At 38.8% G+C, this 144179-nt stretch overlaps 1 protein-coding gene across 1 annotated transcript; it reads right to left on the bottom strand.

Moving 5' to 3' along the window:
* Positions 1–22568: 22568 nt before the first annotated feature.
* ZNF804B (zinc finger protein 804B) lies at positions 22569–100888 on the bottom strand. The gene is made up of 4 exons (XM_075557355.1): positions 100805–100888; positions 100020–100163; positions 31210–31340; positions 22569–26016 (listed from the first exon to the last, which is right to left on the bottom strand). Exons 1-4 carry the CDS (start codon positions 100886–100888, stop codon positions 22569–22571), a joined length of 3807 nt encoding a protein of 1268 aa, XP_075413470.1.
* Positions 100889–144179: the final 43291 nt, after the last annotated feature.

Below are 144179 nucleotides of genomic sequence, written 5' to 3' on the forward strand. Positions count from 1 at the left end.
TATCTCTGACTGGTGCCTGGCTCGGTGCTATTCCACCTTGACTGCAGACCTCCATTCCTGTGTAATACTTTCTCTATTCAAAGTTCAGGGGTTAGACCTCCATCATATGTGACATCTCTTGCAGTCTCTGTTACCCTGGCATTTTCCCATGCAGACATTTCTTCAATAAATCTGCTACATCTATCTGATCCAAATTGGCTTCTGGTTTCAGAGGTTATTGGAAAAATCAATGAAATATTTTGAATCATAAAATGTTGTGATCCTAGCTGATACCAATAATTTGAACAAGATTCTTCCCAGTTAGTAATTTTCTCTGAGATACTCAAAGCTAAATCTCTAAGATGTGTTCAAGATATTTTATATATTGTCTCCATAGTGACACATGTATGTTAGAACAGGAGTATCCTCTGAAGTTCAAGGAGTCATGCATGCCTGCGTCGATCTATAGATGGTCCTTTTCTGTTATGCTAGGTCTAAACGATGTTGTTTCTCAAATTTTCGCTTCCTCGGTAAAATGTTTTTCTCTTAAATGAAAAAGAAGCAATCATACCAATAGATAGTTTTGTTCTAGATACCCTGAACATGTGCTAGATACTTTTACTAAATTCGTTAAACTGTAACCTTATGAGGTATAAGTCAACATAATTATATCTTGATAGATGAAGAAGCTAAAGAAAAGAGAGGTTGAGTCATTTCCAGAGCTTCCACGTCGTTGTAGATTGCAAATCACGGCCACAGCATGCAGCAGAGTCGAGCTGCCCTCACCGGGTTTATTGGTTGTAAGCTTGATGGGCACAGATCATCAGCTATTTCCGCTCTGGGTTGCACTGTGTGTACAAACCACCAACTTTATGGCAAGCGGCTTAGCATTTCCCCACTGCATTGAACCACCGATGCTCCTTAGGTGGTAATGAATTCAACGGATGTTTCTTGGGTAGTGTTAGTCCAGAGATTCTTGATCTGAGTTGCCTTTAGCACCATCTTTCAGAAGTTGCCCTATTTAAGATACTAAACAAAACAAGTGGTTTTTAAATGAACAATCTCAGTTTTAGTCATATCAGGGACAAACTATTCAACATACCGGTACTTTATTTTCTACACCTTCCTCCATCAACACGTCTCTTTGGTCCCTAGACAAACTGAATAGACCTTTTTTTACCCCCTTTTCTTTTATGGACAAATATACACCTGGAACAGGTAACAAAATAAGCAAGGGAGAGACTGGGTTATTCTGACAGGTAGTCTATTGTTGTTGTTTAATTAACATCAAGTAAACCAGAATGGAGAGGAAGCAAACATGTTTTTCTTTGAAAATTCTAGTTTGATAGGCAACAGGAAACTAGTCTCTCAATGGATTTGAAACTTTTGTAATTTCAAATTCTTGTGAAAGAAAAAACAAAGGCTCAGTCTTTCTCCCACTTGTGTTTAACTTTCCTTCCTTCTTTATTCCTGGCTGAAAACAAGTAGGGTTTTATGAAAGAAAAGAGACTTTATAGTTTGGTGAATTTTAAATGAGAACCAAAATAAATGTCTACACAATGAGAAAACATATGTTAGGGTTCACTGTGATGGGTTAAGACACATGAAATGTTCATTTTCCTTTGAAGAAAAGTATGGATATGAAACTTCATTGTCTTAGATTCCTAAAATATAAATTTTAACTTATCATTTTATTAGCACTTCTCTTTAGGCTGGGTCGACTAAAAAAACAAATTAAAGAATACCATATGTGTAAGAGAGAGCTTTATATCAAGAAGTATTTGTTTGTTGGGAAAACATCTCAGCCGAGTCCAGATCAAGGTCATAAGTTTACTACTAGCCCATAAGTCCAATATTAGTCCATAAATTCCTCCTCTGGCTCATGAAGCCACATGCAATAAGGCAGAATGCAGGAAGATCACAGGCTGGTGGGTGCAAAGTCTTGTGGATCCAGTGGTGGTGGTTACATCACAGGAATCACAGGTCTCAGCTAGGCTCCACAGCTCTCCCAGTGACTCGGCAACAGGGATGTGAAGGCAGAGAGAGTGTGTGCAGCCTGCTTCCAGTGAGAGAGGAAGGGGCCACCTCACAGGGTTGTCTTTCAAATTGCGACCTCATTGACAGGCTAAACTCTGCCCACATGTTCCTATGGGAGCCATGTTGGTGCAAAAAACCTAAATATCACAGCTTCCTGAATACTTAGAAAGTCTAATACACTATTATTGTTGTTAGATGCTATAGAGTTGGCTTTGACTCATAGCAACCCTGTGAAAAACAGAACAAGTCTCTGCCCAGGCCTGGTCATCCTCACAGCTATTGTTATATTTGAACCCATTGTTACAACCACTGTCTCCATGTATCTTGTTGAGGATTTTTATCTTTTTCACTGACTTCTCTGGTTTGGTAGTCATCACGTCCTTTGCCAGCTGCTCATCCTCCTGAGATGTCCAATGTACATGAGATAACGTCTCACCGTCATTGTTAGTAAAGAGGAGGCAGAGCTTCCTCCAAGACAGGTTTGTTTGTTCTTCTGGCAGTGCATGCTACACACTCCCTCCTTCATCAACATCATGATTGAAATGAATCACTTCTTGTTTAATCTTCCTTATTAATTATCCAGCTTCCACGTGCATACAAGGCGATTGGAAATACCAGAGCTTGGGTCAGATGACCCTGAGTCCTCAAAGTGACATCTTTATTCTTTAGCACTTTAAGTATATCTCGTGGAAGAGCTCCACATGATGCAATACTTTGCTCTCTTGACTGCTAACTCCCATGTGTGTTGGTTGTGGATCCAAGTAAAATGATTCATTACAATGTCATCTTTTATCCATTGAACATGATGTTGTCTTTTAGTCCAGTTGTGAATATTTTTCTATCTGTTGTCATTCATTTCGAAGGCTGTAATCTTTTATTTTGATCAGCAAGTTTGTGCCATCTTCATATTATGGCTTGTTAAATCAGTTAAATCTTCCAAATCTGATGCCACATTCTTCTTTATGTAGTCTGGTTTCTCAGGTTATGTGCTTAGCATGAACTGGATTAAATCTGATAAAGGAATACAACTCTAATGCATGCCTTTCTTGTTTGAACAGTTTAGTCTGCCCCTGATCTGTTCCAAAAGTTGGCTTGGTCTGTGTCCAGGTTTGGCATGACTGCATTGGATTATAATCCAGACACTTGTCTCTTAAGTGGATGACCGTTTAGAATGGGAATGATAGTCACAATAAGGACGTTGTTGGTGTCCGGTACCATGGCGTTGGTCTCCCCCAGAGCTGCCCGACGCAGAGCGCAGTGAACCCTGTCCAGTCCATGCTATGCTCACAATTGTTCCTTTGACTGACTTAGTCCATTGTTGGGCCACTGTATCATTATGTCGCATCGAGGGCCTTTCTCTTCTCACTGCAGCCCCACCTTGTCAAACACAATGTCCTTCTCTAGGGAATTGTGTCTTTTGGAAATACAAGTGTGTCCAAAGTATATAATGGAAAGTCAGCCATCCTTGCCTTCCCAGTGCACTCTGACCATGCTTCTTCCAAGACAGATTGGTCTGTCCTTTTAGAACTTCATGGGTTTGGTTTTGTTTTTAATACTCGTGTGCAGCACCACAATTCAAATGGATAACATTGTCAACGTCCGACTCGTACATGTATATGAGACAAACGAAAGTCCATGGCTTGGGTCAGGAACAATTTCGTCTTCAAAGAAGCATCCTTCCTCTTCAGTAATTCTTGGGCAGCACCTTTACCTACTGCAGATCTTTTGATCTCTTGATGGCTGATTCCATGAGTATTAATTATGGATTCAAGTAAGAAAAAATCTTTGACAACATTAAGATTGTCTCTGTTTATCATGATGTTATCTATTTGTCCAGCTGTGGGGATTTTAATCTTCCTTACATTGAATCACAGTTCAGAAGTCTGAGATCCTTTCTATTCATCAGCAAGTGAGTCTTCCTCACTTTCAGCAAGCAAGGCTGTGGCATCAGCATGTCGTTGGTTTAATAAGCCTGCTTTTAATCCTGATGTCACAGTCTTATGCATACAATCCAGCTTTTCTGAATATTTGCTCAGCCTACAGATTAAATAGCTATGATAAGAAAATATAGCCCGGATGCGCATCCTTCCTGGTTCCAACCGTGCAGTATGCCTCTGTGCTGTTCTCACAGCAGCCTCGTGATCTATGTACAGGGACCACCAGAGCACAGTGCTCTGGGATTCCAATTCGTCTTACGGTTATCAATAGTTTTTTATGATCCACCCAGTCAAATGCCTTGGCATAATCAATGAATTAGAAGTGAACATCTTGATGGTATTCTCTTGATGTTTCCTTGATGCTTTGAGCCAAGATCCATCTGACATCAGCAATGATAGCTCTTTTTCCATGTCCTCTTTTGAATCTAGCAACTGCTACCATTATTGAATGATCTTCCGCAAATTTGCATGTGATATAAATGATATGGTTCTGTAATTTGAGCATTCTCTTAGGTCACCTATCTTTGGCATAGGTAAAAATATGATCTTTTCCAGGCAATTAATCAAGTAGCTATTTTCTAGGTAGAATACTTGAATGGATTGTAGCAATTTAGTGGTAGATTTTCAAATGTATGTTCTTGATAATAGTAATTGAAGGTAATTTGAATACTATGAAGAAGCGTAAGATGTTTGTGCTTTGACCAATTGAGCATAAAGCTTAAAGCAATACTTATCAGAAGAAAGCAAATCCATGGAGATGTCTATGCAAGTACCATCTATAATAGTAAAAAATGTAGGGGGAGTTTAATAACAATAAGTATAATATGTACAGATAGTTTGGTGTACTCTATACATTTCTTCATAATATGAAATGCCAATTGATAAATAATACAGTTATATGAAAAGGAAGTATAATACAAGCTAAAATGGTGTGAAAATTATAAAAGAGTAATTATTCTAAAAGATTATAAAGAGAATCACCCAATTTCGACAATTTGAGCATATCTTACTAATGCTTTACTGTTCTATGAGACTGGATGACATAAATGAATTGGGATTGTTGTTCTTTGACCCGCTAATCAACTATGAAGGATAAACTCATTTCTGTACCTCTTGATTAATGAAACATGCAGAATGTAGGCAACTTTTGCATAAGCTGGTTCCTCTATGAAAATATTGTTGATGATTCTTTCTGTGCGGTCTTCATACATAATAGATTCTCAAATTGATATGTTCTCTGATGGTTCTCAATACAAGCTTACTTCTGGTGCAGTGCCAAACTTCAGATAACCAATGTAAATCATGTGAGCCCAAACCCTTTCAGCCTATAAAAATCACTCTCCATTCCATGCTGTGTTATTAACATTTACTTGCGACTACCATTCACAGAATCTTAGCAGGCAGAATAAAATCCCCACTGGTCAGGGTTCGTGATGCATTTGCTTATTTGCATTTGACACAATAATCATGGAGCCTCAACTCTGACAGGTGGGCATGTGAGGGAAATTGAAGAAGGCAGACTCTCTGAGGCACAGGGGGAGGAGAGGCATGCCCAGGCTGGGCAGTGCCATGCTGCAAGGACGTGCCAGAAGTCAATCCTGCAGCATTGAGATATCTTTATTGGTGGTGACAGAGCCTATCCCGCTGGTGCTGTCAAGAAGGGGACAGCTCAATTTGAAACTAAAACCAAGACGGGAGCTACATTGCAGAGTGGTGTCTTTCAAGGAGACAGGCTGGATACTGACCCTAAAGACCTTCCCTGTGAAGAATTGCGAGGGATTCATTTATCACCCAAACTTTTATTGATGGTTAACTTCTTCAGAAAGATTTGCCAAGCAGTTCACAATCAACAAATGACCTTTCTCAGGTATTTAAAGTTTACCTTGGAGCACGTTTATTATTTCCACTTTGATCCTAAGCGTTGGAGGAAAGGGGACCTTGCGATCATTCAAATAAAGAGAATACAATGAATGACAGATAATAAAATGTCAGACTACAGATTATGATTTATTTAAGGAAACAGTTGTGCTTCAAAGGCATATGATATAATTACACATAAATAAATACAGCAAGTAGTTACACTGAGCGACATCAAACCCGTGAAAGCCTATCCTTTTAATGAAATTTCTCTGCTAGGATGAAAACTCATATATAACTGCTTTTCTAAAGCAGATGTCTCCTGAGACAACTTTACCTGTCATTCTCTGAAATCAGTTTTTTCCCTTTCTAGAAATGCAGTAATCGCGAATGACAACAGTGGAAATCTAAGGATAACACGTTTCTATTTTATCTATGTAAATATGTCATCAGCCCCACAACAGAGACTCTGGGTGGGTTTGAATCACCAGCTTTTCAGCTGGCATCGAAGTGTTCAGCCATTGCACCCACAGGACTCCTGCTGGTGTGAGGGGAATCACCCTGGAGGGTGGAGTGCTTTCCAACAGCCGCTCACCTAAATGTCACTGGTGGAAAGCCACCGTCTGTCCACAGAACAAAAGATCTGGAGACCTTCCCTCAGAAACATTACTGCCCTGTGTTGTAGTTCTACTTTGTCATATATGATCACCATAAGTTAGAACTGAATCTGTGGCAGACAACTATATATATATATGTATATATCATATTATAAATCATATTATATAGCTATATAATTAATAAAGCAAAACTAAAATATGCATTAACATATTATGTATACATTTTAATCTTCAAGCAAATACATCATGACAGAGCTATCTGGATATTTATAAAATTAAAACAGCAACTACAATAATGTATCATGTTCACCAATTATTTTACCAATTAGCTAATCAACCATTTTTTCACATCTGCTCTTTGCTGAAGAATGAAGGATTTAAGTTACAATTTATTATATTGTCTCAAACTTTTCTCTCTAGCATTTATTAAAATAAAAATGACAGGATCAACCAATCAACTGAGAATGTTCTTTAATTTATATTCATTTTTCTACTTTACAAATGTTTATAGATCGCTTATTATTTTTGCCCTATGATCCACTCACAGCCATGGAGTCAATTCTGACCCATGGGTGTGGTGGGGGGACCCCTACGGGGGTTCCAAGACTATAACTCTTTACTGGAGTAGTAAGCCTGGAATGAGTCTATCTAGGAAAGTAAAATACAATATTATTGGGAAAAAATCTCAATTCATTTTAAATTGAAACATTACATCTTATAGAAAGGTTTAGTTTTAAAATATATAAAAGTGAGTGTGAACAACAATATCAACAGATAAAAATACTCCCTCCACTCACCAGAAGCTAAAGATTAACCTGGAGAAAAACAGAAGTCTAAAAGTCTGCTAGACTATGGGATTCATGGCCCCATATACCCTAAGACTAGATGATCTCAACTCTCACTCCGGAGTGTTGAGACTGGGGTCACCACTGATGGCCCAGATAGAACGGGAGAAAGGGTGGAATGAAGGTAAACGTCCTGGAAAAAAAGCTTCGAGTTCAGAGGACTCCCTGCCATAATTACCTTCAGATACTCTAAAACTTGAATCTATCCTTTGATTACCTTATTGTCATATAATGGGGTCACACACACTACAGGGGGCAATGCCCATATGATCACTGTTATGCAGATTACCTTTTATTGTATGTGCCACTCTGTGATGTCACTAAGATAATAGACATTTTTTTCTGAAACAAAAATGAACATTTATTGTAGAGCATAGAAAAGTTAAATGAGCAAGGGAAAAACTAGATTTCTGGAAAAGGGACAGCCAGAACATGAGAAAGACTGTTGACATATTATGAAAATTATAATTAATGCTGCTTAAATACTTTGAATGAAACTTTAACATGGGAAGGCATCTTCCACCAACAAAACAGAATTTCATTTGAAAACAAACAACTCTTGGCCATCGAGTGGTTTGTGAGTTACAGAACAGAGTAGCTTGGACCTATAGCATTTCCCGAGCTAATTGTTTCAAAAGTAGACAACATTTTTCTTCTCCAGATCAGTTGGTGGATTTGAACAGAAAACCTTTGGTTTAGCGGCTAATCCAGAGTTTTAACCACTGTGCTATCAATTACCATTGAGTCAGTTCTAACGCATAAGGGCCACAAGGGTCACTATGTAACAGCCCAGGAGATTTTTATATGCTGCAAGGAGAAATCCTCAAGGTTAAAAAGATAAAGAGTACAGAAGATGTTCTGTTATATTTTGTTAGGATTGGAGACTGGATGGTTAAGAAAAACTTCCCATGGAGTACATATGAACAAATACTGGAGGCAAGAGAGGGAAAGAACATGCTGAGTGTGACTGGGGAAACGGACAGTCTAGGCAGAGAAAATAACAGATATGATGACTTTGTACAGGAAACACTGGGTGTGACTGAGGAACGGCATAGACCAGAGTGAATAATAGAGTGGACTGAGAGGAAGTTGCAGAGAGTATCAGAGTCTATGTGGATTTGATTCTTAAAGAGCTATGTAAGGACAGTGGAGTATGTTCTAAAGATAGTGAGAAACTGTTAAACAGGGATCTGTTTCCAGGACAACATTTGGTCTCTTCAGTGGACTCGACTTTGGAACCTGAAACGCAGGCAGCAAATGAGAAGGCTCTGACTGTACCCCAGTGAGCTGGAATGCCCTGCAGTGCTTGTAAGGAAGGTGAGAACAAGAACAGAGTTTGGGGATGGATTTGAATGCAGAATTTGCAGGGTATGTAGATAGATAGATAGATAGATAGATAGATAGATAGATAGATAGATAGATAGATGATAGATAGATGATAGATAGATAGATAGATAGATAGATAGATAGATAGATAGATAGATAGATGATAGATAGATGATAGATAGATAGATAGATAGATAGATAGATAGGGAACAGCATGACTTGTGAGAGTGAAAAGTTATATAAGAAGATGATCAAAATGTGAACTTGAGAACTTGGAAATTCAGTGAAGGTTGTGAATGAGAATTGGATGTGGAACTCTAGAGAAGGAATGAGTTTGTGGGTCAAACTAGTAGCTATGTTTGGGATGTTACATTTTTAGTGACTAATAGTCCATTATACCACTTTCCAATATTACTTCAATGACTGTATTTAGCCTGTTACTGGTTATTGTAGAGCTGACACCTGTTCACTGGGAACCGTGGGAGAAAGTCGAGCTCCCCAGGTGAGTTGTCATCACCATGTCTGTGGCCCTTGGAGCCGCGGGATAGGTTCAAAGCACCAACGTCCTGGTAGCAGCTGAGTATGTAACCATCGCACAACCAGGCCTATTAATATAGTTAGCATATTAATGCTAAAACTCTTGACTTTGGCCTTGAGCAGTAGTTCTTAACCTTCCTAATGCCAGGACCCTTTAATACAGTTCCTCATGCTGTAATGACCCCCAACCATAAAATTGTTTTTGTTGCTCCTTCATAACTGTAATTTTGCTACCGTTATGAACTGGGCAACCCTTGTGAAAGGGTTATTTGACCCCCAGAGGGGTTGTGATCCACAGATTGAGAACTGCTGGGCTGGAGTAATGAATGTTGTGAACTTGATTTGACTAATTCTAAAATGTATTTGTATATTTATATAAAAATTATACAAATATATTTTGTATATGCAATTTTAATATATGTAATTATACAAATGTTACACAAAATTATGGGAAACTTGAGCTTTGTGTGCTTAATACAAGTTCACTGTCCTAAACCGAGGTGCTGGGAGCCAGCATCAGCTCCCAGCTAAGGAATACATGTTCACTAGAACAAAACGTACCCAAAGGGACTAGCTTATCCCTTAGTCTCATGCTTGATCAATTAATTTGCCTTTATTTTCATCAAATCAGAATATTTCTCAAATACAAAAGAAAAGAGAACTGCAGATGTCCCAGTTATTTCCTGGGGAACGGTGTGTACAATAATTATTCTTTCCCCTGTCAAAGTCTCAGAAATGTGGAAGAGTTTGCATTGCCCATGAGCAATGTAACAAGTGGAACACATTGACCTAAGCAACATTAAAAGGGGTAGTTAGTGAACGCAGCGATTTTCTGAAGAGATGCTCAGTTCTGTCCTCTGAAGAAGTCATAGTATAACAACAGTAAAAATGCCCTGTCTTTGAACTTGTCTCTTTTAAAATGTGATATAAGGGAAATGTTTGTTAATTGAACACGGAAATACATTAAGTCATGAGAAATTATCAGGATTGTGTCAGTGCAGTCAGTGGCTTTCCGTTACTTCTTGTTGAAAACCTTCAAAAAGTTCTGGTAGATTTCCTCCCTATGAGTCAAAGCATAAACCAGTGCCATTTGGGAAATGCCTTAATTCTACTGAGTTTAACGACGATCCCACGTGTTAGGAGTAGGTGAAACTCATTTTCTATCAGTGTCACCAATTCCCATCCGGAGCCAAAATGGTGATGAGGATCAATAAAGCTCCTTCTGAGAGAAGGTGCGCGTATCGGGGAGGGGGAAGCTCTGAGGATAAAGACCATACGCGAGTATAAAGACTGTATGCATCACAATTTGATCACTAAAGCTGCAGCTGGGATGTAGCCACTAGGCTGGGTTACATATAACAATTCTGCTTAGTAAGTGTCCAAAGTCTCATCTACATGTCAAAGCTGGATAATTAATAGGGACAATCAAAGAAAAATGGATGCCTTTGAATTATGATTCAGTGAATATATCATGGACTTTGAGAAGAATAATCAAACCTGTCTGGGAAACAGGATAGCCAAACTGTTCCTCAGAAATGATGGGAGGGTTTGTCAAACGTACTTAGGATATGTTTTCTGGAAAGATCCGGCAATAGAGAAAAACACCATGATTTGTAAGCAGTGGTAAGAAAAAGAGGACTAGTCTCAATGCAATGGATTAACACAGCGACCAACACCTCACAACAGTTGTGACGGTGACCTAGACAGGGCAGGCAGTATTTTCTGTTGAACACAGGGTCATTCTGAATTGGAACTTACCTGATGGCACCTAACAAGACAACCCTAGCCTTCTCGGGACCTTGTGATCTGGATAAGGTTTGCCGAAGGTGAACGGGAAGGTGCAAGATGGAGGTGATTCTGGAACAAAGAGAACATCTGGTGTCATGCCCAGAATGCAGGCCCTGCAATTTTCCGTGAATAATTTCTCACTAAGATCCATATGTAAAGGCTCTTTTAGCTGTTTTTGGAGGGTAATGAGAAAGAAATGAAGTAAGAAGTGACCTTTAAGTGGAATGTCAAGTCATTTTCTCACTCTATTTGGTCATGCTTGATTAAAGAGATTTCCCAGTGAGCTAAATCCTTCTGAGAATAACAGATTATAGGGATTATTGATTCAAGTAATTTTTTTCAAGTATTAACCACAACAGCAAAAAAATAATGTGTAGAGTGCCATCATGTCCACGTGATAAAATCTGTCAGAGAAGACATTTCAGAAACTGTTTCTATAGCTTTGTGAGAGAACTGCACCTCCTTGGATCACGTATATTTCAAATAAAAATAAATACCCACATCACTCAAGTGTAATAGATTTCAACAACAATGACAAAAATCCACAGAATGTTTAAAGTCGAATTTATTTTCAATTTGATGAAACAGCTTGATTGTATAACACTAAATTTTAAGAAATTGTCTAAGAAACCCCAATCTTTAAATATATAATATAAATATATACAGGTATAAATAAAATGTTTGATGCATTTTCAATGCAGCAGTGTAAAATACAGAACATTTCCACAACTTTTTGCATTTTATTTTGTTCTATTTTGGTATCTCTGTTAGAAATACATAACTAACACTTATACCACTACACCTTTCTTTGAAAAAAATATTATTGCATTGAACAATAGTCCAAGTAATTTATTGAATAACCTACAAACAGCTGCTTTGTATATCCAGTAGTGCAATTTTACTTAGCCACCGCATAATATAAAACACTGTGCAGAGCAGATAAAATGACACGATTGGTTTATGTACCATATTGCCAGACTATTATCCAGTATGCTAGACACATATAACTGAGCAAGGTGAAGATTTGCCTTAGTTACATAACTAATTTACATGATTATTTTATTATCTCTTCTCTCACCTATTGAAGGAACTGACACTTTAGCAGTGTGTGTAGGAAATATGGTCTTGATTTTGACTGTCTCAGTACATGAGTATGTGTTTGGAAAAATGATCTTGATCAGTAACTGCAACTGAAGTCGAACACACATGTTTATTAGGAACACACCCATGTCCATACACACGTGTACAGTCACATTTTTTATCTTTCCAATTTGTCTGTTTTCTTTTCAGTTTTTGTCGAGATTCTCTCACATTTACTGCTTAAGAAAGGTAGCAGTGTGGAAAGGGAGGATGAGACTTTGGGGAAAGAATTAAGAAGATGGATTGTGAGCTCTCTCTTCTACACAAAACTGCATAATGCGAAAAAGACCCTTTGGGTTATTTCTCTAATACTGGTTTATTCTAAACCTAACTGATTCAGCCACGACTTCCATTTTAATATAGTTTAATCCAAAGCAATGCGACAATCACCTTCAAACCTCTGCCTAATAGAAGAAGTGGATAATACTTTTTCCCCTGAATGAAATGACAGCCTTTGAAAATCCTCTAGACTCAGGTTTATTGCCCAGAAACTCATATTTTGGTAGAAAGCTTCCATCTTATTGAAGCCATTTCCCTCTGAGACACAACAGGCCAGAATCTGTTTTCCTGACTACCACGTGCCTGTGGTCACCCACTTGCTAATAATATTTCTGTTTTACAACGAGGACATATTTCTTGAGGGGAATTCATCTAATTTGAAAACAAAATTAAACATGTTTATCAGCCCTGCTGGGCCAGAGATAAACTCTCGCTGGGGTTTTCCCCTCGGTATTTTAGCTATATACATTGGTGGGCAAGATTTAAATTCTTGAAATTGTGCTTTTAGAAAAATGGACCCGATCTGTTCCTCTCTTTCTTTAGCATGTTTGTCTTTCTGACACCTTGGGGAGTGGGGGATTTGGAAGCATGTGCCGGGTTTGGGGCGACTGGCAATGTTATCTCATCAGTAAGGAGGCAGTCAACCATCGTGGTGGCATCTCGGCGTTCATACGCATCCAGAACACCGAGACTCCAAGTGGTGTGCCCCCAAAGGAGAGCATTCCCCCTGGATCTTTCCTCATCGTTTCAATGCATGAAATGCATACTGTCTGCAACCATCTGGAAAGCACCACGGTGAAGCCCAGAAAGCTGTGCTGCTGCCTTTATTTGGAACTAAGCAAGAGCTTTGGGCACCAAGGAGACAGCCTGATTAGAGTTTATGATCATGAATCATTTTCATGATTAAATATTTAATTCCCGATTTTTATAGGATTAACTTATTTGAATGTATTTCTATTCAGAGCTAAGAGGAATCGCCCAGTAAGCACTGGCAAAATTGGAGGGGAAAAGTGGACTTTCTGTAAGGGAACTAAGCCTGCTCTGTCAAGCGAAGGAAAACAGCAAAAGTGGGCATTAGGAACTTTACAAACTCCTGCAGTGTGATCATTTGCTGCCTTGTGTACAATTGTTAATATTTATAAAAGGATACTGTGCACTCAGAATACCGCAATATGGTTTTTCTAGTCCCTTTGCATTTTATCTTGCTGAATTTGGCAGGGAATGATAAAGGAGATGACATTTACCAAATTTCCAGGTTCTATGTACAAAACATTGATTGTGTCTAACTGTACCCTGATACGCTGCCTCTAAGTAAGAAATTGCAGTGGCTCAATTATTGAAAGCTTGTTGGAAACTGGAAGGTTGGCAGTGCGAACCCATCAGCCGTCCCCCGATTGCAGTAGTTTGCTTCAGGTTAGCTTCTTGGCAGTTCTACCTGTCCTAAGGGATGTAGGGGCAGAGATTTTCCAGTTTTTAATCTGTGAACCATCTGAATTATTTTCAGTTTTTACATTAACATTCAGAGCTTGAGAGCGATTCATAACTTTCCTCCATCAGCAAAGTGTGAAAGAGTAATTAGAATTACTTGGTGCATATCGGGTAATAGGTATCAAAGAAATAAAATGCTAAAACATCAACTACTGCATAATTATGGAAATGAAAAGGAACAGTGCTGAAAACATGTGTCCATGTGGCAAATGTTTGTGTTTTAGAATTTGATTGCAAATCTTTGCATTGCAAATGGTTGCATTTTAGAATCTGATATATAAGATTGCTTGTGTGTCATTTACTTAGAGTGCATTTGTCTCACTTACACAGTCAAGAACATTCCGACACTGTCTCCACAGTCAGAAATGGGTTTTTTAGTATTATCAGAAGAAAAATGCTAGCCTCATTTAAAACTGAGAATTTTAAATTTGGAAATAATTCAAGAGAATATTTGTCACTGATCACAAGTACAATTCTAAGAACACTTCTGAAATCTATAAGAATTTTGCTCAAATAGGCAAAATAAAAAAGTAAAATAGTCAAACTGTTTTCATCTTGAATGAAAACATTCACCAAGCCTACTTTTTTGAAATATTTATTTCCCCTAAAGAATCAAATAAACAAGCACGGATATATGTCAGTTAGAAAGTCGTCCCATGTATGAAATTCCTCCCCAGCAGTGTTTACTTTACAATCCACATATGGTTTTCCTTACTCTTCCCATGGCGTTTCCCAGAGTCTGTTCCACAGCCCATTCGTTCTGGAAGATAGTCCAGAGACCAAAAAATCAATTGGTTAACATTCATTTTAGGAATGACTGTTTCCCCTTTTGGAAATAGCTGATAGATGCTACAAGGTCAGTGTTCTCAAAGGTGCTGTAGTAAGGAAACAAACCTACTTTCCCCAACACTCTCAGAAGTATTGACTTTGAAAATGGAACCTTTTTCCAGTTGATAAGTTGCATGACATAGAACTCATGTTCTTCAAAATTATTAGAGATAAACTGATTTGGCCTCTTAGGTCTGCCTTCCAGGGTTCCACTTTAGTTTGTTGGTAACCTTTTAAACGATATTCTAGAATGACACATACTTTTCACAAGTGGCCTCATTTGCTCCAAGTTCAAAAGGAAAAGATTTTCTCAATACTGCAGCATTTCTTTGGTATCACGTAACACTTCCCCACACGTTCTCTTCATATCGCTGGCTCATTAGGAGTTGGACTATACCGGACCCTACATGTGGACGCACTGAAATCTTGCTCTGTTAAATCCATGTGTGCAAGATTTTAAAAAAACTAAAAATAATAGAATTTTGACATCGACTCATATATTTCATTTCCTATTTTTATTGTTTTGAATTTTTTGCATTGTTTTCTCCATTAAGCACACTTGTTACTCATCCTGGGTTTGTTGGTATGTTTTCTATTTGATAGATACATGTATGTCTTGTGTGATTTATCCATGGTTTATGAAATGTCCCTTATAACACAGAACAATACCAAGCCTTCTGACTGGTTGGTCTCTGAAACTTTCCACCCAATTTTAAATTAGTCTTTCTCTCAGTATTCTTCGGGTATAGTTGCTCAACTAGCTATGAAAATACAGTGCTCATGATTGTTCACAGGATATTGAGAAGAAGCATTTCTCTCTGTAACATTCTCAGGCCTTTTACTCTTCCAGTCCAACCAATCCATCACAGTTACCAGTTAAAATAACTAGTATGGAAATGAAACCCACTGTCATCAAGTTGAGTGGATTCCAAGCAATATTAATGCTATAGGACAGGATCAAACTGTTCCATAGGATTTTTGAGACTATAACAATTCATAGGAGCAAGCAGCCTCGTCTTATTCCTGGGCAGCAGCTGGTGGGTTTGAGCAACCCAAGCTTATCCACTTGACCACCAGAAGTAATTCTCAATTAACTCAACAACATTTGCCAAGGTTGATCACCCTCATTTCGTGGATACCTTTCCTCAATTAGCTTCTAGAGCATACATCTCTTGGGCCTATTCTTGTGTAATGTGACAAAAAGAAGTAGTTAAGGTGTTCATGCATTAACCCAAGCATGAGCAGTTCAAACCCACCAGCAGATCCATAGGAGAAAGATGTGCAAGTGTTCTCCTGTCGAGATTTGCAGACTCTGGGAACACCTGTTGCTGTGTTTGCCCTGATCTACAGAGTCACTAGGATTTATGTTTTAATGTCACAAAACAGGCTCATTTGTTGACTCCTTCTTTAACTCCCACTCTTTAAAGTTGGCGAGGTCATGGACGCCATCTCTGAACTTCCCATCTATCTCCTTCCACAGAGTTTTCTCTTTTAATTTACAGCAAGTCTATGGTTTCAGATGTTTGATTTAAAATGACTGTGCCACTTTGAAATCCTTTCTTCTAAAACTCACACATAATATGAAGAAAATTCACCACTGATTTGAAATATTTTCAGGGTGTCATCATGTTTAATATTTTCACTAGACACTCCCTGCAAAATTCAGTGTATTTTGTTAGCTGAACTAGTTGAATTCATTAATTGACCTTCCTAGTCTTGCCCTCACTGTATTAGTGAATAGTCACAGTACAATAGCTGAGTGACACTGATAAAATTGTAAGACAATTCATGTCTTTAATGTCCAGTTTATCTTGTCATCATACAATAAAGGCTGCCATTACGATGGTCGACAAGCTCCTCCACGCGTTCATTCAAAGTGACTACTATGATTTCATCTCCCTGATGCCATCCCCTTTCACTCGCTTTCCCAGCCATATGATCCTTGCTGCACAGCAAGTGCACTCGGTTGGTTGCTAACTGATCTTCATTTAGGCCAGTATAAGCCACGGTGGCGGAGCAGGTCCACGTCGGGCTGCCATCCACAAGGTCTGCAGTTTGAAACCACCAGTCACCTGGTGAGAGGAAGAAGGGCCTTTCTATTCCCTTACAGAGTCTTGGAATCCCCCAGGGGCAGTTGCACCCTGTCCTGTAGGGTTGCTATGAGTCAGTATTGACTCGCTGGCAGTGAGCTTTGACTTTATTTTACCTTGCAAATCTTTCAGCTCTTCACTGAAATGGCAGTTTAACAGAGGCTTCTCTTGACGACTCTACTCGAAGTTGTACTTCATCCCCGCTCCGCTACCCCAGCACTGAGCCCCTTTCTCTCTTTTTGCTCTTTATCATTCATTTGCATAGTCTGTTTTTGTTTGCATGACCCAACTTTAATGACGCTACACAACAGCGTACATTTGGTTCCCAACTATTATTGGTTGAATAAAGAAACAATTATAGATAAATGAGAAAATGCCGTTACTCTTTATCAATCGGTTTCTGTGTGCCAGCGACAGTTGCCAGTGACTGTCTTATCCTTTTCACTAACGAGTCTGCTTAAATTCTGATCTAATAATGCTAGCTTTGAAGTCAGTGCCATCTGACTATCTCTGCTAGACATTATTTTTCTAACACTTCTCCCTTTCTACATGGTTTTCAAGAAGAGTTGATAACATGAGACCATTCAAAGGTGACTTTACACTCTGGTAAGATTCTTAACAGTGTGCACATTTAAATTCATTTGAAGTGGCATGTGTGTGTTAAACAGGTTTTTATCCATGTTTTCACTCTAATTTCCACTTCAACATTCTCTTCCATAGTGTGAGCAAAATGAAGTCATTAAATTTAGTTACCATCACTATTTTTGTTTGTTTGTTGCACATTCAGTCATCTGTTGCTAATAAAACAATGTTAATTTTGTCTCAAAACTATTGTGCTATTGTTTTATGTATGGATGGCACTGAACAGTTTCTGTAGGTGTTTGCCCCTATTTCTGTCCCTACAGGAGTATTTAAAGAACTCTTTCCCTCTCCATTGGAATCCTTTATTCCAGTTTAATCTTAATTGCATTTATAAGCCTTCTCTTTCTTCGTGATATATTTTGACTTTTATAATTTCTCACTCTGCATTACAAGTGGTACTTTATTTTAATGGTGAAGTCGACTTCCTAAGAATCAAGGGTAGTGCCTTTAGTGACTGCATTCATCCCTGATAACTACTCCAAGAAGGTCACTCATCAAGTCATATTAATTGGTTCCTTAAAATTAAGTGTCCAGTCAAAGCCCTGTCGTCGTAACCTTTGAAGAAATGAACTTGTCTCCAAGGCAATTACAAAATGCAATTTCTTGCTCTGCCCCATTCGTAGCAAGACAGTGAGTTCCCACAATTTTAAAAATCTTGATTCTGTGCCAGCTTTGAGAAGCATTTTAGGAAATAAAAATCATCCATATTATTTTTATTTGAAATCTGCTCAGTACTTGTCACCAATTAAAAATAAGAAACATCCATTATCTTGCCTCCTTTTAGGTACTTTCTTATACCTATGGTCTTTTATGAACATTTTTATGGAGTGCCATACCTGTACAGAGATTCTAATATTTGATTGTGCTTTTCTTGTATTTTTATATCATTTGAAAATAAGCTAAACTTTTCTTTGCCATATTCCACTCAAAATTTCCATCCCACAATTTTTGGACGATACCACATGTATCACCATCCATCCACTGTTACCTGTCAGTCTGTCAGACTGCAGTGGTTTGTGTGTTGTTGTGCTGATAGAAGCTATGTTACTGGGATTGCAAATACGAGCAGGGTGACCTAAAGTGAACAGGTTTCCACAGAGCTTACAGACTAAGAACAGACTATGAAGCATGAATATGCTATCCAGTTCAGAGGCATTAGTCTGAAAGCCTGATGAACGGAAGCAGAACATTGTCAGAGATTGTGCCAGAAGATGAGCCCTCTCAGACCTCAGACTATGACTAAGGAAAGGATCCCTTTTCAAAGTACAGCAGGTCATAATCACATGGCTGGAGCATGCCTTGAGACATAAAGCTTCAGGGACCTTCATTTGCTAATGGTCACGACACCAACAGAATAGCTGAAACATCAACTAATAATTAGAATTTAGAGTGCATCACATGTGAATCTAGGAAAATAAGAAGTCATTAAAATGAAACAGAATGCATCAAGTTTTATATTCTATGTGTTAGCCGAAATGGACTGCTTTGATCATTTAGAATAAAATTGTATATGATTTACTATGCCAGGATTGACACAATCAGGAGGAGCACACTGTACTTATCGTCAAAAGGGACACGTCAGGATCCATCTTGAAGTACAATACTGTCTGGGATAGAATAATGTCTATTCACACACAAGGAAATCCAATCAAAGCAACAGTTCAGATTTATGCACCACCAACAAAAAGCTAGTGGTGAAGAAATTGAAGAATTTTACCAAATTTTTCAGTCTGAAATTGGTCAAACATGGAATCAAGATGAATTGATCATATTGGTACTAAAATGAAACAGGAAGGAATAGAAGTTGCAATATGTCATCTTGATGCTGGAAATGAAGCTGGAAAGTACATGATAGAATTTTTCAAGATCAATGCTTTATTCATCACAAATATGTATTTTCAGCAACACACATGGAGCTACACACATAGACTTCTCCAGATAGAATTCACAAAAATCAAACTGCCTCTATCTGTGAGAAGATAGGAAGCATCGAGAAGATAGGACTACAGAGTCACTGGACCGAAAAGAACTCCTGTTAACTCAACCATTCCATGACGTAGCAGATAAGCAAGACTCAATGATACCGAGGCTGAAGTCCAAGCTGCACTGAAAACATTAGCCGAAAGCAAGGTTCAAGGTATTGATGGGATACCAACGGAAAAGTTCCAGTAAGCTGAAGAGACGCTGGAAGCTCTCGCTGGTTGATGCCAGGACATCTGGAAGCTAGCTACATAGCCAACTGACTGGAAGAGATACCATTTTGTACCCATTCCAAAGAAGGGTGACCCAAAAGAATGCTCAAATTATAGAGCAATATCATTGATATCATATGCAATTAAAATTTTGCTGAAGATCATCTAACAATGGTTTCATTGATTGGGAGCTTCCAGAGGTTCCGGCTGGAGTCAGAAGAGGACATGGAATCGGGTACCATTGTTGAAGAAAGAAAACACTAGAAAGATACTCACTTGTTTCACTGACTGTGGAAAGGATCCCACTGTGTGGATGACTATGGATAGGCTTGAGAAGAATGGAAATCCCAGAACACTCTACTGTGCTCATTTGGGATCAGTTCATGCATCAAGAGGCATTTGTGAGAAAAGAACAAGGGAATATTGCAACGTTAAAAATTAGGAAAAATGTGAGCCAGGGTTGTCTCCTCTTACCAAATCTGTAAGCTGAACAAACAATCCAAGAAGTGGGACCATATGCAAAAGAATGTGGCATCAGGATAGGAGGAAGGCTTATTAGCAATCTGAAATATGCAGTTGACACAACCTTGATTGCTGAAAGAGAGGGTGACTTGAAGCACTTGTTGCTGAACATGAAGGATTGCAGTGTTCGTTATGGCTCTCAACTCAATACAAAGAAAACCAGAATCCTCACAAATGGACCATAGACAACATCACCATCAATGTCGCTGACAATGAAGTCATTAAGGATTGCATCTTGGTAGGATCCACAATGAGTGTCCATGGTAATGGAAGTCCGGAGATTAAAGGATACATTGCATTGGGTACATCTGCTGCCCCAGACCTCTTTCAATTGTTGAAAAGCCAGGTGGATAGTTTGAGGATTAAAGTACGTCTGACTCAAGCCATGGTATTTTCAATTGCCTCATATACATGTGAAATTTAAACACTGCATAACTAAGACCAAAGAAAGAGAGGTGCGTTTGAACTATGGGGTTGGTAAAGAACACTGAAGGTACCATGGACTGCCAAAAGAATAAACAAATAAATATGTCTTGGAACAAGTACAAGTAGAATTCTCCTTAAAATCAAGGGTGACGAGATGTCTTGTGTACTTTGGATATGTTATGACGAGCAACTAGTCCATGAACAAAGGCCGTGAACAAGATAGATTGACACAATGGCTGAAACAATGGTCTCAAACATAAGAACAACATTGAGGAGGGCACAGGACTGGGCTGGGCTTCTTTCTTTGCACATAGGATCACTTGGAACCAGAACTGATCAGTAATTTAGGTAGTTATTCACTTACCACTGTATGGGCACCCATTCATTCTCTCTATTTGATGATATACCTTCTCTTTATCAACTATTAAATATTGTATCTCTCAACTTTATCTCTTCTGTGAGGAGGAGTGATAATATTGATCTCACATGACTGTTGCAAGTAGTAAATGAGATGCAATTGGCAGAGTTCTTTATCTGACTCCCTGCAACTCAATGGCCTTCATGAATCATGGCTCCATTCCTGGTGAAGCTAAAGGGAAGGAGACATCCCCCAGTAAGAGAGTGTGCGGCACTGTGCATACGGTGGGAAGTGGGTAACCACCTCAATTCCTGATCAATTCATTTTTCTCTGAAACACGTGTGTATGGAAACATGCTGTTAACATATGTTTTCCTTTGAGGACCTGATGCAAAGGGCTTAATTGGAGAGCAAATGCTTTGAAAATGATTAGGGCAGAGAATGTACGGATGTGCTTTATACAATTGATGTATGTATATGTATGGATTGTGATGAGTTGTATGAGTCCCTAATAAAATGTTTATAAAAGGAAAAAAAAGAATACAAAATAACAATCTTTACTGGAGGGTTATTCACAAATATAAGGGAAAATACTGTGGGTTATAAGGCATTTTAATATGTTTAAAACTAATTTGTAAAATTAACGATGTTATTCATCATTTTTCTCAATATTTGACACAATTGAGTACAACACCCCAACTACCTGGAGATATTTCAAAAATAAACTTCACATAAAATACTTCTATTTCAAACCTTTTGCTTCTATAATTTAAACCCACTGCCATCGAGTCAATCCTGACTCCTTCCCCTGTGTAGCTTTTCTGAGACGCTAAGTCTTAGCAGCAGAGGACATCTCTCTCCTTCAGAGCAATGGGCAGGCTTGAATAGCTGACGGTGATGTTGACACTCTAAAGCTTCCCCGCAGAGCTACCAGGACTCCTGGAGTGAACGTGCAGAGATATTTGAAGAGGAAATAAGAGATTCAAAATGTTACTCTGAGCATAGTTTATTTTTCATTATTAAATACCATTTGATATGTTTTCTTATACAAAAAATAAAACTCTTCATTTTAGGTGGTGGATATTCTTACAATTATAAAATTATCTTGAGATAGATGAATATATATATGAAATTAAGGTAACTATTTCACAGAAACTTAATATAATTTGGGTAAAGAATCTTCTAAGTGTGGTTTTTAATCTGAACTGATCAGATAATATATCACTTTCTTCCCATGAAAATATAACAATCGCTACGTTAATTGAAGGCTGTCAATAATTGATATTTTCAGAGATCTTGTATTATCTGATGAGTAAAACCAAATGTGCATTCATTCATCCATTCACTCAATCAAGCGCCTGGTACAAAGGGTTATATATCCCATTTGACGTTCTTTCCTTTGTAATATTAATGCTCTGCCCAAATTTTTCTGCTATCATCTTCAAACATGTGAGAAATTACCCAAAAAAGTTCTTTAATCCCTTTCCCCAAACCCATCCAAGACATACATTTCATTTGCTCTATTACTTTTTGCAAATGCATAAAATGCATTCTTCCAATACTTTTGTTTCAATATTGGTCATTCAGTTCATATTATATTGGTCAATATGAAACGGACACCAGTATGATTGTGTAGGTAGTGACAATCTTTGATTTATCCACAAAAGAGCTTTAACACCTACTAGTTCAAGTGGGCTGACACATTTAAGGCCTCTTTCACTCCATTTAACTGTTGCATCTGGCTGGAGCAAGAATGATGGCAGAGATCTTGACCTTGGAACACTGGCTGGATTAAAGGATTCAAGTGGATGATGGACGCTGTGGCTGGGTTCAAGCGAGGGCTGAACAGTGCTGGGAGAAATGCAGCAGGGGGCAGGGGCTGAAGTGTTATGTGGGAAGGATGGAAGTGGGAGGCAGTGACTAAATGCAAAGGGTGCCCCGCTAAGAAGGTGGGGTGCGCCGGGATGACGGCAGACGTCAAAGGTGCAAAGGTGATGGGAGTAAAATGTGGCGGTGAGAGGGCATGCAGATGAGCAATTGGCAGGTGGCCGGTGTGGGAGTTTAGGGAAGTGGACACAGCCAAGTGCTGGAGGAACGTGTGGTGGATGGTGGTGATGGAAGCGTGCTGATGCACGGGCACCGGCTGGACGGCGGGCGCCGGAGAGAAGGCAGCCGGCCCTGTAGCAGGCACAACTCGAAGATGCTTTGAGACGAGCTGCTTCTGCATGTGCTGTTGGGCTTGTAGCTGAAGGAGTTGATATTTATCTATTTCATCAGGAGAAAATGTTAGGGGCTGTTGAATTAAAGGGGGAGAGATGGATTTGTGACACACTTCTGATCCATCTTCTACACAGTCATGCCTCTGCATAGTTCTGTCATAGTAAGAGTTTGTATGCTCCGCTATACGGTTCATGTGCATGCTTCCGTCCTGCAGTTCTGGATCTAGTTGGTCGTCTTTGGTCTCTGTGAAATTCATCACAGCAGTATATGGATTCGACAGAAAAGCACCAGAGAAATCATTTGGTACTGGGTCCCAGCTTGGAATGAAAGGTTGGACTTCCCCCATGATTGGTCGCGAGTCTCCTTTTGCCGTGGGACCCATCCTGTTTGATGTCGGAGCTTCTGCTGGGACCTGCTCTCCCCCGAGTGGCAGGTGCTGCACACCCCCTGCTTCTATGACTGCAGGAGAGTGACTCCCCTGCGGGGCTTTCACGTTCACTTCCTCCGGCGTCCTCAGAACTGCACCGCCCTTCCTAGTTGTCCTTTGACTTCCATTCTGTAATTTCTCGGACAGGGGCAATGCTGAGCGGCCGCAGCTTGGTGGCTCCCACTGGACCACGCACTGGATTTGTGAACGAGCTTCTGGTTTGTTTTTGCAGTTGCTTGAGGAGGCGTCAACATTAGTTCCTTGCTCCTGGCCCTTTTTGGCCTGCACTCTTTCTAAGAGGCTTTTGGCCGTTAGGGGGATTCTCTCTCTTTCTGTCTTGCTGGACTCGGGCCCACTGGGACAGTTTCTTAAGAGACAGTTGACAGTCCCGGACTTGCATTGAATGGGTTTTGCCTTCGCCACACCACAAATGGGAGAGCTGCCCAAAGATGCAGGCCTTCTGTCCTGTTGGCTTAGCTGATGGGTTGGCTCTCTGGAGCAGGAGCCCGATTTGCTGTGCTGAAGTCCCTGGCCATTCGGCACCGATTCTCTGCGCCCAGCACAAGAAATGTGTGTGCTAGAATCAGAAGGGATGGCTCTCGGGCACGGTCGCCCTGGAAATGGATTTTTGTTCAGTTTGTGTCTCGGAGCGTATCTGTGATTTTTGTACGTTTCCTTTTTAAACGACTCCCACAGTTGGCTGCTTCCTTCTGCGTGCGTTTCCGCCTGCAGGTGGTCACTCCGAGCTACCTGGTCCGGCACCGACAGGCCGTTGTGCTTTCGGCGTTTCCGCTTGTGTCTGTCAGCTGGCATAAGTTCTTTCTTACAAAAGCAGAGCAAGTTGCCCCTCTTGAAAAGCCGACTGAACTCCTCCCCGTGCTCCCTGCCGCGTGGTGCTGCACAAGGCGGAGCGTCCCAGGGGAAGTGCTTGCCATCTTCCAGTTCTGACTGAGCATCACAGGGAATCAGTTTATGCTTTTTTTTAGTCCTGGGTAAGCAGGGAGTCAAAGAGAGGCCCTCGTTGGCATTCTTTAGAACTACCCTTGGGCAACTTTGCCAATGGACCCTGGAAGATTCCTGCGATTCGTTATCACTAGTCTTATGCCCTGTACGAGAGATCTCATGATAAGCAGGCACTTTCGGGTTGTTCATAGCCAAATCTCTTGTACTAAAATTATGCATATCCACATTTGGCTCCGCATCACTGTCGTCCAAATTGTAATTTCTCTGGAAATTTTCCCAATCTGGATTCATTGTAGTCATCTTTGGTTTTAGAGACAGATTATCTTCTTGGATCACTTTTTGTTGGTCTTCGATTAAACCTGAGGATTGGCTCTCCACGTTAGGGGATTTCATACCCAGTTTTCTCTTTAGGTCTTCTGGATCGCGGCCATCCTTTGTGTTCCGAGAAAGCTTAAAATCAAAATACAACGGGTTGCAGCCATAAGAGATACAGGGCTGTGTCTTTGTGAACAGCAAGAGCTCGGTTGGCCACTGGAGCGTGGTGTGGCCATCCTTGCTTCGCACGTGAAGAAAGGGCAGCGCGCTAGACTGCGCATCGTGGAGACAGGCTTCTCGTAGCAGCCGCGGCGCGTCGTGGCTGTCCCGTCCTGTGTCACGTGACGATTTATCTCCGCTCTCAGTTCGGGGGTGGGGATTCACATGCACTGGCTTGCTGTGTTCACTTGGCCCTGGTGAAGGAAACCCCTCCAGACAGTCAAAGCCCTTGGCATCACTGGGCTTGTAAGTGTTTGGTGCGCAGGAGGAAGCATTTGCTTGGCACGGGTAATGAATGCGGTTTCGTAAAGCATTCTGCAATGTATTTTGAGCTGCTTTTTCCCGGCTGGGAGGTGAAAAGCCCACATCTGAAAGACGAATGTTCGCTCTCGAGAATGAAGCACGGATGCTAGTGGGGTCTTTTAGCGGCTCGTCAATAGAGTCATGTTTGCCTTGCAATATCTTAGAGTTTGCAGGGAAGCTGTTATGTGAAACACTTTCCAGATGGCTTGGCGACATGTTTATATCTTTTTCCTCAGAGAGGTGTGCTGCCTCATTGGTGTGGGGGCAGCACTTGCATTTCTCTTCAGCTTGGTTTGTTTTGTAAGTGGAGGACTTGTTACAATCATGTGTTTCTTCCGTGTTCTCACTGAAAACTGATGCCGAGGATTCTAATTTTAGATGGACCTTTCTGGAAAAAGAAAACGATACACCGGTCCTGTGACTGACATTGCCAGGACCGGGGGACGTATGTGGAGTCCGACTTCCAAACAAGTAGCGCCTGTCTGTTGGTAACTGGTGTCTGTTTGGCACGGTGGACCGCTGTCTATCAGAAATACTTCTCGGGACACTTTTTCCTTTAAGGAGAAGAGCACTCTTTGTGAATGATGCCTTTCTGCCGTTCTTAACGGGGAAAACTCCTTGCAGGAGTTGCTTTTCTATCATTACCCGGGAAGTCTTGTATGCTGGTCCGTTTCCCGAAACACTGTAAATACAATGAGTGAAAAGATGAAGAACTTAGGTTTGAAATATAAACGTGTGAACATTTCCTAGTGTTTCCATGATGGCTTATGCCACGATTCATAAATTACACGACTGCAATCTAAACATTCAATTGAACTTGCACAATTCACTCTACCTTCTGTTGCATAGTAGCTATTTCTAACATGAATCACTTAAGAACATCTTTTCACATTATCAAAAGATAATAGGCGAATTCCTTATGCTAGGGCAAACAAGAAAGTATAGTTCTGCAGACCTATCACCATATATGTCATCTAGTCTCTGCAGTAAATATTTCACAAAGAGTTTTACATGAGTGCCTCGCATCAAATAAGAAATTAATAGAATGAATACTTCTTTAACTTGGGGGGGGGCGGTGTGGATAATGGGTAAGAATCCTAGCACTTTAGAACTGCTGGTTCTTTATGTTTGTTTCTTTTTTTGGTGGCTTGTTATTTACCTACTTTTAACAAGAATGTGAAAGCGCTTCCAAAATCTGAAAAAAAAAAACAAAAAACGGAATGTCTGTGATAGATGTTTTTCATAAGCTCTTAAAGCTTCCTCATAAATGACAAAGAAGTAACAAACATTTAGAGGCCTTTTAAATAATTTCAATGTTTTTAAAAATCTTTCCTTCTTACACACTGAATATTTTCTTTCTATATTTTATTCAAGTAAGTTTTAACTATTTAGCAGCCTTTAAATACTACTCTGCCGACCTTTATTAATAACTCAAGAAAACTAGAAATGGCAATAGATAAGAGAAAATAATCTTTAAATTAAATGTATAAGGCCCTTTACTGCTTTACCTATAACACCTGTACAACAGACAATTTATTAGAGAAAATTAAATCCATATTACATCCTTTATCCAATTGTTTGGCTGGCTTTCCCTGCATGCTTGGATTTTGGGTTGTATTTTCTATTTCTGATCGTGGTCTGTCCAAATATATCATCAGTACAAAATACTCTGACCCACGTAAAGTCACCATTAGTCAGAACTGACTCCACGACACCTGTCTGTGATGTATTTTCCACACAGTCTGAGAAATTCTTTGGTGCCTTCAATTAGGACAATGTGGTTCACTGGCATAGAGCTTTCGAGTCACGTTTCTGTCCACCATATTGAATGTACTTTTCAATTGTCTTCCTAGTTTAATATAGTAGAGGTGCATTTCATTCAAAAAACTAAAACTCACTGCCACTGAATCAAAACACCCCTGCTGTAGGGCAGGGTAGAACTTCCCCTGTTGTCAGAGACTGTAACTCTTTAAGGGAGTAGAAAGCCTCATTCTCTCCCATTGAGCCGCTGGTGGTTCAAAACTGGCTAGTAGGCCAGCGCACCACCCACCCCACCTTCTATGCATTTGATTAGCTGCATTTTACAGACTGGGAGGTCTTCTGGTGTATCGCTGTACTCCAGTGTTTTCAGTCTTCTCTCTAGATCAGAGTAGCTCATTTATTTAAATTTCTATTTTACTTACTTCAAATAGACCCACTCTGTTTACTCTGCCCTTATAAACTTTAATTTATGTCTCAGCGCCATTTAGTCTTAAAGATTAGCTCCTCTTCAGGAACTAAATGCGATCGCCTTTGGGATCTCTGGAATGGTAAATTTATAAATTTTCTAAAGTTGCATTCTCTTCTCAAAGTTAATTCTGATTCTTGGCAGTAATCTCTCTCTTTTTAAACCGTCCTTCGATGATCTTTAGAGATGGCTTTTTAGGTATATTCAATATAAGGCATATATTAGGCAGAACACTCTAAGCATAAAAGAAGTAGGAAGTGTAATAGTTTATTATAATACCACTGGCCATTCAGAACTTCTATAAATCTAAAACTGAGGTCCCTAGGAGCTGCAGCATTGAATTTGCCTCAATTTTGAACCTTCCCTTTGCATAGTTGTAGCCATTCCTGGGTCTAAGCAGAAGGCATACCTCTGTAATGGGTTATATTTTTCAGGAATTTAGTCATTCGAGTTTAACCTGTATTAAACTCAGTTGAAATTGTCCGGAACGTCTAGTACATGATTATTGTTATTTTCCCTCCCTGACTCCACTGAGTTAAACAGTTTACTATATGTGTCGTCAATTGGCCGTTCATTGGAAATACAGGGATACATGCACGTGAGGCCATGATGCTCTCACATTTCTGGGAATATAAGAGGGTGTTCCTTAACGTTCCTGTCAGTGTTCTTTTCTGTATTGCGGTGTTATTTTACCCTTTTTCTCTCTACTGTGTGAGCGTCTTACTTTTTACATTCTTTTACATTTTTGTAAACTTGTTTTTACTGCTTTTGTGCTATATTTGGCTTATTGCTTCTTTTCTCCCTTTATAAATCAATCTACATTTATTATAGTGTTTTCTCACATTTGATATTTTTAATTAAATTATAATTTTTATGTTTATACCTTATATCAGTATTAAGGCTTTAATAATGTATTGTCCATTCTAATCATCCTTCAAATAATTTATCTGGGAAAATCAACAATTCCACAATTTTGTTATTTCCTAAAGAAAATTTTTTTCCAAGCAGAAAATAAAGAAATGTCTTTGAAAAGAAACTAAATATTCTCATTATCAATGGTCCTAAAATAATTCAACTTAGATGAATAGCCTTATAACATTTACTACACAGCTCTGCTGATAGATAGTAATTAAATATCTCCCACACAATAACTGGTCTTTATGAGGACACAGTTTAGTTTATACTATCTATTAGTACTTCTTAGTCAAAGTTGACTATTATAAAATCCATTACTAGTTGTCTGCCCTCATAATTTTTATCGGGTTAATTCATATATTCTTACTACCAGTAAATTCACCTCTTTCCCCCCACCCCCTAGGATCACAGGGAAAGTAGGCCCACTCTTGTTACGTGGGTGAACCTACTCCAAACCTTTTCAAAGATTATGGACAGAGAGAAATTGAGGATGGGTGAAATGTCACCCACTAATTCATGTGAACAGGATTGGGCAGAGAACAGGCAGAGAGCAGGTAGTTCTGTGAAAATCGGAACTATGCAAAATTGGATGATGCCCGCATCAGTTGGCCAGACTGAGTTCACCTGCCACCTCCCCCACCTTCCCTCAGGAGAGTTCTTCCAGAGGTTCCAGTCCATTTGATCCCTTCAGTCGCCTCCTTCTTCTGCCCTAATTGCTGGTTTGGGTTGAGCAGTCTTAATTCATTCCCCAAGTCACCCTCAAATGCTCATAGTAGCTTTGTCAGGAGCAAGGGGTCTCTTTCTCTATAGAGAGAGGAGGGCCGAGGCACCAGGAGGTGAATGTATGCTGCCCACTGAGTCAGTCTGCAGGCCCTGGCCTGAACATCTGTAGGCTCTTTGGATCGCCCTGCCCCCTCCATGTCCATGTGAGCAAGAAAGTTGACAAACCAGAGCTAACTCCAAGGTCAGGACAACCAAATCAAGTCTCCACCCTTATGTCCTATCAGCTTATAGTCCATCAGCTGCTGCTGGTCACTCATCACCGACCTCATTACTGCACAGGTAGCCTGTTCTATGTGTGCTCAGGACAGGGCATTGGGGGTGCTTTAAGGGCTGGATAGGTGGGATCCCTTGTACATCTGAGTGCCCCATCTCAGGGGTCCATCTAGCCCTGCTCAGGGCTGGGAACTTGGGCTAGATCTCATGTGCAGCTTTTCCCCCAGCCCCGAGGGTGGCCTAGTCTCAGGCCCCTATAGCTCCCCGGAACCTGCTGGCCACACTCTAGCCTCTCTTCACTCTGCCTGGAGCTCTCGTGACTCAGTGAGACTGTGCTCCCTCTCCATTCCTCAGCAACATCGGCGTCTGTACTAAGTGCACACAGGGCCCCTGCGGTCAGGGACCTTGTTAAGGTACAGAATCATCAGATAGATCTTTTTACACCTTGAAAATGTTGGATAATGAAATAGTCAACAGGTGAGGAGTAGGTGCCCAAGTGATTGATAAATTGTCACTTGTAAATGACTGTAAAAATAAAATTATTTAATGATTCAATGATTGCCTGCTAGGTAGTAGAGGAGAATAAGATAACCTTTCTTTTACCAAATTCAGTATCTGAAAATCTGGGCAACTGTCTTTTTCCATCAAGGGTAGCTTGGAAAGGAGAGAATCTGTCTATTTTATAAGCGACACTGACTCAAATGTTTGGTTGCCATCATTCTTTTCTAGACATTTCCTTTCTATTGAGCACTTTAAAAAAAATCTTTAAGCTAGAGGTAAAATGCATGAACATATGCAAGTTGACCATCAACTATATTTTTTCTTCCAATTGATTCTTTTTTAAATTTTATTTTATTTTATTTACTTATTTATTTATTATTATTATTTTTATCCAATTGATTCTTGAAAACTTATTTCTCGGAATCAACTTTGAGGACTAATATTTTGTATTAATATAATTGAGCCATTCAGTCCTAATTTATTGTATACTGTTTTTCATTTAAATAACAAGGTTTTAAATCCTGGCACAGAGCTATAAATTTCACAATTCACCATGTTGCTGTCAACTCCATTAATTAGCTATATTAGTGTTCCACAGGATAATTTGTATGAACATAATTTACAATCTGCAAACTTAATTGAGTTCCAGGTAACAATTGCCTCCCCTTGAAAAGCTGAGGAGCTTCAACCTTATGGGAAACTGTTATTTTTCAGCTGCAAGAATGTATTAGTGTAATGCTCGTTATAATTATCAATTTAAATAGTGCTGTGTGGTAAATGTAACTGCCTTAATTACATCTTGTTTGTCATCCAGGCAACACTAATGTCATTTACTCAAGATTCATGTATGCACAAGGGAATGCACAAAATATTTGTTTTACCCCCAAAAGAGACATTGTTACTATGGCTTGTAAAAGTATTATTATAAAACTTGAAAATACTAAGGAACATCATGTGTCCACTTAAACCAGCTAAATAGGGGATAAGTGTTACTATTTTAGATAAAATCTTAGACGATTTCATTAACGAAAACATTAAATTAACATTGGGAAGAAAAATAATCAGATACAAAAAGTAATTAATTTGTAAACCTTTACCTATTAAGAACATTCGCCCTCAGATATATTTGTTGACTAATTATAATTCGTTACAGTAAGTGGAGTCAATTTATCATTGAAATTTCCCCAGAGGCTGAGGAGAATTCTGAACCACACAGCCTACACCTCAAATTCTTACCATTCTGATTGCTGCCTTAATTCAGCCAGTTGATGGAGACGCTTAAGTGCTTTTTCTTGTTTTTTCTCATCTTTCCATGACTTAGAGGCTACATTTCGAGCAAATTCCCGTTGCTTTAATTCTTTTAGTCTCTGTAGGAAAGAAGAAAAACACAAAAGATACTATAAATAACAAACACATTATTTACATCTGTAAGAACCCTAGTAAAACTGTGACCTGAGTGTAGAGGCAGCATCCCGCACCAGTGGAGTAAAAGCCTCGTCTCCATCACAAATTTAGGGGATGACTGTTAACTAGTTAGCTGGGTTATTTAAAAGCTTCTACAGCCACTGTACAAGTATGGCATGATGCTGGGACAATACTAACTGCACAGTCACCGGGGTGCCTGTAGAAACCCCATGTGGAGAAGGGACAGTGCATAAATGGGCATGATGGGGCAGGAGACTGAAGGGTCCACTTTTCTGAACCCCTAATTCCAGCCTTCTCATTTGTAAAATATGCTCACCGCCTGAAATATGCTGGTTTACATGAGCTTGTTTTAATAAAGAGCATACACAATTGTGATGGATTTGGTTCAAAACTCTACATATGATTCTTAAATCATTCTGACAAAGATTTTTAAAATAATTTTATTGGGGCCTCGTACAACTCTCATCACAATCATACATACATCCATTTGTATATTTGTTACCATCATCATTCTCAAAACATTTGCTTTTTACTGGAGCCCTTGGTATCAGCTCCTCATTCTTTCTCCTCCATCCCCACCCCACCCCCCATGAACCTTTGATAATTTATACATTATTATTATTCTGTCATGTGTTACACTGTTTGACATCTCCCTTCACCCACTTTTCTGTTGTTCATCCCCCAGGGAGTGGTTGTATGTAGATCCTTGTGATTGGTCCCCCCTTTCTAACTCACCCTCCCTCTTCCCTCCCAGTATCGCCACTCTCACCACTGGTCCTGAGGGTTTCATCTGTCCTGGATTCCCTGTGTTTCCAGTTCCTATCTGTACCAGTGTACATCCTCTGGTCTAGCCAGATTTGTAAGGTAGAATGGGGATCATGATAGTGGGGGGGAGGAAGCATTAAAGAATTAGAGGAAAATTGTATGTTTCATCATTGCTACCCTTCACCCTGACTGACTTGTCTCCTCCACACGACCCTTCTGTAAGGGGATGTCCAGTTGCCTACAGATAGGCTTTGGTCCCCCACTCTACACTCCCCCTCATTCACAATGATATGATTTTTTTATTCTTTGATACTTGATACCTTGGACATTCCGTGATCTCACAGGCTGATGTGCTTCTTCCCTGTGGGCTTTGTTGCTTCTGAGCTAGATGCCCGCTTGTTTATCTTTAAGCCTTGAAGACCCCAGACCCTATATCTTTTGATAGCCAGGCACCATCAGCTTTCTTCACCACATTTGCTTATGCACCTGCTTTGTCTTCAGTAATCTTGTCTAGAAGGTGAGCATCATGGTATGAGTTTTAAAGAGAACAAAGTGTACTTGCATTGAGGGAGTACTTGACTGGAGGCCCAATGTCTAACAAAGGTTTTTATCAAATGCAGATTTCTCGACTGTGTTCAGATATATAAAAGTGGGTGAAGGATTTCTGCATGGTTCTGAGGCTTGGCCTTGTTTGATTTTAATTAACTTACCACTTATCTTAATTAAACTTTATCTAACACAATTGACTTACATGCACTGCTCGTTACTTGTTTGGGGTTTCTACTTCAGAATCTGCGATTGATCACACCTAGTGATACTGAACAAATTAAACAGAAGCCAGGATCATAAGAACATCCTGCTGTGTGAAATGTACTCCTAAATTGAGAGTGCATTTAATGGCTGACTTCTCTTAACCCATGCAAAGCCTGGTAAAATTTTCTGAATCTGGGTGTTTTTTTTAATTTCTCTAAATATAGTGTAAAAGATATTTTTCAAATAGAGTTAAATCCCAGCCATTATGGGAAGTAATGATGTGTAACCAGTTATTTCCCATGGGTATAGCAAGCGCCCAAACCTTTAATGATCATTAGCTTATTTCAAGAAATAAAATATGTTCATGGGAGATGGGGACCAGGTAACTGTATTTCAGTTGAATAAACAAAGATGAGCGAGACCAGTCTGACATAGGGAAATATCCTGAGCACAAAGAACATATGTTTTTGTGCTCAGAATAAAAACAGCCTTAAGGAGGATGAGAGAGTCAATCTGAATTGAAATTTTGACACAAACTTCAGATTCTTCAAAAAATAGATAATTTCAAGAAATAAGATGATCCATATGTTCTCAGCAGAGGAAAAGATGACTAGTTCCCTTGAGCAGTGCAGCTGTTAAAGCGGTTCCACAGCTAACAGAAAGGTCAGTGGTTTGAATCCACCAGCAGTTTTGTGTGAGGGGGGAAAACAAAGGCAGTCTGCTTCTGTAAGCTTAATGGCCTTAAAACTCTAAGGAGCAATTCTACTCTGTCCTATAAGGCTGCCATTGTGTTGAGAAATAACTGACAGCCGTGGAAGCTAGTATTATTATGATTATTTTTTAAATTGGTGCATGAGTCTCTGGGCTATGTGGCTAATGTAGCTCATCAAAGTCTGGAGGTTTGAGTCTTTCTAGAGCCACCTGGGAAGGAAGAGCCAACAATCGACTTGTAAGAGGAGTCACTGAATCCCGGTGCAGCCTCGTTCCACGCTAATGCACCAGGGCTTCACTGACTACACCAGAGTGCAGCATATTTTCTTTTGAGAGGTGATAGGGAGAGTTTGCCAGAAGACAGGAAGAGAAACTTAAAATTCACATTCCAAAGTTCAGAAGAATGCAAAAGAGGTGGCCAAAGAGAATGGAAAGATGCATATGTATATTTTAGTGTATTAGTAATGTGTTACTACATATATTTAAAATGATTATGGTATGAAAATGTATAATTAAAGAATGGGATCTTGGGAAGTTTGTTAAAATTGTTGTTTGATGTGATCAAGGTTCTTGCTTATTTGTAACCAAAGGTTTAGGTTGATTCTGAAAACTCCTTAAAAGCGTACAATTTCCAATAGCATAGGAAACAAAAAAAATGGGTTTCTCTATGTTAACATAGTCTTTTTCTTGGCAAAAGGAGTTAATTTTATTCTTGGAAAATATGCCATAAAGACAAATGTTCCCCACAAACCTAATTTCTGAACATAATAAACTCCTGACAATTTAGAACTTCAAAAAAATAAAATAAAATTCCCTTTCCAACTACTTTCCTCAGCTCTCACTTACATAATAGTCAAGTGCTTACTGTAAAGTCTTAGTTGATGAATAAAAATCTCTGGAGAAACCACGTAAAGTTCAACCATGTCAAAGAGAAATGGCTTTTTGTACTCTCAATGACAACTGAGAAAATTCTACTCTAAGTGATGTCTGTTGACTTTAATGCTACTATCTTCTATGGGTCGCATAATAGTTAGTACTCAGCTGCTAATAAAAAGGCTGGCAGTTCAAATCCATCAGCTAACATACGGAAGAAAACTGGCTGTCCGCTTCAGTACAGCTGTATGACCTTGGGAACCCTAAGGGGTGAGGGTAGGATATAAAGAATGCATAACCAAATTAAAATGTCAAGAATCTAAATATACAAATCAAAAGGAAGAGAGTACAAATTTAGGGGGAGGAAAAAAAACCCAAGCTGCACCTCTGTTGCTTATGGAACCAGTGAATTAAAAGACAGAGCTGTGAAAAAGACATGGTATCACCAATCAAAGTAAAGCTGGAGGGACTATATTGCTATCAGAAAAAGTTGATTTTAAAGTAGAATTCATAAATTACTATCACAATAGCATCAGTTTTTCATCAGTAGGACTCAGGGTAAAAAGGTGAGAGGGCAGCACCCAACACTAGCACAGAATCAGGTCTGATTTCCAGTGGTGGATGTGGGCAAAGCAGCACAGCATTCTGTAATCAGGAAGCTCTGACTTTGTCTGTTATCTCTGCCATTTATTAGTTTTGATACTTCTGAAAGTTACCCAGTGTTCTATAACTCATTTATATACCTGTCAATTTGGACAGACTATGAGTGTGCACCTTGTAGATTTTTCTTTAGGATTATAATTTCAATCGTAACACAGTGCCTGGTTTATAGCAAAATCTGTAGGTGTGAACTATCACTATTTTAGAAGTGTTTGGGGGGCAGCAATGAGGATCTTTGATTCAACTAACAATGGGGAGCCATTATAGGTGTTTGATTCACAGTCTTGCTTAAAAGGCGAATGCTCGAGTGACTAGTACCGCACAGTTACACAAGACCGATAGGTGTAGTGTCCCATTTACCACACATTTTAGATTGGAGTAAGAAAATTTAAGGCTATCCATAGTCAATTTTATGGAAGTCTTTTTTGTATGAAATAATTCATAATGCTTTCTTGACATTGGTAATTTATGCTAGACTCAGGTCATACTCATAAATTACTACTAAGGGGATTATAAATTGTCGATTCAGGCATGATTTATCATCAGACATTTTTTCTATAATTCTACTATCCAGAATGGATTTCAACCAAAGAGGGCTAAAGACTGGACACCTAGTATTTTCTAGAGGGAAATACAGGCACTTTAGAGTAGGTAAAAAATCTATTTAATGTTCTTGTTTCCATTTTTATGGGAATTATAAAGAAATGGTCTTCACCATCCTGAAGATGCAAATAAAAACTCTCTTGAGGTATCACTTTACACCCCAATAACAGAACACAATAAATACTGCAAAGGATATGGAGAGATAGAGTGCTCATCCACTGCTCAGAGGCACATAAACATGTGTAACCACTGTGGAAAGCAACATGCCATCATCTAGAACAACTAGGAATCTCATACAATCAAGCAATAGCACTACTGGGAATATACTCCAAAGCAATAAACATATATATATATATATATATATATATATATATATATATATATATATATATATATATATATATTCACCCAGTTCTTTGAAGCAGAATTCACAATAGTGAGTAGTTGGAAGTGGACCAAACATCTATCAGTAGAAGAATGGATTAAAATACTCTGTTATATTTTTTGATATTTTATTTCCTAATAGGCTCAATTTCCCTGTTTCATTTGCCCCAAAACAGAGAAATCCTTAACACAGCTTCAAGAGGGTGACCCCTCCCCCAATGGCGGTGCACCTCTGAGATACACCCTAATATAATCATGCAGAAGCATAATATAAGAGACTCACCATCACAGGATTGCCAGAATTATACACATCTTAATACTAGCTAGTATGCCTGTGCTTATGAACCATAGGCCATCTTCTTATTTGCATTTCTCAAGGACCACTTCCACAAGGGAGGCCTCATCCCAACTGGGTCAGTGTTCCTTGATGTAGACAAACATGGATAAAACTAATATGTTCCTGTCATATAACGTTATTCTACAGTCACTCAAGATTATCTAACAATCTTACAAGCGTGATCAGAGAGCCTTACTGGAAACCCACACCAAGAAGCAACAGGTCATGACAGTCAAGGGCATGTGTGTCCAGAAGAAGATGACTATGCTTTGGTCAGTGGGTAAACGTAGCTGGGCACCATGGGAAAAAAGCTCAACGTTAAGTATATAGACTACCACTGGGAGTTTATGACCGTAATCAGGTACTTTTGACCTAGTTTGTATTCAGTCTTGATGACCAGGCTAGTTTACTAGGACACTGGGACTTCCAATTTTGCCCTTCCCGGGTGCACAACATCCTTCATAGATCACACCTGAAGAGTCCAGTTGGGAACTCCCACTAAGTGAGTGGACTCTACCATAAACACACAGCAGAAGATTAAAGGCACTTAAAATACTCAGATAGGTCTAAGGCTGAAATGCCCCCATTTGAGAAGCACCATACAACTTCTATCTCAAAGGTAGGGATGTGAGAATTTGATTCAAATTTCTTGCCTTGAGAATGCCCAATAACTGGCAACTTAGGACTACAATATATCTATTTTAATACTCCTGTTGCCTGTTTATGACATGTTCTCTTTTTGAATGAGTATTATTGAAGCTTTCACCCTAACTTCAATCATCATTTTTAGTGTAAAAAGTGTCAAATTACCAAGTTGTTAATCGGGGCAAAAAAATAATCCATGTATTTTTGTCTAAAAAATATCCTATACATATATAATTATTTTCCCTTGACAATATTTTAAATTCTGTATCATCAACTAAGTTAATGGTAACATGAATAAAATTACCATATTCTGCATGGGTATAATTTATAATGACCTTCAACAAAATAATGTCTTTAAAGTGGACAAGGGACACATATAAATCATAAAGATATGAAAGATTTCTAAACTCACATTTACTTGTAGCCCCAATCTAAGAACAATGACTTATTACATGACCGTGCTCAATTCTTACCCACAGGAAGTGATCACTGAAGACACGGCTACTACAGCAAAGCATTGTAACAAAAGCCAGATGGTGCTGGCGATCAGAAAAAATAGCATTTGGAGTCTTAAAGATTTGTCTTTAAAAAGCAGTCATCAAAAAAAAAAAAAGCAGTCATCTATGTGAGACATAGGCTAAATCCATATGGAAGAAGCACACCAGCCTGTATGATGCAAGAATTGTAAATAGTATAATCCAAACCCAGAGGAGAGAATGGTATTCGAGCTTAAATTCTGAACATATGGCTTACAGAAGGCTGTGGGCCACAGTGAAAGCCCCAAACCATTCACAGTTGCCTCATGCAGATTAAGCCTCTGATGAATCTCCTTTGTGGACCAGAGATGGGAGAGGGCTTGTTATCAGCCAGAGACCATGTAGCGTGTATTACTGCAGTTGTAGTTAGATCAATATGTGACACCTTGTTATTAAGGTCCCTCTTAATTCAATGGACAATTGCTCCACTTTTTAAATTTTCTGATTTGATTCTGATTAATGTATTTCTTGGTTTTATTCTCTCACTTGGGGGCCTTTTGTTTGTATGTTGCTTTGAGTTTGCACATTTTTTCTGTGTATGAGCCCAGATTCAGTCAACCTGTAAACAACTATTGGCTTAATAGATTCAAAAGGTCATGACAAGGAAGGATGGTGGGAAATGGAGAGCTGACAATGAATACAAAGAAGAAATGTCCTGGAATTGATTGTGGTAATGGCTACACAATGCTTACGAATGTGATTAGGTACGATGTGAATTGTATGTGAGTGAAAGTGTTAAAAATTAACAAACTCATCATAAAAAGAAGTTGTCGTCATGGTCCTGGAAACTGATGACTGCCCTGACCCTTATCCAGATAAAAAGTAAAAATAAAACAAACACCCAATGTGTCGAGTTAAAGAAAAGTGGTCATCAGTCATTTTCCATGCATATAATGGTCTGTAGTCTCTCTCAGAAACAGGTGACATGATGGTGCATATAGAGATATACTTCCCAGAATACATTTACAAAAGAAATGTAACTCATTTTTTATTCTTGGGCTTATTTTAAGGAGAATAACCTAAGCAATCTCTACTTTTCTATCTGCCAATAAGAAAGCTTGGCACATGCTTTACCAGTGGAATTCAACTGTGAATAATTATATGAAGAAGCAATTTGATCAGGTCAGTAAGTCTATGTGTGTTTAGAATAGCAATTCTCCAATATTATCGCCTACGAGTCTGAACATGCCTGTGAACATCTGCCCACTTCAGTGCCATTCTTCGTTCAACTTCATTGGAGCAGAACGCACATGTGAAAAGAGTTTACTCAACCGTGTCTGCTTTTTCCTCTCGTACATAGAGTAACTCCTTCCGTCCCTGCACTTTCCATCCATAGATCCCAGGGCGCTTTGCAGACGTTAGGGTTTTCTTACCAGCAAAGCAAAACCCTGATGAAATAGGTGGAAATGATTAACCTTGCTTTATAGATGAAAGAACAAACATGTAGAAGGTTAAATGAGTTGATATAAATGATCTATTCAGGAAAGAACTGTGACTCGAAAAAGAATATCTAACTTTAATCGGAGTAAAGGGAAATTTGGTGTATAGGAAATTGTAAACATTTACAATTATTTTTCCTTTTTTTGGAATTGAAAGGCCACCTGTTTCTGAAATACTGCTCATGTTGTAAATATGCCTCTATACAATTCCTTTGGCAGAGCCACTGCCTGGCGGTTTGGCACATGGTGGTGGCCTCTGGGGAATGCTGCAATGGGAGCTTGCCCCTCGTATTTCAGGTACCACCAGGGTCACGTGTGCTGGATAGATTTTGACAAAATGCCCAGACTCGTACAGATTAGGGGGGACAACCTAATGTTCTACTTCTGAGAGCTAGTTGATGGCAACCTTGTGAATGTCACTCTTGTCAGTGCCAAAGGTCGAGCCGCTCAGGTTGGAAAGCACTGCAAACATGACCGCGGTAGGGCTGAAAGGACAGTCAGTCACCTGTGGGACAGCCATTTGCTCTCATAGCAGCACTAACGGAGAAGTACCAACTATGTGCATGCATCCATTAGAACTGGATTGTGAAATATGAAGTATGAATCAAGGAAAAGTGGTCATTATCAAATATGAGATGGAACACTTAAAGCTCAATACCCTAGGTTTAGCAAACTGAACTGAGTATTGACCATTCTGGATCTAGAAAAATGTGGTCTAATATTCTGGAGCAATAAATTGAAGAAGTATTGTACTATATACAGCAATAAAAAGAAGAGTTCAATATCTCCCCTGAAGTACAATGCTGTGAGTGACAGGCTAATATCTATATGCCTACTAAGAAGACCATTTAACACCCTATCACATGCTAACCATACATGCTGAAGAGGAAGAAATGAAAGATTTGTGAACTACTACAGTATGAGATTCAGCATGCAATTGAGATACATTTCTCAGTACTGATAGTTGGACACAAAAAATAAACTCTAGAGATCTCATGATAGAATTCTAAATAACTAATGACTTATTGACTATAAATACTTTTACCCCCTAACAGTATATCTACAACTAGTCATGTGGTCCTTGCCAGATGATTACCTAAGAATTGAATTGACTTTATACTTGGGAAAAGATGATGGAGAAGCTTATCAGTTAGGACAAAGTCAGGTGCCATCTACTGGAGAGGACATAACTCGGTCCAATGCAAATTCAAGTCTTAGCTGAAGAAACTCAAAGGAAGAAAGTCAAAGACTATGATTTAAGTATTACTGCTGTGACCACATCCCACCTGAATTTAGTGATGACTGCAAGACTAGACTTGATGTGCTGAACCACTAGTGCTTGAAGAAGAGCTGTGGCTGATCTCAGAGAGAGTAACATGGATGTGGAGAAGACACTGAACCATGCCCTTATGAATCGAGGAGCTAACAGGAGAAGAGCAGCCCAGGGAGATGAGAAGGTGTGGTGTTGGATGGCAACATGCAGCGATCTGGAATAAGAAAACACATTGCATTTCTCAATGGCATGGATTCAACAGGGTGGATCTCAACAAACCACCAATTGCTCAAAAAAAAATGGGCATTCCTCAGCACGCTTTTGTGCTCACGCAGAACGTGCACATGGAGCAAGAGGCAATGGTGTGGACAGAACAACAATTGGAAGGACTGTTGAGCAAATAATCAGAGAAGCTGGATTATATGAAGAAGAAGGTTGCATCGGATTGGAGGGAGACTTATTAACAACTTTCAATATGCGGATGACGGAACCTTGCCTGCTGAAAGTGAGGAAGACTTGAAGCACTTGATGAAGATTACGGATTGCCGTCTTCAGTGTGGATTAGAATTCAATGTAAGGATGACCAAAATCCTCAGTCCTGGACCAATAGCTAACATCATGATAAATGGTGAAAAGGTGGAAGTTGTCAATAATATAATTCTTGCTTGGATCGAGAGTTCATGGAAGTAGTAGTTAAGACACCAAAGGGCATATCGCATAGGTACGTAAAGCAGCTGTACAGAGACATCATAAAAATGTTGAATCCAAGGGTATTCTGTTTCCTCATCTGCATGTGAACGTTGGAGAAGGTAACCAGACTGAAGAAGAATGTGAAAGTACAATGGGAACCCAACATAACAAACCAATAAGTCTTGGAAGAAGCATAACTAGGTTAGTGATATGTTTTGGGCATGCATCAAGAGAGATGAGTCCCTGTAAAAGGACATCTTTTTTTATATATAAATTATAGGATCAGTAGGGGACAAAAATGGAGACAATAAAGGTTATAGATTGACATAGAAGCTGTCTAATGCGATCAAACATAACAACAATTGTCTGGACCAGACAGTATTTCTTTCTGTTGGACACAAGGTCACGGACCTAGACCTTGCTGAACAGCACCCAACATCAATATCATTATCAATTCCTCTAGTGATTTAAATGTCAAACAAGTATTTGTGTTATATAGAAGTATCTTGGTGCTCAATAAATGGGGAGATTGGAGCAATAGCAGTAGACAAAGTCCATTTAATTTCCACCCTTTTGATGGTTACACTAAGATAAGATCACCAAAGGCGTATCTCTATAATCTTAAACTCCATTAGGGTCGTGGAGCCAATGTTAAGGTTTGAGAGTCAACCATATTTCTGGAATGAACAAGTGGGAATTCAGTAAGATATAATGCTTTGGGTAAATACTTAATCGGAATGTCCTGGCCTAATCCTGTAGCGTTGATTCTGACTCAGAGCAACATTATAAGACAGAAAAGAACTACCTTTGCGGGTGCCTAGACTGTAAAGCTCTATGAAACTACCTGGCAGATACCTCCGAGTGGCTGGTGGGTTCAGGTCACTGACACTTTGACTAGCATCCTGCATTTAACCACTATGCCCTCAGGGCTAAGGATGCTGAGAATAAAGTCAATACCAGAAAGCAGGAAAGATTCAAAACTAGACAAGTGTTGCCACTTTTCTTCATCCAACATGGCTTCAAAATTTTCATCACTAAGAAAGGTGGATTGCGGGGGAATATTCCATTCATATTTTATGTTTATACAATCTGTAATATAAATTACATACAGTTTAGTTGTTAAATAACAACAAAAACCCAAACAAAAAGAAGCCCGCTGCTGATGAGACAGAATAGAAGCCCATGGATTTTCCAAGGCTGTCATTTGCCAAGAGCAGACTGTCACACTAATTTCCTATGGAGTGGTTGGTGGGTGAAAACAACTGACCTTTCAGTTGGCATGCTCCTGTATAAACATTTTTCCAAACAGGGCTCTAAAACGTACTAGTTATTCCAAGAAAACAGATCTAGTAAAATTTATTAGATTTTCAAAAGTTCATGGAAAAATGGAATTAAAAGAAAATGAGATAATCTGCCAAATATTTTGAAATGTCAAAGTGTGTAGCTTGGCTGACGATGCCAAAGGAGAATTGCTTAAGAACAATTTTCTTCGAGAGATCCATTTTTCTCTCCATGCTACTGGTTATACACAAACAAGACCCAAACCCTGGGGAATTCCTTAACTTGGCTCTCGTAATGGGGCCCCAGAACTGCAGTGGGTTACTTGGACTGCTAACCACAAAGTCAGCAGTTCTAATATACCAGACATTGTCTGGAGAAAGATAAGGCTGTCTGGCCCCATAAAGATTTACAATATCAGAAATCTTAAAGAATATGTCCGCTTTGGGTCTTCTGGGTCTCTGAGTGAGAGCTGATCTATGCCAGTGGGTTTGGTAACTGTAGTCTTTGTAATTCCCACCAAATGATTCTGAGGTTTGGTTGTTAGTAGGTTGTGATGGGTAGGAACCAACCAGGTGGCAACTATGCAGACCGAATAAAACACTGGATGGTCCTGCGCTATCCTTACAATTGTTCCTGTGCTTGAGCCCATTGCTGCTGCCACTGGGTCGATCCAGCTCCCTGAGGGCTTCCCTCTTGTATTAGACAGGCTTCTCTAGAGAGATAAAACCAGATTGCTGATAATTTTTATATATATTTGTAAAGATATATAGATATATAACACAAGAAATGAACAGTTAAATTATAAAGCAGTATAAATGGCTCAGTGCGACTCACTCCCATGAGAGAGTTGTGAGACACTGGCAGTCCTTCAAGCCTTGAGGGCCACCAGCTAATCCTCTGTAGAGAGAATTAGGCTATCCCAGCACAGGCAGCAAACAGCAAGGCAGGTCACCAACTGTTAGCCAGGTCACTAACAGTCCCCAGCTCAAGAGATGTAAATTCCAATTGTGTGGCCTTAAAGGGACCTCAACTTACAGTGACACAGTCCACAGGCTAGGTGTCCCAAAGATAGTGTAGGCTGTAAATTGAGGCACAGAATAAGCAAGGCATCTGCACACTGGTCCGATCAAAGGGTGAGCGACAAGAAAGGCAAGGCTCACTGAGCCATTTCTCTCTCCGCCTTTCAATTAATCCCACCTGTGTTTATCTGCCAGGCTGGCACAGTCAATTCTCTTGCCTCTTTTTCGCTGCCCCTCCATTTTACAAAGCATGAAGTCCTTCTCCAGGGACTGCTCTCATGTGACCACAGGTCCAAAATATGTCACATGAATTCTCACCATCCTTGTCTCTAAGAAGCACTCCAGCTGTTCTTCCTCCACACCAGACTTGTTTGTGCTTTTAGCAGTTCATGATACTTCCAACCTTCTTTGACAGCTACAGCAAATGTAAAACATGATGAAGGATTGTGTGCAATGATGCAAATAAGATATCTGGAAATCCAACAAGGGGCTGGCTTGGTTTCCCCTCTTGCTAGGCTTAAACGGAGCTCAACCAGTGATAGAGAGCTGAGGCCTCAGAATTGCCAATAAAAGAAGTGGAGGACGTATACTCTTAGGACCCTGGGTTCCCAGGAAGAAAAGCAACTTAGAATGCCTTGGTGAGACCCAGAGAGACACTGAATGCTACAGTGACACTGTCGGTGAAACCAGGAGACCAGCAGGAGTTGGCCCAGTGGGCTTCTGGTACAAGCACTTTCAGTTTAATGGTGGAAGGAAGTGCCTGTGACACTTATGAGCAGAACTAAATGGGCTGCGTGGGGAAAGGCCATGGGTTAGAGAGTGGTGTGCCTGTGAGCATTGCTGAGAAGAGGCTTTCCAGATTGAAGAACTGTATCTTGAGGCATGTCTGATTTTCAACTGCGACCTTTGACTTACCTGCACTAATAACACCTTAAATTCATCGTATTATCTGTAAGTTCTGTATCACTGCTGAACAAATTAATGAACATAGCAGAGGGGCAACCACAGCATGGCTGGTTGGTGTCAGAACTGGAAAAAAGTCTGTAGAATGAAGGCATGTTTGCCTTCCACCTGATCAGTGTCAGCCTTACACTATCTGTCTTGATCCTCCATCCCTCTTGAGGTTTGAGGGGGCCAGTCACGTCTTCCATGACAGTTTCAAATACCCTATATACTCGTGTATAGACCAAGATTTTCAGCACACTTTAAATGCAGGTTTTGTGGTAAAATTAGGTGCCTCCACTGATTTTCAGGTCAGTTTATACTCAAGTATATATGGTACAAAGAGAATTAATGAAAATCTTTGCTGATGACTTTAGGAAAAAACTAATGCTTTTAGACTTGGTCCTAAGTGTCTAAACAAAAAATCTAGAGAACCTCAGGGCAAACGCTTGCCTTGCAGAGACTGTGTGGTGCCTCTCATGATGTCATCTTCATATGGCATGTGCGTATCTACTCTGCAGCTTGCTTTCTCCAGCTGGGTGACTCCTTCATGGCCACCTCCTTCCTGTTCACTTTATGACCTCTGTACTCTGACCCAGCTGTTTACTTCAGACCAATTTCTTGTCATTTCTGCATCTAGAAAAGTCTAACTTTATAATGATTTTTAAAAGTTCCTTCAATTTCCACTTCATCCTCCTACTCTTTACTACCCTAATTTAAAGTCAGTGATGTATACTGAGCATATTGTAGACAGAAGTATTTAATCTGCACACGAAGACTGCCGTAGTGCTCTGAAAGTGTGCTTCAGATTTCCTGAATATCCTACCTCAATGTTGGTCTGAAATAGCACTGTCTTTAGGAAGAGATTATTAAATGTAGAGGCATGGAACAGAAACAGGAAATTGGTGCAATTAGACTCGGCTTTAAAATGGGATTTTTGGATCATTTTACTTTTACATACTGAATAGAGATGATATTTTAAAGCTAAAAATAACAGTTTGTATTGAGTTGGGCTTCATGTGATCAGCAATTTGGGTACAGTATCTTAAAATAAAAAAAGTTTTATTTTATGCCTAACAAGAACTTGATACCATGGTACTCATGTTTTCTCACGGGAGTCAAAAGTGGCCGCCCTTCTGACTTTTAGTATCCCCTAATATGTGACTTTATCCTTATGGGTGGAATATAGTTGAGAAATGTCAAGACACCAAAACTGCATTCCAGGCAGAAAGGGCAAAGGGCAAAAATTGACTTTTGTCCATTCATATTGTAAAAGCAACAGTTTTGTTAGGACTAAACCTGTGCATGAGCGACCTAGAACTCTGTTAGAAATGCCTTTGGACTTATCCTCTTCTAGTATCTCTCAGAGCTACAAAATTTAACTCCACATAAAAGTTTCATTTAGTGATTACTCATTCTCATAAAAAGAATTACAGTTGATTTTTCGGCTTAGCGACATAGCACGGCATGTTATGGGATATCTTTGTGAGTAGGATGTTGGTGGCACACTCGACACTCTGTGTTCTTTTGTGGCTGCCGTCGAGCGACGGTGATCTCTTGTGTTGTTTACAACCCAATCAGGATGAGCTGGAGCATCAAAAATGTTTCCTTGCCATGCTTTCCAGAAAAAAAAATGTTTGCCAGCCCCAGCTAAAGAAACATTCCTGTTCTAGTTAGCTCAAGATGACAGAGAGAATTAGGCAAATTATAATGTGTAGAAGCTGAAACAAATAATGATATTGGCATGAAAATATCAGTGTTATATCACTGATAATAATACTCTTTATCTGCATGAATGTTGGGCTGCCATTGGCAATAACAACATTCCAGCTACCTGCAAAGAATCAAACCTGAGTTTAAGAAAGCAAGCACTGAATATTCTAACTAGGTAGGATCCCACTGAGCTATAAAATGTACAACTAATTTCCAGAAAGCAACCGATGGAATCATCTCTTATTTCTAATTTTTCACTGGCATTGCTAAAAGAAAACAACATTAGGCAGATGTAAGATGAATGCTATTTTGCATACCTTGCCTACCTTTGCATGAAAGTACTCTTATTAAGTAAATAAATAGGGAAAATACTGACAGTAGAATGTTCAGATGTTTCCAGAATAAGAAGGATAGCATCTGAATAGCCCACCCCCCAAAAAAACTCACACTGATGTTTTGCAATAGAAATTGATCTGTAATCTTAAAATAATTCTGTTTTCCCCCTAAGAGTAAAACTACTTATTAAGCACCAGAAGGGAAGCTCAATTCACAGCCCTTCTTGTAATTACAAGAATCTGAGGGGTTTGATTGAGTATATACTTGGGAGGGCAGAGGTGTTTACACAAGGATTTACAAGGCTATTCCTCTTTAATTTCCACTATCACCATATATCATTAGATAAACTAGACTAGACATATTTTTAAATAGAATTTTGTTTTTCCAACTTTTTTGAATAGTTATGCTTTGACAAGCAGATAATAGTTACACTTAGCTTCTGCTGAGTGAGCTCCAATTCATGCAACTCCGTACAACAGACTCAAACATCCCAGTGTTTGAGCTCATTTTCTAAGTCGGTGTTAATCCATCTCATTGAGTAAGTCCTCTGTTTTCTTGACCCTCTACCTTAGCAAGCATAATGTCCATCTCCAGGAACTGATCCCTCTTGGCAATATGTGCAATGTATAAGAATGAAATCTCTCCATCCTCACTTCTGAGGAATATTTTGAAAGACCTTCTTCCAGTACAAATTTGCTGATTCCTCCAGCAGCCTCTGGTGTGTTGAATGGCATTGTCTGCTCTGAATGGCCTTGTTCATTATCCAGATCTCACAGGCTTATGAGGCCATGGAGAACAGCATGGCTTGACTCAGGTGGACCTTCCTCTGCAAAGTCATTTGGGAGTGATGTGGTAACTTCATAGATCTTTTGGGAGTGATGTGGTAACTTCATAGATCTTAAAAATTTGATAATGAATCTACGAGGAAGTGAGTATATTCATTACTCTTGGTGATAGTATAAAATGGTTCAGTCCCTTAGTCTTAATGGATTTGACAACAGCAACAATTCTATTTTTAATTGTACCATCTCTTGACTTTCTCATCCATTCTTCTTCTAAAATTCTAGTCCTAGAAAATAAATACATATCATATTGTTGAAACTAAGGGAGGGAAAAATATGTCCAATTTTCAAACTCTGAGTCTTAAACCTAGGCAAACATTCGCAATCAATTTTGTTCCAACTCTTGATTCTTATTTTTAAAACTCCTCCCCAAGTTACTTCTTTAAGGGAATGATATATTAGTTATAAGCATTTCTATATGTATCAATATTTTTCTTCTTTTAGATTTCTCCCCTATACTCTGAACCCCTGAATTAGACAAATTGAAATTCGACTATATCACTTTTCTGTGGAGTTTTAATTGTCTTTAGAAATAGTTGGGTAGGACTCTTCAAATCAGTTCCTTTAACAGTGAGTGGCAGCTAAAATATACTTGACTAAGGCTAGAGTCACAAAATGTCACAGTTTTAAGTATTTTTAGAAATAAATTATTTTTCTGAAGAGGATTAATGAGATTCAGAAACTTGAAACATGTAATTTTTTAATTCAAAGTAAAACAGGGCATAAAGATTCACAGAGCTGGGCAAGCAGGGAAACCAACACAGATCATGTCAAATGGGGGGTTCCTTCTGTTTCCACCCATAAATTATTGTTTCACATTCAAGTCTCAGAGAAGTACCATGAATGTACCAGCACAAAGGGATACAAGTTTTCAATATATTTAGCAATTGTATTAGTCTTGGTAGACTAAAGAAAAAAAATCCACAGATACTCATATATATTTAAGAAAGAGCTTTATATACAAGAGCAATTGAATATTGAGAAAACATCCCAGCCCAGATCAAGTCCATAATTCTGATGTTACCGTCCAATGATTCTCTATATCCGATATTAGTCCACATGTCCAGTACCAATTTATAAGGTCATATTCAGACTCATGAAACACATGCAATGACACCAAGTACAGGAATACCACAGGCCAGTGGGTGGCAAGTCTTGTGGATTCAGTGGCATTAGAAGCATCTTAGCACTGACAGGGTCTCTACATGATTTCTTCAGCCCCAGGGCTCAGGCTGAACTAGGGTAGGTCCATGTGACTTCTCCTCAGGAATGTCTCCCAGGGAGTCAGCAGAGAGAGAGGGTGTCTCCTGCCTCCAAGGAGGAAATACCAGATTTCCCAAAGTCCTCAGGAAAGGGCCATACCCACACAAAGGCCTCATTGGCTATGACCCTTTTGCCAAAGTAAACTCTACCACTACACTCTTAATCCTCAGATTGACCAGATTATGTAATGGCCACAGGAAATAACTTTTAAAAACGTGTAATTAAAGTAAAATTCTCCTCCTTGACATGTGAATTGTTTGTTGATTCATAAGAAACTCAGTCTAAAGATGAAACGTATTTGGGGAAAAAAAGACATCAGCAATTTTATATTTGCTTTATCCCCTATTTAATTATTTTTATTTCCAAAATATCATGCTGAGCTTTCCTCACTATGGTAGGAAAAATTTGAGATGAGTATTGAATCTATTATAAGTGTTAACTTTAGAAGGTCACATATGTTTTGTGTTTTAAACTATGCTGCTCTTTAGTTGTTTTATAAAGCACTGAAACAAAAGTGGAGACTATGAAAAAGCTCATAAACAAATGGAAATGATATCAGGCAGGAATAAATTTCCCAGGAAGCTTCAAATGAAAATATGTCCCTCAAAAATGCACACACATATTATCTGCTGAAAATTGAAGTATGATCAGCATACTCTTAATTTTCCCCCATGGATTTATTTTATTAATATTTATAATGTTTATTACAAGGAATAAAAAATTGCAAACATTTCAGAAGTCCAGAGATAGGAAATTGGATACATAAAATATATTTTGGATATGTACACTTTGATAGACACATTGCATTGCTAAAGTGAGACCTTTAACCTTCTCCTGTTTTGCTAACTGTAATTTCCCCCCAGATATCACGTAGCAAATCCAAATCTGACCCCGATGGTGTGCATGTGCCGTTTTCAGAGTCCTGCAAAATGGACCCTCTTCCGCCCCCAAATCCTAATGGACCCCATGTCTGTGTTCCAATCACATTACCTCGTACCACTGTGCTCTTCTTTGCAATATAACACAAAGATAGGAATAGTTTATTAAATGTACAGGTGCTTTATATCAATTCCTTTAATTTTAAGCAGCAGTCTCATGTAACCGATGACACACGGCCAGTATTAGAGTCCACTACACAGTCTTTAAAGCAAGGGTGTGTTTTTTATTTTGGCAGATGCAGCTGAGATGCAACCATTCTGCTCTCTTAACAAACCAAATCAAAGGCAAACTATTTATTTATTTTTAATCGCTTTATTAGGGACTCATGCAACTCTTATCACAATCCATACACACATCAATTGTGTAAAGCACATCTGTACATTCATTGCCCTCATCATTCTCAAAACATTTGCTCTCCACTTAAGCCCCTGGCATCAGCTCCTCATTTTTTCTCCTCCCTCCCCACTTTTCCCTCCCTCATGAACCCTTGATAATTTATACATTATTATTTTGTCATATATTGCCCTGACCAATGTCTCCCCTCACCCACTCTTCTGTTGTCCGTCCCCCAGGGAGGAGGTCACATGTAGATCCTTGTAATCGGTTCCCCACTGCAACCCACCCTCCCTCCACCCTCCCAATATGGCAGCTCTCACTACTGGTCCTGAAGGGATCATCCACCTTGGATTCCCTGTGTTTCCAGTTCCTATCTGCACCAGTGTACAACTTCTGGTCTAGCGAGATTTGTAAGGTGAACTGGGATCATGATAGTGGGGGAGGAGGAAGCATTTTAGGAACTGGAGGAAAGTTGTATGTTTCATCATTGCTAGATCACACCTGACTGTCTCCTCCCTGAGACACTTTTGTAAGGGGATGTTCAGTGGCCTACAAATGTGCTTTGTGTCTCCACTCCATACCTCCTGCTTCATTCACTATGGTAAGATAGTTTATTCTGATGATGCCTGATACCCACTTTGTCTTCAGCAGTTGTGTCAGGAAGGTGAGCATCATAGAATGCCAATTTATTAGAAGAAAGTATTCTTGCACTGAGGAAGTACTTGAGTGGAGGCCCAATGTCCTTCTGCTGCCTTAATACTAATCCTATAAATATATGCACGTAGATCTATTTCCCCATCCTCATACATAAATAAATCTGCATATGTACATGTCTTATGTAAACCTCTATAAATGCCCTTTGCCTCCCAGTTCTTTCCTCTATTTCCTTTGACTTTCCTCCTGTCCCACTACCATGCTCAGTCCCCACCAGGGTTTCAGCAACTCCTCTTCGTTACATTGCCTTTGATCATGCCCTACCAGTCCTCCCACACCCTCCTCACCACCAATTTGGATCACTTGTTGTGCCTGGGTTTGTTAACACCACAACCTTTCCCCGTACCTTCCCCTCTCCCATGTCCCCCAGGAACTGTTAGTTCCATTGTTTCTCCTCCAGATTGTTCATCCAGTCTATCTGATTTAGAGAGACCTGTGGAGATAATAACATGCACAAAAACAAGACAGAGCAAAACCAAGCAACAATATATGACAAAACCCAAGAAGGAAGAAAAGCTTGTAGTTAGTTCAAGGATTGTTTGTTGTCCTTTAGGAGTGTTTTCCAGTCTAGTCTGTTGGGGCACCACGCCCTGGTCCCAAAGTCACCTTCAGCATTTCCTGGGGACCTTGCTGCTCCGTTCTCTTGCACCTCCTCAGTGTTTTGCCTCGGTGTGGCGGGATCAGATCAGGTGAAATTCCCACACTGTGTCTCCAGTGTTGTCCCCTGTAGGGCTATGGGTCAGGAGGGATGTCATATCTCATAGTGGGGCCGGCCATGTGGTCTTCTCTGTGGACTAACTGCTCTAATTGGAAACATCAACCTCATGGCCTGGTGGACCAGGATGTGCTCCACTCTCTCCTCCTGCCCCTTCATCTGCTCTGATCAGATGTGCTCTGATCAGATATGTCCCTCTCTCTGAGCTGCAGATTCATTGACATCCTTTGAAATAAGTTCTGGGGGGAAGGGGGATAGGTGTCCACCTAGTAGTTGGGATTGGGGCCCGCCTCCCAGACCTCTCCACTAGTTCCCTACTGCACATCAACATGTTCAAAGGCAAACACGTTCCAGAGATTAGATGTCTGTGTATGGTCTTTTGCTCGAGCACTCTATCTTCACATACATCCTCTGTGTTTCCCTCGGTTAAGCCATAAGTATGACACTTGGAGACAATTCAAAAACAGCGTGCATTTCAGGAGAAAGAGTTAAAGGTATTTTATAACCTTGCTTTCTAGTTAAGATTCCTGCTGACAATTTGGTGTTTCTTTTTCAATATGTTTATGCATCATTTATTCATAAATATACATTTTATCATGCATGCCACTCATACTCTTTTCTCTTTAATTCTTATCAGGAACCAACTTAAATCAGATGCTGAAAATCTGTACATTATAGTAACTGTAAGAAAACAACAGCTCATATGAATACTAGACTTATACAGACCTGGCAGTATGTGAAGCCATTGTCATAATACCCTGATTTCATCTCCCCTAACTCCTGTAAATGCTATTGTTACCCAAATCCTCACTTTTCAGAATAGTAAATAGAGATTTAGGTAAGAAAATTAGGCTGAAGAAGTTGCTTTGCATCATACACTAGCGAGTGAGAGTTTCAAAGGACCGTGTGCACCCCCATAGCCCGTGTGGTAACATCTGTGGCCCACGGTCTCTGAGAGACTCTGAATGACTCGTACGTCATCACTGGTCTCCGGGAGAGCCGTGGCATCACCAGCCCCAGTGGACTACCACGCTTACGTCATATTTCAATAGTATGTTTTTCATTCCACATGAATTGCGGCTTTAAAAACCTGCATCTATGAAAGCTTTGAAATGTCCCTGTGGGACTTAGGATGTAAAATATAGGCTCTTTCTGTCAGCAGCACATCTTCTGTCTTCTCATTGGTAAGAAGCAAAACCGTTGGCATCCAATTCGGCTTCTGGAAAGCAATTATTTATTAGCAGATCCCATTCCGAAACAGTTTTGCTTTGTCCAAAGTTATTGGAATTACTGTAAGAAAAAGCCAATTAACCTACTTATGCTTCAGTTCTGAGAAAAACTCCAAGATCTAAAACACTACTAAATCTTTCACATAAGATTAATTTACACGAATTTACAATTACTGTGGATTGGGTACATATATAATCATGCAATGAGATAAAAATCGTATATTTGATGTCTGAGTCAGTACATGAGTGGTTATGGGTGGTGATTACATTCAAGTTTATGACGGGGTGTCAGGCACGATGGAGAGGTAGCTGTCCAGCTTACTAACACTGTGTGTATCACTGGCCGAGGTACCAGTGGTTGAGAAAAGATTACTTAAAAAGAAAAGGTGTTGATCACACATTTAAGAATGTGCTCAAGCAGGGGTCTTTTTGTGGCAAATAGAGTTAGAGCACTCGATTGCTAACTGAAGAGCTAGCCGGTTCAGGGCACCGTGACAGCAAGGCCTGGCAATCACCCCTGAAATAGCACTGCAGATAGCTTGACTCTCACTCAGAACTGGCGCCATGCGTCCTGAACAAAGGAGGTGTGGGCGTGTTCTCCAACAAAGACCGCTTCTTAAGAAAAACAAAAGTAACCTGGCGCTTTCAGTCGCCTCCTCTGCCCGTGCCAGGTGCGCACTAAGTACGCGAGAATCTGGCTTTTGAGTTATGGGGCGGGGTGTGGGGGGGGGGGTCTTGGTAGTGCGTGGCCTGCCCGTAGAGCGAACACGTCCGTCTGGGGAGCAGTGCCGCCAGGGCGTTCCTCCCAGGCAAAGCTGGCAAGACTTCTCATGAACTTGGACATGGAGGCCGAGAGACCTGTCGCTGGAAAAAGGCATCGTGTTTGTGAAGTGGAGGGGAGGCGCATGAGAGGAAGGCCCTCGACAAGGGGGCGGACAGCGTGCTGGCACCAATGGACGCAAACACAGCAACAAGTGTGCGGAGGGTGTGCAACCTGGAGGTGTCTCTTCCTGTTGTGCACAGGGCCTCTGTGAGTGGGAGCTGGCTCACTGGCTGCCGACAACAGAAGTCACGAACATCTGTTCTAGCAGGGATCCCACTTAAGAACGGCCCAGGTCCCTCACCAAGAGCATGGTAGGAAGGGAATGGCCCGAGAAACCAGAAAGCTATGAGCTGAGATGGTTTTGTTTATAAAAGTCAGTGCAGCCCTCCTGCTGACCACTGAACACACAGGTAACACGTTGCTGTCCCTCTCCAGCAAAGCTGTCGCTTATTCAGCAAGCATTTGCCTTTGCAGATGATCGATCACCCCAAAACAACATATTTTGTGAGTCTGACTTCTAAGTCAGTAAGACAAGGAAAATTACTGGCACAGGAGGGTCAGGGGTGCATCCAAACCCCAAATAGCTATGACAGACTGCAGCAAACGTCAACATATTCAGCTCCTAAGTGCAAAACTGAAGGTTGTAGTCGGTGCAGAAGACTCAGCAGAAAGGCTTGTCTGTCTGCTTCAAAAAAATCAGCTACTGACTTCCCAGGGGAACACCGCTCTACTCCAACACACATGAGATCATTTAAAGTTGGACTAGATGATATGGGAAGTGATCGTGTACCAGGTGAAGAAGATAGAAACAGAGTGAAAGGTGCATCAGCGTCTGAGTATGGTGGACCATGAAAATTGTGTTGAGCAGGAAAAAAACTTAATTGGAAAAGATCTGAGAAAAGTAAGTGTAATGATAGTGGTTAAGGTGCACATGGCTGGTCGGGAGAGGAAAATAACAGGCCACAGACTCAATTGTGGAGAATATTGCTTTCCCTGTCAAGATTACATTCTGTGGTCCACTTTATTTACTTGACATCAATAAGCATCTTGCAGCCATCCATGAATGAAGTGGGTGGCCGAGAGATGGGGTGAACTAACTAATAAGGTAAAAAGCTGTCAAAGTAAATGAGAGATTATCTTATTTTCTCATCTCCATATGCAATGACAGGGTTTGAAGTTCATCTGGGCATCTGCCTATTATCATTTCTTGTCTATCAGCTGGTAACATTTCAAAGAAAACTTGTAGAAAAATACTATTCTCTGAAATTCACTGTATAGAAGATATAGAGAGGGATTTTTTTCCCACCTCCCTATCTGTCAGCGAGTCCTGTTTGGCTCTACATCGAAATGATATCCAGCCACTAATAGCTGTGTTTCTGCCCACTGTTTCCACCCTGCCTCATCTTCATCATCGGCTTCCTTGACATGACAATATCGTTCTAGCTTGTCTCCCTGCTGCCAACTGAACCCTACCCAATTTCTATTCATTTCAAAACATCTCTCAGATTAAGTATCTAACCCAATTTCACCTGAAGGGGTTTAAATTTTGTCTTAGAATAAGACAGAAAAACCGCATTGCATTCCCTGTGAGGGTATCTGCGTGATGCGGGCATCAGGCCACTCCCACCTCTCACTGTCCCTCTGGACACCCGTTCCCCTGGGTCTGGACCCTCCAGTGGGTTGCAGCCGCCCGGGCTTTGCCTGCAGCACTCCCCACTCTTCTCTATTCGAGGTCCACCTTCTTGCTGGACTTGCTCCAAGTCTGAAGATGGCCATTTTACCTCATCCTCAGAGACGTGTACTCAAAGATGCTTAGCCTAGACCTGGATTAAAAAGAGTCCTCATCCCCCTGACTTAAGAACTAGAACATCACAAAGGACAGTCATGAATTGGGAAAGGGTAAGTGTGGTCTCCGAGTAGCTCCCATGGAGGAAAGAGCCTGGACAAAGACCCCTAGGGAACACATAGGAAGCTGAGTTATGAGGCGATAAAGAGAAGTTCCTGGCTAATGGAATTAAGAGACAATAAAATGTTTGCATGACCTCCTGCGTCATCTAATTGTAAGTGAATTAGGATGGGACGGGAGGAGCAACAAATTGGGGTGTGCAGGGCTTTTTGAACCATGTTCAAGTGGTTGGACTTTAGATTGCCGGTCATAGTGTAGATGCCAGGTAGAAGACTGGAGGCCAGGACATTACACAAGCAAGAGATGGTAGTGTACTGAACTAAGATGACAAGGAGGCAGGTGTGGGCCCATTAGGAAACATTAATTGTTCAGATATTGCTCTTCAATTAGGGGTCTGTTTGTGGTCATAACATTTCTATTATAAAGGAAAATCGTTTCAATAAAATATGTTCCCTCCGTTCATGCTATCACATTGGTTCAGTTAACCAAATCCCTCTATTCTTGCCATTAGAGAAAGTCCTAAAATAAGTCTATTACGTATTACCAACACTAACTGGAAGAAAGCTGTTAGCCCTGAATCCTTTTCGGGAACTGAGTATTACTTGAATTGCTGGTGATGTGTTCGGAGAACAGTTGGAAAGGACAAGGAGGACGTAGCTGGAATTTTTGTTTGGTGTTGGTTTGGGAGATTATTTTTCATTTTTCTAGGCTTAAAAACTAAATATCTCGCATCTTCTAAAGTAACATTTAGATGGCATACGTGAATAAAACTTCAGTGGGAATCAACCAGAATCTTAGGAGAAAAAAACTATTCTTATCATAAAGATAAACACAGTTGCCAACACTGAACATTAGCGAAGACTGAAAATCCTGGGGCTCAGATAGAAGAGGAACCACAACAAGTAAGACTGTTCTCAGTGAAAAGAGTGGAAGGATGCGCATACCTCACTGTAGAGAAAGGTTTTGTCCCAGTCCTGTGAGGGAATTCCCCTTATATGCTTCTCCACACATAAGGCACTCTGAATGTTTTAGTGGCAGTGACCTTGACAGTAGTTCAAGAACACATGCAAGGGTCATATCATTTTTTCCTGTATCTACTTTAAAGCAAATCATTTTAGATGAGGCTTTTTAAAATTATGACCTAACCAAATGAATACTGTGAGTCACGAAGTAATATGTTCCAGATAGCTACTCTTGGAGCTGTCGAACCTGATAATAGAACATAACTTAGAATTCTAGAGTAATGAATGAATAGTTGATCAAATTGACCATCTCGCCTAAATACCAATGCTCTCAGTGAAATGTGTGCTTAACTCTGGAAAACAGACTTTCTGCTCTTAAGATCATGGACAAAATATTCAATGCTAGCTATTGTTATAACTAAAAGGTTTTACACTTTGGAACAAAAGTGTGGACAAAGGGCCATAAATATATTATGTCATTTGGGAGGTCTGACCAATCCTATAAGCAATGTGCAGGTGTTACCGGAAGGAAACAATGGGCCATAGGCGTAATCAAGGCAAATATTGCAGTTTTCTTAAGCAGTTGCTATGAAATTACCCCACAATTCAGGCAAACCACTTTTCTGATTTTTTATCCCGTCATTGACTAATTTTGCCTGTCCTCCAAATAGCAACCTTCATGCCCAGCAGATGAGAATGGGTCAATGAATGTAAAATTAAAACACATATCCATTCTATGATCCAACATTTTCATTGCGAAGTGTTTGCTCAAAAAATAAATGAAAATATGTCAACCATGAAAAAATAACTTGTGGGGGAAAAAGTTTCAAAGCAGCTTTGTGGTAAAAAAAGAAAGAAAATGTGAACTACTGGCAATTGTGGAAATGTGGACACACTGTCGTTATGCTGACATGTAGAAGACACATGAGTAACACATACTGTGTGACTCTGCGTGGCAATGCCCTCTGTCCTGGTAGGAGTGGCAGTTAGTGTTTGTTCAGACTAATTAAATGTGCACATTTAACTGTATGGACATTTTACCTACAAACAAAATATGAAGTACAGTCGGCTCTAGCATGTGATAAAGCTAACTTACATCCTATTGCTTTGAATTAACATAGGTAAATGCATTATCTAAAATGGATCCAAGAACCCCCCCACCCCCAGGATAAAAGCATTATTGGTGCACTTGTTAAATTTTTTTCCAGGCTGAATCCCTCTTTGATCACTGTTCCACGTTTACCTAGGACAGTACTTTCGCTCTGGGAAAACATACACTGGGGTAGACTTAAGGCTGAGGTGACAAGGCGCAGGGAGGGGGTTCTCTAAATCAAAAAACAAAAGTTGCTATCGAGTCCATTCTAATTGATAGTGAACCTCTATAGGGTAAAGGGTAACTACACCCTTTGTGTATCCAAGGCTGTGGATCTTCATGCGGGCAGAGAGCCCCGTTTTGCTGAAATACAGTGGATTGTGCATTCAAATGGAGGACCCACAATTAATCTACTATGCTACCGGACTCTTGTATGGTCTCTAAATTACACTCAAATTGACTATAAACACTAAGTATATCTCCATAGAAATAGAATTAAAAAGAACGTAGAGAAAATATAAGCTTAGTTTATCTGAGAATCGAGAATTGTTATTTTTAATGTAATTCTTAGGGATTTAAAATTATATCAAGATAAAAATCACCCTCCTCAAAGTGACAAATTCCCAATTGAAATTCCAACACCCAATAGCATAAATAAAATATGATAGACTTAATCTAAGCAGGCCTAAAACCTTTCAAAGATTTTACCAATAATAATTATAATAGAATTTTAGAGTCGCTCCTATGGGCCCTGTGTGATTAAGGCAGCATGATCTTACTGTTCAGTTTTCAAAACAGATGTGTGTCTTCTATGGACAATTCATTTTGAGAAATAGCTTTCAAGGAGGATAATTACAATTTAGCATAATTAGTACTTAGGCATTCCTATCAATATTTAGAGACCAAGACCAGTTTGCCTCTAGAAAAGTCTTTTAGCCATTAAAGGGAGAACATAATTTTTTGTTTTGCTACTGCATGACAGCATGTGTCCAATTAACTGAACTTGGTAGGAAACCAATAAAGATGAACTAAATAGAAAGAAAATGAAAACATAACTTTAGTGTATGCTACTTGAAACTGTGATCAAGGCAGCCAGTCCACTTTTACCTGTGCTGATTAAACTAGACTGAGATCTAGATCTCAGACACATAACAGCTGAAGAACTAGGTTAAACTTATATTATTGGGGTCGTGGTCCAGTTTTGTGCACAGTTATTGGCTAGTGCAGACCAAAAGTAGCTATAAGCAGTCATGTCTGACTGTTAACAAGGTTAGTAGAGAACAGGTCAGCATCACAATAGCTGAGGCGGAAAGTACTCCGCTCCTCTAGGACACTGAACCAGAAGGCTCCGGGCATTAGCTGGTGCGCCATTTGGTTGAGCTATCATATAACTTCAATGTTCTTTTGTTTTGTGAGTGTTGAGATAGTTCTTGTTTTTAAGCAAAGGAGAATGCACAGTGAATCTACTCATTAGGGACTTTACATGATTAATTAACTGAACTAAGGGGATGATTTGACAAGGATTGCTCTCTACTACGCAGAGCAAGTGTGGCTTGCTCCCTTTTCTGAGACTGGGAAACAAGCTGGGCAGGGAATAGCTAGGGGGGCAAAGTATTTATGAGAAGGAAAAGACGGGGCTCTGCTTCTCACCCAGGAGAGAACATGGCTCTCAGAAGGAAGAGTTCTGTCCCGAACGACCCCAAAGAGAAGGAAGGCTAAGTAGATCCCCAAATCTAGGCTCTTGTCTTCAGTTCTAATGGCCAAGGGTAAGATTTTTGAAAATGAAACAAGGAGGTTGAAAAATTTTGTAAATTTACACAAAATTAATATATGATCATATTAATCTGTCTGAATTTGCTTTTTCCTTTATCTGGAACGATCTCACTGTACAATCGTGTTTGATTTATTTAAGAGGCCATTTAAAGTGCTCTCAGATGCACATATCACACTGCAGGTTAAAGGTAGGACTCCTCACTACACAGTCATTGGTTCGAATATACCAGCAGCCTTTCAAGAAAATCTGAGGCTATCTGAATTCATTAAGTGGTACTACAAATAGAAATTAGTTTCATGATGGTGGCTTTAGCTTTAAGAAATAGAAGGTTTATTTCATGTTCTAAATAAACATTAAGATTCCTCCAGAATCTCATGAATATTTTTTCTATCCTGAACTAAATTTTATGAGGGAAAATGATATACAATAATATTTTAATAACAAAAATATAGCTTATTGACTAATAAATTATTTCAACAATTTCTTATAGAAAGATAGAATAAAATGAAAAAAAAGGATGTGTTTCTGCTTAGACTATAGAAATCCAGCAAGATCATTGTGTCTACCAGTAATAAGAAAATCTATATTATAGCTTTACTTTACTCCATTAAAGAGCTGCAGCCTCCGGGCAGCCAATTAATATGAAATTTGAGAAAACACTGGAACTTTCAAAGATAAGGTGTGAGCTTCCTCACACATAACCGGAGGAAGTGGTTTGCTATACTAGGTGAAAAGGTGCAAATAGCTTAAAATTATACTTATGGTTAATTATCAGTACATAATATTAACAAAATAATTGGAACTACTAATGGTCCCTGTGAGTCTATCCAAGTTTTCTACCTTACTGGAACAGAAAAAAGTGCTAAACATTTACATTTAAGGAAACAGTTAATTAAACTAGACTTATATGACAGTTTCCATTTACAATAGTAAAAAATCTATTTGATTATTTTGCACATTAGTAGTGTATGTTTGGTTGTCATGAATGCTTAGTTTGACCCCGATTCTCTGTGGCTTGGCAGCTGTGTAGTCATTCTTTATTTTTGCACAATGCCAATTTTTTCATAATAATTTGTTTTTGTAATATCTGTGTTTTCTATTTCCACTTGCTTAGATAATTGCGTAGACACCTATTACTGTAGATTCAATAGCATCACAAGGTGGCGTTATGTTTAGAGGGAGAGGCAGCTTTACAATGGACACACAGGGATTGCTTAATGGCAGAAGTTTGGTTGCATATAGGCCCTGTTTATCCTAAATGGAAAAGGCCTTGGTATGTTGATAAGTAAGGAAAGGCTAAGCTTGGTCAAATTGTGTTAGCAACCATAGGACAGAAATTTATTATGAAAAGAAGCTTTGAAAAGTTCCTGAAGACATTCCAATACCTATACAATTTCTGAAGCCCCCTTATATGTAAATGTTTTTTTAAAAATTCAAGAAAATAAGTCATTCAAATTCAGGAAAAGAAAAATAGTCTCTAGAAAATGTGGCAAAATTAAATCACAAGATAAGAAAGACTAGTTAATAATTTTAACAATCGTAATTGAGATAAATTTCCTAACTGAAAACTTTAGAATATAAAAGTACATACAAATTAAAACTACACTTTTTATATGATGCAAACCAACAACAATGATACATGTTTACTATTTAGCCAGAATCCCAGGTAGATGCAGTGCATTGAGTGCCGGACTATTAAATGCAGGGTCATCAGTGTAGAGTCCCAGAAACCCACATGGGGTATTTTATGCTGTTTTATAGGGTCGGTGTGAATTGGACTCGACTCCATAACAGTGAAGTTAGTTCTTTATTCTACTAAAGCACTTAAATATTTATTCAAATACCTAATAGACATTTCAACTTCAATGTAAACAAAACTAAACTCTATAATTGCTTAGGCCAAGGCTCTAGTCCACTTGTCTCACACATTGACTCTTTCTTTAACATATGTTACATGCTCTGAGCACACAAAATTATTTCTACTGCCACTATTATAAGACCCATCACCAATATCACTAATCTTTTCTTATAATATTTTGGTTTGTTATGCAAGACAAGCAAGCATTTTCAGATTGATGTTGTTGAGAATTTCCTGTGACTTGAACCAAACAAACACATTGCTCATGGAGCAGCGGTCAAGAAATCAAATGACATAAGAAATCAAATGACATATTGCATTGGATAAATCCTGTTGCACAAGACTTCTTTAAATGGTGAAGAGCAAGGATATTACTTTGAAGACTAAGATGCACCTAACACAAGCCATGGTTGCATCAGGTCATGATACCTGTGCTAAGGTAGGGATACATTTGAACTCCTCCATCAAGTCACAGCCTGTGATGCCTCCTGGGGGGATGTGGCCTTTTTCAGAGAGACACTGAGCATTTCTCTCTTCTGCCCCTCTTGCCCTCCTGTTTGGATTATACATCTCTTACTCTGGGGATGTCAGCTCCCAGGGTAGGCAGACCCCATGGACGAAGGCATCCTGCCATGTTCCTAAAGATCTTACATGCATGTGACTCTAAACTCATAGGCCTGTGATCTCACAGTTTCTCACTTTGCCTTCCTGCTTCATCTAAATGCAGCTATGTGAATCTGAAGAGGGTTCCGGCTAGCATTACACTCATGGACTTGAGTTTGACAGGCTGGGGCACCTTCTTCATATCAAGTGCTTTCTTGTTCCACAAGAAAAATCAACCTAACCCAACTCCTATGCATATGAAAGTTGAACAAGGAAGACTGGAGCAGGATCGATGCATTTGATTTTTGGTGCTTGTGAAGAATATAGGATAGCCGATAGGATAACAAAATCTGTCTTGAAAGAATTAAAGCCAGATGCTCCTTAGAAGTAAGGATGGCAAGATTTGATATCGAGTAATTTGTCTATCTTATGAGGATGTTGTATTCTGTACTTAAGAGGCACTGTGAGTCAGAATCTAGTGGACTGTCATATATATATATATATATATTTGGAATAAAGATACTCAAGGGTGGTCACTTTTAGGGGCCTCTCAGATCATCCAGGATAACATCCCAGCTTCATCACACAGACAAAGCCCCACCTCCCATAGCCACCCCAAATAAGGAAACATCAAACAGTTCTAGTGACTGGTGCCATTCTAGACTCTCTGTATTTTTCCTTTGATCTCTTCTTTGCTTTGCCATTTTTTTTGAATTTCATTTATTATTTGTTTCATCTACATTTTCTTGTTATAATTTTTAATTTACCTAACCATGGGATCTCTATCCTAATCACATATTTGTTAGATATAAGTGGGTTTCCTATCCCATAGTGATATTTGGCAATTATTCAAGGCTGGTATCTTCTTGTACATTTTCTGATCTCCTTTATTTCTGGAGTGGAGAAGCAACTACAGGATCACCCTTCAAACAGAGGACTTTGGACTTCCTCAACATGTATCAAATTTATTTCCCTTCACGCTGTCGTGTTTGGTTGCCTTCTGATCTAAGTCAACAAGACCATGGCAGATTTTGAGCCTTGCTGTGTATTTGTTGTTGCGGTCTTTACAGGAAGTCCCTGAGTTACAAATAGGAACCATTTCTACGTATATCTTCATAAATCAGAACAAATGCATATGATTCGGTAGTCTTATAAAACCCCGGGAGGGGCAGTGGCTAGAACCCACAGGCTGCTCAGTAGGAGGAAGATGAGGCAGTCTACTTTCATAAAGGTTTACAGCTTTGGATACTCCATAGGGCATGTCTGCTCTCAGACAGCTGTAAGACATAATAGACAGGTGCTGGTGCGCGTGGAAAGGGTTTAAAGACTTTAAGTGATTTTAAATGCGCAAGCATGTCCAGTGGAAGTTATTGCAATGCAGAATTTTTGGGGTGTAGGTTAAATTTCTTAAAGGGAGGGCAAATTTACAAAAAAATTTAAGGGCAAGTACAGTGGTCCATAAATTGTAATGTAGTTATATTATTATACTGTCATTGTTTGTGCTTTTGGCTTGTGTTATAGTTTTAATTTACCATATCATTTGAACCAAAAGTTTATTTATTTTTATCATTTATTGGGTTTTTAAGCATGTAGAAAAATAAAAAGGCAATACTATAAATTTGCATATAGTATCCAAAATGATCCTGTTTGAAACAGATTCCAATTAATGTCAGATAAATATTGATTTAAGTGTTCCACTGCACTACATTGTTTGTATGGACATTTAAAATGTTTAACAGCATTGAGAGAGTATTGCTTAAAATCTAATTATTCAAAGGTTGCTATATTTCTCATGTAAAATAATTAATATAAAGTTATATTTTCCCTCTTGGGGACTGAATAGAAGATTATTCATTAACATTTGAAACGCTACTTAGATAATAAATTCACAGCCATCATAAACAGTCATTCAGAGCTATGATAATATGCAGATTTCTTTTTTAGAAAAAGCATCCCTTGAATTTTGTACAATAGAGATTCATGAGTCATCAGGATATATGATTAGCTCCACAGGCCTTGATTATGCCACTAAATTCTCAACATTAATCACAAAGCACAATATGCAGATGGTCATGTGTTTGAGGTTTACTACAGCACATTAACATTATGCCACAGCCATTTTAAAAGATTGTCTACCTGTCACACACACCAGCCTTGATCTCTGTTCAACAAAGGACCAGGCAATGTTCCGTTCTATTGTACACAGCTTGCTACGAGTCAGAAACAATTGTCCAACACTGCCTCATAATAAGCAGTTTAAATGTCCATTTGGCTCATGTATCCATATGGAACACAGTACTTTGTCGTTAGCATTATTTGCCATTAGCTGATTCTCATCCGTGGTGATCCCTGTGTGCAGACTAGAGCTGAGCAGGGCTCCGTAGGGCTTTCCTGGCTACAGCTTCGTGCAAGCAGATCACCAGGCCTGGCTCCCACGGAGCTGCTGAGCGGGTTGGAACCATTAGCCTCTGGGCTCCTAGTTAGGTGCTCAACCATTTGTATCACCCACGTGTCTCTGCACCATGTGTAAGCTTAAGTAGTCTATTAATCAGATAGACCAATTTTAGAATCACAATCACGTTAGGCCACCAGCTATCAAGGCATTTGGGAATCAATTTAATATCATTTGTTTTTCTCTGCTTCACCCAACGCTGTCAGAAACCCTGAAGGTGGTATAAATGCATCAGTTGTTCAAAGGCTGGGAACAGATAAACAGAACTGGCACTGCCTTTCCAACGTGATTTCGGAGAGGGTTAATTAATGCTTGTTTGCTTTTCTTGATCTAATGGTGGGTGGTATGCATATTATTTCTTTTAGATAAAAAACAATCCACCTATAAATCTAAGAGAGAGATAAAGATTAAAGTATTTTTCCCTTAGCATTTCACAACCACATATAAAGTTCAGAGAATTAAAACTTACTTTGTAGAATGTACTAAACAGTGTTCTCTGAAAAAGTATCTTTTTAAAAATCTGGTATTAATCCTCAGTTGCCTTTATTTAAAATTAGAATGGTTAAGAACACCTCTCCAATTACTATACTATTGCTCTCTTTTTCTTTCTCATTTATCTAGACAACATTTTCAGTATTATATTAGGACACATATTTTAATCAATTTAACAAAATATTTTAAAATTCAATTCTAATTTCAAAAGTACAAAACTGTAGTTTACTGGAGCAGCAGGACCCCTGGGGAATGAAGTGGTGCTGATTGAGAAGGAATGCCCTGAGGAAGAATGTCCTGGCGGAATAGCAGTGATGAGTAACGATACAGAGATGTGAAGGCAACGGAAAGGTCATAAGAATGGTAAATACCATAGAGTGGCCGGTATGTGGTACAAGCTGTTGTAGCACCGTAGCTACAAACAAAATGACTGAAGAATTTGGTGCTTGGAGTTGGACCTTTTTGTAAAAAAAAAAAAAATCATTTTGGGGGCTCGTACAACTCTGATCACAATCCATCCATTGTGTCAAGTACATTTGTTGCCATCATCATTCTCAAAACTGACCTTCTACAGTCAGTACAAAGGATCCACGGAAGGTTTTCAAGGACTTTCAGTTTCTTAGAGGAAAGCAAACCATGCCAGAATTGTACTCCTGAACGCCACAGGGCAGGCAATGGATATTGTCGAAGGAAAGAGTTCATTTTACTTGGATCCACAAGCAGCCATCAAAATAATTGTACAATATTACTCTATGTATGGAAAGTTATGGTATCTGTAGGAGCACATGATAACATAATTAAAAAAACAGCAACAAATAATTTCTTGCATCGGGCATAGCTCCTACCAAAGATTCCTTTCTTGTGGTAAAAATCAAAATTGTCACTTTGAGGATTTATACCTAAGTCCTGATACGTAAGCATTTTCATATGAATTGGAGAGCGAAATAATAAACAAGAAAAGCCAAAGAAGAACTGAAGCATCCGTGCTGCTGGTGAAGCATCCCGAGAACCCCACTGACTGCCAGGAGGACTGACTGATCTCTCTCGGGGGAAGGGTAGCCCCAGTGCTGCTTAAGAAGCAAGGATGGCAAGATAGATGATAGAGACATACTTTTCAAATTTAAAGAAGTATTACAAGAACAAGGAGCTCTGCAATAATGCCATAGACAATAAAACAGAATTTGTTTCAAGAAGAGCAGCGATTGATTTTTTAGCAAGGGTGGTTTCCTTAATAAATTTAAAAGGACATTCAACTGACTTTGAGAGTCAAAAGATTCATTTCAATCAGGTGAGTAGGAAGGCGAAGTGAAGGCAGGGTTTAGGTGAATAATGAGAGACTATCGCTTGGAAATTAGAAGTGAGCAGATCACTATTTCTTTAGGAGTCAAAACAAACATATGTCGAAGCTTTCTGCTAATGTGTGTGCATTAAACCCCTTCTTCTAACCACACGATTCTTCAGCGGGTCAGATGACTCCTTCCCCTCCTCCTCCTGTGTGGCCCTGGTAGCAGTCACAGTCCTTGGCACTGGGCTTCCAGAAGTATTTCCATTTCCTCAAAGATTGGCTTGGAGGAACAAGACCACATTTGAAGGAGAGTGACAAAATTAGTGAACAATGCATTTCTGTAATTATTTACATGCATTTAATTTTCATGTTACAACAATATTCAAGAGAATACTGTTAATATGGGCAGGTATTACATACCTAATAAAGATAAGGAAGCACATTCTGTAATTATGATCGGTGTAACATATTCATAGTGGAATGGACTGTCAACAGCGAGTGGGAAATCTACACCTTCAAGAGGTAAGGAGACAACCTAGGGTCTGAAGAATCGCTCCTACAGTCAGTTCCTCAATTCTGTGGGAAGATCACCCCTTAAATATTTTTATTCTACTTGTCTAATTCCTACAAAGGATTCATTATTTCACAAGTTATGGATAATTCTTAAACAGTGGTTCTTCCATGTCTTTTACCTAATCACACATTTTATTCCCTTTTTATAACTTCTTGAAAAGGAGAAAGATGTATTTTTTAAATCATTTTATTGGGGGGAAGATGTATTCTTTAGTATCATACCCAATGATAATTCTATTCCTCATAGTAATTTTGGAATCAAATAAGAAAACATAAGTGATGGGGTATGTGGATATTATGTGGCAAAAATATATAAGCCCAGTGAAATTTTGAGTTACTTACACTATACTTTCAATCTTGTTTCATATATAAAACTGTGTTATCAAAAAAGAAATCCCACAGGTCATTAAATCAAAATATTTTAACCCAAATATGGGAGTCCATAGGGATCAGGAAAGCATAGAAAATTAACTATAAAGTTGGTGGTTCAAAGTCACTATCAGCACATGGGAGAGTTTCTCTGCTCCCTTAAAGATTTACAGCCTTGGACACCCCATAGAGGTTCATGATGGGTCAGTCTTGACTGGATGGCAGCCGGTGTGAATTTTGAGTGAGGAAGTTATATTATTTATAATATAAAATCACAACACACAATGAAGTCATTCAAAATTCTGACATGTAAATGTTCTTTAACATAGATAAATTCTTTTTGCCTAGCTGTCTGATGATGGAAAAGAGAAAAAAAATTCAACCTTGGTGCTAGCCTGGTGGCATCAGACATGGGGACAGCAGGGGTGTAAGGGCAGCTATATTGGTGGCTTGTTAAAGACAAAGAGGCAGATCTCTCAGAAGAGGAATGGAAAGGTCCCTGGCTCCAGAGTTCAGTGCAAGCCCTGAATGTCATCTTTTAAAACTCTATTTTCAAGCCTTAAATCCTGAGACAAATAATGAGAGGAAATGTGTAAGCACAAACATAGAGCACTTTCATCAATTACTTGTGCTCATGACTGTAGAGAATCCCTAATCCTATCATCCCTTCCATTAGCTCAGATGTCTGAAGTGAAGTGGAGTGACCAGCGGTCTCTCCCTAAAAGGACTGCAATATGTGAACTTACTGTGAGGGCCCTAGTGAAAATGAATGTGACTGCGCACATGCCAGATAGTCTCCCCCTCTCTGCACGGGGCCACTGTCTGCGGTCAAGCAACACACAGATGGTGGGTGACACTGCAGCCAGAAGACAAATTACTGCTGTTAGTCCTGTTTCTTAATTAGAGACATAGCTTTACAAAGCCTTTCTTATTATTATTGTGTAGTTTTAAATATTTCAATTTAAATATTTATCTTGGCAAAAATGACCTTCACTTATTAGAGCCTTATCTAATTTCTAGACTTATCTCCTGTCCACTCCTTTGGAACCAAATCCTAGGGCGAGCCAATTTAGTTGTGAGTTACTTCTTAGCATCCCCAAAATTCCCTCCTTTCTGATTTTGTTGCTGCTGCTACCACTGCCAGAAGCCACGAGCTGGAAATCACCTCCCCGAATGCAATTACTAGGCCGCCGTACAGAGCATATCAGCTACAAAATGAGTACACAGCTAAGCACCAACACCACAAAAAGGAAACAAGAAATCCCTGAAAAAAATCCCAGTATCTTTAATTCCATTTTACCATAAATGCCTCGAATACTGTCATTTATTCATTTGGGAGGATAGCACATGGATAAGAAGAATAGGCGATGGTAAAACAAAATCATTAGGAATTTAACGATACTATATCTGAAAAATTTTAAGAATTCCAAATATTGTGAACTAAAAAGGAATATGGACATAGGTAAAGAACACACAAATATATACCAGACCATAAAGATAAGGAATTGGCTCCTAATATAATTCCAAAAGTTAGAAAACATAAAACATATTAGAAATTGGAGAAAATTGTACCCATCTGGATGAAAGTAATCATAAAAGCCAGCACTTAGATAATACTTAAAATATACCAAACAGTAGTATTCTAAGCCTTTGGCATATGGATGCTAGTTTATTTAATCCTGACAAACAGATTTTAAGAAAACATTAAGTAACTCACCCCACAGCCACATGAAAATTAGAGATACCAGGTCACAGCACCTTCTAACACAAGCATTATCTGAACCTGAGCAGTCGGACTCCGAAGGACATGCTCTTAGCCTTCATGCTGAAGTGACGCAGCATGGGCAAAAGCAAGCTTGACATAGACATGATTGATAATGGGGGAGAAAAAGCATAACTAAAGTACGACTTGAAATTTCACATTAAAATTGCCTTCGAAGCAACAAAAATAAATAAAACCATTGACACTTATAAACACAAGCAAACGTGAAGAAAATAGTTGCTTCTCTTTAAAACATTTTTTATGTTTGTGTCTCATACCTTCGTTTTTCTTTTTTGTTAGTTGGGATTTAGCACATATATCATTCCATATTTCCATCACGTCAACTAGAATGCCACAGTGGCTCCCACAATAATCTCTTTCTAATGAACTCCTTGACATCAACCCCTCCCCCACTCATCCCCTTCCCCCAAGCCTCTTATTCTACTTGCTGTCCCTATGGGTTCATCAATCCTGGGTTTCATACACCAAAAGCCAGAAAAACAAGAGGGAAACCTCCATTGACATGACACCTCTGAGATACACTCTACCGTGAACAAACAAAATCTGAACAAAACAATACAATACAAATATATACAAAATTTTGGAAACCAGCTCAGGTCCAGCCTGCATCATAGTGGGTATTTCTTAGCTGGGGCTGCTGACTGATCTAACAACAAAACAAAACATGAGACTAAGCTATTTTATACTTTGTGTAGTGTAGATGTTTAATAAGGTAAGCCTTGTCCTGCTCAGCAGCAGTTCAAGCCCCCAAACCGCCCCCTTACAAAGTTGCACCTGTTGCTTCTTGAAAGGCTGACAGGAGCCCCGCATAGGGTCCCTGTGAGACAGAAGGGCACAGTGAAGTAGGTTTTTGGTTTTGGTGATTAAGTCAAAATAGTTGTACTTGGAACACAGAAGTTTTTAGGCCTAGTAATCTGCTTCCAAAAGTCTCCTTGGATAAAACCCGGTAGAGCAGTTCTAAGCAGCTGGTCGGGAATCCAGGAGGCAACTAACCTCACTCAGTTTGAGAGGCATTGTAAAGGAAGCCCTGGATTGAAACTATCTGGTTTGTTTTTAAATAATACCAGAAGGACCTAGGCTAGGACATTCTCTGCGGAACATTGATCCAAATAGGACCGGGGGTTATATTTGAAGATAAATAACTAAACTCTAATCATATGTTCATTTGTTTTTCTTTAAAATTCCAAGTTTATCAACAGTATTGGCAGGATGCTGTGTGCTTGGGTTATTCAACAGCAGTGTTCTAAAGCACTGGCTGTAAAAGGTGGGTTAGTTAGAAATACACCACTGTTGATTGCATCGCAACTCCTAGCGCCCTTGTAAGGCAGAGTGGAACTGATCATTGAGGCTTCCCGAACCGCTCATCTGGGCGCACGACCTCTTTCTTACGTCTGGGGGCTGGTGGGTTCTCACTGCTCACTTTTCCGTCAGTAGTCAAGTACTTAGGCTCTGTGCCCACACGGATCCTTGTTAATTTGGAAGAGGTGTTTAAACACTGGGAGTACATTTTCAAAAATTATTTACCAATCGATGTAAATGTGGATATTAAAACAAATGCAAAAGAATGATTCAAAGCACAATACAAATAACTGTTCTGTAGAATACTGTCTTACTATAGATATCCCTCTATACGTTCTTCTCCTGTACTTGAGTCTACATTCCCAAAGAATGTTGCCGATGGATTTATTGTGCCTCGCTGGTATTCATTAAACTCTTTTGTATTTCATGAAAATATGTACCCAAAATGTATTAAGACATACAGTGATGATATTACATATATACTCATTGACATGGATAAATTTATATTAATGTACAGGTTATCAGTATGATAAAATAAGAAAATATATTTCATGGGGTAATATTAAAAGTTGTCAAATGAACCTTGTAAAATATTGACATCTGAATAATATACTTGGGAAGGGATAGCGTTTAGCACTAAAAATAATTAGAGATTAAGAGTAGTTAGTATATATTTGAATGTATAAAAGGTATCACTACCAGCATAATTTCAGCGAATATTTACATGGTATTACACGATAAATGGCATTTGACAGATGGTGAAGTAAGATTTAGAGAATTAACATATTCCTTAGAGGTAAGATCAAGACATAAAATAAATTTTTGTGAGTCCTCTTCTAAAATTATTTCTAACATACCATGAAATCTGGCACTTACTGAGGAACAACCATGCGGTACTTTATGCATAACATGCTAAATTGGAGCAGATTTTAATCCACAGAAGGACATTCCACAACTTCCTTTAGGAATTCATTCGAGTATTTAGCATCACTCTGTAATTGAAAAAAAAATTCTCCTGCTTTAGGAGAGAATAAACCCCTTAGTATATTACGTGTGTTTTTAATTAAAGTTAGCACACTTGATGAGAAGAAAGCATTCTCAAATCTGTTCTTTAATGAACCATCTTATAGAGTACTAACACACTAGGAGCAGTAGTAACTTGTTTAACTCAATCACCTGCCCACATACACATTTTATGTTTTTTTCTACTCAGTTTCGCCTGTCTGCCTGCACAAGTAACTATCGTGGAAAGTACGTGTATCCTACAATAGATTTTCCTTATAATGTAACCACCTGTTCATGTAGCCCCAGAAGATCCTGTGTGGCACACTGGCTTAAGTGTGTTGCTGTTAATCTAAAGATCAGTGGTGGGTACCCACCAGGATGCACAACGGTAGAAATAGCAGCACTCTCCTCCTTGTGACGAGATTTGCAGCCTCCGAAACCCTACAGTAGTTTTACTCTGAACTATAGGGTACCTACAGGGAGGTCAGGTGGCTTAGTGGGTTTTGTGTTGGGATGCTTGGAAGAAAGACGAGATGTTCTACTCCTAGAAAGAATTACAGTCTTGAAAAGCCACCAGAATAGTTCTACTCTGACCTTACAGGGTGCGTTAGTCTGGGTAGCCCAGAGAAACAAGTTCATAGACATTCATATGTGAACAAGAAAGAGCTTTATATACAAGAGAAATTGAATATTGAGAAAACAACCCAGCCAAGCCCCGGTCAAGTCCATAAATCCAATATTAGCCCATATGTCCGATACCAATCTATACAGTTCTCCTGAAGAGAAGTTTAAATGTAACACATTTAATGATGCCAGACCAGTGGGTGGAAAGTCTGGTGGATCCAGTGGCACTGTAAACATCTGAGCACCAGCAGGGGTCTCCACGTGGCATCTCCAGCTCCCAGGGCTCTGGCTGCATCAGGGTAGCTTCATGTAGCTTCTCGTCAGAAATGTCACACAGAGAGTGAGCCTTGTCAGCAGAGAGTCTCCTAAGAGAGAGAGTGTCTCCCCCCTCCAATGAGCAGAAGAGGAGTTACCAGAATCCTCAGCAAAATGTCATGGCCACACAGAGGCCTCAATGGCTATAGTCTGAATGACAGACTAGACTCCACCCCTTCACTCTGAATCCTCAAACTGATGCCAGATTATGTAACTGCCACACGGGGTCTCAATGAGTCGGAATCCACTAGATGGCAGTGAGTTTGTTTTGATAGGGTTCCTGTGAGTCAGAATCAGCTGAGACAGTAGGTAAAATATATGAATCCATAGACAACTAGTGATTGGTTTCCCTGTTCGGGGGATTTGACTAGATTGATTTGATATTATGCTTCTGAGGTAATCCATCAGAATGAGAGTGATAGAATGTTCATTTCACTACTATTGACAGCTTATTTGCATTGTTTCTAATCACTTTAAAAGGTGATATGGGTACAGAACCTAACTTCCCCCGATGCACAAGGAGGAAGAAAAATCACTATCATCAGTGGCCAAGGTTGATGCTGATGAGATAGAGGACAGATGAGCCTCCCAGCCTACCTGTTCTCACACCAACTGTCCCTCCCCAGCACTCTACTTGAGAGCCGGGCTCCATAATTCGTTGCAATGACCACTCAGAAAGCATAGGTAATATTCACAATTGGTGGGTTTATTAAGAAAGTTAGGTTACAAATATTTAGACAGCTCCTCTTTTCAGGTGTGCACACAGGTGAAGTTTCTGGTTTTTGTTGCCCCCTCAGCCATGTGATCCATTAGTGACTGAGTTGATTGTGAAATTTTACAAAGCTCTTCAATTCTCCCAATAAATGTCCAAAGGGCATGCTACTCTACTTTAAGCCCCAGCCAGAAGGCATTCAGCTCGGACTCCATGTGTCAGCAAACCTGTCTCCCCTAATTGTCTGTGGGCGCCTCACTCCACAAGCTAGCCTCTACTGGATCAGGGAGGTACAATATGCAGTAATTTCTGGGTTCAAATGCTGTATTTCTCTACTAGGACTTCTCTCTCTTGCTGGTATTAAGATTCCTACCCTCATTCCCGCTCATTTTATAATGAGCATGATGGCAATCATAAATGACCCTGTAGACCACTTACAACTAAGTCCTATCAATGAATTCCCTAACTTTACCAGGAAAATAGCATGTGGGACATATGTACATGAGGTACACTACACTACCTTCCATACATGCCATCTGGTTCTATATTTTAGAGTTGGGTTACAGTGGCAATTTGAAGTTCTTTGATCCCTAGAACAATCTGAGGTTTTCCCTCTTATTTTTTGCTAGGGCCACTTATGTTTCATCTTTTGTAGCATGCCAATTCATGTTTTGTTTTGTTTTTATCCATAGGCCATCTATTTCTCTAGACCTTCGGTTTCCACACTTATTTGGCCTCCTTACCCTTTTTTCAGAAAAAAACAAAACCAGTGGCTCCTGGCAATGAAAGACCTTTGTGTTAACACTCCAAAATCTAGGAGAAGGCTGGGAGTCTGCTTATGCAGCCCCCTTGGAGCACTGCAGAACCCCCTACGGGATGCTGTCACCCACTTTGGGAAACGCTGCTTTAAGCCATTTGCTTTAAATTAGTTGGTAACTTATAATTATAATGATATAGCCTATACCCTTGCATACAATCTTTCATCCACCTAATTTTAGGAGGACGTAATGTGAGTTATGAAGCCAATTCAATGTTTCCCTTTTTTTGAAATAGTTTCGCTTCCCAACTGATCTGCAACGTTCACTCTGCTCTTAATTCCATTTGTATCCATAAACGGGACAGCTTCTGGGCATGCTGTTTGTTCCGTTTGTTGACTTGTCTCAAGGATTATCACTCTGGTTTAATTACTCTAGTGTTTAATGAAATGATGCTCAAAACGTAAATCCCAAGCTTATTTTTCGTCTTTTATAGTATACAGACTGCTTCTGGTCTTTCATGCTTTTATTTGAAATCAATTTTCAGAATTCCAGAGACAATTCTGTCGCTATATATCTATTTTTATTTTAAGGAAGGAATAGCAAGTATATACATGGATTTACCAACAAGATATTGTTTCTTTCCATTAATTTTGGTGTCCTTCAATATCTAACAATAAAATTGTATCTGGTCATCTTTCCAAAGGGCTTATCTTTTGTTATTTTAATTGATAGGTATTTAAAAACTTAGCATATCTTTAGTGTTGTGTTACAGTGCAGTGTAATTTTAAATATTTATATGTATGCAATATAATTTCTAAATTTACTATGACCATCAGTACAATTTAGGAAATATTAAATTAATTGCTTCTCATTTCTAATTTTAAGAGTGCTTTTAATATAAATCATTAATAAGAGGTTCATTTTATTTTGATAACACTACCACTTTAAAGAAGTCTGCTTCTAATTTAAGTTCACTATTACATTAATCTATTTTCTAATAATAAGCTTCGATTCTTGGTGAATCCACTCTAGATAATATTTATAGTTCATATTTTTATTTCATTGATAATAGTGTATTTAATATTTGTTCATGAATAACTCACCTTCCCCTTTTATGTCATCAGACTTTGTATGTCATTAGCAAGACTTTGAATTTCAGGGGAAAACACAAAACAAGTAGTTTCATAGCACTTGGATCTGAAATAATAACAGTGGAAAGACTTTTAAAAGTTATTTTTATAAAATCTTTTTGAGTAGGTTGACTTCTAATATGAAGATTCATCTTATCTAAAGTTTTACATGCATATAGGGTTTCAGAAGCTACAAAGTATCAATAGCATCTCTAGTCATAGCTACTTTGTCTTTCAAATAGTATATTACTGGTGCTTTCTTGTATTACTCTTCCAGTATTTTATTAGTTTGTTCAGAAGAATACCTTAATAAGTTTTACTTTTACCTTTTGAAAATTAAGTTGAGGTTTTAAGACTATAATTTTCCTTTAGTTAGAATATAACCTGAATCCCACATGTGAAGTATTTTCATTATGAATTCTGAGATTTGATTTTCAAAAACAATAAAATAAATGAAGTTCTTTAGGTAGAATGTACATGTTTAACTTAATTCTATTATAATAAATGACTGGCTATTTTAATCTCTTCTGATATCCAAAAGTTACAGTTTTTACACCTTATTCTCTTCATCACCTCAACTATTTGTGACTCGGGTGATGGTTTACAGAATGGATCTATCTGTTTCACAGTCAACAACTCCTACACATTTGCTTCATCTCACTGCTACCCTCTGTAACAGTATCTTCCTCCCTCCTATTTCTTATTCCTCTTTCTTTCCAAACTTTCCTCTTGGGTAAATGTTGGCCTTTTGTAGCTCTCCAATGGTGATTGTTTTATAGTACACATACCTCCTTATTAAAGTTTCTCTGTCTATTGCTGTGTTGGAAATCGAGCTAGGGAGATAACGTTTAGTTCGAGACTTGAAGGATGCAGAAGTACCATAATCTTGGGGGTGCCTCCAGTCAAGTAGTGAGCCTTTTATAATTGAGTTTTAGGCCACATATTTTTGCACTTTATCCAGTACCATTTAATGTGATCCCTTTCAGGGAAGTTGATAGTGGTACCTGCACACCATCTAGTTCTTCTGGTCTCCAGGCCATTGAAACTGGGGTTTGCTTTATGCATTAATCCAGCGGTTCTCAACCTGTGCGTCGAATAACTGCTTTCTCAGGGGTCACCTACGGCCATTGGGAAACAAATAATTATTCCACAATTTATCATTGCATATTGTTTTGTGATTAATCACTATGCTTTAATTCTGTTTAAATACGTTCAATTTGTAACAATGAAAATACATCCTGCATATCAAATATTTGCAATATAATTCATAGCAGTAGCAAAATTACAGTGATGAAGTAGCAATGAAAAGAATTTGATGGTTGGGGGTCACCACTACATGAGGAACTGTGTTAAAGGGTGTGGCCTTAGGAAGGTTGAGAACCACTGCTTTAATCCATTGGGTTTATTGATTCCACGCCTTTTAGTATCTTCACTCTTCTTTCCTTCCCTAGAAGTGAAGAAGGAGCCTGAGAGCTTTGCAAGTTATGTCTCTGTCTGCTAATCATTACATCCAACACATTGAAGCCACGGGAGAAAGAGGGGGCTTTATGCTTCCACAAATATTTACCGCTTGGCAACCCCAAGAGGTGGTTTCATCCTTCTCTAGGGTCAGCCCGAGGCAGAATCGTCCATGGTAGTTTTATTTGCCCACTCTGACATGGAGGATGCAAACCTTATCACCTTCTCTTGGGTGAGCCTTTATCTTTTATCCCAACACTCTATGGAGGTTAAGATCTTCCAATGCTCTTAAAAGTCATCTGAACATGTCCATCTTTGACCCCTTTTTTCCACTCAGAATTCTTAGTTTCTTCTTCTTTTTATGCTATGTAAGCAATGGGTTTTTAATGCCTGTTTTGACTCCAACATTATCCTCAGGAGATTTGCACATTTTTGATAGCAAGATATATATTATCTGAAAATATATGTACAGTATACGATTAAAATACATAATGTTTACGAAGTATTTAGTGTAGCAAGTATCTGCATGTAGGAAGTATCATCTATGCATTATCATCACATGTATGGTAATTGAGAGTGATACATGTTGAATCCTTTCTTCATGAGAGACATACGGAGTTCTGGTAGATCACACGTCTCAGCCTGAGTAGCCCAGGCTCTGCAATGATAAAAGGGGCATTGTCCGTGTGCATGCTTGTGTTACATTTACAAAACCTACACAGCTAAAACCGTTGTAGTAGGTAATTGCCAACCTAAATCTTTACTAACATTCTGTAAAATGATAACATTGAAAGCATAAAGGGTAGCAAAATAGGAACTGCCACAGCTTTCCGTGAGCATGTGACGGAGCAGGGGTGTCAAGGAGAGTTAAAATAAAACCCTTTACAATTTACATCCTGCGCACTGGAAGCATTCATCCTTTGTTTGCCTTGTGACTTTTTTGCTTCTGAATAAAGCATTTGCCCTCGTTTACTTGAACAGAGGAAACACTTCTCCTGGAAAATAGGTTTTCTACTTCCTTTGCTATAAATTAATCATGTCACTAGAATAATCAGCCTTTCTTAGTTTGCAGTTTGTTAATAATTTGCAGGAACCCTAATTAAATTAGAAGTTCAGGTGAGCAAGAATTATTTTTTTTAATTTTCGTGTAAGTCCCATGAACTGCTTATCTGAAATTCAAATATAGGCAGGAATCTTGTATTTTACTTAAACCAGAAGAACAACGCTGTGATGCCCAAGTATCAAATACTTCGTTAACCCTAAATGATGGAATAGGAACGCACTTGAGGAAAACTGTGGTGCTTACAGGAGCTGTGGAGGCTGGATGGACCCAAAGCTCAACACACCAGCCTCTTCCAGACCACCATGCCACCATGGGTCCCGCAAGCAGCCCGTGGTTGGCAGGTGTGCATGCTTCCTTCTGTACTCTTTTCTAAGTTTGAAAACAAACTTTTATAAAATCACCTTCTAAGAATAACTGTTATTGCTTTTGGCCTAGAAACAACTTTAAGATAGTGCTGTGACTTGTTACATAATAAAATACTTGGAATCCTACCTATCTGGCCATCCCTAAAACTAGAGATTAACTCAAAGCTGGAGGTTTCTCCCCAATGTCAAAGGGGTTACAATTGTTTATTTGTATGTTAATAAGCTAAGTACCATTAAAATGTTGAATGCTAATCAATTCATTCAATGTAAAAAGATCATTGTGCAGTTTGCAAGATTTTTAGGACGTATGATTAAACTACACCACTCAATATTCAAACATGCTGATCTATTTGCTTTTCTTGCCATTAAAATGGTTGGTTTCCAGGGGGAAAGGTACAATATTTCTTAATAAAGCCCAGAAGTCTTCATAAAAGTGTGATTTTAAAATCAACAATTGGGGAGTTGACATTTAAAACATGAATTTCTTGCCTTAAGACAAAAGCAAGCACAGGTCTGCTCAGTGACATTTGATCATTTAAGCTTTGCTCCTAAAGCGCTGCTGTAAGACGTGCAGTTATTTAATAAGCAAAGAATATTCCTCAAGGTTAAGAGAACACTATGCTCTGTGTTCTAACATGTAGATTAATTCATTATAAAACAAGTGGTAAGTTATTAGAAACACAGTGAAAACCAGATGCAATTTTGATGCCGTGTAAGCTTGGAATTAGTATGTACTTACTGCCTAGTTTAACTTAAGCAGAGATTAAATGAAAATTAAATACTTAATTTCAGGTTATATTTATTTTGTTGATGGTGCATGATGTAGCCTAAAAACTACTTTGTACCCCAAAGCAAAAATATTGACTGATTAACCATTCTCAATCACAGAAGGTGTAATGCCGGCCGAACAATGGGAAGAAAAACAAATATGGCTAACTGCATAATGATCAAAAATTATTATTCCGATTAATATAGCTCCAAACTCACTTATTTCAAGAAAGGTTCCAAATTCCAGTTTATTTGTCTAGTAGTTCAATGTGTCTAAGAAGCCTTGCTGATATATGCTGGGCTGCAATCCACATGGTCAGTGGTTTGAAACCAGCAGCTCCTTGGGAGAAAGACTGGGTTTGCTACTCTTAAAACAGTTTCAGTCTTAGAAGCCCACAGGGTTTCTTCCCACTGTAAAAGGGGTTAAAGTGCTATCTAAATTTAGTCAACAGGAACTTTAGTTTTTGTTTTATAGAATGTGTGCTAGTGGCAATTAAACTTAAAAAGCCAATCCGTCCAATTATGGACCTGAATTATTCAATAGATGGAGTTCTCTGATAGGGACCAATATTCTGACTGCTGACACTAAACAGCTTTGGAGAATAAGAGCATGCTCTGTAGAAAACAGGAAGTAAATTGAGTTCTGCAGGATGAGTGAGAGGGTCTAGCCTACTGGTTCTCTAGTAAAATAAAACCCAAATCAGACAGACTTTTCTAATAGCAGATCATTGACAATACCCTTCCTTGCAGTGTTTGCAGTGATTAAAATAAGTCTGCAGGAAAAATATTATTCTCATTGCAAAAGATGTCTGGTGATATAATCACAAGCATCAATGACACAAAATTGAATTTTTCATATCCAACCCTGAAATATTTTCACATTGGTGAGCTGACTCAGTTGTTTCCACTAGTATAGATAGCTAGTTTAGATTAAAGAACAAAATTACACTGGGGTAAGAACACTGAAGCCTAAAGGTGATTATTTAAGGTATATTGTAATATTTGAGTATCTACTATTAGGGCTTGTGCTTTTATTTTATTCTCTGATCACTTATGTGTATTTGACCCTTTTAGAAATAGAGATCTATCTATTAGTGGAAGTCAAGCTTCAGACAAGAATAAGAGGGCATTAGTGCTTCACTGAGATAATTCTTAACTTTGTATGGGAGCTCTCAATTCAATTCTCAGCCAATAAATTCACAGAAAGTATGGGGATAAGTAAAAAGCATTGAATCCCAGGTTCTAGATCATATATGCATGCATGTATCCCAGTAGACAGTGCAGACAGTGAAGCACAATTGGACTATAGCAGTCTGATCCCTAACTGGTCTTGGAAATAGTCATAGGGACAGTCAGCACTGTGTGTTGTTGCACAGAGCCTCGTCATGAGTTTTAGAAGTTAGAAGAAATGGCAGTGAATTCAGAGAAGCAAAGACAATCAGTAAAGGTATGTTTTGAATGAGCAATTGTAGCTTCAGCTCACGGGGAAACGCTTCCTGGTCAAGCAGATAAAACACCACGCCTCACAATTCTACGTATGAAGAATGGAAACTGCAGTCAAGTTAAGTGAAGTCTCTTATGCACAGAAATGGAGTTGACATGTTAATGTGACCTTCTGACATTTCCAAAAGCAAAGCAAAGCAAAACGGAGCCCTTGGGAAGAAAGATATAAGAAATGATTGTTCAGAACTGGTAGAGGCTGTACAGTTTGCAGTGTCAATTAAAGGCTCAGTAAAATATGATTATGAATGGGCTATAATGTCTTTAAAAATTAACTATGCAAAGTTTTTGAAACTAATTGTCTCCCTCCTTCAAACCGTAAAGCAATCTTAGAATGAAATAGTAAAAACGTAAGTTTTCAGCAAGAAATGGTGCTTCGTCCCCAGGGGCTGTGACTAAGGTCTGATAGTAATTCTGAGAGCCAAAGAAGCTTAATGTGAAAGTGGGGGTGAGGAAGCCATGACGGAGAGAGAAAAAAGAGGCATGTAGTTGTACTAGACATAAAATGAAGATTACAAGCCAAACATATAATAAAATATATCAATTATAAACCAAGTAAGAGATCAGTGAGCATAGAATTCAGTTCTAAATACTAAATAGCAAATTTATATAGGGAAATGTGAAACACACTACTAAATATAATTTATCCCAGATGCATATAACACACAATTTTTGCCAAAAAAAAAAAGGTAGGGCTGACTTTTCACCTCTCCGTGGATTTTATGGACAAATTACAGGCAGTGCTATTGTAGCCCAAGAGAATTTAATAGCTATATCCTTCCTAAAATATATCTTCAGAAGTACAAAATGTGCAAGAAGCTAAAATAGAGATTCAATCTAAGACTGATTTGATATTTATAGGCCTCCATTTCCTACTTAACTCTTAGAAGACCAAACAATTTCCAGCTTTGAATTTTTTGTTGTTGAAACTGTGTTCTCAGGTAACATAGCTTTGGTACAATCAGTTGGATGCTGGGGTTGAGAGGCTAAGGCTCATTTCCTGAGCTTTATGCATTCATGCCGGCCTCCGCCACTTGGCAGCATGCACTGAAAGTGGGATAACAGCTTCCAACTAAACTACAGAGTTGACAAATATGGGTGGGTACAATATGACCCATAGGTCACAAAATGGATAAAATATAGTGTGCATGTGATGGTTTATAAGGTACAGGGTCACTAATCAAAAAGACAGAAGCAACTCATTAGCAGAGAGCTTTTTTTTTAAATTGACTCTTTAAAAAGTCCAGGCTTCCCTCTTAGAAATACTTAATAAGGAGAAAACAGAAGAGTTAATGAGTAATTGCAGTCACAGAGAAGTATTTATATACCTGTGACCACATGTTAAATATATGTTAAATTCATATCGAATTAGATGGACTATAATAAAATGAGTTTTTAAATACTTTAATATTTCAAAAAGTGACAGAATTGCTCATGTACACAAATCTACATATACCAAGGAAAGAGATTTAAAATAGTTATAAACTTGTTATAACCTCAACATTGTTAAACACTGCATGAAAATAAAACATCTATTCCATATGTTGTTGCATAAATAAGCTGGTCGGCATATCAGAGACTTTATGCGTTTTGTCACTATTACCAACCACAGAAACAGTAATTCAAAAACTGCTTACATTTCAGATTGCTGTGAGAAATATAATTAGAAATCCAACTGATAAGCACCTTACATTTTTGTGAGCACAGCAAACTACTGGCATTCATTTGATGTATTCTGGGTTGAGAACAAGATTTTAAAAGGGGGGTGGGGGCACATCGAAGTGCGGTGCTCTTTAGAGGATATGAAAAGGAATGGAAATCATCATGTGGGGAAAGGAGAAATGTGGGTGCTTAAGTTTCTTAGTACTGTACAGATGTGCCACAGTGGATAGCTCATTCCTCATCATTCAAGAGATGAGCTGAATTCTGGGTGTAGCTCCAGGACAAGATCCTTTGCCTCCTTTAGCCTTTAAGAAAGCCTGAAGCCACTGGTCATGAGTGCCTTTCTGAGCCTGAACATCTTTGCAGGATCAAATTGCCTCATCTTTCTCCCATTCAAGGGCTGGCGGGTTTGAACCCCCACTTTCCTATGAGCAGTCCAGGGCTCTCCCATAAACACCACTATTCACAGTTAGAGGTTAGAAATTCAGGACCTCTTTTCAGAGGTGCAATAAATTCCTTCAAAGAGCTTTTAAGAGGGTCCTGTTGATAGTCTCTTGGGTACCAGGGTCCTGGTGGATGATTCAAGCAATGATGGGATTTCTGTCCCGTTTTATAGTTTGAGTTTGCGTTTACCTTGGGCTGGCAAAGGTATGATTATTTTCTCACCCTTACCAAGTGCCGATATCTCAATTCATAGGCAGATATGAAGCTCAATGAAAGTGATATCTTCCACAGTTTAAAAATAATGACTCTACACTAGACTGGAAACGTACATCCACCACCCTCGACCCATCAACCACAAGAACATCTTCACTTCCTGAACAACTTTAACTCTGCTGTGTCCACTTTCTAACCTCCGCCCAACATTCCTAACTCCTTTCTTTGGGCTGCTGGCCTCCTAAGGGCCACTGAACGAGTCTAACTATCTCAGTAAGACTCTAAATAAGTAAACTATGTTCAAATTTTATTTACCTCTTGGCAACCTCTTTGTTCAGTTCATAAAAATTCTCTATGCCAGTGGCTTTTGGAATGCTCTTGCTACATCCTACAGAAAGACATCCATTTTAGTGCATTACCTACAAAGCTTATACATATATATGTAACTGCAGCAAAATACCATCAAATGTATCACTGCTTAAAAGTGAAAAGTGCACTCATATTTCTGGTTTTATTCTATTTTAATTCCATTTCAAAAATAAGCTGGTTGCAAGCCTCTAAAATAATGTTATGACTAATACCCATTTATAATGGATCACATTACAACACTTTTAACTTTGATTCCTAAAATCAAGATGCTAACTTCATCTCTTCTTCTTCAGCTGAAAACACACATTTCTGTAATGATTACCTTTATGTCCATTTTCTGAGGTCTAACTTTCTCCTTGCCAAATTGACTTTACTGCTACTTTGGTCTAAATGCCCTTGGAGCACTCCCGCCTCTCTTCCTCTCATAATCCTTTCACCAAACTGACTGCCAACTAATAGCAAGCCCGGATCGCAGAGTAGGGCTGTCCTGTGACTTTACAGGAGCAGAAAGTCCTGTCTTTCCCCATGGTCCTCATACTACTAACATAGACTTTTCATGGAGAAAGTTTGTTTCAACACTTGAATACATCTATATATAATTCCTTAGCTCATCATCATCACAGTAACCTTTCTAAAGTAAATCAAGCTGATCTCATGTGCCCCAATCCTCTTTTGAGGAAGTGAAAACATTTATATAGCTTGCATACCTTCCTGAAATCACAAGGCTAAAGATTGTTAGAGTCACGAGTTCAAATTTTATCTTCTAACTCTAGATCGGGTGACTTGCCAAGTTTTGAATCAACTAAAAGCATGTTTTCTCCTAACCAACCAAATGTGTAAGTATGCAATTTAAAAATGACAAGTTCCTCATAAATAAATCCACAGCTGTTCAGTCTATTCCAGCTCACCTTGAAATTATACAGGGTTCTCTAGGCTCTATGATGTTGCTTAATAGTTCAGTTGTGGGGATATTTGTTTTCTTACAAAGCTGAATTGTAACCCATCCTGAATGCGGACGTCTTGGCCTTCACCAGGAAGTGCTTCAGACATTCTTCACTTGCAGCAAGCAGTACCTTTTCATGGAGTCTGAAATCTCCCTTCAATTCAGATGCTGGATTCTTATTAACCAGCTTGTCAGATTATTTGCTCAGCATACATGTTGAGTAAATATGGTGAAGAGGATACCCCCCTAATGCACACCTTTCTCAATTTTAAACCATGCAGTTTTCCCTTGTTCTATTTGAAAACAATGAAATGCTCCTGACTTACCATTATTTGTAGTGTTATCCATAATTTTTTATGTACAATTTTTAAAGCCTTTGGTTAATAAAGCTCAATTTTTGGTTATTCATTGCTGTCAGCTACGAACCACCTGTCATTAGCAATGACATGTCCTCTTTTATGTGGGACTTGAGTTTCTGTCCTTGGTAATGCTAAAATATTATATTTGGACTTGGAAAAAAAGAAATGGAGGATTGACTATTAGTTATGTTGGAAAACAACATTCTAGTGCTAAAAGCAATACTGAAGATTTTTAAATTACTGAAGAGAAAGAACATTTCAATGGAACTCCAAAATACTGTCATGTTCATTTCCTCAGGTAATTGCACCAATACTGAAATCCAAGAAATGATTTTATTATAGACTATAATTATGCATAACTATATATGCTTTATTCTAAGATGCATGCGTATTATTTTAAATCTCCCTATACTTTAGATCCCGAAAGCCTTGTAGATTGCCAAAAAATGAATATAATGAAAGAAAATCTCCAATTATCCTGAGTGACCAGTTGAATGTCATATGTGCTTCAGATAAATTGGATTTTTCTATTTTAATTATCTAAAGAGAAAAATCAATTATTCTCTATATATGAATGGAACATTGCTTTACATTACTGAATTGCATACTGATTTTGTTCTCTTTGTTCATTTCTCATGAAAAAATTTAAACTTTTATGACAGTTAATGTATTTATGCATTTATTTGTCTTATCCTCCCTTATTTTATTTCCTCAACTCTCTAAGAATCTTGTTCTTACGACATATAACCCAAAACACCTCGGTTTTAAAAATGAAACTAGGACATGTACTTTTCCCCCCAAATGAGTTTCCCAAGGGCCGAGAAAGTCTTACTCATCTTCTCCTGTTGAAATATTATGGTCAGGGCTATAGAAACATTGATTAAATTGTATTAACAATGTTGCTGCTTTGGCCATTGATATTTTCAATTATATTCTACTCAATTTGTATTCGAGATAGAACAAAAAGGCTGTTCTATCCAAATTACACATCCAGTAAGAAAGTGGCTTAAAATGACAGTTTTAAAGAAATATTTGTTTACTCAGCATTTGTTTTGAGTATTATGACTATATCGACATAATCAAATTAATTTTACCAAATGCTCTCATTCTTCAAAAATCATACTCCAGCCTTATAAACTGGTGAGAACAGGAGGGAATGCAAATTAATTTCAGCCTAAGGCTAATCCTCTAAGGTAAATGTCAGACCAACTACTTCCTTTCTCCATTCTTTTTAAACACCAGCCCCTTCTCTCATGGCACCATCTACTCCCTTCTGAGTTTGATAATCTATTGCAAAGGACACGCAGGATTCACCAAACATGTGTAAAGTACTGGTTACAGATTGGGCTGCTAACCACAAGGTCGTGGTTTGAACCCGCAAGCCACTTCGCAAGAGAGAGATGAGGCTTTACACTCTGTCAAGAGTCGCAGGCTTGGAACCGCACAGGGCAGATCTGCCCCGTCGGATGGGGTTGCTGTGAGTTTCGTTTTCTGGATGGGAGTCAATGGGCACAACTCAGGGTCAGAAAGCAAAGTTCCCCTTCTTCAGTGCAGCGTGGCTCTCTCAGTTCCCCGGGGACGTAGAGGTTTCCCCTTGACCCTGCTCTCCGTCCTTCCTGGCCCTGCCTCTGGGCTCCTGCGAGAACTCTCGCGTCTCCTGTGTTCACTGATGCTACAGTTCTTTGAGGAGGTCTCCTGCTTCTTTTTGCTGATTTTCCATCCCTTCTGTCTACAGCTTCTCTTTCCTGATTCTTTGTGATTGGTAAACTTTTTGCATATACAGCAGAGCTCCTTGTCAGTTTCACGGTGTGACCCCCTCCCCCCCCAACCACCAGAGCCAGGAACTGGTTCAAGTACACTTCATTTGAACAGCCTTTTGCTCAAACCCTCTAAAGTGCATATTAATGAGGCCGTAAAGTGGAGCTCAGGGCGAGGTAAACAAGTGTGAAACCTCAAATTATTTACAGTTTACTCAGGGAGCGTCAGTCTACCTGAACAAAATTAACAAATCCTCTGGGGGAGAAAACTAAGAAAAGTGAAAAATCTCTCAAGCTCTTTTCCCAAAGAACCCGGCACAAGAAATAATCAAAATGATCATTATTTTATTGTATATAAAATATGTTTGATCCTGATAAAGCATCCAAAGCTTTCTTAAAGGGCAGGCGACTATAATGTGGTTAGGTTATGGACCGAGAGACCTTCTGTAGAACGAAGCACTGCCCTGCCCAGTCTCAAAATGGTTCTCATTTGTGGCCCACTGTTGCAGCCAATGTGTCAGTCTATGGAACTTAGAGCCTTCCTGGTTTTCCCTACCCATGCACTTGACCAAGCCTGATGTCCTTCTCCAGGGACTAGTCTCTCCTGACCACTGGTCCAAAGTGTGTGAGGTGAAATCTAGCCATGTTCACTTCCAAGGAACATTCTGGCTGTCCTTGCTCTGAGACTGATGTTTGTTATTTTAGCAGCTGTGATGCTGTGAGTGTTCTGTGACAGCACTGTCATTCAAATGCACTGATTCTTCTGTAGTTTGCCTTAGGGAATGAAACATACCATGACTTGGTCAGTGGCCCCTTAGTCTACAAGGGAAGACTCTCACTTTTCAACACGTCAATGAGGGCTTGTGCAGCAGAATCATCCAATCAGTGTGTCAGTTGTTCTGTTGGCTCCTGTTTTTCATAAACATTGATTGTGGTTTCAAGCAAGACAAAATCCTTGACAACTTCCAACTTTCCTCCATTTATCATGATGTTACCTATTGGTGCAATTGTGAGATTTGGTTTACTTAGTCAATAAAACACAAGTAAACATCTTTCTGGGAGTCTCTGTGTTGATCCTAGATCCATCTGACACCAGCACTGCTATCCCACGCCCTCTGGAACTGACTTGACTTTGGTGAGCTCCCTGTCAGTGTCCTGCTGCAACTGCTGTGGAGGGTCTTAAAAAACTTTATTTGCATGTGATATCAGTGATATGTTTTATGATTTGAGCAGTTCATTATGTCACCTTTTATTGGATGGATACAAATAGGGATTTCTTCCGGTCAATTAGTCAAGTAAGCTGTCTTCCACATTTTCTGGAAAAAACTAGTAAGTGCTTCCTCAGCTTGTTAACATGGTCCCATTGGTACTCCATTTCTGGAGAGCATTTTGGGGAGAGAGACTGACATTCTCGGTGCAGCTTGAACTTCTTCAGTGTTCACCAGCAGCAGGCCCAAGCAGGTCTCGAAGGAGCCTCAAGCTCTAGTGACATGATCCAGGCGTTGCCTTGGCCCACAGGTAGTGTAGCACACAGGTGAAAGCAGAGAACTAGTTAAACCAGCAGCTAGGTGGTGTGATTGCCAGAGAACAAGAGAGGCAATAGAATGCCTGTGGGTTCTTTTATCTTGGTCACCATCCAATCAAGCTGTGACCCGATCACACGCCCCCCACATGTTCCTATTGGCTTAGTTGGCCCAAGAAGCCTAACTATCATAGCGGGGTTCTTTAATTTTTTGGTACTAGCTTTATTGATGGGATTATATCTAACTGCACACAAAGAAATCTAATCGCAGACCATATTGTACTTCAAGATAGATCTTAATGTGTTCTTGATGATGAATTCAACTGTATTCCTCTGGAATATGCCGTTGCTAGCATGGTAAACCACATTATTTTGTGATTAAAAATGGCCCAAAAGCAGTGAATTTCAGCTCACTAATGTCTATAATATCAATGTTAATGTGCTCAATTTAATTTATGATGACTTCCAATGTCATACTTCCTATATCCTAAATTCTGCTTATCAATTGATGTTTGCAGCTGTTTCTTGTCATTTTGAGTGGTGCTCCATCAGTAAACGCAGGTCCCAAATGTGTTACTTTATCTACATCAGGGCTTCTCAACCTTCCTAATGCCACAACCCTTTAATCCAGTTCCTCATGTTGTGGTGACTCCCCAACTATAAAATCACTCTAGTTGCTACTTCATAAATGTAATTTTACTATTGTTATTAATTGGGTGACCCCTGTGAAAGGGTCATTCGACCCCCAAAGGAGTTGCAACCGACAGGTTGAAAACCACTGGCCGACATCACCATGGTTGACTTTACTGGAGGGCTCCATCTTTCTGGCACTGTCTCGTATGATGTTCTGCTTTGATTCATGTGTTTTCCAGTTGCTGATTTCTGTGAAGTGGACAGGCTATTCATCTTCCCAGTCTGTTTTTAGTCTCAAAGTTCTGCTGAAACCGGTTCACTGTGGGTGACCCTGCTAGCATTTGACATACCAGTGACATCGCTTCCAGCATCACAGTAAAAAACAACAACAAAAAAACCCCAACAAATTGTGGACCACTTCTAGCACTGTGGCTAATTAGCTTACTTTTATCAACTCTGAACTAATCCAGAATGGTTCCTTAGAAGCAACCTTCCACTCTCCAAAACCAAATCTACAGTGACTTAGTGGATTCTAATTCATCACAAACCTAAACAGAACTTCTAATACTGCAAATCTTTTTCATAGTGGACTTTGGGTGGATTTTAACTATGTGGGTAACATTTTAGCTTAATGAAAAGGAATTCCAAAAGTAATCCAGTGTTCTAGTGAAGCATGGAAGCTTTGGGAGTTGCAACTAATCTTAGTGGCCCGGAGTCTTTATATAAAGATCTGACCCCTCTTGCTCTTGACCTTCGTATGAGGCATGTGCTCTATATCCTTTCCTTTCTGCCAATAACTATCAAGGCTACACACCTTTCAATTATTTCAAATCTAGACTTTTTGAGTTTTAATATTTATGTTTATCATTTGACGATGATCTTTGATCTGCTGATAAACTGAAACTCGTATTGTTGAAACCAAGAGATCTGTTACAGATATAATTTTATGAGTATTTAATTTTAGACATTCTATGAATGTGGTTTAATTAACCACTTACAGCAAATTCTTAGCTTTGGAACATAATCTGATTCCAATAGTCCTTAAGTTCTATAAGTATGAACTAGTTGATTCAACATACTTCTACTCATTTATGTGGTCACTCTTATAAAACCAGTGTAATTCTAAAACAAAAGACATGGTTTCCTTTTACAACAGCTAGTTGGCGTACATGTAATAATTAAATTCTGGAAGCAAACTTATTATGTGTCCATAAGAACAACTGTGAGGCTGGCAGCAGACCAGGCAGGGTTGCAGCCTGCTGTCCAGAGGGCTGCTGTGAGTTGGAGCCCGCTCCACGACACACCACCACCGCGGATCATTTTCCAGTACATCTAAGAGTCTACATCAGATTGGTATTGCTGGAGGTGAAATTCTGATGGTACTTTACAGAGATGTCTAGCTGAAGATTCAATTCAACTTTTACAATCAGAATATGACCTACTCTTAATAAGCCTCTATGTAACAATAATAGGATAATGCTCCATTATGTGAAATATTATAACATTTACTCTCTCTACTAGAGTAGATATAAAGTAATTCTGACTTAAAATCTTGACCACGTTCCCCCCCCCCCCCAGTATTTTCTCAGCTTCCCTCCAAACCGAAGCCTATCTGCACATGGAGGTCGGCTTTATTTAAATCAGATATTACAGAGCGGCTGTACTGGATACGCTGTGGTTAGGTGTGATGAGCTAAACTATAGTGTTTTCAAGCAGGGTGACTTAGAGAAGCAGATGACTGTGCCTGTCTCCTCAAAGCTCAGTGAGTTAGAACCACCACCATTTTAGCGAGTAGTTGAGTCCTTAACAATTTTCACCCTCTACCTTCCAGGGATGCTGTGCAAACCTGCTATGTGATAAAGTCTCAAACATATAGTGGTCTAATACTTGCTACCAGAAGATTTAATGATTTGTATACTTTCTCTGGTCACAATTTGTTTATGTGTAAATTGAGCATCTTTGTAGCTTGACAAAATTTTGCTAGGTCCTCCACAGGATATTCTTTAAGAAACCCATTGCTAATCTGAGGGGATAGTATTGGTTAAAAAAAAAGCTACCCAGTTGAAAAAAGAACAATTCAAAAACTAATTGTAAAAAATGATTTTAAAATCATCAAAATAAACTCATTCTCATTTAGTTGATTCTAACTTATGGGAGATATCAAATACAATAGAAACAAAGAAAAGAGAGGTGGATTCAAAATGTGAGTGTTTTGTTTGGATAATCAGGAAAATCAGAAACTACATTTCAGACATCATTGCTGAGCCTAAGGTTATTGTAAAATATTCTTTAAAGGGCCTAAAGGAGAATTTTATGGTGGAAAGTCAGACAACACCACCAATAATAAAAGACCTGCCACTGAGATGAACCAATATATGTCTTGACTTCACAGGCTTTCCAAGGCTGCACATATTCATGGAAGTGGATGCCTCACCTTTTCCCATGGAGTCGCTATTTGTTTTGAACCTAGGACCTTGCTGTTAGCACCCCATTACTTACCTGCACAGTTCCTTCAAGAACAAATACAACAAACATTTATCCGGTAAAGAAATGAGCTAGTAATGGAAAGTCTCAGACTTTACCTGCAAATTCTATCAAACGCTTCAGGGAAAAATAACATTAATCCTATAGGAACTAGTTTAGAATTGGAAGAGAAGGGACATCATACACCAATATAACTCAAGCACATAAATTCTTAAAATAGCAGGAAATGGTATATAATATAGAAAGAAATATATACCATAACAAAGTAAAATGTATCCAGCTTATTTGATGCAGCGTGTCCAAGGCACAATAATAAGATAACAGAGATGGGAGGAATAAGCATTAAGCTGTGATTCGCATGGTTGGCAGTTCGAAACCACCAGCAGCTCCGTGGGAGAAAGGCAGGGTTTCTACCTTTGTAAACAGTTACAATCTCAGAAACTCCCAGGGGATCGCTGTGAGTTGGCATGAACTCGAGGGCAGGGAGTTTGGTTTTAGAAAGATGTACTAAGGAGTCCTGGTGGCATAGTGTAATGCATTGGGCTGCTAACTTCAAGTGCAGCAGTTCAAAACCGCCAGCTACTCTGTGAGGGAAAGATAGGGAAGGCTTCCTTTTCTCGGAAAGAGTTACAGTTTGGGAATTGTTTGCATTGCACTCTTGGCTCTTTTTTCTTGCTGGTAGTGAGAACTTCCAAGGTATAAATTGTGAACTGTAAGTTTTAAACTGTGCACTGTACTTACTAATGGATTGTTTCGTCAACTGTGACACAAATACCAGAGGGGTCTGAGACATTGATAAAATGCTTGTAAGAGAAGCGTTTGTGGGGACTCTACTTTCTGATTTTTTTCTGTAAACCTGAAACAGTGAAATCCATTCTAAACGAACAGATTTTCTCGTGAGCAATTGCTCTCCTTTCTCTCCTCTGGCCTGCTCATGGACATGTATAGACAGTGAGCTTCGCGGTATCTTGCCTGTGTGATTTTAATGGGCATCATATTATTACCGAGCCCTCAGCAGTCAGGAAGGAGGAGCTCACCAGTGCCAGGACTACTCAGTACGATGTAACAGATTCAGAGGACGATGTGACCGTCCGTAAATCTTGAGGTAGGGGCTCACAGATGCGATTGTTAACATTGCAGGATGCATTTCATGTACAATATTTTCTTATACTCTCAGAATATGCTGAAATATTCTGTGAATAAATTAAGTTGGTAAAATTAAACTTGACTAGGAAATGTAGACCTCTGCAGCGGAAAGTTGGACACATGGTCTGTGGAGGGTAGAGGGAACAAAGCTCTAACACCTTGCCACTACTGAACGCACTGTGAGAGTGTTAACAACAATTACTAAAACTGTTCCACAGGAAGAGCGTGCATGTTAAGAAAGCATATGGAAGAATAATGATTTCCTTAATTACTCTATTGCTAAGTAATCAAATTACTACCAAGGGTATGTAGCACAAAGAGTAAATTCTAGAAGATTAACCACTTCTGTGTTTTTTAAAAAATTAGACTAAAAACTTTGAAATTGAAATGCCAGTCCAGCTTAATTTCCCTAAAGATTTGGTTCTTTGCTAACATCTTATTGCACAGATTAAAGAACCAAGATGCCTCGGCACAGATTTTCACTGTCTCCTATCTGACATCCAGCAAAAAGATGGCATTAAAATTGTGTTTAGGTCATCAGGTCAGATCAGCTAGGTTACATTCCAGAGGTGGACACCAATAACTACCTCCCTCCCTCACATCACTGCTTAGGCTGATTAAATGAGAGAAGGCTATATGAATCAACAGTATTTCTAATGGTATAAGTTCAGATATAGAAAAATATATGGGAGATTCTCGATTAATGACTGACTAATCCCTGCTATTCTGAAATGGCTCTCTAAGCCCCATGAGAAATCACATGCTGTGAAATATGCTTCCATCAACTCTGTTGAGTACTTCGGATGTGCTCAGCACTTACTAAGGGGCTTTAACACATATTGTCACTGAATCATCCTACAGCTTCTCTGAGAAGTGTAGCATTGACCTACAGAAAAAGAAGAGAAGATAAATGAAAGATGACAAAGACAACGGTCTCAAAGTTTCCAGAGTACAGGGTTAGAATTTAAAATGATATATGACCGCTCAACAACAGCACTACATTTTATGAGAGAACAAATACAGATTTTTCAGAGGAGGACTTAAAGCCGTTGGTTTGTGTGTCATGTCTTATGTTACTGAAGTAGAGTTTCAGTCAAAAGGCAGAAATGATATATGGGACATTGTGGAATAATGGAAGAATTCACAGGTTAATAGCCCCCTCACACCATCCCCACCAAATCCACAATAATAGTTATGCAACAAGCCTGAAATAAAAATCACATCACAAGAGAAAGATAACTGGAAGAACTAACTCATTACCCGATTTATCCATTTAGCTCCTATTGCTTGTATTGAGAAATTTTTTTTCTCACATCAGGTAAATGGACTACCTGATTGAGGGATAAATCAATGATAGATCATAATATGAAATTAAGCAAATGTAAGACGCAATTTCTAAATCTGGGAAAATTTGTTCAGCAAGAAAAAAACCATAGAGAAACTTATGTGACTTTGTTGAAAAAATTATTTGCAAGTCACAAGAAATACTGAATATTTATTTTAAAACATAATAAGATATGGGTCTCTATTAACAATTTGTTAAATGAAAATGTACTTAAGACATAGTAATACAGAGAATAATATGTATAGGTGTTTCTCTTTAAAAAGTTTATGATTTGATGCTACCAAGACACATCAGGAAAAGAAATGTGTGGATAAATTATTATTAAAGTACTTTATTCATTATACTATACTTATATATTACTGGATTTAAAAATTGAATTTAGTATAAGATATTGATATAAACCATCATTTTAATCCTTAAATGTAACTCTAATTTGATGATACTATAATTGACCCACTCTTAAGTCATTTATCCTTAGGTTCCTTCCAGTCTTTATCGATTGTAAACTTCACTACAAATAAATTTTACAAATGTGTTTAATCCTTTCCTAGAATACATCCCAAGTGGAATTACTAATGTGGTAATAAAATGTTGATCATTGAAAGACAATTGGTACCTTCCCATTAAGTTTGACAGTACCTAAATCTACTATTTTCTTTATATACACGACAACTTTAGTGAAAAATAATCTCAAATTTATATTCATTTGATTACTAGTGATGTAAATTAGGTTTTCATATGTTTATGTCATTGACTTTTAAATCTGCCTTCACTGCCCTCCATACTGTAACTGCTATGAAAGCTCTTGCCAAGGGAAAATAAAATTATTATGGTAGAATTATAGTATTGGTGGTTATATTGAGTATTCTTTGATTTACCAAGAGAATAAATCATTCTTAGAAGAAATGTTACCAGAATAGCCCTTAGAATGTAAGGATGGCAAGACTTTGACTCGCTGACTTTAGACATCTCAAAAAACACCAATTAGTAGGGGGGGGGGGTGGAGAAAAGATACCTTGTTTGGCTGTGTATAGTTAGTAAATATCGTTGGTGGGGAGAACCAAATTACTTTCCATTGAGTCTATTCTGACCTCCATAATAACACTGTAGGACAGGGTCCAACTGCCCCCTTCCGGGTCTATAAAGAGAGCCCCACCCTTCTCTCATGAAGCAGTCGGTAGGCGAAACGGCTGACTTTGCAGTTAGCACCCAAAGCAAAACCCAATCAGGAGCCAATTTAGTTTCTTAAACCACATTAGTAATAAAGACTGGCACAATGGCTTCAACATCCTCTTGAACCGTGCCAACGATCATGAAGACGGCACTGACCAGGCAAGTGTCATTCTGTGGACTCACAGAAATGGATTTTAAAATGTTATTATTACATCACAGGGTTACTCTGAGCAATGGAAACACCACTACCGTCAAGTAGAGACAGGTTTATAGTGACTTTATAGGAATTCTCAGGTTGTCGCTCTTATGGGAATCGACAGTCTGTTTTCCGAGTGAAGCAGCTGATGGGTTTGAACTGCTCACCTTGCAGTAATCAGTTCAAACCTTACTCAACAGCACCACACGGACTCTTAATTTGGTCAATATGTGTAGGAAATAAAAAGTTAAGTGGAGCAAGGTAAGAGTAATTGGATTAATTATTTTAGGTGAGTTGGAAATCTTTTGTCTGCTGGGGTTAAGATAAAGAATAGTGTTGTTCTGATGTGTTTTCATCTGGAGCAGTTATATACAAGAAAAATGAATCACAAGGGTATTTTAAGGAGAAATCAGCTGGAGTTCAAGTTCAGCCTTGACAAGTGAACAACTCTGCTCTGAATGTTGCCAAATCCTATTGTGAAGCAGACAAAGATTACCAGGATTAAGCTTCACATGTGGAGGATCTGAAAGTGGATTTTTTTTAATTGAAGATATGCTTATGAGTTAATTGTATAGGGATCCAGTTCATTTGTCTTTTCCTAAATTGAGTTGCGCCAGAATGCCTCAGGGGCAGGAGGAACTTCTGCTGCTTGTGAGAAGTGAGTTATTTGTTCCAGTATTATACATTTGCTGCCAGCAGTTTTAAGATGGATTATGATTTGTAGGTTGTCTCTCAAAGAATTAATTGCTGTTAACATGGTAGATACAGAAATAGCTACAGTGCTGTCCTTATCCAAGTGATTTTAATTTGCATACATAATTCAAATTGCTTTAGTAATAATGCTTAATATTTGCACAGTGTTACAAAGAGTTCAGGGCAATAGATCAAACAATTGGGTTAGTTTTGAAAACATGAGCTATATCAAAAATGGGGTTGATAAAGCTAGACATTCTCTTTCTACTTTGATTAAACTGTGTTTGTGCCAGATATGTTATCTTTCTTCATAAAGAATAACAAATAAAATATTTTTTCTAAAAAATTATAGAAAATGTTTTTAAATAGCCATTGAAGTTATAGTTCTGAATTCCTCAAGACCCTTTAAAGATATCTGTTGGCTTATTTAAGCTTTGAAATGAACTAAATGTATTACGCTGATCTTTAGATATAGGAAAGCTTTAGACAAAATTTATTAAACTTAAACGCTTTGAATAATTGTAAAGAGAGAGAGAGGAAAGCAGATGAACTCAAGATCAGCTAATATGTCCTAGAAACATTTCCATGTGAAGCTGGATTGACTCCTATGTGGACCAAAAAGACAATATTGCTCTAAATGCAACAGATGACGTGAGACATTTGATCTAAGTCCACATTGGAAATAAAATGGCAGCAATTGTTCATATTAGTAAGGCCCAAATAAACTCAGAGATGAATCATCCTCACATTCAGGAAGAAGTCTTCCTAAAGCAGGAACCAAATGGACTTACTTAAAGTCGGAATTTGAAACGGATGAGAAAGAGGAGTCTGCATGTTTCTCTTTCACATAGACATTCTTCTTCGGCACATACATTCCCATTTCAAGTGAACATTTAAAAGTGGGTTTATTTAAAACAGAAGGATTATCAAAATAAATAGGTCTTCAGCCTAAAATATTTCAGTGTTGTCCCAAAAATCATTCTTACCTGGCACACACAAATTTGAATTACCGCAGTGTGTCCCAAAGTGGACAGCGTCTATACAATTTCACTCAATATCAATAGCTTCTGAAAAATTGAATATGGAAAATGCTGTGTTAAATCAGCTGTCACAATATCTCAGCCACTTTAATATGGTAATATAAGATGTTAATGTATGCTTTAAATATGCAGAAGAACAAAGTAAACAAGATGGGAGAGCATCCCAGGCAGAGGGAAGATTATGAGCCAAGATGAGCAGGTGGGAAACATAAGGCATATTTTGAGAAACTGTACAGGAATTCTGGAGTTGTAGGAGATAGATCTAGACATTGAAGCAAATGCCAGACTGTGAAGGACTTGAATGACAGGCCAAACAGTTCAGAAAAAATTTGAAGTCAGCCATCAGCCATTGAAGCCCAAGAAGGTTCATTGTAGTGTATACATCATGACCTGGGAACACAGAAAATACTGGAGGCCTGGAGTTTTAATGGTGGAAGTAATAAAACAAAATGTAAGGGCAAAATATATTTTTTTAAAAAAAGGAAAGAAGAAGAAGAAGGAACAGGAAAGGCTCTCAGCTTTGAAAGAGCTCCCTGGAAGTGTTAATGATGGTGTTAGTAAATCCTCTCTGGATGGAGCCTCTGTACTTTATCATTAGCACTGTGTATAGGCCCAGGCACTCTTGATTAACTGGTGAAATCATTAAAAACATAATTTAGTCTATTTAATATGAAGTTTCACACGGAAAATCAGGTTTTCTGAAGTCAATATTCTAAGTGTTCAATGACATTGATTCCATTTTTTCACAAGGTGTCAACATCCTCTGTATTCTGAACATTCCCAATTCCATTCATCTACCTTCCTCTCTCCTTACACATTTCCTTCAGAGTCGTTGGTGGCTCTTTGGTCTCCCATCAATGGGTTTTTAAAGGTGCTCAGTATTCATAGGTGATAGTAGTTATGAATCCATTTTAATGAAGCTGAAAGGTTACCTCAGGAGAATTTGGGTTCAAGGTTTAGAGTATTGTGAGGGAACGTCTTGGGGAATTCTTTAGTCTCCACCAGTCCAATAAATTTAGGCATTGTAAGAATTTGAGTTCTGAGGAAAGATTATTTTACCAACATGCAGGAAAGCTAATGGGGATATGACTGAAGAACATGATAGTGGATACAATTATTGCTTAGAATTCCAGAGTACAGGAACCCAGAGTCACACAGATCACATGGCGATAATGGATCCCCTGATAGAGTTCTCACAAGGTGTCTTAAACTCTTCTAACACCCCCACCTGACAGTTGTATCCTTACCTGGTTAAGAAGAACCTTCTAACTTGAATAGTTCTACATCTACACATGCACATTTAAAGCACAAATAGTGAACTGATCCTTGTTCCCGTTTCACAGAGCGGAGACCTCAGATCCCTTTCCTGATCATTTATTTCATTTAAATCTCAGAGTAATTTTTCACAATATGTAGCTTGAAGACCATCTGCATAAAATTCAGTGAGGGATGGTATTTATGGGAAGTTTCTCCCTATAGACATTTTCCACAGAATAGATGAATAATGATAAAAAGGTAGAATGAAAAAGAGCCTCACTGTGAAAATCCAAATAAAGCACTGATCTCAACAAGTGATTATCCATGTCTACAAAACTCACAGCTGTTGTTATACTTGACGACCCAATTGCTTCAGTCAGCGGGTCAGTCTATTGAGTGTGATTGTCTCCCTCTTTTTCACTGACTGTGTACTTCACCAAAAATTATGTCCTTTTCCAGGGACTGACTTCTCCTATCTACCCAAATTCCCTCTTTTCCCTAGTCATTGTCCAGCATATGATGCAAATGGGAATCCCATGGCTTTGGTCAGGCATACTTGGTCCTCAAAACATCTTTGCTTTGAACATTTTATCTGGGAACAACACAGTATGTCTCTTGATTTTTTGATAGCCCCTTCCAGAACCTTGATTGTGAATCCCCAAAATAAATAAAATCACTGGGAATGTCAATATTTTATTTTATCATGATGTTGTCTATTCACTCAATCCCGAGAATTTTGGTTTTATTTCCACCGAGTGAAGGTTCTTCATCAATAAGTACTTCAAGACCTCCTGCCTTCAGCAAGAGAGGTGGCGACATCTCCGTATTCCAGGTTGTTCGTGAATCTTCCTCCAACCCTGAAGGCACGTGTATCCTCGTGTCGTCTGGTTGCTCTGGTTAGCTGTTTAGCTGACACACTGAGTAAGGATGCTTAGCAGCCCCAGTCCGGGCATAGACCTTTCCTGATTTTACACCACAGTGTTCTCCTGGTCTTTTCCAAAGGCCTGCCTCTCTGTCCTCATGCTCACAGTGAAGTGCAACTCTAAGCAGGATAAAACCCTTGACACTTTTTTTCTCCATTTATCATGATGTTACCCATGGTGGGTGGGTGCAGTTGTGGGAATTTTTGTTTTCTTGGCATTGAATTATAATCCATATTGAAGGCTGCAATCTATAACCTGCATCAGACAAGTGAGGTGGTGCCTCCTGCATATTGCATATTGCCCATGGGCCTTCCTTAAATCCTGATCCATGCTCGTCACGTAATGCAGCGCCTCTGATCATTTGGTCAGTATATACACTGAATTAATGTGGTGAGAGGATACAATCCGGTTTAATGCTCCTCCTGGTTTAAACATGCAGTATTTCCTGGCTTGGTTTAAATGATGGCTTCTCGCTGTTACCTATAGCTGGTTATAATCCACAGAGTCAAATGCCTTTCTACTGGTAAGTGAGACACAAAAGCATCATACGTGGGTAAGGCGCAGGCTGAGGGCAATGTTTGCATCAGAAGGGCATCTGAACTCATTGATGAACCAGGCTCGCAAGGAGAGAGAGAAGACAGACGTGACAGGAGCATGTCTCATTATAAAAGGGCACAGAAGCTCTATGGTGTATCCTTACCAAGTAACAAAATCCAAAGTTGATTAACCCTTTGATTTTCCTCCAGTTTAAAGGAAATCCAGGGTTTCCTTACTGACGTTGAGTCTCTAGTGACTCGCAGTGTCCCTGTGGAATAGAGCATAACTGTCCCTTTGGGGTATGTAAAGCTATGGGAAAAGAAAGTCAGCTTCCTGCAGAGCCAGTATGGATCAAATTTAACTAATTATGCCTCCAGTATGGCACGAAATACAGAAGATAAAGGCCAATGTCAAAAGGTAACCCTGGTTTATAATAAGCAAAACATCAAGTATGACAAAGCAATCCAATTTCTTCATCAGTGCATTGTCTGGAGTAAAATGAAAGGGGGAGAGAGTAAATCTATGTATATTAAAAGCGTGAATGCTTTTAGATCCTGATTTACACAAATTGAAATTTACAAATTATATACTGGACAACCAGAGGGACAAGACCACTAACTGCCATGAAGCATTACAGTTAATTGCTAGGTATGATAATGGTAGTGAGGATATGTTATTTATCTCAACACATTTTAGGTGAAATGATATCCGGTATTTTCTTTAAAGGTGTATTTATGATAGTAGCAGGATTTAGTGGAGTTGGTAGAAATGAAAGAGATTTTATTGCAGCTGAGCCTTGGTAATGGCAACATAAAAAGATTACTTTATGTATGTTTAAATATTTCCATTTTATATCATTTTAAAAAGTAGGGTCTTGCCCCCGTCACAGTTCGAAGTAGAAAATTTGATGGAAAGTTTAGAAATCTGCATTAACAATTTTCAGGTGATCATTATGTACACTAAGAACAGGGAATCAATCCCTAAAACATTTTATCTCATTTAACAGAGAAATACAACCAATTATATATACAATTCTTATCCTTAAAATAGAAGCTGCATTTTTATCAGTCTGTCATATTCCAAAGCCTTATATTTAATGTGTATTCAGCAAGCATAACTGATATTAATAAAAATGTTTACTTTTGTTTACTCTGAACACTTCTTTGACAGCACCTGTCCCTAGATTTCAAGATGTGAGAACATTTGGCATCAGGAATGTTAGTTTTTAGCAATGACCCTCTGATCACATGAAGTAGCTGCCTCAGTCTCTAGTATTGAATACTCTAAATTACCAATACCATCATGTCACAGCAAGAGTAACAGTCCACGCTCCCAGACAGATGAAAGTGGAGAGTATTAGCAAGTATGTGACAATAGGGACATATATGACCTTTTAAGGAAAAGCACAGATAGATGACATCTCATTCCCTTATTTTTATTGTATTTTTGTCATTCTGAATTTGTATGGACATGTTTTCTTTATTAAATAGAGATTTTTACTCTCCTCAGTAGCTAGTATTCAACTGATAATGGTTTCCCTAAATACCTACTGTTTCTCACCCAATGGAAAGTTTGAAAGAACATTGTAATAAACTCTATGCTAATGTGACTCCTAAGATCCCGTTCTGCCGCTAACTAGCTAGCTGCCTGTGGACAGGACACTGCTTCCTGGGTTCTGATCTCCTGGTGTAAGTGATTCTACATTCAATAACTCCACTCTCATTCATCTTTCAGTCACCACTAGTCTTACGGTCCTTGAAGGGAAAACAAAACAAAACAAAAAACTTTTCACTTAACATTTAAATAGAAAACACAGTCCTCTGTGGGGAGGAGGGTGGAGACATAAAACAGTCTTACCTCAGAGTCTTCGACGACAATAAATAAAGCCAAATTCAGACAGTTCTGGTCTGAGGACATAAATCCAGGAATGTGAAGGCTAGTTCCCTTTTTGACTTACCTGCTTATGAGCATGATCATAAGAATTAATGTGATTGTCAAACTCCTGGTGTTTGTGATACTGTTTGTCACATAATTCACAGTAAAAGTTTGCCTTCACATCTTCCAGGGCCTTTGCTGTGGCCTTCTCCTTTTCTGCAAAATCCTTTGGGAGGGGAAGAAAGCAAAGGCGTCAGTTATATTTCTCTCCACTAGCATAGCTGTGCTATTCTACTAATCAAGCTGCTAATTAATTTTGCTAACGAAATGCATGTGGTGAGGCTCCGAATCCCTATGCATTCTCCCATAGGACGCCTCTCCACCAGTCTGGAAATCTCTCATTCTTCCTGCTGTCATTTCAAGCTTGTGGTTCTGCTAAGTCACCGCCATACCCCGTGTCTATTCAAGCTGCCTGCTGACACACCTGTCTACCACAGGATTCTGATACCTTTTATATTGTTCCCTGATTTTATACTTTATAATTTTCTTATTTATAATATAACACAGAACTTTATTATGCTATGGCAACCAGTCAGTCATATAGATAGTATATTATTCCGCTCTGGCTTGGTTTCCTTTAGCCTCATTGAAACGTTCAGACTTGGGGTTTGCTGTTCCCTCGTATCTTCTCTCACCTTCTCAACTTGGTGAGTTCTGCCTTCTTTCTACACCTAGCCTGTCTCCCCTCTGTGAAGTCCTTCTAAGACTTGTGCAGAACAAAAACGTCTCCATGTTCATGCAATCACTGAGTACATCTCTGGGCATTCCCACTTTGCCTCTGCTGTTGACGTCTCTTCCCCCACCCACTTGCTCATGGTGACTCTTTGCAAAGTGATACTGTCTCATGTAACTAGAACCTCCTACTTCAGCCAAGTCCCCTTCCTTGCGCATCATTCCTGCTAGACATCACTATTACGAGTCTCCTGTTCTTTAAAAGTTTTATCCTTACAATATTTATTGTGATCCGCCTTTACCAGTTTGAACACACCATTCCCGTGCATATTTTTTGTTCAGTTCCCATTTCCTAGAGGATGACAATAGTGATGGATTCCTAGAGCACATGGATGATGTGCCAGGTATTAGCTTAAATACATGAATTATCGTTAGCCTATGGAAACATTTTTGGGGGTCTATTTTTATTTAAATTTTACATAAGCACAGCTCAGAAGGGTTCTTTGTGGCAGATCACTGATACAGCTCTGATATACCATCATCTTTAAATACAGCTCTGATATACCATCATCTTTAAATACAGCTCTGATAAACCATCACCTTTAATGCCAATTCTCTTAATATGGCAGACAAACTCCTTCATAATTAAGTCTCCTGCCTAGTTCGAAGTCTCTTTTGTTATCTCTTCTCCTTCCAAAATGAATGCTAAGCAATAACAAAATGCTTGTAGTCACTACATAAAAACTGCTGGTTTATGAAATTGCTACATTTTCTTTTGGAATATACATCTTATCACCCATTAATCACTTGGCATATATATATATATATATATATATATGACTCTGTTCATAATTAGACATACTTAAAAATCAGGAAATAAAATTTGATACCCCTCTGTGGATTATGTAACCCTTTCCCCACTCTCATATTACAGTGGTCTCTTTAATCCCATAACTATACATGTCACATGTTATTAAATATTTGTACATGTCTATTTTCCCAAAAGTTCCTTGTGGGCAGTAACTCTTACCATTTCTGTGTCCTGCATAGCAAGTGTATGGTCTAGCTGAGAACATTGATGTTGTGTGGTACCATGGAGTCAGTTTGACTCGGCGTGACTGACGCAATAGCCAACAGAATCAGACATGGCCCGGTTCTGCATTGCTTGTGCACAACCATTCACAATCATTGGTATGGCTGAGGCACTTTTTGCAGCTGTGTGTTAATCCATCTCTTTAAAGGTCTTTCTTTGCCAAGCATGACAACCTTCTCCCGTGGCTGATCATTATTGATAACATGTCTGTAGAAAGTGAGAGGATGTCTACCTTCCATTCTAAGAAGCACTATGGCTGTATTTTTCCAAGTTTATTCTTTGGCTGACCATGATATATTTAGTATCTTGGGTAATACCACAAGTCATATGAATCAATTCTTTATTAATTTATAAAAATCCATGTCCAACTTTTACATGCATAAAAGGGAGCTCAAAGTTGGTGACCATTTATTAAGAAAATTTTTGGATTAGGTTGGTTTATATACTCATGCCTGTATTACCCCATTCTCTAGCTTAAATGATTGACACATTATAGATAACAAATAAATATGTTTAACAATTGATGAATAAACCCATGGAGATTTGAGCTTTGTCTCTCTGAAAATATTAGCCATCTTTTTAAAAGCCTACTTTTAGTCCTGAATGCTTCCTCCCCCCAACTACCATGATCTGAATTCTACCTTGCAGGGCTGGATAGGACAGAGGTTGTACACTGGTACATATGAGGGCTGGAGGCACAGGGAATCCAGGGTGGATGATACCTTCAGGACCAGGGGTGTGAGGGGTGATACTGGGAGAGTGTAGGGTGAGTGGGTTGGAAAGGGGGAACCGATTACAGAGATCCACATGTGACCTCCTCCCTGGGAGAGGGACGGCAGAGAAGGGGGGGAAGGGAGACTCCGGATAGAGCAAGATATGACAAAATAACGATGTATAAGTTACAAAGGGCACATGAGGGAGGGGGGAGCGGGGAGGGAGGGGAAATAAAAAGAGGACCTGATGCAAAGGGCTTAAGTGGAGAGCAAATGCTTTGAGAATGATTGGGGCGGGGAATGTATGGATGTGCTTTATACAATTGATGTATGTATATGTATATGTATGGACTGTGATAAGAGTTGTATGAGCCCCTAATAAAATGTTAAAAAAAGAAAAGGGAAAAAAAAAGAAAGAAAGAAAAGAAAATGATTAGGGCAAAGAATGTACAGATGTACTTTATACAATTGATATATGTATATGTATGGACTTTGATAAGAGTTGTATGAGCCCCTAATAAAACGTTTAAAACAAAAACAAAAAAACAAACAAAAACAAAACCAAAAAAAGCCTACTTTTAGAAAGACATCAACCATAAAAGCCAAATAAGGTTTCAGGTGCATGGACCTTTTCCATCCTTTTAGCAAAGGTCATCTGCTTACATGGAACGGAACTTCATTCTTAACCTGTGGTATTGAGGGCTCTGTACTCCTTAAGTAGGTAGGAGCATAACTCTAGCGTAGCAATACATCTTTTGGTTTGGCAGGATTGGAATTACGGTAGGTGAGAATGTCATTGCTCACAGAGACGGTTGCCCAAGGGTTATTCTCATTTCTTTACTGAAATGGTGATTTTAGGGCCTGAAATGGCACTAGGGGCTCTTTGCTTTACTCGGAGATGATCTTACTATAACATTGGAATCATATGCTTAACTTTTGGACTGTGTGCATGGACACTAGTCAGCTCATCTTCAGTGCTCAAGAACGTCTTAGCATTACCCAGAGGTTTTAGGGAACAAACTGGGAATTCAGGGTGGATATGAGCCTAAAGAAAAAGTCTTTGGTGGCATTCTAGGATAGCATTGGGTTGCTAACAAGCAGGTCAGTAGTTTGGACACACCTTTCACTCTACAGTAGAAAGACAAGGCTGTCTGCTCCCATAAAAATTCAGTCTCAGAAATTCTTTCTAGGGGTCACTGTGAGTCTGAATCAACTTGATGGCAGTGGTTTTGGTTTTATGCAGTTAAAATAATTTTGTATTATTCAAATTTATTTAGCAAACTTTTTGACATAAATTCAGTAGCCAAGCGTGAGGCTTCACTAATTACTCCTGGTGCTTATAAAATAAGTTATATAACTGGCTTGTAAGGGGATGTCCAGTGGCCTACAAATGGGTTTTGGGTCTCTACTCTGCAATCCTGCCCTCATTCACAATGATATGATTTTTTGTTCTGATGACCCTGATACCTGATCCATTCGACACCTCGTGATCGCACAGGCTGGTATGCTTTTTCCATGTGGGCTTTGTTGCTTCTGAGCTAGATGGCCGCTTGTTTAACTTCAAGCCTTTAAGACCCCAGACACTATATCTTTTGATATCTGGCACCATCAGCTTTCTTCGCCACATTTGCTTATGCACCCATTTGTCATCAGTGATCATATCAGGGAGATGAGCACACAACGATACAAGTTTTTGTTCTTTGATGCCTGATAACTGATCCCTTTAACACCTTGTAATCACGCAGGCTGGTTTGTTTCTTCCGTGTGGGCTTTGTTGCTTCTGAGCTAGATGGCCGCTTGATTACCTTCAAGCCTTTAAGACTGCAGATGCTATTTCTTTTGATAGCCGGGCATCATCAGCTTTCTTCACCACATTTGCTTATTCTCATGCTTTGTCTTCATCAATTGTGTCAGGAAGGTGAGCATGATAGAACGCCAGTTTAATAGAATGAAGTATTCTTGCATTGAAGCAGTACTTGAGTGGAACCCCAATGTCGATCTGCCACCTTAATATTCAACCTATAAATATATGCACATAGATCTATTTTCCTATCCTCATATATAAATATATTTACGTATGTACTTGCCTTTATTTAGACCTCTATAAATGCCCTTTGCCTCCTAGTTCTTTCCTCTATTTCCTTTTACTTTCCTCTTGTCCCACTATCATGCTCACTCTTCATTTGGGTTTCAGTAATGCAATGTAGCAATGATGAAACTTCCAACTTTCCTCTAGTTCCTAAATGCTTCCTCCCCCACCCCCCATCATGATTACAATTTTACCTTACAAATCTGGCTAGACCACAGGATGTACACTAGTACAGACAGGAACTGTAAACACAGGAAATCCAGGGCAGATAATCCCATCACACCAGAGGTGTGAGTGGCGATACTGGGAGGGTGGATTGGAAAGGGGGAACCAATTACAAGGATCTACAAAAAATCTCCTCCCTGGGAGACGGACAACAGAAAAATGGGTGAAAGGAGACATCAGAGAGGGCAAGATATGACAATATAATAATTTTTAAATTATCATGGGTTCATGAAGAAGCGGGGAGTGGTGAGGGAGGGGAAAATGAGGAGCTGATACCAGAGGCTTAAGTGAAGAGCAAATGTTTTGAGAATGATGAGGGCAATGAATGTACAAATGTGCTAAAAAAAAAAAAAAGCCAGAGTGGCAGAATAGATTTTTTTTTTAAAGAAGCATTGTCATGGAGAACAAATGTTTTGAGAATTATGTGAGTAACAGATGTACAAATGTGCTTTATAGAATTGATCTAAGTATGGATTGTGATAAGAGTTGTATGAGCCCCCAATAAAATGATTAATTAATAAATAGATAGATAATTTATCTATGTAATTTGAACAGAATTCTACCAGCAGTTGAGCCATAGACTGTGGTGAAGAGAACTTGTTTAAATACGGTTCTTCTAGCCATGCCAGTGTAACTTCTACAAAAACATTGGATAGGATGGGATCATGTCAAGAGAGTGTATAGAACAGTGACAGTATGGCAGAATTGTCCACCTTTGTCACTCCCTGGAGTAAAAGAGTCTGAATCAGAAATGAGGGATCTTGGGATCAAGGGGGAGAGGTCGTGCCACACTGAGACCAGGCTGCAGAGCGAGGCTGTGTTGGCACTGGATCAGGGAGGAGATGGGTTGCCACAATGGCTCATCGATGGGCTCAGGCATAGGAATGATTGCCAGTGTTTCCTTCTGTGCATGGCGTTGCTAAGGGCAGAGCTGACACGATGGCCCCTGACAACTCTGTGAAAGATGCAGAGTCTCAGAAACCCTAGGAGACAGTTCTACTCTCTTTTACCTGCTCAATGGCTGTGGGTTTGTCATAGGTTGGGTGGACAAAGCTCCCTTGAGAGTTCTTCATCTCCTTCATGTCTCCTGCCCCATAACCTCCCCTCTTTCCCTTTTATCTTTATGGGGGGTGGAAGAAAAATATTCTTAGAAAACTGACTAGCCGAATATCATCTAAACTCCCAGGATTTCATTTTTCTCAATATACTATGAGGCAGTCAGTAGTAGTTTGTGGAATTTTTGTGAACATAAAATGAGGTAACTAAATACCGTACATCAACAAAAGTGGATTCTTAATATTTGGGTGTTATGTGTATATCACACAATTAGTCCTTTAACATAGTTTCTTTTTCTTGTGAGTTCTAAAGCAACTTGATTTTTCTGGTAAAAAGCTGAATAAGTGAGCCAAATCCTTAGTGTCTTCAGACTACCATTTCACTTAAAAGCCCCAAATGTGCTAATATATCCAAATTTAGTTTAGGATTTTCAGGTATTTTAATCAATTTTTCCTTGTGAACTAAATTGGAATTGCACATATAATAGAGAGGGTATGATTAATTCATGTGTAATAATTATTTAATGTGTAAATCTGAATTTCCAAAAGTTGTTAATAAATTTTCTGGAAAAGAAATATATATATATTTGCATTCTGAAGCATCTTGTATGTTGCCTTTTTTACTTAGAAAAACCTCAAAACCCATTGTTAATTAACAACAAAAGAAGAGAGTGCTTATTCTTCCCCCACAGATAAGATTTTTTACTGTAGCTGATATTCAGATTTTAGGTCATTAAAACATTGTAATGATAATGAAGCTAGAAATTAGAACAATCTTTAATATAGCTTTATTTCAAATGGCAACTACACAGAGATTAATAACCAGAATCACAAAATTTAACTCCTTATGCCCTGTTATCGCACTGTAATATTAATTTTCCTTACACTGTCCTGTGAAACAAGACCAGTTTCCTAGACTTGAAAAAGGACACAACCAAAAGACCTTTCCACGTAAGCCTAGTGTCCCACCAGCCACTTCCTGCCCCCTTTGTTAGTGAATCATTCAAGATGCCTAGATTAACAGAGCCACATTCAACGCGCATGGCACGCAGTGAGGACGGCTCAGCGCCATCTCTAATTTGAAAAGTATGACGAGTGTCTGATTTACTGGCAGGATGCCAAGGTGTCGATTGCACCTCTGCTCAGGAAGCAACAATGAAAGATGTAAAGCTTGCTTACGTAACTGTTGTTCCTGGAAAGCCTCCTCCTAACTGGTTGTCCTTGAGCCGAGGAGTCCCTCTATCTCCATTAGAACCTAACTTCATCAGCACTCTGAACTAATCATCCAACTCGGCATAAATTAACATGCAGTTCTTCCAGGAGAAAAACAATTATAAAACTTTAGAAGGAACTAAGACCGTCCCAGGTGTACCCCAAGATAATCACAACCACAGCTACTGCTTTATTACTTAATTACTCTTGTCTCCCATGCAGACAAAAAAGGGATTGGCATAATTTCTGGATTGCTTATCAATTAGATACAGGTGCTACATTGCACAGATTTATAAAAGCCATAGATGGGTCCACAGAGGTGTTTAACCATCAGTGAAACATGAAAACACTTGTAAAGCAGAGACTTCTGGGTCACCAAGCTTTATTAGCCCATGGAGATGCAGGATCCATCATCCTCTAGTAGAGAGCACGCCAGACCGCACCAGCGGAACGAGGTAACCTGCTCATGTGGGAAAGAAATACAGGGTGCAGCATGCGGTGATGTGGGGGGTTCTGTTGGCTGGAGGGAAGTTTTGAGTTGATTACAAAGCAATCTCTAACCTATAGTGTAAGTCTAGCAAATGCTCACGATTGAATAAATGGACTAATTAAATGAATGAATGGAGTAACCTTTGCATTTTTCTTATGCTTAGCCTGAAAAATACATGGTGTAAGTATCTAACTTAAGCCATTATAGGACAATAGCTCAGCTCATGTTGACAAATATGATGGCTTGTTGATAGAGAGAAATTTTAAGACTCTTGGTTCCCCTGGTCACTTCCTAAAAGACAGAAACCGGCTTTCACAGAAGCAGGAATTTATGATCATTTGATTCCCTAGATATTCAAGGATAAAATTTCTATCTTTGAAGGAAAGACTATTTTGGTATGTGTCTGCAGTGTGGGTGTGTAAAATATGATGAGAAAATGAGTTTTCTTCCTCCAGACCCACAATACTATCCCATTTATAAAGGGTAGTAATTACCATCCCATCAATTTAGCCCACAGACATGTATAACTATAATGAATATGGACATATTGCATTCAACTAAATTGAATACATTTAAATGAATATATCCATTGTGCATTAGACAGGAAGTACTTTCATTTAGCCATTACTCCTGCTGTAACTACTTATTGTAAAAATGCAATTAATAGTGTCTGACATTTCATTTTCTATTATAACAGAAATCAATGAAAAATGTCAGGTAACTAAGTTCTTGGGAAAGTTGGTAGTGGCACCTGCTCCATCACAACTATATATTTTTTAATTCAACACTTGTCACAGCTATCTAGGGAAAAAAGGATCATTTAAAAATGGAAAAAAAGAAATACTCCTAGGCATTGCTTTACTTTTGCTTGGAAATTGCTTGCAAATATATTTTCTTCCAATACATTCTGCTGATTGCCAAGTAACTGCCTGTACTTCAACTTTCTCAGACTGCTCTGATATTAATTTACATATATTCTAAATGTGATAAACCTATCTGAAAACTCTTGAATTGATGTATTAAAGTAGTGTACAGTCAATGACTTTGCTTTTAAGGACAAGCAAGACAGATAAATGCCAAAACTCCAAGGGCATTCACTCTGCTCTCCTGAGCATCTGCTATCATGCCTGATAAAACTTCAGCTCAGTTTACGTTGCTAGTTCTAAAGGCCAAGATGCTTAGTAAGCGACTGCATGCATAGACACTCCGTTATGTCAACCTGGCTCCTCTAGGCTTCTCTCTGAGACTTGACTAGGTGATGCATTTACAAACTTGAAGAAAATAGCAATTGGAAAATTGCATGTATTATAGGAACACTGTCTCTAAAATCTTGAAAGATTAACTTCAAGCTGGGCAAATGCGTCAAAGTAAGGAAAGTCTGTCAACAATGCAAGTGTACACAAAGAGAAACCTGCATGACCCAAACAAAACAAGAACCCACATGAGCTATTAAGCAGATTATAAATATGTCGGGACAGGAAATGATATGGCAAGGCTTGCCTTCATCTTCATATAAGTGGACAGAAACATTTGCCATTTATACCTTGTCTATTAAACATTCTTTCCATAGAACTTTGCAAAACTTTAATTAGGGACTTGTGGAATCATACAAAAGAAAACGTGTATGTCATTTTTATGATTAAGCATTCATTTAGAAAACAACAACAAAGAGACCTATCAATTAGAGTCAGAAAACCTCACTGACAGTTAATGGATCAAATGTAAAGTATGTCATAATGGTAATACAAATGATGCAGGCCACTCAGATCGTGGCTGAACGTCTCCTATGAAACAGCTTGGAAGAATCTTAAGCTAATTCTATCATCAACAGAAAGGCCTCCGCGCTGTGCTCCCATCTAGTGTTTGTATGCGCGTGTGTGCCATGCATGGAGCCTGTTAAAAAAGCTGCAACAGAGTTTCTGGGACATTAAAATTAGCATGCTAAAAAAATTGAAACTAAAAAACACCTAAACCTTAGAATTACACAGGTATGTCACCTGGAAGGGACCTAACAAATCCTTTTCCTGATGAGGAAATGTCAGCCTGAAGGAATCCATTCCATTGCCCAGGTCCCTGCAGGTAGACAGAGCAGGAGAGCACACGGGTGGAGGAAGCCACCCTTGCCACTTCATCTCTGGATGGGATAGCAATTACTTCCGTAATCTTTCTTTTTTAGCATACATATATTTTCTTTGTTTTCTCAAAGGATGTAAGTAGCATCTCCCAGAAAACGACAGTGAAAACCAGTATGATTACATACGTATCCATAGCATATCAGGAACGTGTTTTATTTTGAAAGAATTTCCTAGAATTGTAGTCAGAATCACCATCCAAGGACTTCGGGATCTCACCCTCTCAGCATTAAGACGTCTACAGAGATCTTTACTAGTAGGTGACAGACATTTATAATGGATTGATTATTGATACAGCTACTGGAAACCACTGACCTTAGGAAGGACAACACCCAGACAGAATGCAAGAGAAAGCCAAAGATCAAACAACTCACACGTGAAGTCCTGCTTTTAACTCACAGTGTCATTATGAGGGGATTGGGGGGGGGAGGTTTATGGATGAAACCACTCATTTAAGGGAAGGGATCCACTTGGCTTCACTGGTAAAAGCACGTAGCTGCTAATAAACGTCAGCAGGTCAAACCCGCCGGCTGTTCTGAGGGAGAAAGTTAGGAAAATTCTCTCTGCTCCATGGGATGGCCGTGAGTCAAATAGACTGGATGACAGGGAGTTTTTGGTTTTGACCCTAAGAAACTCATACTGTGGTGGCTGGGGTATTGTAATACTGAAATACTGTAATCCTGAAAACCATGTTATCACTATTCCAGAGACCAGCAGGGTCACCCAAGGCGAACCGGTTTCAGCAGAGCTTCCAGACTCAGAATAGCCTGCCACGAAGGAGTGGGCTGTCCACTTTTGAGGCATTCGCCACTAAATTCCACATGACCAGCCATGGCACAATTAAGTGCTGTGGAATTCCCATTCTTTGTTCTCCAAAGAATAGAAAACACAAGTAAACATCTTTCTATGTTATCCCTTTTCATTCTAGGTCCATCTAATCATCAGATGTTCTGAATCGAGCTTGTGGGTTTCTGGCAGGTTCTTACATTTCAATGGAGGCAGCTCTTCCTCGGTCTCATTTGGAGCCCCTCCTACGTGAGGGATCCCCCCATACCGATACCAAGAATTGGTCACTAGCAAGACTAGGCGATATCGAGAGGTTTAAAGTTAGGAACAGCGTGTGCCATGATGGCATTCTTTCCCCAAACATGCTAAACTTTGTAGGCTGAGAAAATAATCCCCAGAACAGGACTACATGAAGAAAGCAGCCTCAATATTGGAGGAAAGCTCACATTCCATCTGCTAATAACACATCTTTATTGGCTGAAAGCCAAGGAGACTTGAAGAACTTACTCTAGGTTAGTTTGGCACGAAAAATTGAAGAGATTATATGATCTAGAAGTTAGAAATAAGATTCTGGTGACAGTAAGTCAACTTTTAAATCACAACTGTATCCTCATATGGATGTAAGATACTTAGCAATTGTGTCTTTATCTGTTTGTTTACCTGCAGATGGGCGTTTGTAATAACTGTACCTAACTCATAGAAGTATAGCAATAAAAATTAACGTAATCAGTGGAATGCTTCCTATAGAACTCGCCTCCTATTACTATTGTGTTCTGTTAGTTTGTCCATATTCTATAGGGTTTTGTTTTGTTTTGGAATGCTTAGCAGCAAACACATAAACATGGGAGCTGATTTGAATGTGGTAAACTATGACTGAATAATCTTGGACCAGTTTAGAAATGGAGAGAAGTAGTTGACAAAGCCCTTGAGTCTACACGGAAGATTGCCAGTTCTGATAGGGAAGGAGCCAAGCTTCCTATCAGTGACACATCAGCAGTGCCAATAAATCAAGAATAGGAAAAAGTCCCATAAAAGAGACCGAGCTATCTGTAGTCAATTGAGTGAGGTACTATGCGGATGTCAACTTTTCTCCCTATGGAGTCTGTCTTTGTGTTACAAACTAAAGCGAATAAAATATTCAATGCAGAAACAAGCCTCAGCCAGACATTTAATCATGGCCCACCTATGAGGACTCTAGTGCCCTTTGTTGCTGACTCTTTTATTTCCAAAATCCCCATGGTGCCATATTCCAGATAAGTACTTGTTGGAAATAATGGTCTTTGCATTAAACATATATTTCCCTTACTATAAACAGGTCCTGTTTTATAACGCAAAGGGTGAGCTGGTTTTCTGACTTGGCCTTTTGCTACTGTAGCTTTTGAATTTTTGCCTTTGGCTGAACCAGATAAAAAGTTTAAAAAACACATTTAAAAATAGGACTTCTGAGTTATTGAAATAAATCTTATGTTTTATTCCTAAGAAGATTCCCTTATCCACTTATAACCTATAACAAATGCTACAGATTAAAAGCAAATAACGTGTTTGTTCTAAAGCAACATGTAGTAATTTTACTATGATTTCAAAGAGAGATTTTTCAGTACAAGATCATTTTGGGTTTTGGTACAAAACATAAGCCACATTACAATATTTCTCACCAATTTCAACATGATTTACTTTGTAATGTTTTCACAAAAATAAAAAATTAAGGTTTAAAGATACTATCATTTAATATTATAGTACAGAGATAAGCACAGATCCAGAGTAAGCTGATACATGCTTGCTGATTAGAAATGACTATGGACTTCATGTATATTAGTAATGACAAACTAGAATGATTAATATTTATTTCCTCTAACTACATATACTGTACTCACAAAAATTAGGTTGTTAAACTAGAATCTTTAAAATGACACATGTATTTGCATGTATTTAGAATTCCTATAAAATACTTTAATTTTGCCTCAGATCAACCCAGTTATGTCATCTAATAAGACTCTTCCCCAATAATTAGGTGTACATTTTTAAATTATTTGTTTACGTTTCCCATTCTTTTGATATCTATTTAGTTACAAATTTTTGAGTTTTGATCTTCCAAGGTCAATGCTCTATTCATTAATCTTTAATGAACAAATGGGTATGTGCGACCATTAAGATGTCATTATATTAAAAGACTCTCAGTCACAGTTAAGCATCCAATTCACTAATCAATTGAAGAACCATCTATTCCCGAATAAATGAGCTCCTTTTTCTACAAGGCTCACAACAGAACAGTGGGCAACATCTACTTTCTGGGATCTCTCTGTAAATCAAATCAAACGTTACCAACCTATGCGTAAAGCAAATCATTTAATCTATTGGCCCTTTCATTACTTAAGACTAATATCATGTTTCCTTATAGTTCTATTGTCAAAAATCCCTTTCCTCATTTGTCCCTTGGGTAGTTGCATAGAGAGGAGATGAACATGAAAAGCATGATTGTCGGAGATCACACAGCAAAAGAAAAGGAGGAAAGAGTTTCTATGCAGAATGTACATGCTCATTGGTAGAAAACAAATTTTTAGGACGAGTACAACAAAACAGAGATCTGGTGATGTGACTCAGCTTCCATACATGGTGAATCATAGTTTTTGTCTTCTTGCTAGACTTGGGGGCTTGTGGTACTGATAAGGAAATTCTAAAACTAGGTCAGAGTCACTTAGGGGTTTTGTTCTTCTTCGCAGCACTAGCAACTAAGGGTCAGTATGCTGAATTCTTAAGTAAACCACTGTATATGTTACAAAAAAATAAATAATTTAATAACATTGTGCTTTATATCCCTATCGATTAGTTTGAATTTGATAAAATGTGATAAAACATTAACATACAGTCTGTACAGTTTTTGTTCTTTCACTCAACATATTTTTGCAGTTAATTCGTTATGCATATCAATTATTCAATTTTTTAGTTGCTGGGTAGCTTTATATTGTATCAATATTCCATAACGGTTTGTCCATTCTCTTTCTAGTGGGCATTTAACATGTCTTTGCGGGCTGCCTGGCCTAGGAGAGAGGTGGAAGGAGGGGACAAAGGAATGGACACTAAAAATCTTTGGGGCACACTGGATAAATCCACTTTCTTGATGGTGATGGTTTCATTCCTGTATTGCAAAAGACCAAACCCACCTTTATGGAGTCAATTCTACAGGACAGGGTAGAATCGCCCCTCTGAGTTTCAGAGACTAACTCTTTAAAAAAATTAGTAAAGAGTTGCCAGTGCTTTCAAACTGCTGACTTTGAGGTTAGCAGCCCAATACATAACCCCTAACCTACCAAAGTCACTGCCGTAGAGTCAATTCTGACTCATCATGACACCATAGAATAAGGTAGAACTGCCCATGGGTTTCTGAGACTATTCTTGATGGGAGTGGAAAGCCTCATTATTCATGCAGGGCTCCTCAAAACTCAAACTGGGTACTTTAATTTAGTATGCTTTATGTATTATACTTCAATCACAACTTATAAACATTGAAACATTAATGATTTAGTCTTTCTAAATATTCATCCTATATCCCTAATAACACTCATTTATTCCCCCATTGCTTCAGAATACACTGGGTAGAAATTACTTCCAACATAACAGCATTAATATTTTCTTCCAGTGTTTAAGAATTTCTTCTTACCACATTTGAATTAATCCTCAAAAATAGAAGTACTGGCCGATGTGCATATCTTTACACAGCAATACACTGCTGTAGCAGATGAACTCTGGGCTTCTGCTCACACCCTCCCTCAATACAAGAACACGTGGTTGTAACCAATCGGCAGTCTGAGATGTTCACCGTCTTGACACAATCGCTGAAAACAAAATAGGTGCATAAACAAATGTGGTGAAGAAGACAGATGGTGCCCAGCTATTAAAAGATATAGCATCTGGGATCTTAAATGGTTGAAGTGAAACAAGCCACCATTCAGCAGTGAAGCAACAAGTCCACATGGAAGAAGCACACAACTTGTGCAATCATGAGGAGTCATAGGGCCTGGGTAATAGGCATCAGCAGACACATAACAAACAAAAACATTGTTGAGAATGAGGGGGGGCTGGAGCAGAGATACAAAGCCCATCTGTAGACAGTGGCACAATCTCCCCAAAGAGGGGCCACAGGGGAAGGGTTGCGTCTCCAGGGTGCAGTAAAGCATCAATGTAACATACTATATTCCTCTGGTTCCTAGAGGCTTCCTCACTCCCCACTACCAGGACCCCAGTGCTGCTTCTCAATTCAGTCTAGACCGGAACATATTCACAGGTATAAAAAGGGTTGGGAGCTCACTAGACACAGAATCTAGGACCAGGAGTGGGAATTGTAATTCCAGAAGGGTAGGGGAAAGAAGGGGAGGGGAAAGGGGAACACATAACCATACACCCATCTACAGGGGGAAGAACAACAGAAAACAGCAGTCTATATGCGAGATGGCAATAATAACAATGTGCAATCTATCGGGGTGATGAGGTGGGCGAGGGGTTGAAAGAGCTGATACCAAGGGCTCAGTAGAAAGTAATTGGCTAGAAATAATGAAGGCAACATATGTACAAACATGCCTGATTCAATTGATGTATAAACTGTGATAAGTTGCATGAGCCTCCAATAAAATGAATTTTAAAAATAAATAACTAAAAGAAACCAAGTTTAAAAATAAAAGTAAAAATAGTTTTGCATAAATTTCAAGGACAATCTTGCTGCCAGATAAATGTTCATGTTGCCTATGCTATGAGCAGGAACGATTTCATATGCAAAACATGCGGGCAGATGTTCTTCTGAAAACACCTTGTTCAGATTTCTCCACCTACTACTCCGGCTACACTTCTTTGAAATTCTACATGCTACATAATGTCCTCCGGCAGTTACTTTTTTCTCTAATCCAGGTATGCTGTTTGTCCTGGTGGTACATTTCACCTTGCCTTTAGGAAAGTAATAATACAATGATTAGATTAATGATGATAAATTATTTAATGCCACCCAAATATTTTTAAAATATACTCCATCATCCATTACAGAGATGTTAAAATATGACTTAAGTGCTAAAAAGTGACTCAGTTGATGAAATCGTTCATTTGTACCCTGAAGGCAGAGCCCTAACAGCTGATGAGTTATTAAGCATTTCCCTGAAAATAAGCTCAGGAATTTGGGGGACCATTCTTACACTTTATCAGTGTTGATGAGGCATTATCATAATTCAGGTGACAATTATGTGTTATAAAAAGTAACATATCTGACAGTAGTTGCTGATCATCATGGCTAATATACTACAAATTAAAAAATGAAATTAATAGTTTACTACCACATTCGGTTGACTCAAATGCATATTGAAGTTTTGAATAGTGTTCATTGTAAAATTTCCTAAACTTGCTTTTAAAAATTGCATGTTTGTAATTCATAAAAAAATTTTCATATGTAGGCATATTTTAATTTAAATCATTTTAAAGTCAGAGTTCAATTTGAGTTCGATTTTTCTTTTTACATTTAACAAAACATGCTTATGTTACATGTAAAAAAATAAAATGAATGAACTCAAATAGAACCCAGGCTTTGACATCACATAAAGTAGTATATTTTGCTGAAAATGAGAAAGACTCGAAACTGCACTTGCTGATGAAGATTAAGGGTTGCAGCCTTCAGTTTGGATCACTACTCAATATCAAAAGAAGACACAAATCCTGACAACTGGACCAACTGGTAACATCCAGATAAATGGAGAAAAGGTTGAAGCTTTTAAGGATTTCATTTTGCTTAGATCCACAATCAATGTTCATGGAAGCAGCAGTCAGGAGGCCAAACAACACATTGCAATGCATCATTGTGCTGCAAAAGACCTCTTAAAGTGTTGACAAGAAAAGATTTTGAGGACAAAGGACCTCATGCATGGTATTTTCCATTGCCTCATATACATGAGAAAGTTGGACATTGAATAAGGAAGACTGAAGAAAAATGGATTCATTTGAACTTTGGTGTTGGCAAACAACAATGAAAGTGCCGTGGACTGCCAAAAGGACAAGCAAATCTGTCTGGGAAGGAGTACAGCAGATGCTCCTTAGAAACAAGGATGGTGAAACTTTCACATATTTTGAACATATTGTTAGGAGAGACTACCCCTGGCTTGCTAAAGTGGAAGATCAGCAAAAAAGAGGAAAGTCCTTGACGAAATGGATGGATACAGTGGATGCAGCGATGGACTCAAACAGAAGAACATTTGCGAGAAGAGCGTACACCTCCAGTATCCCACTCTGTTGTACATGGACTTGATGTGTACGAGAACCGGGTGGTAGGATCTAACACCACCACCACCTACTGTGGACATTTATCTTTAAATGTGTTTCATGGGTAAACCATGGGGTTATCAGTTCTATTCCTGTCTCTAATGGAAACTAGACATGTGTGCTTTTTCCAATTCCTGGTTTCTTATATCTAAAAGGAGAAAGCGCTTAATTGAGAAGCTTGCTTTACACAAGTCTGCATTATTAATGCTTGTCACTTTTGAAGCTGTTACTCTGACGGAATCTGACTCAGCAAGCAAATAGGACAGAGAAGAACTATCTACTAATGTTTCCAAGAGTGTAATATATGGAAACGGATTTTCCTATCATTCTGAAGAACAGTTGATGGGTTCAAGCCACAGACTTTACAATTAGTATCTGAGTGTTAACCACTGGTCACAGGAGAGCCCTCCTTTGGGGGAACAGGCTCCTCATGATCTCTGGTACTAAACTGTGAAAGCAAGGAAAGACACGTTGGGAAAGGAGGCTGAATCACTCGTTAAGTGTGGTTTCACAATAGTTATTCATCTACAGAGTCAATGAATACTCCTTTATCTAACCCTTTGCCAATCAATGTCAACACCCAACAAGAATGTAAAAGTAATCTATAGCATATTCCCAGGACTGAGTAATTCACTAAGAGCTTTCAAGTCACTAGAATCTAATCACTTGTGTCAAAAGAAACATCTGATTATACAATTATACAATTATAATTCAAGGGCATTACAACCACATCCACCTGTTTTTATCATTTGTTTGGAGATACAAGTCAATAACTATATGTAATATGTTTTTTGTACTTTCCAGAATTTTTTTAATTAATTACTTTTATTGGGGGCTCTTACATCTATCACAATCCATACAGTCATCCATTGTATAAAGCATATTTACATGTATGCTGGCATCATCATTTTTAAAGCATTTTCTTTCTACTTGAGCCCTTAATATCAGCTCCTCAATTTCCCCCTCCTTCCCCCACCTGCCCTCCCTCATGAACCCTTGATATGTTATTATTTTCATATTTTACATCATCTTCTGTCACCCTTCACCCACTTTTCTGTTGTTCATCCTCCTGGGAGGGGGTTATAGATGACCCTTGTTATTGATTGCCCCTTTCTCCCCCAACCTTCTCCTAATCCTCCTGGTACCTCTATACTCACTGTTGGCCCGAGGGCTTTGTCTATCCTGGATTCCCTGTGTTTGGGGCTCTTATCTCTAGCTATGTGCATGTTCCGGTCTAATCCAATTTGTAAAATAGAATTGAGATTATGATAGTGGGGGGAAGGAAGCATTAAAGAACTAGAGGGAAGTGTGTGTTTCATCAGTACTATACTGCAGCCTGACTGGCTCATCTCTTCCTTGTGATCCTTCAGTGAGGGATGTCCAATTGTCTACAGATGGGCTTTGAATCTCTATTCTATGCCCCCATCCCAATTCACATTGAGTATGATTTTGTTCTGGATCTTAGATGCCTGATACCCGATCCCATCGACACCTCATGATCACACAGGCTGGTGTGCTTCTTTTATGTGGGCTTTGTTGCTTCTCAGTTACATGGCTGCTGTTTATCTTCAAGCCTTTAAGACCCTAAATGTTGTCTCTTAATAGCCAGGCACCATCAGCTTTCTTCACCACATTTGCTTATGCACTTATTTTGCCTTCAGTGATTGTGTTGGGAAGGTGAGCAGCACAGAATGCCAAATTATTAGAAAAATATATTTTTGTGTTGAGGGAGTACTTGAGTTAAGCCCCAATGTCCATCTGCAGCCTTAATTCTTAACATGTAGATATAAGTACATGGATCTAGTCCTTCTCATTATATATAAATATAATTACATATGTACATGACTGTATTTATATCTCTATAAATATCCTTTGCCTCCTGGTTCTTTCCTCTATTTCCTTTTACTTTCCTCTTGTCTCACCATCATGTTCAGCCTTAGTAATTCCTTGCTGATACATTGCCCTCGAATAAGCCCCATTATGAATCCTATGCCCTTCTCTCCATTATTTTTAGTTCACTTGTTGTTCCCTTGTCCCTGAAGTTTGTCCCCCCAACCCCTCTTCTCCCATTTTCCCCCAGAACCATTGGTCCCATTCTTTTCATCTCCATCTTATCTAGGTAGACATGCAGACATTAATAAGCACAAAAACACAGCAAAACTGAAAACAAAATAACAACAAAACAAAAGCCAATGACAAAAGTGGAAAAGCCTATAAATAATTTAAAGTCTGTTTGTTGACCTTTACAAGTGTTTTCCAGTTAAGTCTGATTGGGTGACACACTCTGTCTCCAAAGTCTATTTTTGGTATTCCTGGGGATTTCATCACTTTGCTACCCTTGTTTCTCTGTTGCATGTTCTTAGTGTTTTGCCCCAGTGTGATGGGGTCAGATTGGGCACAATTCCCGCACTGTGTCTCCAGTGTTGTCCCCGTGAAAATGAACATGATTCAATGGAGTATTGAAGGTAGAAAATTAAGTCCCAGTTAAGTGATCTATGTAACAGATCATTTTTTTAAAAATGGAAATAGAATCCATCCTAACCACCAAAAGCCAATGATAATTCCCTGTCAGTGAAAGTGAACTCAATGATTGAGGCAATATGCCTCTGCAGTTCCAGATATGAAACCTAGTATAGAAGCATCCCATGTCTGGTGTTTGGATGAAGTTAGGCTCTTAAAAAACATTGAAGGACTCTGATGTTTGTACTTTTGCAAATGAAAGGCTGAAAGTAAGCTTGAAATTACATTTTAACAAAGGCATCAAGGTTGACAGAATCTATCAGACTTTGACAGAAAGTTTTAGATTAGAGAAACAGGGGTTAGAGAATGTGACTTGTCCGCTGAAGTTCCCTGGATGATTATTTCCTGGAAGGTTATTTTGCAAAGGGAGTTTTTTAGTTTTCAAAGTGAGAAGAAAAGTGATTTTCTCACTTTCTAAAAAGAATATTTGTAAATGAAATCAAACTACTAAATCATATCATGCAAGGCTTATGTTTTTGAGCAAGTGGTTTTTTATATTTTTCTAATCAAGAAAATATTACTTTTAGAGAAGGGGGGAAAGTTATTTATTTCAAAACCAGATGGCTGACCTAGGATTTACCAGGAATTATTCCTTAGATGTGGAGAAAGTTGTTTGCCAATTTATGCACAAAGGGAGGGGGTGCTTTTAGAGGAACAGAAATACAAGGGAAAATAAAATCTTAAATCACATATCATTCAATGTCTAGTTTTATACATTGGACTTTATGACAGAATACCTATTTTTGTGGTGTTCTTTTTCTGCTCCCTGATAATAGGGCATTCTATATAATAGCATCACATAAATGAACAAGGAATTTTTTTCTATACAGAATAAAAATATGAAATGTGTTTTTCTACAGTGAGTAATATTTTATTTACCCAGGGACTAACTTTCATGAGACCTAGGAAACTTCCATTTACAAAGAGACATTAATTTTATTTTATTCTGTAATAGAACAGTGATACTTAGTTAACCTATAGTGGAATTGTATTAGAATATTTCTAAGACATCCCTATTTGTAGCAAGGATAATTTATGTTATAAAGACTTCTATTTTATTATATGTGTAAATGGGGGCTATTTTAGTAAATTTTTACACATAAAGCGGTTTTTAACATTATTTATAAAAACTGATTATATAGTATGCTTTATAGAATGCTTACTTTACCCATTTTCTCATCAAGAGGTAAGTTATTCACTGTACCAGTATAATATTCAAAGGGCTAGTTTTATATGTCAATGTGTACACCCATGATAAACTTTAATGATAATATTTCATATGCCTTCTATGTTTTTTATTACTGTAAAGATTGCTTTATCTAAATGGGACCTTTCAGTTAACAGAGTGGAACCTGAAGATCTGCTTTGTTTTCCACTGCAAGTCTCAGGGCAGAATGCGGGTACAATGTGATCCAGAAGACCAACGGTCCTCACAGGGCAACCCAGGCCTTTCCATCTTCTAATTATATCGACTTGACAAGTATTTAGAAGATGTCTAAATTCATCAATATATCAAAACAATACCTATTTCACAAACAGTTCAGATCAAGTTTACACCCTTCACCCATGTGTCTTCTGAACTTTCAATCCAAAAGTTAACTTTTAATTTCTGAAACTCAGCATTTCACTCACAATTGTTGTTGTTCAGTACCATCAAGTAGTCCCTGCTCCTAGTGGCCCTGCTGTGGACAAAGCACAAAGCATTGCCTAGTTCTGCGCCATGATCACAGTTGTTAGGCTTGACCTCATGGTTGCAGCTACTGTGTGTCAGTCTGTCCCAGCAAGGACCTTCCTCTTTTGTCTTCACTTAGTGCATAAATTTGGATACTAAATACTATCATTAATTAGAATTCCTTGAATGGGTATAACACTGACAGCATTGTGCTTCAAGAGAGATCTTGAAATGCTCTTTTTGTTGTTGAAAGTTGAATGAAAAACCATTCCTGTTGATTCTATCATTCCCAACATAGTAAACCATATAATTTTCTGATCCAAAATGACCAATACAGGTCCATTTCAGCTCACTAACACTGAGGGTATGGATAGACTTGTGTTCTATTTTATTTTTGAGAACTACCAATTTTCTTGGTTTCATACTTTTTATATTCCAAACGTCAATTATTAATGGATATTTGCAGCTGTTTCTCCTCATTCTGAACAGTGCCAATCACCAAATGAAGGTCTAGAAGAGCAGTTCTCAACTTGTGGGTCGTGAGCCCTTTGGGGGTCGAACAACCCTTTCACGGGGGTTTCCCAATTCATAAGAGTAGAAAAATTACAGTTATGAAGTAGCAATGAAAATAATTTTATGGTGGGGGGGGTCACCACAACATGAGGAACTGTATGAAAGGGTCACGGCATTAGGAAGGTTGAGAACCACTGGTCTAGAAAGTGTTACCCCATTGAACTCATTATGGTCGACTGTACTTTGCGCAGGCAGCTCTCCCTCTGCCATATTTTGAGTGCCTTCTGATCTGAGGGCCTCACCTTCCAGCACTAGCTCCATCGATTTTTGGCTTTATTCACTAGACCTTCAGTGTCTGCGAATGTTTCGGTGTTGTGCATAAGGCTTTCAGGGTCTGACTCCTCCTAGTCTTTCTTCACAGTCTGTCCTTAGTCTGGAAATGGTTGACATCTGTCCCCTTTGAGTCCCTGCTGGCATTTTAAATACTATGATGTTAGAAGGTGTGCCACTGGGAACACACAAGCCAAGACAGTATGATAAACTGACAGAAAAGTGGTGGTGAAATACATTATACAAACGAATGTCATGAGTGATCGTACATTTAATCATCTCTCTAAGAAAGCTGTGATCTTAGATAAGGCCAAACAACTCTCCCTTTATCCATGAAATGAATGCATAACTTGGATTAGATGAGGTGTTTTGCAGTGTTATGAGAGGAAGTCCAATCCCATATTTAAAACAGAACAATGGCACACTGGGAATTGAAGTCTGGGGAGTGGCTTGGGGACCAGAGAGCCTCTACCCTACAGCCTTTCCCAGGATGCTCCAAGGCCCTCCCCGCATAAGGCCAACCCTTAAGTAAGCTTTCAGGAATGCCTGTCCAGTACCAAATGTGATTATTCCATTATCCTATCTTGATCTTATTCTACGTCTGCCTTCACACAGCTTCTCTTAAACTAGAGCCAGCTAGACTGAGAGCTGAGAAGCCATTTGTCTGTTTCCTGGGATTTGTTTGGTTCTGCGGTGGCAAAAGCTCACAAAGAGGCTCGTCTTCTCCAGGATTCAAAGCCATGGAAAGGTTTTCCAGAGCTTGTCACTCCTGCTGGCTTCCAAATGACAGGCCTCCCAACAAGATCCTGAATTTGGAAGATGCACAATAAACTGCCAAAAGGATTTATACATGGATATATACATGGCTATATAAATAAAATAACTGTCACTATCTTCTTTTCTTATTTTTCTTCATGAAATGGATGCTATGATTCTGGCTCATCTTGTGACCACCATTGTACTCTACCTGAGCCTGCCTATGGGATTTCTCAGGGATGTAGCATTTGAACGAAGGGGGAGAATAATAAGCATATTAGAAGAGTACCTGCTATATCTTCCTTGGAGGGAAAGAAACATTTTAAAGAACTAAATATTACAGACTTTTGTACAATTACGCACCCTGGTCTCCTTTAGCTTGAGTGAACAGACAGGGTTGGATTACTCCATTGGAGATTCCAAGATTCCTGAGTTTGGGAATCAAGGGCAAACTAACACCCTCCCTTAAACCCACCCCCACGCCCCAAACAGAGGAATGACCGTATATATTTGTCTATAAGCCAGGTTTTTCAGCATATGTTTAATGCCATTTTGGTGGTAAAATTAGGTGCCTCGCTGATATTTGGGTGGACTTATACTCCAGTATATATGATAGTAAGAAAAAGAAGAAGGCAAGACTGATTGTGGGGCAGGAGGAGGGTAAAAGGAAACAGGAAAGATGTAGGAATCAAAGTTATGGACAGAGGTGTAAACATAGGTGTGCACGTATGTAAATATATTAATTCATAAAAATAAAGGCATTGGCCTATGTACATATATTTATATGGCAATACATTGAGGAAGTGGGCAAACTTTGGACTTCTGGCCAAGCCCTCCCTCCACACAAGAACACTTTGTTCTAACCACTTGGCATTCTGTGATGCTCACAGAAGACAAAATGGGTGCACAAGAAACTGCGGTGAAAAAAGCTGATGGTGCTCACGTATCAAAAGATATCATATCCAGGGTCTTAAAGGTTTGAAGTTAAATAAATGGCCATCTAGCAGAGAAGCAAGAAGCCCACATGGAAGAAGCACATCAGCCTGTGTGATCATGAGGTGTTGATGGAATTAAGTAACAGGAACCATAACACCCACTCACCAACAAAAAATTTTTTCGAGAACGAGGAGGGATCAGAGCAGAGACCCAAAACCGATATGTACACAATAGGACATCTCCTCACAGAAGGGTCACAAGGAAGAGATGGGTCAACCAGGGAATAGTATAGTATTGATGAAACACACAATACTCTTCTTTGGGGCTTCAAGCTCACCCCCTGCTATCATTACCCCAGTCCTGCCTTTTAGTTCTGGCTAGACCAGAGCATGTTACCTGGTATAGATCAGAGCTCCACAACACAAGGAATCCAGGTCACAAAACCCGTCAGTAACAGAAATGGAAGTAGCAGTACCAGGATCACAGGGAGAAGGTGGGGGGAGGAGGAGGAGAGGAAGGGGGAACCGATTTCAACACATAACCACTCAGCTTCCCAGCCCTCCAGGAGGATGAGCAAAAGAAACGTGGGTATAGGGAGACAGTGGTTAGTGTAAGATATAAAAACAATAACAATTTATCATTTATCAAGGAGTCATGAGGGGAAAGAGGGGAATGGATGTGAAAAAGTAGAGCTGATGCCAAGGGCTCAAATAGAAAGTAAATGTTGAGAAAATGACAATGGCAACACATGTATAAATAAATAAGCTTAATTCAATTGATATATGGGTTGTTATGAGCTATAAGAGCCTTCAATAAAATTATTTTTAAAAAATTCCTGTTACTACAGTAGGTCTTACTTACTTTTTCCCTAATAGAAATATGTATTAATTACTTACCTAAGGAGCAAAATGCATATGCTAAATGTCCTCTCTATATACTTTCTACTGTTGTTCCTCAGGACTCTTCTATACAGATCTTCCAGTGAAGGGAAGGGATCCATTACTACTACTAATGCTCATTGGTTTCCTCCTTCTATATGTTTGGTCGAGCTCCTTTTCTTCCCAGAATGCCATTCTCATGCTACTACATGGTTATGTGTCAGCCAGTTTTTGAGGCTCAAATTCCATGAAGCCTTTGGTCAGCATTATCAAAAGTATTCTTTCCCAGGCACGGATTCCCAAACCCCTTCATTCTTGGATCATGGTCTAGATCTATTTTTTCCCAATTATATTTCTGATTCTAGTATAAGTAAACACACATAAGGTATTCATTTATTTTCTTATTTCCTTGGATATGAGTATACATTCAACACATATGTTTTTAAAACAAATAAATGAGATTTCTTCCTCTAACTTGTGGGCAGAGACGTACCATATGGAGCCAAAGCACAACCCTCTGCTGTGGCAGATAATTGGGAGAGAAGACTAGGGAATGGGAACCAGCATGGAAAATATCCAGCTCAAATGTACTCATTTTCACTAAAGATGAAATTTCTACATGCCTTTTACAGCTTCCTACCTCCCATCCTTACTGACACCAAGCAAGGAACAATCATGCTATCCCCCTAGCATTTTGTTCAAAGTAACCAAGAAGCAGTTAACTTAATATTTTTCTTTTTCTATGTTATTTTCAAGTTGTGTTCTCGATAATTAGCTTACAATATATATTCCCTCCCAGGAGAGTTTGAAAACAATCAAACTAAGTATCAGTGGTACCAGGATTTTGGGTGCTATCTCTTTTTGTTTGCTTTTGTTTAATTTAATCCGGGGTATTCTTATCAAGGGCCACATCTACTAGTAGTCCTCTTTTACCATATTCAGCAACGATTGAACTAAATCATTTGACTTTCACATACAGTTCTGTGAACACGACAGTATCTTTCTTTGAAGAAGTGTAGCTCCAGTTGGCTTTTGTCTACTTGTGAAAATGTGTTTTAATAGTGACGCTAAGTGTCTTTTCATATGTTATCTCAGTTTTCAATTCATAAATGTTATCTACAATGCTACATTTCTTAAAATAGGACAGATGAAATAAAGCAAGTTATTATTACCTATAATTAGGTAGCACACACCTATAATAGCATCTTAAAGAAAGGGCAATTTCCTGTTTGATCCTGTCTGAATTAAATGTCATCTGCTTAAAGTTAATTTGTTGCAGTTTCCATTTCAATTAATTCTCAATTCAGAAGACTTTCAGGTTGAAATATTAAGGAATCATTCTATTGATTGGATTGCTGATAGAGAATAAAATGGAATTTAACAGGTCTCTTAGGAAATGTCTCTGCATATTTTTTAAAATACACCAATTAAAGCATGCTACACATGCAGAAAGCAAACAATGCCTAAGGGTACATACAGCCCAGCGAGCTTTCCAAAGTAAGCATGCCCTTCTAAGCATACTCAACTCCAGAAACAGGCTCTCAGGAGAACCCGCAACCTCATCCCTCAGGAGCACCCGCAAAACCCCAAGGCCCCTTCCACCTCATCTCTCAAATGTAAATGTAACCACTACTCTGCCATCACATTCTAGTTGTTTATGTGTGTTCTTATGAGTGTTCATATATGTGTGGAGTCCCCTTATATATTACTTATGTCTATATATACATCTGTAGCAGATAGATCTGTTAAGATTACTTACCCATTTGTGTTCTTCAAGAATGAAATGCTTAAATAAAGGATATATTCCTTTCATGGGTATGATAGAACATTTTAGCTAATCAAGCTGTGCATGGATCCTAATTCTTATGTTAGGCAAAGGAAGCAAGACATGAAAGCGTGAACGCGGTTAGCCTGTAGATTCACTTTGTACTAAGGTGTAAAATGGTAAAGAGCAATCCCAACTCACGGTGACCCACATCCACAGGCCACGCTGGATTCCATAGCGACTAACCATCGGCACACTTCTGTGAACAGTGCAACCTTTCTGTGAAGAATGTGGACCTCTAATAAAGCCAAGCGCAAATTAGTTCAATTCTACTTCTAAAAATGTGTTTTAACAGTAACTCTGTCATATTTACAGAATTGTGCAAATGGTTGATCTCTATGAAGTGTTCTAGCCTACACACTTGGGGTCAAAATGAGTCAATGCTAACTTAATATACATATATAATTTTATATATACATATATTATTCTAGAAAGGAATTGGTGGGTCATGGGGTACACAGATGGTCTGCTGTATTAGACACTTGCCACATTCAGAGTACTGGGAGTTATGTTCAATATATGATACTCAGTAGTTTATCAAACAGTAATTTTACTCAAATATTGGGTGACAACTTAAAGGGTAGAGCTGCTTCTAAATATGAATAAATAAATAATGAGTGGTCACTGTGAACTTTGGGTGGGGCCAGAAATCATAAAGTTAAAATTCCTAAGTGCGAACCAATATTTAAAGAGAACATATTTTAGAAAATTATGATTAACCTTTTGAGTCAAAGAAGTATTACTGTTAATTTTATGCCTTCTGTCAAATAATATGGAATAAAAGAATTCAAAGGATTAATTCATACCACTTGAGGGCTTATAGAACAGCCTCAATATTATAATCAGTACCTTGAATAGTTTTTCCCAGAAGCCCTGAGTCTCAATCGCACCAGTTGAGTTCATCATGACCAGTGATTCTCAACTGTCTTCATGTCGCAGCCCTCTAATAGATTTCCTGTACTACAGTTCCTCATGATGGGGTGACCCCCAACCATCAAATTATTTTTGTTGTTACTTTATAAGTGTAATTTTGCTACTGTGATGAATCATAATGTAAATATCTGATATGCAGGATGTTTTACATTGTTACAGATTGAACATAATTAAAGCACAGAGATTAATTACAAAAGCAATGTTATTAAATTTTGTGAAATAGTTATTTCTAATGGAAAATCAGTGAAAGTTTGTCTTCAAGCCTGGGGTAGCATGGGTAAGTCTTCACACCTGGACACGAGAGAGGAACGGTGTCTCAGTTCCTAAGACCACTGGAAATAGGTGTTTTCTGATGGTCTTAGGTGACCCTGTGAAAGGGCTATTGGACACCTAAAGGGGTTGCGACCCACAGGTTGAGAAATGCTGATCATGAACCTCTGTTACTGCTTTTCACCAGGTATCTGTGATTAACTTAACTTTTAAAAGCTTATTCATTTTTTAAAAATCATTCTATTGGGGCTCATACAACTCATCACAATCCATACACACATCAATTGAGTAAAGCACCCTTATACATTTGTTGCTCTCATCATTCTCAAAATTCGCCTTCTGCTTGGGTTCCTGGAATCAGCTCGTTTTCCTTTTTTCCCTTCCCCACTCCCCCATCCCTCATGAAACCTTAATAGTTTATATATTATTATTATATCTTACACTTCCCTGCGTCTCCCTGCACCTACTTTCCTCCAGAGAGGAGGTTCTATGTAGATCCCAGATTGGTTTTAAAGGTTGATAAAGAAGACACATACTCCATTGGAATCTATTAGTACATTCATGTGTTTGCTTCAACTTTATTTTAATCAAATACCTATTCTAATGCTAATGCCATGCTTTGTTATTCAAAATGAATGGGAGGAATAGTTTTACAGTGTAAACCATGAGTGAGGTATATTCTTCTCAATATCAAAGCCCTAAGAAATCCTAGATATTTACATATATTTATAAATATCATATACTACAAGTGTCAATTAAACATAATTTGTTACACGACATATCTGGAATGACATCTCAGGTTTACTGGATGAGGAAGCAAACGCGCACACACAAAGACTCGAGAGTTAGTACAACAGCTGATAAGGCAAGCCAAAAAATCACATACAAGAGAGTCAGCCAACAAGAAAGTATGTCAGGGGACCTTCAGTGTATCAAGTGAATTAATTGACTGACACCAGCACCAGCACATGCCTGGCTTAATTGCCGCATCTGACGGGCTATCTGGGTATTTACATTGTGAAGAACAGACTCTACTGACTGCTGCCACTTTCTCACTTCCTGTCCCCTTTTCTCCTGACTGCGCACTGCTGCCTTCCTTCACAATCTGCGGAAACTATTCTCCTAAAGGTCAGAGAATGTCGGATTTTAAAACTCAAATGGAATTTTCCCCCATTACTCATTCAAACAGTCTGAATCCGCTGTAACTTCATCTGGTCTTTCTGAGCGCTCCTGCGCTTCATTCTGAGTCTGGTTTTGTCTAAAACACAGTCAGGTCATGAGCTCAAAGTGAACGTTCAGGTAAGGAGTTGGATGAGACCCCTAACTCATACTGCATATGAACTTTAGGACAAATCCAGTTCTGAAAGGGCAAGGAGTATTTTTTTGAATCAACAGTCCTGTGATTTTCACACTGTATTTTTTGGCAGCTCAGAATGCCTGCGCATCGAAGTAAACACAAGGTCAGCAATGGGAACGACAAACTGCCCACTTCCCTGGAGACAAATCAGGCTGCCTACGGTTGTAGGGATTCACAGCTTCGCAGGTCCACAGTAGCTGTGCTGTTCCGTCCTAGAGAGTCACTGTGTCTCCGAATCACCCCGAGGGCAAGGAGAGACATGTTCCAGAACCCACAGTTCAGTTCAGGCCAACACCAGGGACCATTCATGCAAGTATTTTTCTTGGTGTATTTATAGTACTTTCATCCTATTAATCTGACCCAACATGCCAGAGGTATTTGCCCTTTGGAATTTGACAGTATAAATAAGTAAAATTCCCTGGGATGTTGAATCATTTTTGTGGAGACAGAAACGCCCTAAATGAGAAGTGTTGGGGCACAAGAGGGACCCCAGGTGGGTGAGTGCTGCAGGAGGAGGAAGCAGAACATATGGGGTCAAGGCCAGAGCATTTTAAACATTGTAATGGTCCCAAGTGATTTGTTCCAGGAGAAGCCTCACACCAAGGGAAGAGTCTCAGGGAAAAACAAAAACAAAACAACCCCCCCCCTCCAAAAAAAAACAACAACAGCCTAATTATGACCTTGCTTGATTTTATAGGCTAAAAGACTCTCAATATTTCCATTCCTGATTCCCTCAGACTCTCCATTCTTAGCTCCCTCCAGGTACAAATGGAAACAACCCTACTTTCTTCCTCATTTCACTTACCTCATGCTTTGGGAGGCCTTGACATGAAATTATAATCTATTTTTGCTCACTACTATAAATAAAGGGTCAAAATATCACATCCAAATACCCATGACTGAAGGAAGTAAATTCACACTTCTATTAATTAGGCAAATCATATTGTAGCGTAACATCAAACTTAAACTACCGCTGCAGCCCCTAAAATATAGCACATTTATTTCCCTCATTTTGAAACCAAGGGTGAAATTCTGTCTTTCTTTTCATAACTAATGTAAAGTTGGTTCGTGTTATAGAAACAAATCAAGGAAAATAAACTACTTAGTGATTCACTTTCAAATAAATTTACACTGCCTTCGCATTGATCATTTCTTGGGTTGCATGATGTCGGGAAGCTGAATGGGCAAACAGAAAGTTGAAGTATATTTGAAGAACACTATATGTTGGTTTCTTAATGTACACAGAGGTCTCTGAACGTTTATTGTAAAAGCACTTTTAACTCTAAAGAATTCACCTAAAGACTTACCAATACATTGTTAATCCTCTCTGTAAGTCCTAGCTTCCTAAGACATTAGATAGAGTTAACGTTTACTCTACCATGTCATTCCTAGGCACTCTGTCCATGTGCTCTTTCCCCACTCAAGCCCTATGCTTACTTGAGGTATCCATTTGTTTTCAAACATTTTTATCGTACTTATATTTGTTACTGTAATGATAGTGTTTGCAGGTTTGTTCTCCAGAAAAAAATAAAAGTTCAAAATCAAAGAGCTATGCCTATGAGAAATAAGTTCAGTATCAAGTATTGATGGTGAATAGTTGAATATGAGGACAAAATATTTAAAATATTAGGGAAAATAGAAAAATCTAGTTATGTGCAATCTTTGCATCCTTGCTTCACAAATATCAGTTAAGTTCTCACTTGACTTTGAAGAACCCAAACTGAAAGTTGTAGATATTGAAATGATCATTGTTATTGTTTGTCTTCCAGTCTAATTCATATTAATCTCATACATAATGAGACAATTATGTACCAAGTTCTGTGCCATTTCTATAAGTGATGTGATCCATGTAACTTTTATTGGTTGATTTTCAGAAGTAGATCCGCAGGCCTTTCTTGGATGATCAAAGTACATTTTATACAAGAAAACTGACAGCCAAGTCTTTTCTCATAAGCAGACTCACATGCTCCAAAGAAAATACACTCAACTTAATTACAAAAAATGCAAGGTTATTAATAGAATAGAACTTAGTCATCTCTGTACTTGTCTTGTCTCATGACTTCTACCTTTAAGATATCAGTTTTTTGAACCAAATAACCAACCACAGGCCCCAACAGCGCGCAATGGTTAAACTGACCATTATAACTTTCAAGATACAAAGCAGAGAATATCAAATTCCTTCCTAAATGCCTAATATAAACCAAAATTAAGACATTCTGGCCTTATGTCTGCTCAATTCTTTGATTTCCCCCTTCCTTCTATTCAGCTCCAAGATATGCTAGAAAATGTTGTACAACATGTGGCTCATGCATCTAAAAATAGTCACTATGGGGATTTCATTTACTTCAGAAATCCTGTGAACAAATATTTATTTTACTGGCATTGATTTGTATTTCCAGAACAGAAGTTATTACTGAAAAAAAACTTTCAATAATAATTATGTAATTACCATGAAAATTAGAGAAGGAATAAAAAGAAGAAAAATATGCCCATCTCAAAGGAAAATGGGGAAAATATTCTCTCTTTGGATGCCATGTTTTAAATACAGATTTTTGGCACTGAGTTATGTATAGTGAACTTATTTTTTGAATATGGAATATATGTTATTACATTGTGCTTTAATTCCTATTTTACTGTAATTGCTAGAAATGTCTTTTTGTAGTTTCAGTTTGTATTTAAGATTTAATAAAAGATGAGTCTGATTATAATAATAAGTGAGTTTGTGACAAGTTGTATAATTTAATGACTACTACTCAGAACTTTTTGTTTGAGATTCTACTCTAGTTTGATAATGAATGTCATAATTTGTGTTTCTAACTAAGCTGGAATACACAGAGTTTAATAAATCCTAAAGCATTTTTTATAGTAGGGCTTTTTTATTCTTCACATAAAAGTCATTCTTTAATTCTGGAAATCCTTATTCCACCATTTCCGAATCTTAAAAGCAAGTATATTTACATATGTTATAACTTCATTTATTATAAACTAGTTGCTGTGTTCAAAACACAAATTGATAAATAAATACTAAGCTAGGGAGATGGTGTAAAATATGAAAATAAAAATGATTTATCAATTATCAAGAGTTCATGAGGGTGAGAAGGTAGAGATAAAAGTGGACCTGATACAAAGGGCTAAGTAGAAAGAAAACGTTTTGGAAATGATGATGGCAACATATGTACAAATGTGCTTGACACAATGGATGGCTGGATTGTTATAAGAGCTATAAGAGTCCCCACTAAAATGATAACTAAAGAATTGATTTCATGATGGAACCTCATCACAAAAAAGGAACAAAAATCACCATAAAAGATTGGGGCAGGGAATGTATGGATGTGCTTTATACAATTGATGTATGTATATGTATGGATTGTGGTAAGAGTTGTATGAGTCCCTAATAAAATGTAAAAGAAGAAAAGAGAAAAAAATGATTAGGGCAAAGACTGTACAGATGTGCTTTATACAATTGATGTATGTATATATATGAACTGTGAAAAGAATTGTATGAGCCCCAATAAATTGTTAAAATTAAAAAAAAAAGTTACACAAACTCCTTCAAGTTTCTTTTTACAACAGGAGGCAGAATAATTAATTTAGAACTCAAGCCTTGAATCCGATTGACCTGGATTGGAATCTTGCTTACACTATTTATCAGCTCTATATTTTCGGGTAAAATATTTAATCTTGCCAAGCCACAATTTCCCCTTTAAAATGAGAGTAGAATTAGGCCCCATACGGTCTCAGTCTTATGATTAAATGGCATAATAAATGTGGAACACACTATTCATAGTGTCATTATGTAGGATAGAGAAAATGTTCCTGAGTACCCCAAGCTTTTAGCCAGATGGTGCTAATGCCCAGGACAGTAATTAAGTGCTAGACTGTGAATCTGATCCATCAAAATTATATTAAGTCTTTAGGATGAGAGAGAAGTTTTAGAACTTTTGGAAATGTTTGAATCAAAATGGTAAAGATTAAGCATAGAAATAATATTTTCAGTACAGATAACCTCTGGATTATTAAAATCCAATTTATATACAACCTGCATTTAAGTACAAACACTCTTCCCTTTAAAGCCTATTATATAAAATTTTGAACTACCTAGAATGATATGTAACAAGCATTATTTTGCAACATGCATGTAAAAATTGTTCTTATTGTGTTAAAGATGTTTTAGTATATCTGAAAGTATTTGTTCATTAAAAAATTGTTTATGGCTAGAAACCCAAAGCTCACTGCCATTAAGTAGATTCCAATTCTAGAGAATCGAAGCATAAACCTTATCCTAAGACAAACATTTGAATGACATTCTATTTTGAACCACTCACAATCCGTAAGATGCCTGTATTACTGGAACCATATTAGAGCGAAATTCTGGGACCCCGAGTATCAAAAGCAAAGAACTTACTTTGTTTATCCATCGTGGTCTTATGCCAAGAACTGCACCAAGACTCGCATTAGCTTCCCAAAGTGTGCTTCCTGGGAGCTTACCTCCCAGAGCAAGGCAATCGGGGATGCTTACAGCATGTCTGCTTCCTCCAGAAAACCCTATCACTGCAGCCTGCTTACCGCCATTCTTTCACAACGTCTTAAGATATTTCCCCACTTGTAAGACCTTGTGAATTTTGACATACAAATGGCAAATAGCTATAAATATTTTGTGCAAAAATTCTATTTTCTACTTCTGTTTTCTTGTGAGCGTTTTGAAGCCTTCTGGCACGATTACAGGATCCCCGGTGTCAAAGAATGTTTTTAGTGGGCCCATGAGGCAGCTATGAGTAGCAACTGACTGGATGGATGGGAGTTGTTTTGTTTGTTTTTCCAGTACCGTTGTAATAGGAAAGGAACCCTAGTCCTGGGCAAGAAAATGCATTTCTAATCAGGTTTTATTATTGTAGACATTCTGATTCATTGGCACGTTCATGTCAATAGACTTCTAGAAGCAACATCACAATAGCAGAATGTGTAACGCTATCCAAAACATTTGAATCATAAAATGGGTATGTGGAGTTATATGCCCTGGAATAATACTTGAGGAAGAATTGTTTGAGCGGTACTGGTTTAGTTGTTTTTAAAATTTGTTTTTTCTAACTAAGGAAATACATAATGGTCATCCCTTTGTGTCATTCATTTACCAAGATGGGGGAAAAAGGAGGGGGAAAAACCGTTTATTTTAAATGGAATTTCTGTTGTATATCTCTATGAAAAGGTGAATGAGACACTGATAACAATACACTACTTTATTGTCTACCCCATAGTAGACTTTTAAACAACAACAAAAAGATGCTATGGTATCAGTTCTGATTGATAGCAACCACCTACAGTTTGTATTCAAGAGGAGAATTTATCCACAAGTTCTTCCCAGTTCCCCATTGTCATTATAGAAGCATTTCACCGGACCTTGGCTAACCAGATGCAAAAATTTACCCCCCTGCCAATAATACAATGAAAATCCAAACATGAATCACAAAGATATTTTTAGTTCTACTACTAGCCAATAAGGATAAAGCTGGAGAAAATTAAAGCAAGTCAATGAGGTAAAATACTTCTTGCGTCTATCCTACCTGAATTTGAGAACTTCTCAAAGAAGAGCAAATGGTCATTAGAAATACAGGAAAGCAAGAAAATATGAAAGTGGCTATATCAGAAGAGACTCTGAAACTTGCTCTTAGTTGTAGGATGGCTAAAGCAAATGAAAGAAATGATGAACTCAAAGAGCTGATAGAAAATTTCAAAGGCAAATATTACAATGAAAGGTACAATGACCTGACGTTAGCAAACCAAAAGGAAGAACACACTCAGTGTATCTGAAACTGGAAAAAGAAGAAATAATTCCAGCCTCTAGTTGCGATCTGGAAAGATTCTATGGGCAAATAACGAATGATGCAGGGAGCACCAAGGGATGGAAAGAAGGCACAGAGTCCCTGCACCAAGTAGAACTGTCCCTGCACTTCAGGAGGTAGCATATGAGCTAGGAGCACTGACTTGGAAGGAAGAAGTCCTAGCTGCACTACAGGTCCTAGAGGAAAATGAGGCTCAAGGAATTGATGGAATTCTCACTAAAATGTTCCAGCAAGCTGATGAAGCACTCAATCAGATGAGCCACAAAATTTGGAAGACAGCTAGTTGGCGGACTGACCAGACCAGATCCGTATTTGTGCCCATTTCAACGGAAGGTGATCCAACAAATTGCTCAAACAACAGAACAATGTCATTGATACCACATGCAAATAAAATTTTGATGAATAGCCTCCAACTACGGTTGCAGCAATACATTGGGAGCTGCCCGAGGTTCAAGCCAGACTCAGAAGAGGGCATGGAGTGAGTGCTCACTTGCTAATTGAAAGGTCTGAAGTTCAAACTTGCCAGGGGCTCATAGGAAAGAGAGGTAGCCGTCAGTTTCTGTGACTATTTGCTACCTTGAGAACCCCATGACACAATTCACCTCTGTCCTACAGGGTCATTCGGAAACAGAATCAGTGATAGAAACATGGTTTTATTCAATATGGTAGGTTCATCTCTGCTGGCAGCTGTTTACTTTAAAAACTAAGTAAGAGGTAGTATTAGCAAGTGATGGATAGAGTAATTGAAAACTGTGTGATAGAACACAAAATCTTAAAGGATACCAGATTTACTGGTTAGATCTTGAGTTGCCAAATTTGTGAGATGGAGCAGCGCAGCCATTCTTGTCCCTCACAACAATTTAAAAGTGACTGGAGTTATAAATATATTTTTACAAAAAATTGAAATCACCATTATCTGAGTGATATCCTTTACATTTTTCCAATTTTACTTCAACACACATTTAAGAGTGGGCACATGGGAAAAAAGCCCTGCTGGGCAGCACCTTTGCAGTATGCATTTTTGTAATATTCACCCCCTCATACAAGAGCATCATAGGAGAGCATCATGCACCCAGTGGCTTCACCTGTAAAGCTTCTTTCTGGTCACAGTGATTTTTTTCATGAAAACAGTTTCACTCAAACCATTTATCGTGGTGGCTGATTTAAGAGAACAGCATGCAGCTGTGAAATTGTGTTCCTGCTGAACTTGGGGGAGAGGGGTAGGATGCTGCAGAATCTGGGGTGGTGTTGGACGCGGCTAACAAGGACACCACTGTGGGAAAAACTTAAGTGTACAAGTGGTTTCCTCTTTGCAAAAAGGTAAAATGTCAATTGATGACTTCCCGAACGGACAAAAATATTGGCGCTTTGGTGCATTTAGAAATTATTTCACCAGCTCAGATTGTTCATCAAGCTTTCTATTTATGATTCTGAAAAGACTGCATAACAGTGTATGACAAAAAAAGGCCTGATTTATTGCAGATGGAGGACTGGTTTTGCCACAATGACAATGCACCGGCTCATGCAGCCATCTCTCAGTTCACCATTTTTTGACAAAAACAGCATCCCTTCTTGCTCCAAGTACTTTACTCACCTGAACTTGATCCATGTGACTTCTTTGTGTTTCCATGAATGAAGAGGGATATGGATAGGAGAGGGGGGTGCCAGGCCCCCGCCACTAATCACGGGTTCAGTTTGCACAATTGTATGATTTTTATATATAAAGATTACATCAAGGTCATTGAGAGTATGAGAGATAGAAGAGATATTGAAATAATGGAGTCAGACACATTTCATAGTAGCACGCTCAACTCAGCCCTGATTGGTGGTCCACATGGAGAGAGGGGGAAGGGAAGGAGGACAAAGGGAAAGGAACAGGGGAGGGAGGAGGGGAGAGGAGAGAGGGAACCAGTGAGAGGTCCAGGGAGGAGCCCAGAGAGTGAGGGAGCCTCAATCCCTAACCCAGGCCTATATACCTTTGGGGACGTGCAAGCCCACTAACTACAGGTAAAGACATATGTCACAGGAAGGGGCTGCACTATAGGTTATACAGCAATGAGGGGGACAATCTAGGGACATACACACAATAGGAAGAGGCGGGCTTTGGAGAATACATGTGACAAGAAGGGTGATCCTAGAGCCAGGATGAGAGCCTAGCTGGATATTGCAGAGCAGGTTTGATCTGTACTCTGGGTCTCCATAGAAACCATTATCAGTAGGGTGTAAACCCCACCTACAGGAACCAAGCTAATAATGGTCCCAAACTTTTTGGGAGAAGTAGCTCATTGTCCTTAACAGCAGAGAGCAGGCCCACCTGAGGTGGGACCAGACTGGTAGCTGATTGCCTCAAGGGAGTAACTTTTACCATTAGCTGCAATCAGTGTCCTAAGTCTAATGTATTTGGGGGAGATGACTTGGGAGAAATCTTTCTGTTTCCCACAGAAGTACATGAAAGGACAGCAATTGGATAACTTAGAAGAGGTGAAGAAAAACGAGAGGTGCTGTTAACCATCCAAATAAATGAGTTTGAAAAATGTTTCCAAGAATGGAATTGCAGATTTTACAAATATATTAAGTGTATTGGAGAGTACTTTGAAGGTGATAAAAGTATTTTGTACAAAAAATTAAATACATTGATTTGGAAAAAAATTCCATTGTCTTTGGGGGTACCCCTCATATGTACTCAAAGAGCTATATGAGGCTCCAGAGAAGCCATTTGAGGACCTCAGTGTTAGCTAGAGAGGTGCAACCGTGGGAGCAGCCCCTGAGTCCCCCTTCACTTCTGGAACCCAACTGTTCCCATATTAGGATACTCAACCATCAGATTCAAAAGGGCAGCATCTACTCATGGACGCAGTTCAGAAAGTTAGGAATGAGAAGAATGACCTAGGATACATTGAAGGTATTAAAATGGATGAGTTGAAAAAATGTATACATTTTGAATGTAAAACTTCAGGTTTCTCTACTAATCTTCACCCAATTCACATTAAAAAGTAAATAAAATATTGTTAGTAAATTTAAAAAAATTAACTAGGGAAACTTTGCTTGAGAGATGCATTATAATGTACTAAAGAAGAAAATGTGGCTTTTGTGGCATTCCAGCTTTGGTACTTAAGACCTTGACTCAGATCAGGCCTCCAAAATACATTTGAAAAATTACTGACTTAGATAATATACTCAGAGTAGATTTGAATCCAAAATATACATTTCTTTTCATGTTCATAAGATGCATTAATGATAATACCCACAACCAATTAAGATTCTAATACTGGAAGAAGTTAGAAGCTGAAGGAAAGGAGCTTGGGAGATGAACTTTCACCACCAGTGATCGTCATCTGTGACAAAAAATACAATGCCTTTATATTCCAGGATGCTACTCTTTTGACTCCGAAATGAGAATGCTGTCCGCTCTGCAGATTGAAGTAAATGACACTAAATTGTCCCAAAATGATAGACATTATGGACATTTGAAAATTAATCATGTGATGTCCCTTAAATATACTCCTATCTATTACATTAGCCTTTCATTTTCCCCAAAGGTTGTTATTGATATGTTTTGGATGAAAAATTATATACAGATCAAAAAGCTGAATAAAAACTATTGCCATATTTTATTAAAGAAATTAACCTGTGCAATGCTATCCTAATACATTTCCCATCTCAGAAAATAACTAAAAACCAAAACAGTTTCATATTTTAAATATTTAATATGAATATTTTAATCATTAAATCTCCCTAAACAGCAATTTATGATCTTCACTATACCCAATCATTTAAAAATTTTATATAAAGTTACAAATCTTATTTACTAAAGTTACTATTAAAAAATTTCAGTTTTAGACGGAAGTAATCAGCATCCTCTCCAATTTTTAATTCTGTATTAAGCACCTTCAAGTTGAATACAAATAAATCATGAATATTTTATAATACATTAGTCATTATTCAATGTGCATCATCTATTCCAATAGATTTGGATTTACTGTAAAATTGTAGACTGTTGAGCTCATGGCACCTATGGGAATATTTCTATGGGCTTCAGTTTCAATACTTAGCTTCAAATTTAGTATTATAGGTTCAAGAAAAATGTTGACGGGCTTATTCTAGAAGATCCTGCTGGAGTTCAGAAGTTGCCGGCTTTCAGAAGTCATACTGTGATACTAATCAGAGCAGACAGACTTGCACAAGATGCTGTAGGAGGCTACCAAGTAGTCTCCCCTCAGCTCTGGGAAGGCAACCCTCCCTGTAGGGCAGAGGTCACTAATCCCCCCCACCTGGAGACTAGAATCCTAACCTAAGGCAATCTCTCAGGAATGGTAGCTAGAGAGTCTCAGGGAGAGAGTGGCTTGGCTGCTACTTAGCTCTGTCTCAGGGAGCACAAGCATCTTTGCCAGGGAGAGGACACGGAGGCAGGACTGGGAATTGCCCATTTGTAAATAGCAAAAAATATCCCAATTCTGGTCTTGGCTTCTTTACTTATCAACTATAACTTTGGTGTGTTAATTTCACATTTAACTTCAGTCTTACCTGGCTAATGGGGATATTAATATAAAACAGGTTTGAAAGGAGGTAATATAAATAATGCTTTCAGTAATGAAAAGGCATTTAATTCAGAAGCTATTTTTATTATTAGTTAGATGTCTTCAGGACATTCTTGGATAATGTAATTAAGAGGTACAGAATTTTTCTTTGAATTTTAAAATACTTTTTTATAAACTATGAATTGGGTGAAGATTTTGAGAGCACATCACCAGTTTACTTTCAGTGAGTCAAACATATCTCTTCTCGTTCATTGCAGTCCGCCAATATAACATCACCTTTTCTCCCTGTGTTTTCCTTTCCTCATTGCTTCTTTTCCCTGAACCCTCTGAACTTCATTCTTAGCTAATGCTCCCTCCTTGATCCCAAATGGTTGACTATCCTGAAGTATGGATCTCAATAATGATTCCCTGCATAACACTATAACCTTTTATACATAATGACTAAGGAATCTTAGTGGAACACTGGTTAAGAACTTCTAGGGATACTCTTCTAAAGATATCTAATTTCAGTAAAGCTGCTGTCTTCCCATGAAGCATAGAAAACCCTACAGGGCATTTCCACTCCATCCTAAAGTGGTCCAGATGAGTTGGGATGCATTTGACGGGGCATAGAGCAACGATGGTATGACTATTTCAGAAGACAGAGTAATTAAAAACAAAACCATACAGATGATTTTAATAACAAGTGTACTTGTTTCTTTCTAACAAAGGTCTCATAGCTCTTGCCTATTCAAGTATATAAAGTACTTCACAGCAGTTTTTGCAAAATTAGGAATATTCCCTTTTACAACCCTGTATTATTTTATAGTTATGGATAGGCTCTGATGATAATTGTTCTCAATAATTTCAGACGGAAGCAATAAATAGATTGTTGACAGCTGGAAAATTTAATTTCATGGGGTTCCTTCAACCACTTGGAGATACACACAAGGTTCTGAAGCCACAACACAGCATAATTTTTAGGCATTCTCTAAGAAGTCACTGCATATGGTTATTCATCACCACTTCCTGGAGCATGTCAAATTTTATTAGTGTGACATGATAGAATGTGACAGGAGGGATACCAGTGAGCCTGATTTATCACACACATGAACACGTCTAAAGTATAAACAAAGATACAGTGGGAAGGCATGTTTCAAAAGTAAGCCAGCAACATTTTACATTTTGTAATCAAGATTCAACTAGAGTAAATATCAAATTAAACATATTTAGAAATTGGTTATCCTAAAAGATATAATCTGTCCTGAGATTTCCACTGTTCAAAGATAAAATATGTGGTAAATAGGTACCTTCCCTAAACAGATGAACCTTGGATTGATGAATATTTTCCTTTTCCAAGACTGTAGAGCAGAGGCTATGGAATTTTTTTTTAATTTCAAGCTAGTAAGCAATGGCTATAGATGAAGATGTAATGTGTTAAGTATTGTAAACAAGAAAACGCTCTTTTAAGGAATAGTGTGAGATCTTGACTCATGAAGTTCGTGTAGGTAAGTAAGGATTTGCCATAGTAAGGAGACACTATTTATCTATGTCAACTGAGCTCTTGCTTCACCCTTACCATCTCCATTGTCCACTCAACTGCCTGTGGCATTGACACTCGTTATTGATAGGTGAGGACACTAGAGCTCAGTCTGATTGGGCAATCTAGCCTTTAGCACCACCTTGGAAAGGACAAAGCCAAGTTTGTACCCAGTGTTGACCAGTTTCAAACCCTTGCACATTATAATCTCCACTGGGAATTCTGAGAATACAAAGTATGTGGATCGTAGGGTGACTCCCAACCTCCTTCTGTTTAGACTTCTCAATGTGCCAGCATCCCCTAACTGCAGGTTTAAGTTAGGTATTAGATCACAATAAATGAGTACATCCAGGGCTAAATGATGAATGACGCTTATTTTCTTTTTTGGGAGAAGGTAAGTTTGTGTCTATGTGAGAAATACAGGGATGGTGAAATTAAGCAATTCCTCTCAAAGAAAGCTTCTTTGATTTGACCTTTCCACTATTGTAGGAGAGAAAAGAGAATCCAAATATAATTTATAGACACATTTAGTATGTCTTAAACCAGTCAAAGGCAAAGAGAATTTACCCAGATGAGGGAGGTCGTTGGCAGGAGGCCACAGTGGTGGATAAAAGTCAAAACCAAACTCATTGCCCTTTGCTTTATGCAGATTCATAGCGAGTGGAAGCCCCCCACTGGGTCTCTGAAACTGTCAATCTCAGGAACCAGGAACCCAGAAGCCGCCTTTCTTCTACAGAGCTCCTGCTGGATTTCAACTGATGCCCTGACAGCTGCCCAGTCAAGACCAAATCAAACCTCAGACCACAGAGGCACATTCAAGTGATCAGGCCCACTAAAAAAGGGCATGAGAGATAAGGGGAACTGTGCAAAGGCATGACTGGTGGCAGATCCATACATCTAAATTACAGGCGGGGCTGCAGAAGTGAAAATGGGGCCATGATTGAGACAAGAGGATGTTCTATACAGCAAAGCTACTTGATTGTAGCACTTTCCAGTTAAAGCAGGCACAATTACAGGACTCAAGTACCTCAATTACCATTAAGAGCACATCCAGGTCAGTCCCTAAGGGTTAGACTGCTCCTTCCTAGTTGGCCCCAGGGTGTGGTAGTCACTCAGATTCTGATGCACTAACCTGAGGGCAAGGTCATGCATATATACACATCAGCAGTGAATAAAATTAAAGGAAAGAATTCAATGGAGGCTAAATCTTAGCGAAGACTGAAAATTATTTTAGGGCTTTCACAGACAACCACAGCTTTCTGAAAACTTCAGGCTCAAAATTTTAAACTCGAATGCATGACAAGGATAAGGCCTCAGAGATTTTTAACAGACTCCAGGAAAGAGTAGTTATTTATTTAAATTTACGCAGGAATTCTGAGACTCTGCAACCACCTATGCGTTTTGCATACATGTTTTTGCAAAGTGCTGATGGAGTTCATGGCAGAAAGACTTTAACTAAGGAAATATGTTATGGAGAAGAAATATTCTTCAGTTGAATAAAGGAACTTTAAGTGGGGAGACATGGAGGTGAAAAGCTGAAATATGGAAGAAATATAAGCAGTTCAGAAGATGAGTTTATAACAAGCTTCTGGTTATAAGAATGTATCTGGCATCACAGGTATAAGATATCATTCATTCCATGGGGAATAACTGCAGATTTTCACAAAGGAAGGTAAGAAGAAGATTGCACGTTGTAGCATTATTAGTCAGGAAAATTAGAGTGGTCATGAGTGAATTATACTCCACTGAGAGAGCCCTCTCAGCCATCATCCAGTATGTGATACAACTCTAGATTTCATCTCCCTGTGGCATCACCCAATTTTGGAGAGCAATACCAGATAATGAACAGGAACAGGATCAGGTGAGATCTCACCTTGGTAGAAGGTCTGTATTGGAGCCCACTTTGTTTAGTAGTTATCCTGGTTACCGTGATTTATATGGGATGTAAAGGATTACATGCTAAGCTGAGAGAAGTAAACACTTTTCTGGAGTGGCCTGGCTGAGATTAGTAGGAGGGCAACACCTACCAGAAACACTTTCCCAAGGGGCCCTGCCGTATGTGCATAAATAGACACAGTGCGTGGCGGGAGAACAGATGACTGTACTGGGTGATATCCGATTGCACCAAGGAACTGCCATCAAATGACCTTTCCCTTCATGGGTCTGCTAGGAAGGTAGGTGGAAATACTGAGAGGATTTGCCTGTGAGTTACCGTGAACAGGATTCCCTGCAATGTCATCGGCGGTGTATCAAATGAGCCCCCTCAGAAGCAGGGGAGGTGATCTCACTATTGGCTAGACCCCAGTGAAGTGCAGCCCCAGCAGCTGGCTTATGCTTGCCTGACATTGCTGATTTGGGAACCTCACCCACCAGCATGTGAGACATTTCCTCATTTTGGGGGGAGGGTGGTGGTGGGGGGTGGTGGTGGTGGTGGAGGGTGGGGGGATGGTGGGTGGTAGATGGGGAATGAAGTGGACTACTCATTTTGCAAGAGTTGGACTTTTTCAGCGTCCAACTCTGTAGAAGTGGTTTGGTATTCATTTTTACAAAAGAAATCATTACCACAAGGAGCAAAGACCCCACTGAAAAGGCCACAGCAATAATTCAGGACAGGAATTGAGGTCATGCAGAACTGACAGGATAGCCCTGAGCATGGAGAGGAGATGATTCTCTCCAAGATGTTTCAGAGATTAGGTTGATAAGATTTACCAACAGGTAAGACTGATAAGGAGTCAAAGGTGACTTGACTGTAATTTTTAGCTTAGAAGGGTACATGAATAGCAGCATTGATAGTTGAAAGATAATAGCTGCGACAAGGATACCTTTTAGGAAGATGATTAAAGCAATGACAAACCTTCTGAATTCAAAAACCCCTTGAGGTTAAAAGTTAGTAGATCTTTTAACCAAAGTTTAAGGTACTTCACAGAGTGGTTTGAAGCTAGAGCTCAGGAGTCACACTGTGGATTGTGGATTTGCCGAGATACATCTTTTCGGTTAAACTACAAATTCGGGTTAGGATGGGATTGGGCAGGTTGGCATAGTAGTATAACATTTCTTATGAACCTTTCTGAAATAAGTTTATTTATTTCAAAACACTTAAAGAGTGAGCTATTAATGTACCTCAGTTATATATTTATACTGTTAATTACTAAGTGTGTTTAGATACTGGTTCGTTCAATTCCAAGTATTGGATTTTAGTATAGTATTCACTTCCATTTCAATGACATTTTCAGTTTCTTTTACAAAGATTTTTTTTCAAGTCAAATCTTTTCCTGGTGAAGAGTCTAGTTCACACTTGACCTGTTTTTTCTTCTCTATCTAAATGCTCACACACAAAAGATTGAAAAGTACTTGAACCAGACACCAGGGAAAGGTTTGGTCTTGTTTGTCTCCCATTGACTCCACTTCGGAGTTGATCTTCAGAGTGAGATTTCCCCTGGGGAGTTGAGTGAAACATAATGTGGTTAAGTCTAGAAAAGCGTGCTGTTCATCCACACATAATCTATTGTGCACCATTCTGTGACTTGCTCATGTCGA

The sequence above is a fragment of the Tenrec ecaudatus genome, chromosome 9, assembly GCF_050624435.1.
Source record: "Tenrec ecaudatus isolate mTenEca1 chromosome 9, mTenEca1.hap1, whole genome shotgun sequence".
In the NCBI taxonomy this organism is placed as follows: domain Eukaryota; kingdom Metazoa; phylum Chordata; class Mammalia; order Afrosoricida; family Tenrecidae; genus Tenrec; species Tenrec ecaudatus.

Bases quoted from the DNA above. Each gene is read 5' to 3' on its own strand.
- ZNF804B (XM_075557355.1), bottom strand. From the start codon at position 100,888: ATGCGCAAGGAAGGGGACTTGGCTGAAGTAGGAGGTTCTAGTTACATG. The intron at 100,164-100,804 runs GTGGGTGGGGGA...CCCCTCCCAAAG, and splicing joins CAAAGAGTCACCATGAGCAA to GATTTTGCAGAAAAGGAGAA. The intron at 26,017-31,209 runs GTAAGAATTTGA...TTGTATTTACAG, and splicing joins TTAAGGCAGCAATCAGAATG to TGTTTCGGGAAACGGACCAG.